At 44.2% G+C, this 144,179-nt stretch overlaps 1 protein-coding gene across 2 annotated transcripts; it reads right to left on the bottom strand.

Moving 5' to 3' along the window:
- Positions 1 to 78,830: 78,830 nt before the first annotated feature.
- Positions 78,831 to 141,417, bottom strand: GALNT1 (polypeptide N-acetylgalactosaminyltransferase 1). Of its 2 annotated transcripts, none has more exons than XM_088655956.1 (12): positions 140,494 to 141,417; positions 127,297 to 127,521; positions 122,294 to 122,468; positions 101,251 to 101,417; positions 98,140 to 98,347; positions 96,507 to 96,677; positions 95,617 to 95,734; positions 94,816 to 94,996; positions 93,387 to 93,526; positions 82,623 to 82,721; positions 81,386 to 81,520; positions 78,831 to 80,106 (listed from the first exon to the last, which is right to left on the bottom strand). In XM_088655956.1, the coding sequence occupies exons 2-12, from the start codon at positions 127,433 to 127,435 to the stop codon at positions 79,960 to 79,962; spliced, it is 1,680 nt and encodes a 559-aa protein (XP_088512082.1). In that variant the 5' UTR covers positions 127,436 to 127,521; positions 140,494 to 141,417; the 3' UTR covers positions 78,831 to 79,959. The 2 variants fall into 2 exon arrangements, with proteins under 2 accessions (XP_088512082.1, XP_034990192.1); XM_035134301.3 differs by having other exon boundaries at positions 140,888 to 141,417.
- Positions 141,418 to 144,179: the final 2,762 nt, after the last annotated feature.

Below are 144,179 nucleotides of genomic sequence, written 5' to 3'. Positions count from 1 at the left end.
TGGGTAGAGGCGCCTTTATGAGGCTGCCTGCCACTGGTAAGCCTGGCCCTTGACCAGTTACGGATGCCAGTAAATATTTGGCACTTCGCCCACCTGGGGATGGTCCCTTCTTGGTTGATGGGGATGAGTCCTTGTTGAAGAGGCATCAATTTGCTGCAGTAATGCATAAGGCAATCGCGGCATGCGGCCTGTCGGCCAGCGAGGTCACACCTCATTCATTCCGCATTGGGGCAGCTACTACTGCCACGCATTAGGGCCTGTCCGTCGACAGGATTAAGGATCTGGGTCGTTGGAAATCCAAAGCATACAAGGGTTATGTTTGGAAATGGCGCTGAGGTGCAGTTGCTAACATTATTTTGTTCATTCCTAGGTCCGCCTTCTTTGCACATTTGGATAGCCGGGCACAGCATTGTCCACTGGGCCAGCAAGAGGACGGCGGAGTCTGGATTCGGATGTAGGCTCGGGCTCCCTGACCATGTGAGACTGTCCTGGATATGCAGACATGGAATGTGTTGGGAGGAGCTTCTTCCAATGGTGTGGGCGAAGATGTCTGTGGAAGGCACACCTGCGGCGATGGTGGTGCAGCTGGGCAAGAACTACCTGCCAGAAGCTCCCGGCTTAAGCTTGCGGACCCGCATGCAAGAGGACTTGGAAGAGTTGAAAGCAGCTCTTTGTGTTCAGAAACTATTCTGATCGCAACTGCTGCCACGACACAAATGGAGAGGAAGTCGTTGCCCAGCTGCCACCAAGAGGGCCAGGAGGCACGTCCAGAGTGCAGTGGCCAAGAAGGTTTGGGCCTTAGGCGGAATGATGCATTACCTATTGCAATGCGTCCCTTTACAGGCTTGATGGGGTTCATCTGTCTGTGACTGGGAATGATTTATGGCTGACCTCCGTGTCAGTGGGATTACAGGATTGGTTACAGGTGTGAGTGGTTGGCGGCAAGTGCGGGCTCGTGTAGCGGATAGGCTCTGGTTCAGGTGATAGGGATGGGGGAATGATCTCGCCATCCCTATGTGAAGGGTATTCCGTTAACGGAATCCAGGGACTCAATGGTTTGGTCAACCCTGAGAGGGGTTGTGCCCGTGCCTGAGTCCAGGGGGACGTCTGGGTGGTGGGCATAGCATGTCCCCGGCTTTCCACCATTCCAGGTGTTCACCCTAGGCTGACCTATGGTAGTGCCCTGGGTCAGTGCTACCTGCAACGGTGCAGGGAGCTAGTCAAACCAGAACCTATGCAACCACTCACCTGATGTAATCAATAAAGTTGTGGCCTAAATTCTGCCAAAAACGATACCAAAATTTGAGTCTTGTCTGAATTTATTTAAGGGGGAGGTTTAAAGGTCTGAACACGCAACTTCAAGATCACAAATCATCCTGAATGCACATTAAAAGATCCATTTACAGTGGTACCTCTACTTACGAATTTAATGCGTTCCAAACGCACATTTGTAAGTAGAAAAAAATTGTAAGTCGAATCCCATAGGAATGCATTGGGAGAAAAATTCGTAAGTAGAAAAAATCCTATCTAAACCACATCCAAGATGGCGGACGGAGCTCCATTCGTAAGTAGATACATTCATAAGTAGAGTTATTCGTAAGTAGAGGTACCACTGTATAGGCAGCCCAAATAGTTATCAGGAAGCAATCACATTGCTACATAGCTAATCAGGTGATGTGATGATGATCCGTGGAAAGATGCGAAGAAAGATAAAGCAATTTTTTTAAAAAAAACATTCCTGCAGAGGAAGCAGGGAGGTCTGAAAAACTGCCCAATGGGTTGCAACTAAGCTAGAAGGGGCAAATAAAAATAGAGCATATAGACATCACTGCCTGGAAAGACATGCTAGGTCACATCATTAGCTCTCTTAGTGCATCGACTTTTGGTTTGCTTCACAGAGCAATCCAAGTCAGCAACTGCAGATGACAGGATGTGTCCCGGCCTTTCCCTAGTGAGGGACCCTTGACTTGCACCCAGGGGTAGAGAAAACCAGTTCTGATTAGTTGTCAAGGTACTTTGCTGGAATCTCTGACACATCTCCTCCCTGTCCCATAAGGCTCTTCTCGGTCTTCAGTGACAGAAAGGATAACATACAAGCAAGAGAATGCCAGTTTAATAAAAGGTAAGAATTCAACTCTTGGGTTAAGGGAAGAAGCCTGATGATTGATTGAATCCTTGCAGGGCAGCTTCAGCCTAGTTATTTGTAGCTACGGGTCACTGCCGAATCTGTGAGGCTGTTTCAGACAGGAATAAAAAACAAACATAAGCAAACAGTGTGAAATAGATAGGGAAGAACAAAGAAAAGGGAAATGCAAGCACTGAGAGAAATGAAAACAGATTCATGTAATCTCAATGGGGAAGAATATAAAGCTTCAAGTGAGCATCAGCCTGGAAATCCTGAGTGGAAATAATGAAGTAACATGCTGTGAGAAAGCAATGCCCAACTCTCCCCGCTCCAAAGATGCAGCAAAGGAAAGTGTGGAAATATAGCTTGTTAGACCTATAAAATACTGTATGCCCAAAATTTCTTACTTCTGCACAGGAAAAGAACAAACATTTGGGAAGTTTTAAAATGGTTTACTTACCAACTCTGCAAAGGTAGGGTTGCCATATTTCAAAAAGTGACAATCTTTTTTTGGCAAGTTTTTGAGTTTTTGAGTTTTTTATTTTTGGCCAAAGTTATTGAGGTTTTGTTTTGTTTTGTTTTGTTTTGGAAAATCTTGTTTTTAAGCCATATTTTAGGAAATTCGCCAAAAAAGCACACTTCTGATATGGGCTCCCCAGACATTTTAAATGATATACAAAATTCCACCTGGACACCACTTTTGATTAACAAATTCCAGCCTTGTCTGGGAAATTCCAGATATATGGCAGCCCTATTCAAGGGTCAAGTTCATGTGATTTTCCATACATCAGTCAGGAAATTTGCACAGGCAGTAAAACTTAGCTTAGTTCCAAAGTGGACCAGCTCAACCTCTTCACATGCTGAGCTTCTCAGGTAGACTGAAGAACAAAGTCATGAATACCTAGTCTCGCCCAATGTGAGCTAATCCTGGCAGGACAGCTTACTGACTCTATGGTTTTAACCATTAAATAGACTTACACATATTGTTTATATGAGGCTGGTTATCAAGTCCATGGTAATCAAGAAGTTTAAGGGCATGGATGCCAGGGTAGAAATTATGATAGGGATATTATCCTAAGTTTGGTAGACCCTACACACACACACACACACACACACACACACACACACACACACACTATATATATATATATAATATTTATTAAATTTTCCACTTTAACAATCAAATCAAATCACATTAAATATTCCAAATTATACATATCAAATAGTCCGAATATTCTGCCAAATTATAGGTTGGGGGGGGGACTTCCCATGCTTCAAAGTTTGGAGGGCTCTGATCATCCTCATAGTTCTACTGCATTTCATAATCATTTCCAGTGTTTCCTCTTATTCTTTCTGTTGTTATCCTTCATTCTTTCGCAGCCTCCGAGTTGTTCCCACAAGCGAGTTAAAACAAACAGTGATATGTTTCTGTGTGGATTTTATGTCTATGATTCCCTTCCATAAGTTCGCAGTATCTCCTCACACGCTGGTGTTTCTGCCAAATCAATCCAAAAGTCTTTTCACTGCTGGCAGCCACCATCTTCACATAGTTCCGATAAAATCAAGTCTAAGCGTCTGCTCAGTAATTTTCCCAAACTGGTTGCATCAAACATCAAGCATTAGCCTTTCCAGGGGAGATTTACCAAATCAAACTGGAGGTACAAATATAATAACATATTAAAGGCTCACCTCCCCCTATGACTATAATTCTGCAGCCCGGTCTTGACTTCCGACATGGCGGATTTCCAAATTAAAACTGCGACACTACTCCCACAAAAATTCCAGGAAACCATCCAAGGTTTTTTAACAAGACTCAGCAGCTAATGAGATCCTGCTTCTGTCTGATGTCAACAAATTAGATAATCTTTTATCCTCTTCCAAGCAAATCAACGATTAAAAGCCTTAATTATATAATCTTTTCATTTCCACATAGTTTATAATTTTAACACCATATTATGTCAACACATACCAAACTTTCCAGTCCCGCTTGTTATAAATATTGTAAATGGTTATTCTGGGGGTTTTTTTGCCAAGCAATATAATGAAGCAAAATACAATGATAAAAGAAGCCCCCCCCCCTCCTTCCATTCCGTTCCAACATACCAACTTCGATGTTAGTCCTTTTGGACCACACAGTCTTTTTGGCACATCAGCGGCTGGGTTGTTTAGCAGAGTAATTCCTCCCTCCTTGTTCGAAGCATGTCCAAAACTTAATTCCATTTTTTCATCTTAAGAAATGGAACTTGATTCGCTCACGGAGATAGTGTCCAGGAGAGCCAGACTCTCTTGGGGGCTTTCCATCCAGTGCCCCCCAGCTCCTCCTTCCTTATGAATTTGGGGCTGGGTTGTTGGGCATCTGCGGGTGAGACTGTCTTCCTGTACCCCCCGAGAAGATTTGTGGGAGGCTGATTACTCCCATCTCAGCCTCTAATTACCCTGTGAGAGCCGGAGCAATGGAGTTTTCAGCCATCTTCCGTGGCGCCTCAAGCAGAAGTCCTCGACTCTTGACTATTTCTACAACAAATAAGAATGGCATGCAGATGCTGGATGAAGTGTCAGGATAATAATAGAAAATTGAATTAATTGGATTCCATCTAAAGCAGCATGCCCCAATATAGAGCCCTCTGGATCATATTATAGCATTGCTAAGTTTTTAAAAGAGTTTCGTTAAGAGCAGCAGGTCGAATTATTTTGGCAGCAATTAATGGGCACGGGAATCCTAACAGCCTAATATTGGGGAAAACTGAGACACCATGAATTATGAGTTAAGAAATTAAATGTTAGTCAATGATTAAAACTTACTTCTTGCAGTTCAGAAAGAGCAACATTCAGTTCACAGGGAAGGTAAAATGAGAAGGTGAGACGCTATGGAAGAAGACACATCTCCTGGCCAGATGTTTGGCCTTTTACCAGTTTTTATTCCTTGAGCAAGGGGGATGCAGACAGAGGCTCATAAGGCCTCGATCCATCTCCAAACTTTGTCAGTCTAAGTTTCTTTTATATTTATAGCCCATCTTTCCTCCCACGAGAGCAGTGCTGCAGTCACCAGCCTTGTTGTGGTTTGTTTGTTATTGTTATGTATTTTTGTGTTCTTATACTGTAAACTGTGGTTGAAGGAGGTATATAATTTAATAAAAAAATTAAAATAAAAAATATATATTTCCAGGACCAGGACAGGGCAATTTTTTGAAAAATAAAATTGAATTAGGTTGTGATTTTGAATCAACCAATATGTACAACAGGGTGGGATATTGTAAGATCAAATATACTCTTGGTAAGAGTTGTGATGGATAATTTCATAACCCTTTTAACTCTCATATATATTTTAAAGCATTACACACATTTTATGTGCTTTTAATATATTACCATGGCTATCTTTTTTTTAAGCCACAAGATTCCATCCATGTGTAGAATTGGTAGGAAAAAAAGAATTACAATACAGGTTTGATTTGAATTAAAAACAATTTCCCATCCTCACACACATGGGGACATCCCTCCATCCCACCACCCCTGTTGCTTTCTCCCTCCTTTGCTCACTGCCACACTCCCTCCTTCCTTTGCTTGCTCACTCACTGCCCCCCTCGCCCCCTCATACCTGTTAACGACACACCCAAACTCTGACCTGCATCTCACCCAGCTCTGACACCATAGCACAGGAATCAAACCCGGACATCTGGGACTGGGTTAAGAAGCCGGGGCAGCTTCTGTCTATATGGGATGTTCCTCCCAATGGGACAGTTGGGTGGCCATCATAGAATTACAGAGCTTCATAAAAAGAGAATATATTTATGTGAGGCTTCAGAAAGGAAAAAGAGAGAAAAGAAGAAAACAAATACCGTATTTTTCCGTGTATAAGACTATGTTTCTTAATTTTTTAAAAAATGATTAGAATTGGGGGTCATCTTATACACGAGATGGGATGGGCGATTTGTGGCAGCCGTGAGCAGGAGATTGTGAGCAGCAATTGGGCGGGCAATTGGTGGCTTAGGCGAGGTGTGCATTTGGCAGCAGTAGTCAGTTGGGTGAGCAATTGGCGGCAATCCCACCCAAGAAAAGCTCCACAACTCTGCCCCCCCCAAAAAGCTCCACAACTACAGTGGAACCTCGGTTTACGAATTTTCGGTTTATGAACGCCGTGGACCCATCTGGAACGGATTAATTCACTTTCCATTACTTTCAATGGGAAAGTTCGCTTCAGTTTATGAACGCTTCAGTTTATGAACAGACTTCCGGAACCACTTACACCCATGCTTCGGGTTAAGTACGCTTCAGGTTGAGTACTCCGCAGACCCGTCCGGAACGGATTAATCCACTTTCCATTACTTTCAATGGGAAAGTTCCCTTCAGTTTATGAACGCTTCAGTTTAAGTACTCCGCGGACTGTCTGGAACAGATTAATCCACTTTCCATTACTTTCAATGGGAAAGTTCGCTTCAGTTTATGAACGCTTCAGTTTATGAACAGACTTCCGGAACCAATTACACCCATGCTTCAGGTTAAGTACGCTTCAGGTTGAGTACTCCACGGACCCGTCTGGAACGGATTAATCCACTTTCCATTACTTTCTATGGGAAAGTTCGCTTCAGTTTATGAACGCTTCAGTTTAAGTACTCCGCGGACTGTCTGGAACAGATTAATCCACTTTCCATTACTTTCAATGGGAAAGTTCGCTTCAGTTTATGAACGCTTCAGTTTATGAACAGACTTCCGGAACCAATTACACCCATGCTTCAGGTTAAGTACGCTTCAGGTTGAGTACTCCACGGACCCGTCTGGAACGGATTAATCCACTTTCCATTACTTTCAATGGGAAAGTTCGCTTCAGTTTATGAACGCTTCAGTTTATGAACAGACTTCCGGAACCAATTGTGTTCATAAACCGAGGTACCACTGTATAGGCAATCCCCCCTCAAAAAAGTTTAATAACTCTGGGCAATCTCTCCCCATTTCCTTAATTTGGAGTCCCCAAAAATAGGGGTCGCCTTATACATTGGGGGCGTGTTATAAATGGAAGAATATGTTAGTTGCTCCATGTCCACATTTTTAAAAAAGGATAAAACAAACAGCATCATAAAATACCCTTCTCAAAACAAAAGGGAGATTTTTTTTTCTGTGAACTTTCCCTCTGTATAGCTCCTCAGTCATTGCTGGCATTAAATAACAGCTAAACTGACACCTCTCCAAAGCAGATGGTGAGAGATTGCTGGGGCAAGCAGCCCACCTTTTGGAGACGAGCATGACATTTCAGAGCCGGCGGAGGGAAATGGCTTTTGACTGGCTCATTTGTGAGGGCTGGAATGTTTTCTGCTGTTCATTAAAGCGGTGCTTGGGTTGCTAGTAAAGAACCATTTAACAGCTGTTCCTCCTCTGCATCAAATAAGTGAACCTATTGCTGCCCCTTTTGCCTTTGCTGTCATAATTTCCTCCCCCCCCCCTTTCAGGTAGCATTTGTGACCAATGCCATTATTTACAAAAATGACTTGATTTTAAGAAAGAAGTGGTGACAAATAAGGGGAGGCCCAGATCATTATCTCGTAGAAAATAAAATCATTTCTTTTTTTCTTTTTCTTTTAAAAGAACTACTGCATTCTTGACTTTACTATTGTCCGTGACACTTTCCTCATTACCTCTCATTGCATAAAAATGATATTTTGTGGCTATTTATAATTCTGGCATTATGCTTAGAAAAGCAAGCATTCAGTTCACGACAGCAAAGGGATGGGGGTTTGGATTTTTGCATGATGCTCAGTTGCACTAAGCTTCATAAAAAAAGAAATGGCTGAGGCAGCAGCACCCGTCCTGTTTCTAAAAATGCTCCCAGGAAGATTGAGAGCAGCTTGATTTCACCAAAACTAAAGTGATTCTGCTCAGCTATTGCCTGCAGTATTGCACATTCAAGGCAGTCAAATCCAAAGGGATCTCGCCCTGTTTGCTGTGATAAGGCACATTTTTAAAAGGTGGGTTATTGCTGACTGTTAAATGACTGCTATTCCCCATGACTAACTGCTATTATAAGCACAATAACCTTACAAAGCTGGAAGGTAGCAAAGAAAACATTGAGGGCCAGTATATCAGGGATAGGCAACGTGGTGCCCTCCAGATAGTGCTGGGCTCCAGCGCCCACCCTCCCTGACTACACTGGCTGGGGATTCATATCCTTCAAGTCTCACCCTCATTTTAACTAAGGCTGCAATCGAGGCCACTCCCCCCAAAAAATAGATGCACATTTTGCCATATATTCCTTCTTCTTTGACGATCACTCATAGCTGAGTAAGATTGTATTCCGTGAACCTGGCCTTAACAGTGAGTCTGTGACTGTGGAGGCCAGTTCTGGATCCACATGTACTTCCACAGTGGGGACATAGATTCCCAGGTGGGAGTTGATCATGGTGAGGGTTTGCCAAACGTGCCTCCCTCTTAAAACGTTTCTACGTGTCATCCTGAGTTTGAGTTGTCTTCAAAGTCCATGACACTGTTGATAAAGGCTGTTCACCAACTGGAGCATTTGCAGGCCAGCATTTCCAAATTGTTTATACTATGTTTCTTTTAGATTTGCCTTGAGAGAGTCTTTATACCTCTTTTGTTGGCATTACGCTTTCCATTTATAAGTTTGGAATAGAGTAGTTGCTTTGGAAGACGATCACCAGGCATCCGAACAACATGACCAGTCCAACGAAGTTGATGTTGAAGAATCATTGCTTCAGCAGTTGTGATATTTGCTTCTTCCAGTACACTGGCATTAGTTAACCTGTCTTCCCAAGTGATGTGTAAAATTTTTCGAAGACATGGTTGATCTTTCAAGGAGCTGGAGATGGTGTTTATAAGTGGTCCATGTTTCACAAGCATACAGTAAAGTTGGTAGTACAATAGTTTTGTAAATAAGCATTTTGGTTTCCCTGCAAATGTCCCAGTCCTCAAACACTCTGCACTTTAGTCAGGAGAAAGCTGCACTCGTAGATCTCAGGCGATGCTGGATTTCAGCATCAATGTCAACCCTTGTGGAAAGATAACTGCCCAGGTAGGAGAAGTGATCCACACTTTCCAACGTTGCACCATTGAGCTGGATTTGTGCAGCACTGCAAAGGGGTTGTTTTGTGTTTGTTGGTGCAGCACTTGGTGCAGGACATGGTAGCACTCTTCAAATACATAAAGGGTTACCACATAGAAAGCAGCAAATATTTATTCTCTGCTTCCCCAAAGAGCAGGACCAGATCTAATAATGGGCTCGGATTTACAGGAGCACTGATTTCAGTTTAACTTTCTAACAGTAGGAACAGTTCAATAATGGGACAAATTATCTCACTAGAGATCTTCAAGAAGATGCTCTTCAGGGTGCTCTGGCTTTGAATTACCTCCATCCCACAGGGTTGGGATGGATTAGTTGGCCAACAAGAGGTCTTCCGACTCTGTGACTCTTTTGTTAACCGAAATGCTACTGCAAGGTTTGAGCTGTGTGGGGTTAATAATCAAAAATCACTCCTGCAGGGAAGAGTTAAGGGGGTCCTGTATATATTCATACTGATTGGTAAGAAAGCAGCTGGAGGGCAAATTTTCAGTAGAAAAACATCCCTCAGTGCCCCCTCCTCCACCCACCACCATATCTCTTAAATCCAACCTGTTCCCAGTTCTCACCACCACCAGTTCCCCTCAGAGCAGCAAGAATAGGTTTCTTCATAGCTTTCTTCACCAGTATTCAGGTGGAATAAGAACAAAGTATGCCTACTTTTTCTTCTGAAGGAAATTGTCCAAACACAGCTGAAAATGTGAGGCTTACCACAAATGTTATAAGATAGTCTTTTAAGAAGTCTTCGAACTCAATCTCCAAACTAAAGACGGTCAGATAAGGGGATGACCAACCTTCTGACTCTTTTGAAGTTGTTCCGCTATTATCACTTTGCTTGTGAACTGCTGGCTGCTGTCACGGTGCATTACCTCTGGAAGAGCCAGCTGTCTGATAAATAAGTGGCAAGAAAATGGTAGGCAATTTGAGTGAAAAAAGAGAGGAAATGATGGTAATGACATCCAAAATTACAGGATGATGGATGACGAAATGGCTCCATAATATTCAAGGGCTGCCCTGCCATACCTAGGGATATTTAGTAAATATTACAATGGCTGTCATTAAGTTGTCCAGAATTACAGGGGTGCCCCACATTAATGTTAAAATGAATTGTTACTCTTTTGCAGCCTGTGTTTCACAAAACTGTTAGCAAAAAAAAAAAAGTATTTTATTTTCCATGATGAAAGAATGACGTTTTAGGTGAAGTTCAGGGGTAGAAAGGTCCTGCTGCAACCGTGTTCCATGGCAGATCTTATAGGATCGATATATAAAAACTGATGTGTATGCATAGAAATCTTACTTGCAAAATCTTATATATATATATTTCTCTATTTGACATCTTTTCGCAGGGCCTGTAAGACGGAGCTGTTCTGCCAGGCCTTTGGGCAGGATGCAGCTTGACTTACTTTCCTTTGCCTAAAACAAGCCTGAAGGAGCCCCCCAACCCGCTCTCAGGTCCTTGTATGATCGGTGGAAACAGTTTGTTGTTGTTTAGTCGTTTAGTCGTGTCCGACTCTTCGTGACCCCATGGACCATAGCACGCCAGGCACTCCTGTCTTCCACTGCCTCCCGCAGTTTGGTCAAACTCATGTTGGTAGCTTCGAGAACACTGTCCAACCATCTCGTCCTCTGTCGTCCCCTTCTCCTAGTGCCCTCCATCTTTCCCAACATCAGGGTCTTTTCCAAGGATTCTTCTATTCTCATGAGGTGGCCAAAGTATTGGAGCCTCAGCTTCACGATCTGTCCTTCCAGTGAGCACTCAGGGCTGATTTCCTTCAGAATGGATAGGTTTGATCTTCTTGCAGTCCATGAGACTCTCAAGAGTCTCCTCCAGCACCATAATTCAAAAGCATCAATTCTTCGGTGATCAGCCTTCTTTATGGTCCAGCTCTCACTTCCATACATCACTACTGGGAAAACCATAGCTTTAACTATACGGACCTTTGTAGGCAAGGTGATGTCTCTGCTTTTTAAGATGCTGTCTAGGTTTGTCATTGCTTTTCTCCCAAGAAGCAGGCGTCTTTTAATTTCATGACTGCTGTCACCATCTGCAGTCAGAAACAGTTGGCCCTGGCAATTATTAACCACTCTCAATTTCAACCTGATAATTTCCACCTGCCCAGATTTTAACTTGTCAGAATTAATTTTAAGATGTATTTTAATTACCGGTAATTGACGTCTGTTTTTATGCATATTGTGTTGTTTTTATGATGTTAGATGCTCTGAGCCCGGCCTCATCTGGGGAGGGTGGGATACAAATAAAAAATTGTTGTTGTTGTTGTTGTTGTTGCTTATTGTTAAACATCTAGATCAACTTACAGCATAACAAAACACCATAACAATTGACATGCCTAACTGTTTATGGATCATAAGAATATTTTCAATGAAATCACAAAAGCCACAAGCTGAGAACATTCTACAACCAGGTTCAGGGAACCCAGAAGCCATAGGTTATCACGAGCCTCCTCCCCTCCACACATAGAAAAGGATATTCACCCACAAATACTTCCTCATTGTAGCTGAAGGCTCTTTAGTGGCCTTTCCTCCTCTGCTGGTGGTGGTGATGGGAAAAGGGATGTATTGGGGCCATGTTGGAAAGGATTGCAGGAGATTTTGGAGTGCCCAAAGACCTCTGGTTCCCCCACAAGGGAGGGAACACACACCAACCTTTGAACTGGCAAAGGAGGAGGAGGAGGAGGAGGAGGAGGAGGAGGAGGAGGAGGAGGAGTTTGGATTTGATATCCCGCTTTATCACTACCCTAAGGAGTAGCTGCTAACATTCTCCTTTCCCTTCCTCTCCCCCAACAAACACTCTGTGTGGTGAGTGGGGCTGAGAGACTTCAGAGAAGTGTGACTAGCCCAAGGTCACCCAGCAGTTGCATGTGGAGGAGCGGAGATGCGAACCCAGTTCCCCAGATTACGAGTCTACCGCTCTTAACCACTACACCACACTGTCTCTCTATGTTCCACTACATCACACTGGCATAGCTATGTTCCCCTCGCCACAACCACCCTTCAAGAGCTGCAAGGTTTTGGATTCGGCAGGTGTGCTGGGCAGGCCAGAATCCACAGCTGACTCTCTTAGCCAACAGAAGGCAAGTTGTCTCGGCCCGCCCAGGCAAATCCTGCCCATGACACAAAGTAGCAGTAAAGTTCCACAGGGTGAGACCATGACTCGGGCGATACTTTCTCCAGGTAGCCAACAGCATGTGATGGGACACTGCAGTGATGGAACACAAGGGGGGGGGGGAGACAATGCTTGGCATGGAACAGGGGTCACCATATACAGTACTAGAAAGGTCAACTGTGCCTCCAGCAACCACAGAGAAACCTGGGCATCTTTGAGAATGCAAAGAGCTTTCCTGCTTTGGGCCTCACAAACCCCTTTCAGTCTCAGGGCCAAACTAGACATTATAAAAGGATTGTGATAGCATCCCACTGAAAAATTCCCATTTAAAACTGCATCTTGGAAACAAGTTGTTTGCCTTGCAGTAGAAAACATACATGTGTAGGTCTACAATATTATACAGGGATACACAGGTAGGCGAAGAAGGTAAAATCCGCTGTATTTTGTTCCTTAGGCCATTTGAAGTAGCCACTGATTTCTTTAGTTTCCAGTGGAACAGAGACAAATCCATGCATTGCTAGTCAAGATGAGTTCACAAATTGACAGGATTATGTAAGCGCATTAGCATGATATATGATACATTTGACAGAAAGCAATTAATAAAAGCACGTGGAACAAAAAATAGCCAGAATATGTGCTGTCTCTCAGGGTTAGAGAGCTGACCATTCATTTCACGCCAGTAGTGGCAGAGAATGAAGGTGGGTCAGATCTCTTCAGATGACGAGGGAATTATTTGCTACATGTTCAAGTTTTGTAGTGAGCTGGCCCTAGAGTTCTTTGGATCCTGGCCCTGACTCAGCGCACACATGGTTACCATGCTTACTTGGGGACACATGTATCAGACATGCATCTGATTCCATGTCCTGAGAGATCTTCCTTTGTTGTTGTTGTTGTTTAGTCGTTTAGTCGTGTCCGACTCTTCGTGACCCCATGGACCAGAGCACGCCAGGCACTCCTGTCTTCCACTGCCTCCCGCAGTTTGGTCAAACTCATGTTCGTAGCTTCGAGAACACTGCCCAACCATCTCGTCCTCTGTCGTCCCCTTCTCCTAGTGCCCTCCATCTTTCCCAACATCAAGGTCTTTTCCAGGGAGTCTTCTCTTCTCATGAGGTGGCCAAAGTATTGGAGCCTCAGCTTCACGATCTGTCCTTCCAGTGAGCACTCAGGGCTGATTTGCTTCAGAATGGATAGGTTTGATCTTCTTGCAGTCCATGGGATCTTCCTTTAAGAACCACAAATGAGTGGGGAGTTAATCTGACACAGGATCTGTTCCTACTGGAGGACAGACTTCTATCCATCTGGTAGAGCCCTGCTGGCTTAGAGCAAAGGCCTGTCTTCTCCAGCAGTCTGTGGCCAACCAGGAAGCACACCAACCAAGGGCATGAGCACAATATATCCCTCTGTTCCAAAGGAATATGCTTGGAGGCTGGAGGAGGAGAGATCAGATACCTTATGGCATACATTTATGATTTCAGCATGCATCTGAAAAGTGAGCCTGCGCCCACACAAGCTGAAATACAATTTATAATGGTTTTCATTCCCCTTGTGGCCCTGGCCTGAGCTTCGGCACGGAGCGGCTTAAAACCTCAAATGCATACATAGCAACCTTTTAAATGTTGTATCACAAACTATGTCCCTCATCTCAAAGATTTGCCGCACCTTTCACAGCTGCTCTTGACGGCCATCGTGTAGGTTTTACAGACTCTTCGTGCAACATTTGGGTGTTTTACGGCAGAGCAATGAAACTGAATGGCTGCTAGAGGGGGGGAAACCCATGAGGAAAAGAGCCAAGTTGCCGAGATGTAAAATCCAGCTGGGTGGCGAGTAAGGGGTCTATAAAAATGGAAATAGCTTTGAAGGGCCCACCGGACTGAATGCGGGTCATGAATCATTGCAGGGACGCTTCCATCAGTGACAGCCATTCTTGCTTTTCCCAGTGAAAAGAGGCCCATCTTCCCAGAAAGTTCTGCAGAAGCCCATTGCTGTAAATTGCAACTTGATGGCCTGTCACCAAATGTGACACCGAGGGCACAAACACTATTACTTCAATGCAATCGCAGTGTGGCAAAAGTTAATAAAATGTATGTCGCCCCCAAAAAGCAATTGCACTTGCAAGGTAACAAAAGGGCTAACACATGAATGCACAAAATGGAGCACATCGCATAAATTCTCGCCCGAAGCCCACTTCAGTCAAATTCGCGGGCAGGTTGAAAGTAAACAAGGCAGCGCTGAAGAAAAAGGTTGCTGTTTTTTAATTAATAAACTTTGGCTAAGTTCTTGTTCATGCTTATTCCGCTGGCATCGGTTTCAGCAGCCTGGCTGGTTTTTCAGACAGACTGCTTCTTTGCTTTGCTAGGCTGTGAATTAAAAGTGTTCTTTTTTTCTGTTAGTAGCCACATGGCTGTTAGTGTTTTGAAAAAATATGGCAAAGCTTCTGTAATATACTCGGAGTCTAGAGTGAATTTCATGCTCCTTATTCAGCTCGTAGTCATCAAGGAGAAGAAGAGAAGAATGCCCTTTTCCCAAAAACCATCTGCTTATATACATTATTTACACAATGGGCTTTGCGTGATTGGCTACTTCAGGGCTACACCTGTGGGCCAATCAGTTTGTGGATTGACTTCTGCCAGCAGCTTGATTGGCTGCTCCTGCAGGCCAATCAGGTAGCGGATTCACTTCCACCTGGAGTTGGATTGGGTGGCTCCTGCGGACCAATCAGACTGCTGATTCTGGATCCTATTGTTCTATGATTCAGCTCAGTACATAACAGCTTCTGACCTGCCTTGCCTGGCACAAAAGACTCCACGAAAAGAGTGTCCTTGCAGAGTATACAGTAGCACCTCTACTTACGAATGTTTCTACTTACGAACGGAGCTCCGTCCACCATCTTGGATGCGGTTTAGATAGGATTTTTTCTACTTATGGATTTTTAGATAGGGTTGCTTCGACTTACGAATTTTTTCTCCCAATGCATTCCTATGGGATTCGACTTACAATTTTTTTCGACTTACGAATGTGCGTTCGGAACGCATTAAATTCGTAAGTAGAGGTGCCACTGTATTCTGCTTTTATTCTTAAGAGTCTTTAACTGCAGAATGACTAACTGTACAGACATCAACACCACCAGCTTTCTCCAACCAACAACCAACACCCCAGCAAAACGCCACTCTATATATACAGGTACAATACAATTGGGTGAGAGGTTGCATGAGTCACTGCAGGCCGCTGACTCATGCTGACTCAACTCCCCCAGCATTAAAGAAACAGCGGCCAATTTTCTTTTAGCTGTGACAATGGCTGTCCTGTTTTGCCACTTGAGGCGAAATGGGAAGTGCTGCCTCAGGGCCTCCTGCCACCCAAAACAGCTTTTTCACCTCGCCTCCTGGGTGGGCCGGACCTGAGTAGCTGTTCATCTGACCACATCACAAGGCTGGAAGAAGTCCTCAAGTTTTTCTTTAAATATTTGGTTCCATGCAATAAGGTTTATTCTTGACCTATAAATTGACCTATAAATTAAGGGTATCCATGGCGATCTTTAGCATATGCGGCGCCGGGGTGCAAAAAACTGCCCAGCGCCCCCATTTTGGGGGGGGAGGCCCAAGTTGTTGAGCTTTTTTAGGGGGCAGCACAGTAGTTGAGCTTTTGGGGGGGCACGCAACTCTCTCTCATCTTGTCCCTCTCTCTGTTTTTCTTAGTTCTTCCGTTTTCTGAAATATTTTTTTCTAGATGCACTTGCGTTTTCGTTTTGTTTTTATTAGTATGCTCTTCTACTTTTACTGGCCTCTCACTGTTATCGCTGCTGCTAAGGAGAGTCACCTGTTGTAGCAGTTGTTATCAGAATTGTTGCTGCTATTACAATTATTACCTGAGCAATTTTTTGAAGAGAGCAAAAAGAGAGAAGATAAATATGGCAGCAAAGAAAGGGAATGATTTTATAGTAATGGGCCTCTTGAAAACTTAAGAGCCCTGGATCACAAACCATTTTAATGTGAATAAAAGGAGGGGATATAATTTATATATTTCCTAGATAGCATAGAGAAATGAAACCAATAAGGTCTTATAACACTTTTAAAGGCTTCTGCAGAGATTACTCTGAAGTCTTCATTAACAGAAGGTTATTTCCTTTTTTTGTAGATACTCATGAATTGTCCTGCAAAAAATTAATCAAATAATGCAGTATTTCAAAGTGCCAAAAGATTATCACTTTACACTTTTACATTCACCCCAGATCCTTCCCAGCTGCAGTAATTCATTAAAACGATTCAGCTATTCGTCACGGCAATAATTTAGTTGCTATCTGTTAGTGAGGCTGGACGTGTGAGAAGAGGAAGAGAAGCAAAATTAATGCCATATATTATATTCTGAGCTACTTGCCCAAGCTATAATTTCAGTAAGTTGCTAATTTTGGCAAAGTTTGTATCTTTACCTTTAGGGTAGTCCTGCATAAAGTGCAATGCAGATTTATTAGCCCTGATTCGGAAGCAGTGATCCACAGATAGTTTAACTGTTGCAGAGAGCCAGCAGGCTGCCTAACAGTGAAGACTTCCATATCCAATAACCTGCCTATCATCAAATTGGCATTATTTTCTGGGGGAATAACTCAAAGTATCAGCCAGCTGTTTAGCAATGTAGGAGAGGCACCATTCTCTCCCAGCCTGTCATCTTACAACATTTGATTTGAAGATTTGATATTGTCAGTATTTAATAGCTGACATGTGATTATATTTGCTATCTGACAGATGACAGATAATGGTATTTATTTAGTATTTGGTTGTTGACTGGCACTGACAGCACTATACAGTGGCTCTGTGTGTGTGTGTGTGTGTGTGTGTGTGTGTGTGTGTGTGTGTGTGTGTGTATTCCTGAATCCAAAAGGATTCAAGTGCTGGAATAGCCAGTCAAGTTTCTTGGTAAAGGTCTAAGCATGAGTCATTAAGGTAACAAAGGAAGTGGCTCTGTGCCAGATGACAAATGGATCCCCCCCAAGGCAGAGCTAACTGCTCCAGCACTCGGAGTGGCACACATGCTGTGCACCTGGGGGCGGGGCTAAATCCCGCGGGAGCAGGGCGAGCATCCTAGGGGGCGCCGCCCGCGGCGAGCGTCCTGGGGGGGGCGATGCGGCGATGTCACCCCTCTCAGGGATGACACCTAGGGCGGGCTGCACCCACCACCCACCCCTTCCTCCACCAGTGCCCCCCCCCAAGTCTAGCAGTTAGAAAGACAAAGAGCAGAGTTAAGATGTGTGAGCTAGCCCAGCGTTTCCCAACCAGCCCTCTGGGGGCCCCCAGGATATTCCAAGGGGGCCACAGGTGAAAATCTCATAAATGGGGGGGCACAACACAAGACTAGAGGGCCACAGAGGGAAGTGAGAAGTGAAGGGGGGGAACTGTTTAAAGGAAATCTGCTTGGCTGTCTATCGGCTTGGCCAATCACAAGCGGGTAAGGGGAAAACACTGAGCTAGAAGCTAGAAGCAGGAAGGAGTAAGCTGGGAAGCCAGAGAGATAGAACCATGCCTGATCTCTGTTTGAATCCAGGACTGTGGCTATGGGAGAAGCAAGACCTCCTCGGGGTGTTAATGCTGTAAGCCTCTCCATCAGGTTGTATATATGTGTAAATAAACCATATATCACAAAGTCACCACAGTCTTCGATGTCTCCCATTCCCAGAAAACAAAACCTTGTGTGGGCACCTGAACCCCTGAACTCTTGCACCACTGAAGAGATTGGGGTGGCGTACAACGATATTGTTGACTACGATTGGCGTAACAGTTTTCTTATTTGACTGTACATGTTAGTTGACAAGTATTTAGTATCTGATAATGCTATGCATCTGGAGATAAGCAAGGTATTTAGCATTTGACAGGAGGTGATACTGACAGATTATGAAGGCTCATATTTTGTGCCCACCAAGAGTATCATGAGAAGCCAACACCTCTAAAATAACTGAATTTAACATTCTGCAGTAAAATTTCATGTTCAGAGTATGAATATTGAAACTTAAATTTCCGAATATTTATTTCTATTCCAGAAGTGAGCAGGGAGCAGGAGCCTGTTGATAACCCTGTTTCTGCACTGGAGCGATTTGCAGCATGGGCAAAGGGCAGTTATGGTTGTACACAAAGTTCCTGCTAATCAGCTGTGTGGTGGGAAAAGGGGAGCATGCCCCACCCCCTTTCTGGAATAACTGAAAAGGGGTTCCATGAATCCAGCCCCAGTTGGGGAACAGCTAGGAATGCAAATGCAAAAGCCTGCTTCCATACATCACATGTAAGGTACTGCACCTGGCAGGTACTTTGACATCCCACCAGATGTCAAAGTGGAAAACAACTACCAGACTTTTAGAAGACACCTGAAGGCAGCCCTGTTCAGGGAAGCTTTTACTGTCTGACAGACTATTGTATTATAATATTTTGTTGGCAGCCGCCCAGAGAGGCTGGGGGACCCAGCCAGATGGGCGGGGTGTAATTATTATTATTATTATTATTATTATTATTATTATTATTATTATTATTCCTGTAGCACAGACAGACAACATGTAAACATGTTTGACCTTTAGCACATTCAGAGCTTCACTGGGTTTTTCTTTTAGTGAGGGTTGGGAAATGTGTGCACAGGAATAAATGAGGTTTGGTGCAAAGTGAGAAAAGTGACTGGGGAACGCAATCAAATAGGACAGGAAAGAGAAGGGGGGGGAAACCCGTCATTAAAGGCAGCAGTAAGACTCAATGACCTGTGCATACATCAGTCAATACGCTGACGGAGGAAGCACTTGGCCTGAAAACATGAGAAATAACCTCAGCTACATCGGTACTAAACAAAGACTGTAGAGTGCCATCTGGAGAAACTTCAGAAAATTGCCAGCAATATTTCCCTTCATATTTCAGCCGTTCTGAAAAGATGCACTGTCTTTTCCAAATGGTTAGTTTGCACATTCTAGGGGAAAAAATCTCATCATTTTAAGTGCAGAGCAGATTGCTATTACTTAACATTTTCCTCATCGAAGTGCTGATCAGCTTGCTAGTACACAAAACTTTTTAAAAAATGAGACCAGATGATTATGACCTTCCGCAATCCTGTGAAATTGGCTTAATGTGCCACCATATGTGCAAAAAGCCACTAGCTCTTCCTTTCCCCCCCCCCTATGTATTTGCAATAAACTGTTACTTTATTCAGGACATTCATCTGTAGCTATGAATATGGAAAGTTTGCTTTAGAAATCCGATCTACAGATATTATTTATATATCTTTAGCTTTGAGTTCTTTCAAGTTTATGCTGTATATACCTCTTCTGCAGAAGCAAACTGCTTTCAAAAGTTCATAGTTTTTAAAATAAGTTAGGCAGGAAGATCTCATTCTAAACCTCTAAGAGATGGCCTTTTGCCCTTGTCTAAGAGATGTCTTGCTGCTTTCCAGGCAAGTGGATGAGTGTGGGGTAGAGTTTTTTTTAGCATATCCTTTTGGCCTTCTCTGGGGGTAGTCTAAGGCCACTGAAATGTCTTGGCTTTTTGTTGGGGTTGCTGTGTGGTGGAAGAAGGAAGGAGAGTTTTCTCTTTAACATTTTAGCTTATGATCTTCTGGCTCAAAACTTCCAGGAGGAGATGTGTGTGGAGACCCTTTACACAGGCCTAGAAATAAATTCAGTCAGGACTCATAATTTTGGTTTGGTTTTTGGCAGAATTTAGCCCACAACTTTATTGATTACAAATCAAGTGAGTGGTTGCCATAGCTGCCAAGTACCCCGTTTTCCCCGGGAAACCCCCGTTTTTACTTACCTTTTCCCGGTGGTCCCCCGTATCACTTCGTCTCCCGTTTTTCTCCGTTATTTTCTCCTGCCGGTGGCCTTTTTTTCTTCTTTCTTCTTTGCCCTTCTATGGGCACAACAAATGGCCGCCACCGGCTTCAAAAAGTCGCGTCTACGCATGACTAGAAGTGCATAGACGCGACTTCCGGTGTCGGCAGCGGCCATTTTTGGTGCCCATAGATGGGCGGGGCAACGCCGAAAGTTGCGTCGGCGCACTTCCGGTCATGCGTAGAAGCTATTTGGTGTCCATAGAAGGGCAAAGCGACATCGGAAGTTACGTCGGCGCAACTTCCGGTGTCACACGGCTGCCGGTCCCGGATTCTGCAGTCCGGGACTTGGAAGGTAAGGTGGTTGCATAGGCTCTGGTTTGGCTAGCTACCTGCAGCGCTGCAGGCAGTGCTGACTCTGGGCAGCAACCATAAGTCAGCCTTGGGTGCAGGGGCATCTTAAGCTTATCTAGCACCTTGGCACAAGGGCCCCTGCTGCGCCCCCCACCCCCCATGAGATGGCTGCTTGGCAGAACAGAGGCTCCGGGTGGCCCCACAGCAACTCCGGCAGCACGTGGAGGAGCAGCACGAGGAGGAGCGGCCACGGGTGACGCCCAGGAGGAGCCTGCGCCATGCTTCCCTTCCTCGGTGCTGCTGCTGCTGCGCTCAGGACAGGCGCAGGCTCCTGGTGGTGAGGAAGAGGCGGCAGCTCTGGGGCTTGCCCTCGGTGGCCGGCTGCCTCCTGGCAGCCCTCGCGTGCTGCGAGGCTCTGGCAAAGTGCATGCATCATGCGCTCTGCGCGTGGCACAGCATGGGGGAGGCGGGCAAGGGTGGGAAGCTGATACGGGAGGCGCCACGCCGTCCAGCCTCCGCCTCTTCCGTGGCACCCTCCAGAACTCCCAGCCTAAAAGTTGTCTGGTACAAAATTCCTTCTGCAGCAGCAGCCCGAAAGAAAGCGAGAGTGCCAGCCAGCCAGCCAGCCAGCCACTGCGGGCAGAAGGGAGGGAGCGTCGGCAATGGTGGATGCCTATTGCCCTGTTGCTGCTGCAGCCGGCCAGTCAGAAGCGCGTGAGCGGAGAGGGGCACATCCACGGCGTAGGGCAACAGCAGGTGCAGGTTGTAGGCGGTGGGGCGCCGCAACTCGAGCCGGGGTGCAGGGAAAGGGGAAGCCATCGGCAAAGCCGTGCAGCTCCCCCACTCGCTGGGGCGCCCCTGGGGCACCCCTGAGAGGCTGGCGCCCTGGCTCAACGCACCAGTAGCCCCAATAGGGAGGACAGCTCTGCTTGGGTGAACACCTGGGACAGAAGCAGGTAGAGGTGTCTGCCATGCCTCCACCTAGATGAGCCCTGAACTCAGGCTCAGGGCACAACACCACACAGGGAAGACCAACCATGAGTCCTTGGGTTCCTTCTTAAAGGAATACCCAATGCATAGGGATGGCTAGGAATCCTGCCACCCCTATCCACAAGAACCAGAGCCTATCCGCAGCCAATCAGCCAAATGGGGAAAATTCCCGCCGTGCCCCTGTCCCAACGACAGGCAACACACGACAACATAGCAAGGTCAAGCACGAGCCCTAAATATAGGGAGAGCTGGGCAGGTGTTCCGATGCACAGAGGCCCCAAAGAGAAAGCTCTGAGCCACATGCAGCGCTTAAATAGTGGTCCCTCAAATTGCTTTGATTGGCATCCCGCTAGCCCAATTGCTCCCAGATTCGAGGGACCACCAATAGGGTGTTGTGGCTGCTCCAATGATCCCACCCACAACACAAGGCCTGGTTGCTGGGTCCCACCGCAACGCATGCTCTCTGCTTAGGGAGGACCCGATTTGTGTGCCTGATGCTCTTTGGGGAGGGAGCGTTATTGATTAGCCTTGCTTTTGCTTTTGCTTTATAAGCTATTTGGTGTTTTTGTTTTGTATTTTTATGTTGTGAACCGCCCTGTGATCTTTGGCTGGTTCCTGTAGATTTAGCTGCTATCAGCATTGTGGAAGCCCATAGGTTTCTGGCAGACAATTTGGGAGTTTTCTAAAAAATGTCATTTTCTTTCCATTTGTGAACCATTGTGCTTCTTTGTACCCAGGTGCACCCTCTCAATTATGGATAAGCCACTATCTTGTTTTTGGTTGGTCTTGTGTTGTTTCCCAGTGGAGGACTTCGTGGCCACTAGAAAAGAATGGTGGTTGGCTTTTCTTCATTTGGGGGGCTGCTCCCTGCTTCTCCTACTTCTCCTTTTTTCCTCCCCGCTACCTCCATATATTTTACTCAGTGTTTTCTACAAACCGTTTTTAATCCTTTGTGCTACTGGGTATTTTCTTTCTTTGCCTGCCTTTCTCAAGCAATTCCCCAAATCCCACAACAGTTGAGTTCACGTTGCTCATTTGAGACTGCGGTGTTTGTCTCTTTCCTCTGAATATATTCTGTGCCCAGGTTTCCAATAGCTATTTGCCTAATGAGGAGATTGGCTGGAAGCTCTCTCCGTTTTGGGACTGCTGTAAAAGCATGTCTGGTTGTGTAGAGTCCCTGAGACATGAATTACGCTGATACAGTCCCCAAGTTTCTCCAGCCAAATACAGTTAAGCCCGGGGAACAACAGCCAATGCTATACAAGCCTCTCGGGGTCAGCACTGGCAGGTTTAAGTCAATTAGATCAAATTCTGGGTTAAATCAAATGTTGTTACTAACCCGTCTTCCCAAGTAGGTACATCATAACAACTAAGATGTAAAAAATGTGGTGGTGATATTCACAAATGAGGGAGTGGGAGAGAAGGGTAGGGGAGATTTACAAGGGGAAATGTCATTATTCCAAGCCTGGAATAATGCTGCATTCTCAAGCCTCTCTCTATAAATATTGAATAAAAAGCAGGCGGTAAGAGCCTGCCATGGGGGGGGGGGTCAGTTCCTCTGCCGTCTGACAGATTGTCCTGAGAAAATCTCAAAAAAACCCTTTTCTCCCACTTCCTCATTCGTCAACAGCACACACACACCCTTACAATTGCCGCTTAGGGCCCTCTGTCTCCAAGCTCTTGGCTCTCCTACTTTTAAGGCTCGCCAGGTTCTGGGAGGTGGTGGGTCTGAAATCACTACCACTAGAAATGCTTTCTAGTGGTAACGTGTCAGCCAGCCACTCCGGCTCTGCCTCCTCCTCTCCCATTATTTTCCAGCTTTTCCCCTCATCTTCCTGTGAGCTGTGACCTCCCTCAAACCCCTGTTGTAATTCTGAACTGTCTTCTTCTTCTCTGGCTGGGGGGGGGTGTCTCCACCATCCCTCCTCTGCCCAGTCCCTGACATTGTTGTTGTTGTTGTTGTTGTTGTTGTTATTCCCCTCCTTCTCCTCTCTTTTTTCTTTTTTGCAGAGTTTAAGCTTTCATTCATTGTTGTTGTTGTTCTTTAAAAAACCACCACAATATTAGCGTACTCTAAACTGAGTCAGCAAACCTTATGCAAAAGATTCTGACCTCCCCTCTGTTGAAGCGGGAAATAGTCTGTCAAGTTATAAGTCCCTTTGCTACCCAGTGTTAGTGCACTTTTGGCAGTTTGAGGGAGACAATATGTGAAATTAGAAATTAAAAGCAGGCAAGGTAAGCCTGCCTGGAGGAGAGAGGTCTGTGAAGCATGAAAGTTGGTGCCCCAGCCAGCATTGTTTTCTCATTTTCTCCTCTCCTGTGTTGTGTATCCCATTCAAAATCTGATCATTCCGATTCTCCTCCATGCTCCTGCTTTGCAAAAAGCAAACCAATTTCCTTACTTTATCCACACGTGTGGCTTTGCCCTTTCCAATTTCAGTTTTCTCAAATGTCTTTTTTAAAAAACAAAAACCAGGCATAAAGCATTTTGAGAGGAAGTGATTTTTTCCCCCTTACACTTGAATTATTGTATGTGGGGGTGGGGGTGGATGGAACTACCCAGTTTTGCTTTGCAGAATTTTGGTAGAGGGAGTGGGACGAAATCAGTATGTACTGCCTACTCCTTCAAAGGCACCAGTCCAGGACATTGGAGTGGTGATGAGGACATGAAGTGTGGGGAGCAAGTGAGGAGAGTTCAACTGGGGTGACAGTGGATGGGTCTGGAGAGCAGGACAAGGAGTGAAGAAGAGCAGCTGAAGTAGAAAGGGAAGTAGAAAGTAGAAGAGGAGAGACGAAGAGACGGAGAGACCAGCCTTCAGCCATTAAGGAGCAGTGAATTTCAGCAAGTGTACATCAACATGTTGAAGGCAACTGTGGTGTTTGCCCACTCATTATGGAGATGTCGTACTGGGGGAGGGAGAGAAAGGGTTAATAAGCTGACCAATAAGAAAGCCCAGGGGCGGAGCCTAACTGTGTTTAAGGCTCAACACAGGGGTTTGGGCAGTTAGCTCGGTTGGTTTCTTGTGGGTGGGAGTCATAGGAGTCAGAGTCAGTTAAGAGACACAGGGGAGACAGAGAGTGAATCGGATTACAGGGTTTCAAAGTATTTAAAACTTGTTTGCGTTCACAATAAACTGGAATCTTTGTTAATACGGTACAACCTGACTGAGTCTGGGGAAACCTGGTTGGTGGCAGTGGAAGAGATAAGTCATGGTGGCGCAGGGTCAATAGTCCATGGAACGACTGGGGGCTCTGTGCAAACGCCACAGCAACATAGCCATGGGCACCTGCAAGGCTGGTTTTCCTGATGTTGTGGCAGAGTACATGCTTACATAACTAGCATCAGAGAACAGGTCTGCTTAATCTGGTAAGAGTTGGTCTACTCAGTTCAGTTAGACTTGGCCCTCGAGAAATTTGCAAAGCAGGTCTACCACTTCCTTCCTTCCTTCCTTCCTTCCTTCCTTCCTTCCTTCCTTCCTTCCTTCCTTCCTTCCTTCCTTCCTTCCTTCTCTCTCTCTCTCTCTCTCCTTCTCTCTCTCTCAATGTCTCACACAGAGAGCTGCATGCCCCTGCTATTCAGATAACGCTAAAGGTGTGTTCAGGCAAATTCTTTTCTGGGGAGATGAACCAGCACTTGTCCAGTCCCTTTTGATGCTGTGGAGTTGTGTTTTGAGGTGATGCACCCACACTTCTCCCTGGTATTGCTGGATCCTCTGGTCCTAGCAGCATTTCTGTCCCACGTCACTGTCCTGTTCAGTCTTTACTGCAGCCACTGCAAGAACTTGAGCACCAGTCTCCCCTTTTACCCCTCTTTGAACGCTGATCCCTTCCTTCTTCCCCCTGCTGTCTTAGCTGCCCTTTACTGTTGCTGGAAACCATGGGGGATGACCTTTGAATAGCTGTCAATAAAGTATGAGACTCTTAATCTCAGGGTCATGGGTTCGAACCCGCACCTTGGGCAAAAGATTCCTGCATTGCAGGGGGTTGGATTAGAGGACTCTGGTGCTCCTTTCCCACTCAACGATTCTATAATTCCATGAGTCTATGCTCTTGTGTACATGTTCTGCTCCCTGGTTTCCCGCAGGCATCTGGCTGGCCACAGTGAGGACAGGGTGCTAGACTAGATGGGCCATTGGCCTGGTCCAGGAGATGTTCTTCTGACATACTTATGACTCTCCCAGTGTTCCAATTCCCTTGGCAACAGTCACCAAGGCCGGCTGAGAATCCTCCCCCTCCCTTGTTATGGTTGTGCTTATCTTCTGTATTTCCCAGGCAACTGACCTTATGAAATGACAACAGCAAGAGCACACAATGATGTAACACAACCACATGAGGACAGGGAGGGTGGAGACCTTTGGCTGCTCCACTGCCCTCGGTAGCTCAGGCGGTGATGGCTTGGAAGAGGGCCTTCTCAGTGGCAGCCCCTAAGTTTGGGAACTCCCTCCTCACAGAGGTGTGCATGGCATCTTCATTATACCGTTTTCTGTGAATGCAGAAGACACACCTCTTTGCCCTGGCTTTTGACTCCATGAGGTATATATATTTTAGGAGCCACCCTAATTTGTGAGCGTAAGTTGATTTAAATGTTTTTAACATTGTGGTTTAAGTGCTGTAATCCACCCTGGGACCTTGGGGTAATGAATTAAATCCTTGGCATCATCTGCCACAGCTGTATCCATGTATGGCGGGTGGGGGGTACAAACACAAGACCTGCCCCAGTGCCTCCATGTGCGTTGCCCCATGGTCTCAGGATAGCCTTACATAGAGCACATGGCAGCAATCTATCCTGGAGTTTACCAGCACATGGAAGTCAAAGGACAGACAATCCTGGTCCAGAAACAGCTGCTGCAAACAGCCAAAACTGATAAAAGGCACTCCGAGTGACAAATATGGATTCATGAATCTACCCAGACTATGAATCTGCTTCCAGGGGCAGTACAACCCCATGCAAAGCAGGTAATGGAGGAATGATCTGGACTCAGGCTTATTTGTGATGGTTAACAAGGAAAGGGACCCAGGTGGCGCTGTGGGCTAAACCACTGAGCCTAGGGCTTGCTGATCAGAAGGTCGGCGGTTCGAATCCCTGCGACGGGGTGAGCTCCCGTTGCTCAGTCCCAGCTCCTGCCAACCTAGCAGTTCGAAAGCACGTCAAAATGCAAGTAGATAAATAGGAACTGCTACAGCGGGAAGGTAAACGGCATTTCCGTGTGCTGCTTTGGTTCTCCAGAAGCGGCTTAGTCATGCTGGCCACATGACCCGGAAGATGTCTGTGGACAAATACCGGCACCATCGGCCAGTAAAGCAAGATGAGTGCCGCAACCCCAGAGTTGTCCATGACTGGACCTAACGGTCAGGAGTACCTGTACCGTTACTTAAGTGCTAAGTATTCATAAAACTGCAATGTTTAGGTGTCTACTGTTTTCTCCCCCCCCTTTTTTTTTGCAAAGGAGGAGAATGGAGAGAAACTCAGAATAGATGGAAGCTACACAACATTTTTTGAATTATGGTGCTGGAGGGGACTCTTGAGAGTCCCATGGACTGCAAGAAGATCAAACCTATCCATTCTGAAGGAAATCAGCCCTGAGTGCTTACTGGAAGGACAGATCCTGAATCTGAGGCTCCAATACTTTGGCCACCTCATGAGAAGAGAAGACTCCCTGGAAAAGACCCTGATGTTGGGAAAGATTGAGGGCACTAGGAGAAGGGGACATCAGAGGATAAGATGGTTGGACAGTGTTCTCGAAGCTACGAACATGAGTTTGACCAAACTGCGGGAGGCAGTGCAAGACAGGAGTGCCTGGCGTGCTCTGGTCCATGGGGTCACGAAGAGTCGGACACAACTAAACAGCAACACAACATTTCCCCAAGCAGTGAAGAAACTGTGACAACAGGGACCCCTTCTGAACCAAGGTAAGAGACGTTTCAGTTTAGTTAGTTGTTAGCTTAGTACAACTTCAGTGCTTAATGTCTCTTGCTTATTGTTGCAAGAGAACACCAGAAAAACGTGGCCACACCTCCCTGACCCCCTTGGCCACTAAGCAGTCCCACCAGGTCCAGTGCCCATGAGCCACCACTGAGCAGGCCTAAATGTTCGGTTTCCTGAATCCATTGCGAAGCATCCGCATCTGAAAATTATTTGCGTCAAGCCTTTTCATTATGCAGCAGGTAGTAAGGGATGTTTCACAGGCTGTGACTAATGTGCTGAATCAAAGAGGTACCTGGACAGGTAAAGAGGCAAAGTTCAATCTTATGAGTGACACTAATTGCACAAGACACATTTTAGCAATGAGCTTCATATCAGATCAGTAACGGTAAAAACTGCAGAGGCAAAAGCGGCATGAATCATAGAGGCATTGGGCCTCCACCGGGAGCCCAGTCAGCGCAGCCAGGATACATATATATACAGAATACATAAATGCATACATTCATACATAATTTTATTTGTATGCTGCCTTTCTATACTTCAAACCATTCTCAAGGTGGCTTACAACATGAAAAAAATCACACAATTACAAACATAACAAAAGAAGCTGTAAACAAAAAATAAACAAAAAGTACAAAACCAAATTGAACAATTTCCACACAAATCATAAGTTCTAAGAATAAAAATACAAAAAAATATCAGTAACAACAATGCCCCCCTCAACAAAAAAGCCCTAAACCAGGCACCCCCAAACTGCGGCCCTCCAGACGTTTTGGCCTACAACTCCCATGATCCCTAGCTAACAGGACCAGTGGTTGGGGAAGATGGGAATTGTAGTCCAAAACATCTGGAGGGCCGAAGTTTGGGGATGCCTGCCCTAAACAATACCACAGCCCAAGTGTCTGTTCAGCTGCCTAAGCTTTTATAGCTGGAGTCAGTCCGGGTCCCGCCCTCCCAAACCAGCTGGAATAAGGCCTGCAAGCCAGCAACAACGTAGCTAGCCGCTCAGGTGCCTGGGGCGGCACACGCAACCTGCATCTGGGGGCGGAGCAAGCTGGGGGCAGGGCGAACCAGGGCAAGGCACACTGCATAAAGTCTCTCTGCTGCCTCCCCCTCAGCTCTAGGGCGGCTGAGGGGGAGGCGGTGACATTTCAGGCAGCGCGGAGCCTGCAGTTGCCCAAGCCACCACGTCACTCCCAGGAGAGACACATGGCTCGGGCACACTGCAGACCCCGTGGTAAGTGCCGGCCCCCGCGGTGTGGCGCCCAGTGCCAGCCACCTTTCGTTGCATTTGTTGACTGAACTAAAAAGTTTTGTGAGCACCCCTAAAAAATTTTTTTTAATAAAAACTCATATTTTTGCCCTTTTGTCACCCGCCTCAGTGATGACACCTGTGGTGGACCGCACCCACTGCACACCCCTTCCTACCATAGCTGCTAAGTCTCCCGTTTTCCCCGGGAAAACCCTGTTTTTCCGGCTGTCCCCAGCCAAAAAAACGGATTTTTTTTGTTTCCCCCCGGTTTATTTTGGTGTGGCGGCCATTTTGGAACTGGGCGGAGCATGCTCAGAAGCGACTTTTGATGCTGCTCTGCCCAGTTCCAAAATGGCTGCAGCACGACTTCTGGTGCGGCAGCCATTTTGGAACTGGGCACAGCAGCATCAAAAGTCACTTCTGAGCATGCTCCGCCCAGTTCCAAAATGGCCGTCGTGCTACTTCCGGTATGCTACTTCTGGTCCAGTCCCTTATTTTTCAGAGAGGAACTTGGCAGGTATGCTTCCTACGCCACTGCAAGCCAGGGAGTAGGTCTTCCAGGACTCACAGGCCACCTCCGCAGCCTCCGCTTTTGTAGGTGGAGTCAGTCAGGTCCGGGGAGCAGGTCTTCCAAGATTCACAGGCAAGGAGAAAGTCAGGTCACCAAAGACAGACCAGATTAAGATCCTAACAAAATGCACTAAGCCTCAGCCTGTTCTGCCGCCCAACTCCACTAGCTGATTTCTGCGAGGCAATGAACAGCACCTTCTTGAAGACCCCAATTAGGTTTGCCAGGTCTCCTGAGAGTCTATGTCATGGGCCAGAAATCGGCTTTACCTGCTGAGCAGCAGCCTGAAGGAGCAGAAGGCAGAGTGACTCCACCTGCTGCTGATTAGCCTTCTTGCTCCTGATGAGAACCAGCTGGCTTCAGCTTTTCTTAAGCAGGGTTTCCAGCCTCAGTCAGTTGCTGGAAACAACATTTGTTGTTCCTGGCCAGACATTGCTGCTTCTCGTGACCTTGGACTCTCGGCTTTCTTGATCCCCCGGACCGTCTGGCTACGTGAACTGAGATACTCCTGACTTTAGGACTGGACTGAACCTTGCAATGCATATGCATCTGCCTCCAGGCAAGTACCCCCCCCCCTGCCCCAGCCCCTGAGCTCTGCCATGGCTGGGCAGCATGGGACTCCTACAACAGTCTACTCCTGAGTCATGGGTGGCATCACTTGGGATCACAAGCAGGGCCGGCTCTTCATAGACCCCCGGTGGCGCAGTGCACCACGGCGGGGGGCTGGTAAGCTGGGCGCCGGCCTGGCAAAGAGGGCACTGCGCGGCAGAGCCGCGCGAAACCAATTGCGCCCTGCAAGGGCGGGGCGGGCGGCGGAGCGATCTCCGCCCCTCAGCACCAGGGCGCGCGATCTGCTCAAGACGGCCCTGATCACAAGGGCAGCACCTGTTGAAACAGGAAATTGATCCTAGTTATTAAAAAAGAGGTAATGCAAGATGCCCTCTCTCCCAATTCTTACAGGTTTTCAAAATGTCTTTATGATGCTTACATCAATGTCCACTTGCTATTCTCTCACTGCCACAGAAAAAAGAGGTGTTTGCAATGGGGAGAAAATGCAATATGCTAATCATGCTGAGCTGTGCCTCTCTATGCAATACCTTACCCCCTCCATCTCATCTCCAGCTCCCTGATATTTAGATTTGATTTACACATATGCTGCCTCCCTCTCCATACTCTGCAGACTGAAAGCTCATTGGGGCAGCGAGTTGCCTCTTGCTCTGTAAAACACAAAGTATACTGGCAGCCCTCTATAAAATAGGGGAGGAGAACCTGGTCCTCTCCAAATGTTTTAGAGCTTCAGGGATGATGGAAGATGTAGTCCAAGCACATCTAGGGAGGGCCACAGGCTCCTCCCCCCCCCCAATCCCTGATACAAAATAATTATTACCGTTTATACCACTGGGACCCAGGTGGCGCTGTGGTTAAACCACTGAGCCTAGGGCTTGCTGATCAGAAGGTCGGCAGTTCGAATCCCTGTGATGGGGTGAGCTCCCGTTGCTTGGTCCCAACTCCTGCCAACCTAGCAGTTCGAAAGCACGTCAAAATGCAAGTAGATAAATAGGAACCGCTACAGTGGGAAGGTAAACAGCGTTTCCATGTGCTGCTCTGGTTTGCCAGAAGCAGCTTTGTCATGCTGGCCACATGACCTGCAAGCTGTATGCCGGCTCCCTCGGCCAATAATGCGAGATGAGGGCGCAACCCCAGAGTCGGTCACGACTGGACCTAATGGTCAGGGGTCCCTTTACCTTTACCTTTATACCACTGGAAACCAGCTCTTTTTGCATTTCCCCATTTTTTAGATTTTAGATATTTTAGATTTGACTCTTAAGCTATGGATCTTACTATGAACTGGCTTCGAACAGATCTGAGGAGAGCAATAATTTTGCTTAAAAATGAAGACTTGCTATGAAGGGTGCTTCGCTAGTGGCAATTCAGGAAGCAAAATAATCACACACAAAACCCCACCCCACCCCTCCCCAAAAAACCAAACCCTTGTCTGAGAATGTGGCAGGCTAGAGAAGTTGAAAAAGGGTCAACCTTAAGCAAAAATCTATTTTATGTCTTCTGTCATGCTTCAAAGGTACGCTGACTATTCCTGTCTGCTGTTCCTGCACATAAAACCAATTCGTTTGTCAGAAATGGGTGGTTGTTGTTTGAAAGACATGTTTTCTCCAGTTATGAAACACCCATAACATTCTAAGTACTTCTGATTTGCACTCAGGGGAATCACTCAGTCCAGCAGCACAGACACTTTGGCTCCACTCTCAAAGGGTTCATGCAAGGCATTAGAAGCCAACCATCTCCCAAGTTTAGCTTCAGAGGAGAACTCTCTCCCTGTGTGATTATTAGCAATGATGGGGCACATTCACCTAGAATCTCCAAGCAAGGGTTCAGCAAGAGCTGAAAGTTGTCCCCCCTTTTTTTCAGAGCAAGTGCAATTACGTCATTGATGTGACAAGACACCTTTCAGATTTTATTACAATAGCTTCTCAGAGAATGTGAAAAATAATCAGACAGAGGCTGGATATTTCTTTCCTTTGGTAGGGTTCCTACCTCATGGCAGTAGTACTTTAAATGGTAACAATCCTTTGCAAGAATTGTCTGCATTTCTGATTAAAAGCTAAAGTGTGCTCCAGTTGACTGAAGATCTTTGTTTAAAACTTGCTATGTTTTACACACTGAATCTACGCAGTCTGAAGTAACCACTACAATAGTTAGAATTGGTTGTAGGTTTTTTATCAAAAAAAAAATTCAGCATTTTCCAGCACTTCTTACATCTCTGTATTGCAGACCAACCTTGTTACCCCTTATATTACAAATGTGGAGTGGGGGGAAGCAGAGAGTGGCAGAATCGCTCGAACTAAGCAACTTTCCTCTAGGCAGATGCTGGAACTCCAAATGGTGACCTGCTCAGGGAAGCCACTCCTCTCTGTTTAAATAGACAGGACTTGGGTGGCCCAAGACACTTTGCTACCCGAGAAAGAACAGTGGTATAGAAAGCAGTCCGTCTTCCCAGGGGGAATTGTATATCTGGGAGAGGAATAGGTGGTCTCCAAACAAACTAGGATTCTTTGGGGGACTACTTTGGGGTGTGTCCGCTCTTAAAGAAAACTTCATTAGATCCTTAAAGGTAAAGGGACCCCTGACCATTAGGTCCAGTCATGACCAACTCTGGGGTTGCGGCGCTCATCTCGCGTTATTGGCTGAGGGAGCCGGCATACAGCTTCCAGGTCATGTGGCCAGAATGACAAAGCCGCTTCTGGTGAACCAGAGCAGCGCATGGAAACGCCGTTTACCTTCCCGCTGTAGCAGTACCTATTTGTCTACTTGCACTTTGATGTGCTTTCAAACTGCTAGGTTGGCAGGAGCTGGGACTGAGCAAATTATATCCTTTAGATCTATCCAATTACTGCCCAGTTTCGAATCTTCCGTATCTGGGTAAGGTAATTGAGAGAGCGGTTGCTGAACAGCTTGGTACGTTTCTGGAGGAAACATCGGCCTTAGATCCATTTCAGTCCGGTTTCCGTCCTAGTTTCGGGACCGAGACGGCTCTGGTAGCCCTAATGGATTATCTCTGTAGACAACTGTTCCGATGCACAGAGGCCCAAAAGAGGAAGCTCAGGGCACATGCATCAGGGCACATGCATCCAATGATCCCACCCACATCACAGGCAGACAGGTGGGGTGGGAGAAAAAGTATTCTGGGGTACTTCTGTGCCCCAGAAGAAAATCCTTGGGGGAGGGACCACGGGACCCCTGTGCCCTAGAGTGGATTCCTATGCCAGGATAATACAATGTCCTTCTTCCTTCGCAGGGCCGTGGTTTGGGAAAGGCTCCAGCCAAGCAGCAGCCCAGCGGTGCCATGGGGAAACCCAAAATGTGCAGGTATGCTGGGACCTTCTGTGGCAGGGTAAGTGTTTCACAGTCACCTTGCCAGCTGGAGGAAGGCGGCCTAATTTAGATATTCCTATAGTTTTATGGGAAGTGTTTCTCTGTGTGCCACCTGGGCAGGGCAAGGGGCGTAATTCTCTCTCATGCCAACACCACATCCCGAGGCTGGGCTGGGGCAGTTTTAGGATGGCATGACCAGTGCGCTCACACTGGGCACCACGCTGCAGAGAGTGCCAAAACAATGATGAAAAAGAAGAGGGAGGGGTGCCAAATTGTAGGGTCATAGCTGGGCGGCTCACCCTGCCCTCGGCTCCAGGACACGCCCCCACACCAGGCACCTGAGCCGCGAGGTACGCCACTGGTTCTAAGCGGCTAATGTGAACATGCCCCATGTTTCCTGCATTGCAAACTCATGACTGAAGCAAATGTCAACATCTTTTAGATCTAGTCTTACTATTATGAGCTTATTTTTGTGCCACCTATCATAGTTACTGATTTCTTTTTCAAAGACTAGCAAAGGCTTGGCCACATTTTTCTGCTCCATACAAATAGGTAGTAGATGCTGGAAAAAATCATTTTCTTAGATGCTCTTCCTTCATCCCTATTTCTTTATGCATGTGACAGTGTTTGTGTCACTAATGTAGCTTTCATCTATCTGTCAAGTGTGCACCGAATCGCATTCTTGTAGGTATAAACTCCCTAGTTCAATGGCGTGAGATCATGGATTAATTTAGAGTACTTATATCCAGTGTTTCTTTTGTAAACTCAGGAGATAAAGCTTAAAGTGAATGAAAAGTTAGTTGTGGAACATTCTGAGGTGAAAATCCAGTAGGTTAGGTGGGAGAACCAATGGGAGGAGAGAGTAGGCCCCACCTTGCAATATTTTGCGTGACAAAGCTCCCAGATATCCCAAATAACTCACAACTGACACGATATTTTAGGTTTGGGTTTTTGGCATTATTTTGGCCACAACTTTATTCAAAATACATTTTAATTCTGAGTGTTGGCTTAGGCTTTGGTTAATCCATCTGTCCACTCTAAGGGACAGGACCATTTCCATCTGACCCCCGTTGGGTCAGGGCCATTCCATCTGCCCTGGTTGGGCAGGACCAATTCCATCTGACCCATTTAGGTCAGGACCAGCTCCGACTTACCTAATGGTAGGCAAGTCAAGTAAACACCCCAAGGGATTGAAGGTACTGTTCACAGGCACACTCCTCCCCCAAGGAATGTTCCCCAAGGCTCGGCTCTGTAATGGCCGCACCATCCTTGCCTATGGCAGGATGAATGGACTAGAGTGCCTGAGCCCCAGGATTCCTTTAACGGAATACTTCTATAAGGAGCAAGTAAGGGGGGTAGGCATTTTTATGCCATGCCCCACCTATACCAATTTTTAACCAAAGGCTAACAGCCAACCTAACAAGTTGCGACAATTTGCTTGTCAGTAAGCAAAAACCAAATGGCAACAGCCAATCAGCCAAGTGGCAAAATTCCTACTGGGCCCCTGAATACAGGCGACCCCCGCGAACGGGCAAGCAGTGTCGACTAAGCCTAAAAGCGGTGGGCGGGTGGGAGATTCGAAGGCTTGCCAAGAGTGAGAGGGAAAGCAAAACCAACCTGGCATTAAGTAAAATACTGCTGTCAATCAAAATCGGTGGCACCCCCATGACTCAGCCTAACTGCAGCCCACCCCCTCCCAGATTTCTTTTGAGCTCGTCCGCAACCCCCACTACCCTCTATGAGTGTAATGGGCTTTACAGGAGGAAATCTAGTAACGTAGGAGCACAGAGTAAAGTCTCATCCACACTTGCCATTTGCCCTGAGCTTTCTAGGTACAGGTCTGTGCTTTCCCAGGCCATCACTTTTTCTTTCTTTCTGTTTTGCCCCCTTGGCTTTTGACAGGAAAACCCGGAATTGGAACAAGAGCTTTCATGGGGAACAGGAGGGGGGGACACTTGGACACAGACCAGAAAAGCACAGAGGAAAACTAGTGTGGATGAGCCGTAAGAAACCTAAAGGGATTTTGATGGTTATGATCATCTTGGTTTTAAATCTTGGGCTGGCGAAGGAGAAATGAAATTCTGTGCTTTGATTTCACTCATTCTCACTAATCGGGCAGAAGTGGGCCCTAGGCAAGTCTCCTCATTCCAGCCCCAGTGCTGTGGACCTATATCATTTGCTGCTTATCCACATTAATTGTGGGAAGGAAAAGCTTTAGCAGTATATTTCCATGGCCATCTGAATGTGAAATGACTTGGAGTTGGGGGATGCTAACTCGATAAAGTAAATCAGATTATCTCCACACTTTATACCTGTTCGTAGTAGACTTTGTTAAATACTGGAAAAGCCACATTTCAGTCAACCAAGCATTACGCTAATTTTCCTGCATCTAATGGAGGTGCTCAATTAACCTCGCTAAGACAGGTAGGTAGCCGTGTTGGTCTGGATCGAAGTAAAATAAAAAAATTCCTTCAGTAGCACCTTAAAGACCAACTAAGTTTTTATTTTGGTATGAGCTTTCGTGTGCATGCACACTTCTTCAGATACAGTGAAATGGAAGTTTCCAGGCACTTATGTAGAGAAGGGGTGGGGAGGGGTGGGGATGGGGAGGGGGGATCACTCAGAAGGGTGGTGGAAATGGGTGATTGACTGACTGATAGCTGTTGATGACCGCAAACGACTGCAAATGGTTTTGCATGAAAAAGCAAGGGTTGAGATGGCTGAAGATCGCTTATCATGTATAATGAGATAAGAACCCGATATCTCTGTTCAAACCAGGTCCCTCCATGGTTTTGAGCTTGGTGATAAGTTGCAATTCAGCAACTTCTCTTTCCAGTCTATTTCTGAAATTCTTTTGTAGTAAGACAGCTACTTTGAGATCTTGTATAGAATGTCCTGGGAGATTGAAGTGTTCTCCTACTGGTTTTTCTGTCTTCTGGTTCCTGATGTCAGATTTATGTCCATTTATCCTTTGGCGTAGGGTTTGGCCTGTTTGTCCAATATAGAGAGCTGAAGGGCACTGTTGGCATTTGATGGCATACACAATGTTAGAGGATGAGCAATTAAATAGTCCTGAGATGGTATGTTGGATGTTGTTGGGGCCAGTAATGGTGTTGTCTGGGTGTATGTGGCAGCAAAGTTGGCATCTGGGTTTATTGCAGGCTCTGGTACCAGTGTCCATGTTAAGTCTGGTGGTTGTATTATTGTGGGTGAGGAGTTGTTTAAGATTGGGTGGCTGTCTGTAGGCAATGAAAGGTCTTCCTCCCAGAGCTTGAGAAAGGGAGCGGTCATTGTCCAGGAGAGGCTGTAGATCTCTGATGATGCGTTGTACTGTTTTAGCTTGGGAGCTGTATGTGATGACTAGTGGTGTTCTGTTATTTTCTTTTTGGGGTCTGTCTTGCAGCAGGTTCTCTCTAGGTATCTGTCTGGCTCTGTTGATCTGTTGTTTAACTTCATCAGGTGGATATTTTAGTTCTAAAAAGGTTTGCTGTAGATCTCTTAGGTGAGATTCTCTGTCTGTAGAGTTGGAACAGATGCGGTTGTAACGTAAGGCCTGGCTGTATACGATGGATTGTTTGGTATGTTTGGGATGGTAGCTAGAAGCATGTAGATATGTTTGTCGGTCAGTTGGTTTTCTGTATAAGGTGGTGTCTATACGTCCATCCTGTATTTTTATAGTAGTGTCCAAAAATGTATTTCTTGCATAGATTGGTTCATTGTTAGGTTGATGGTGGGGTGAAAGTCATTGAATGTCTGGTGGAAGGTTTCCAGGGTCTGTTGTCCATGTGTCCAGATAATAAAAATATCGTCAATGTATCGCAGGTACAGGAGAGGTTTGAGTGGGTAGGAGTTAAGGAAACGTTGTTCTAAATCTGCCATGAAGATGTTGGCATACTGTGGGGCCATGCGGGTGCCCATGGCTGTGCCGCTGATCTGGAGGAACAGGTCATCACCAAATTTGAAGTGGTTGTGGGTAAGGACAAAGTGGCAGTTTGGTAGCAAAGTCCGCTGTGGTTTTATCTGAAATGGTGTTCCTTATGGCTTGTAAACCATCATTGTGTGGGATGTTGGTATATAGAGATTCCACATCCATAGTGGCTAGTATAGTATTGTTAGGAAGATTGTTCAAATATTGTATTTTCCTCAGAAAATCTGTGGTGTCACGTACGTAGCTGGGAGCACTGATAGCATATGGTTTCAGAACAGAGTCCATATAGCCGGAAACACCCACTGTAATGGTGCCAATACCTGAGATGATGGGGCGTCCTGGGTTTCCTGGTTTGTGTATTTTGGGTAGAAGATAGAAAGTTCCTGGCCGAGGTTCCGCTGGTGTGTTTGTGAGGATCTGTTCTTGGATGTGTAGGGGTAGCTCCTTAATAATCTTGTTCAGTTCTTTTTTGTATGCTTGTGTGGGGTCTGAGTCCAATTTCATGTAAAAGGCAGTATTGGAAAGTTGTCTGTGGGCCTCTTGGATGTAATCAGTTTTGTTCATGATGACGACAGCTCCACCCTTGTCTGCCTCTTTAATTATAATGTCTGGGTTGTTCCTGAGATTTTCTATGGCTCTCCTTTCAGCATGGTTTAGATTTTGTTGTAAGCGATGGTGTTTTCTGGTCACATCCGTTTGGATTCTGTGGCGGAAGCATTCGATGTACAGATCTAGTGTGGTATTGCGTCCATCAGGAGGGGTCCATGTGGAGTCCCTTTTTGTGTAACTTCTTTTCGGTGGTAGTTGGTGGTCAATGTTCTGTTCATTGATGCGTTTGGAGGGTGATGGTTGTTCCCCAGTAAGTTGAGAGGTGTTGTGTTGTGGGGATGTAGTTTGTTCTACTTTGTCTTGTTCTTGTGTGTGATGAAAATACTCCTTCAGGCGTAAACGGCGGAAAAATGCTTCCAGGTCCCCGCAGAACTGAATCATGTGTTGGGATTTGGCAGGGCAGAATGATAGTCCCCGTGAAAGGACGGATTCCTCAGCTGGGCTGAGTGTTTGCTGTGAAAGATTGACAATGTTGTTGATCTTGTTTTGATTGGTGGCCTGTAGGTTGGAAAGGTTGCAGAGTTTTTTATTTTTCTGGTTCTTCAGTAACTCCAGTTGAGAGTGGTAAATGGTTTGTTTTTCCTTGTGGAACTTCTGCCAGGCCGGGTGATTCCTGATGGAGTTCTCCAGTGCAGAGAGTTCCTCCTTTATTAACTTCTGTTTGGAATACAGAACGCCGATAAGATGTTTCAGCAGTTTCTTAGATAAAGTGTGGCATAGTTTTCTGGCATATTCTGTGGGATAAGTTGATTGAAGAGGGTTCTTAATTCTAAGACCCTTAGGTACAATGTCCAGGTTTTTGCATTTAGATAGAAAGAGGATGTCAGTTTGTACCTGGGCAAGTTTCTTGGTGAGGTTGATGGACTTCCATTTCATGCGGCTCAATGTGGTGCCTTCCATAGTTCTGGTTACAGGTAGGTAGCCGTGTTGGTCTGGATCGAAGTAAAATAAAAAAATTCCTTCAGTAGCACCTTAAAGACCAACTAAGTTTTTATTTTGGTATGAGCTTTCGTGTGCATGCACACTTCTTCAGATACAGTGAAATGGAAGTTTCCAGGCACTTATGTAGAGAAGGGGTGGGGAGGGGTGGGGATGGGGAGGGGGGATCACTCAGAAGGGTGGTGGAAATGGGTGATTGACTGACTGATAGCTGTTGATGACCGCAAACGACTGCAAATGGTTTTGCATGAAAAAGCAAGGGTTGAGATGGCTGAAGATCGCTTATCATGTATAATGAGATAAGAACCCGATATCTCTGTTCAAACCAGGTCCCTCCATGGTTTTGAGCTTGGTGATAAGTTGCAATTCAGCAACTTCTCTTTCCAGTCTATTTCTGAAATTCTTTTGTAGTAAGACAGCTACTTTGAGATCTTGTATAGAATGTCCTGGGAGATTGAAGTGTTCTCCTACTGGTTTTTCTGTCTTCTGGTTCCTGATGTCAGATTTATGTGACAGATTTAGAACAACGTTTCCTTAACTCCTACCCACTCAAACCTCTCCTGTACCTGCGATACATTGACGATATTTTTATTATCTGGACACATGGACAACAGACCCTGGAAACCTTCCACCAGACATTCAGAGAATCTCACCTAAGAGATCTACAGCAAACCTTTTTAGAACTAAAATATCCACCTGATGAAGTTAAACAACAGATCAACAGAGCCAGACAGATACCTAGAGAGAACCTGCTGCAAGACAGACCCCAAAAAGAAAATAACAGAACACCACTAGTCATCACATACAGCTCCCAAGCTAAAACAGTACAACGCATCATCAGAGATCTACAGCCTCTCCTGGACAATGACCGCTCCCTTTCTCAAGCTCTGGGAGGAAGACCTTTCATTGCCTACAGACAGCCACCCAATCTTAAACAACTCCTCACCCACAATAATACAACCACCAGACTTAACATGGACACTGGTACCAGAGCCTGCAATAAACCCAGATGCCAACTTTGCTGCCACATACACCCAGACAACACCATTACTGGCCCCAACAACATCCAACATACCATCTCAGGACTATTTAATTGCTCATCCTCTAACATTGTGTATGCCATCAAATGCCAACAGTGCCCTTCAGCTCTCTATATTGGACAAACAGGCCAAACCCTACGCCAAAGGATAAATGGACATAAATCTGACATCAGGAACCAGAAGACAGAAAAACCAGTAGGAGAACACTTCAATCTCCCAGGACATTCTATACAAGATCTCAAAGTAGCTGTCTTACTACAAAAGAATTTCAGAAATAGACTGGAAAGAGAAGTTGCTGAATTGCAACTTATCACCAAGCTCAAAACCGTGGAGGGACCTGGTTTGAACAGAGATATCGGGTTCTTATCTCATTATACATGATAAGCGATCTTCAGCCATCTCAACCCTTGCTTTTTCATGCAAAACCATTTGCAGTCGTTTGCGGTCATCAACAGCTATCAGTCAGTCAATCACCCATTTCCACCACCCTTCTGAGTGATCCCCCCTCCCCATCCCCACCCCTCCCCACCCCTTCTCTACATAAGTGCCTGGAAACTTCCATTTCACTGTATCTGAAGAAGTGTGCATGCACACGAAAGCTCATACCAAAATAAAAACTTAGTTGGTCTTTAAGGTGCTACTGAAGGAATTTTTTTATTTTACTCGCTAAGACAGTCTTTGCTTTTGCTGTCACATTGTAATTGAATGAGCCAATGTGTGCTTGAAAATTAACAATCCATTTTCTTGAGAATCTGCCAGGTTTCGACATTTAATGCATCAGGTGCTCAGCATCCCTTCCTCCCCAGTAAATGCACTTTCCACCAGTTCATCAATAAGGCTCTGGTTCATGGTACAAAGTGACTGTGAAGTTCTTACTCTTCTGCTCAGTGACGAACTGTTGCCTAAGGAAGCCCTGCCAGAGAGCTGTAAATGATTTTTTCCTGAGTGATTGCAGTCCATCATCCTTAGCACTATAATAATGGAATATTACCAAGCTTCTGTACCGGTAATCACAGGTGTTTTGAAACTTGGAGCTCAGTGAAGTAACCATAATGTACTCGTTTGCTTATTGGTGTAGCAGTATTGTCATGACAGCAGCCACCCTGGGAGACTGCTTCAAATGGCCGATTAAACCAGGCCAGGGTAGCTGATGGGTCTCAAACCCTCGATGTGTTAGGGACTTTCCCTGCATGCAAACACAGGCTCCAGCAGATTGAGCAGATGAGACCAGTAGTGGGTCCAGTGGTTGAGAAGGCAATTTCTGCACATGCTGTAGACCAGGGGTAGGCAACCTAAGGCCCGGGGGGCCGGATGCGGCCCAATTGCCTTCTCAATCCAGCCTGCAGACAGTCCAGGAATCAGCGTGTTTTTACATGAGTAGAATGTGTCCTTTTATTTAAAATGCATCTCTGGGTTATTTGTGGGGCCTGCCTGGTGTTTTTACATGAGTAGAAGGTGTGCTTTTATTTAAAATGTGTCTCTGGGTTATTTGTGGAGCCTGCCTGGTGTTTTTACATGAGTAGAAGGTGTGCTTTTATTTAAAATGCGTCTCTGGGTTATTTGTGGGGCATAGGAATTTGTTCTCTTTTTTTCCTCTTCAAAATATAGTCTGCCCCCCCAGAAGGGCCCCCCCATGATCTCTGAGGGACAGTGGACTGGCCCCCTACTGAAAATGTTTGCTGACCCCTGCTGTAGAGGGAAGTGAGGGGCAGGTGGGGCTCATCAACATAGGAAGGTAGCCCATCTAGGAGAAGGAGAACTCTCTAGTCCTAAACCTCTGCTGCCTTGCGACTCTGCTCATACTTGAGAAAGGCTTGGGAAGTAAACCCCAAGGAAAAATCCATACCTGCTGCCTTGCGGTACATCTTTGAGAAAAGAAAAGGCTAAGGCGTAAACCCTACACATATCCAGATTGGAGTCCCTATGGTGGTTGGATGGTGTCTTGTATGCCTCCTTCCAGCAACTCCTGCAGCCAAGTGTACTGCTCTGCTTTCCTTTGGGCCACATCAGCGAGGCCAAGAGAGGGGTCTTGTCATCTTGGCAGCCAGGACTTCCATGCACACTGCCCAGGCTTGTACCCCGGAGAAGTCACTCAGTGCTGCTAATGCAGCAAAAACAATGCAGGAGGCAGCAGTTACCAGTCTCTGCAGCCACAACGGACACACTGTGATTCTCCAAGCAGTTTGACTTCACCCCATTGTCTCTGAAGACAGGCAGATGCCAGCAAAAAAAAAAAAAGTCATATATATAAATGGGATGATACCTTTGGATTTGCAGCCTTCTGGCCTCTGTCTATAATTTATCCCATTATGGTAGAAAGGATCCTCCTCCTGACAGGGTTGCTCTCAATCAGCTTTTTTTTTGGTAGTGCAAAGCCCAGTTTAGGTGGCACCAAATTTGCCTGCTTCCCAGTAGTGCTCACACAAGGCTCCCTTGTAAACCCAGTCAGCTGTTAATCTATACTGGTGGATACGCTTGTGGTCAGATCTGTGCCTGGCAAAGAGGGTATGTCCTGACTCCTGACTGTCACAGGCTTTCTGTTGTGATGCACCTGAATACTGCTGGGTGGACACCCTCTTGCCTTTGTAACTGCAGGTTACAAAATTACTCTACAGTGGTAGCTCTGGATATGTACTTGATCTGTTCCGGGGTGCCATTCTCACCCCAAAAAGTACATATCTAGAGTGGGGCTTCCGTGCATGCACAAAGCGCCAATAGAGCACTTTTGAGCATGAGCAAAGCAAGCAAAACGCTTTTGCGCATGCGCGCACGGCGGAACTCGGAAGTACTTCCGGGTTTACTTCCAGGTCCAACCCGCTCTTAAGCTGAAAATACACAACCCACAGCAAACGTAACCAGAGGTATGACTGTACAGGGTGATTTCCAGCACTACTGGCCTAGCAGTTCCTCCTAACTGGTTCAGCCAAATTGAGGAATCGCCAGAACGCATTCCACGTCATTGCTCTCAATGGCTGCCAATGTACGCAGTGCATTACAGAATAAAAGATGGGAGCCCATCCAGATAATAATAATTTATTATTTATACCCCGCCGATCTAACTGGGTTCCCCCAGCCACTCTGGGCAGTGTCCAACATAAAAACACCAGTCATTTAAAACTTCCCTAAGCTCCATGAATAACCATAGTTTAGAGGTCCCGGGCCCTAAGGAAGTCAGACTATCCTCCGCCAGGGCCTTTCCAGTGATGGAATGCTCTGTTCCCTGAGACTAGGGCACTACAGGATTTAACCTTCTGCAGGGCCTGAAAGACAGAGCTATTCTGCCTGGCCTTCAATTTAAATTTAACCTGATCTTTTATTTCCCTTCTCTTTCCCCCCTCCCCCCTTTTTATGAAGATTACCCACTCTGGGACCCCACAGCTAATTCTCCCCTGGCCTCCTTTCTGACCCAAGTAGGACTAATTTAGCCAGCTAGCCCTGGTGACTATCTAATGTTTATTTTATTGGATGGGTTTTTCCCCCATATTGATTTTTGAACTTTGAATTTTATTGCTTTTATGCTGTTTTTATGTTGTATCATAATTAAGTGTTTTAAATTTGTTGTTAGCCGCCCTGTGCCCAGGTTTCTGAACCAGGAAGGGTGGGGTATAAATAAAAATTTATTATTATTATTATTATTATTATTATTATTATTATTATTTAAACAGCGCTGCCTTCAGATGTCTTCTAGACGTCAGATACTTGTTTATTTCTTTGACATCTGATGGGAGGGTGTTCCAGAGAAGGCCCTCTGCCTGGTTCCCTGTAACTTCGCTTCTCACAGTGAGGGAACTGCCAGAAGGCCCTCAGCGCTGGACCTCAGTGTCCGGGCTGAACAATGGGGGTTGTTATGTACTGAGCTGAATTCTAGAACAAAAGGATCCAGAATGCAGCAGTCTGATTGGTCCGCAGGAGCCACCCAATCCAGCTCCAGGTGGAATTGAATCAGCAGGAGCAGCCAATCAGGCTGCTGGCAGAAGTCAATCCACAACCAGATTGGACCACAGGTACAGCCCTGAAGTAGCCAATCATGCAAGGCCCATTGTGTAAATAATGTATATATAAGCAGACATTTTGGGGAAAGAGCCATCCGAGTATATTTCAGGGGTGGAGATGCTACTTCAGGTATACTGGGCTGAGGGCATTTACAGCTTTAAAGGTCAGCACCAACACTTTGAAATTGTGCGCAGAAACGTACTGGGAGCCAATGTAGATCTTTCAAGACCAGTGTTATGTGGTCTCGGCAGCCGCTCCCAGTCACCAGTCTAGCTACCACATTCTGGATTAGTTGTAGTTTCCGGGTCACCTTCAAAGTAGCCCCATGTAGAGCATGTTGCAGTAGTCCAAGTGGGAGATAGCTAGAGCATGCACCACTCTGGTGAGACAGTCTGCTGGCAGACTTGACCTGCGCCTCCATGGACAGCTGGGAGTCCAAAATGACTCACAGGCTGCGCACCTGCTCCTTCAGGGGCAGAGGTGCCCCATTCAGGACCACACCCACACCCACCCGCCCCCTGTCCCCCCAAAACAGCACTTCTGTCTTGTCAGGATTCAACCTCAATCCGTCAGATGAGTTTATTACTCTTATTTTGATTTAGAAACGCAGAAAATTGGCAGTCGTCTTTCTCAAAAGAATGGAAAAGTGTGCTTTTGAGGTTGACGCCAAACTGTTGGAGAGTTACAGCGCCTGCTGTGGCTGTAGAGACTGGTACAGGAGAGGCATGTTTTGTTGCACCTGGGCCAGAGGAGGGCGTCTGGCTATGCTGCTGCAGAAGCACCAGGGTGTTTCTTCTCTCTGCCCTACTCCCAGCTGTTATTTCTCCTCTGGTCACTGGCTGTGGATACTCAGCCTGACTATCTGTTGCCAGGCACTGCAGTTGTCTGCAAGGGATTCACACATGATGGAGTTGATGTTCCCAGCCGTCATGTCATGTCATGTTGGCAGGCATCTTTGTAACTCGGAGTTACAAAGTGCCTGAAGCCAGCTCCCCTTGGGGATCCTGCCATCTTCCATTCTGTGTACATGACCAAGCCACGTTCCTTAAAAGCTTTAGAATGAGAATGAAGGTTTCCTTTATAAAAAAAAAAAGAGCCAAATAGCAATTTTTTGCTTATTTTTTAAAATCTCTTTCAAATCAAAGTTCCTTAAGAGCAGAGAATTTAAAGGAACAATAAAAATGGGAGCAATAGATAGAAGTCAGGATGGCTACATAAGGACATGCATGGGAAATGGGGGGGGGGGACAAATGTCCAAGGGTAACGATTGGTTTACAAGAGCTGATAAATTACAAAAGGGGGGGTTAGGGTGGAAGAAAAAGGAAATATTAGGTCTGCTGTGTGAAGATAGAGAAGTCTTAGTGGGTGAATACTGTGCCTCAGGCTTCTCTCACAAGCGAAAAAATTATCCTCAAAGTGACAAAATAGCCTAAAGGATAAAGAGAGGAAGTCACAGTTCCAGTATAGGCAAAGAGGTTTATCTCCTGTCACCTCCTTAGTGACTGTCTTGGCCTACAGTCACTATTTTAGCAATGCTGCTAGCCTCACTCAGTTACTTTCAAATCTCTGGCAGCCGGTTGAGAGTTGTGGCTAGGACCTCGGGATGGAAGAGGGATCAAATTTAAAACAGATTTAAATGCAGAATATGGTGGCTCTAATAGGATCAAGCTTTGCTCACATCATATCACTCTTTGCACTGAGTGTGCACTTTCATCTGAGTCATTTGTGCATTGTTGCACATTGTTGTTGCACCAATTATATACAAAATTATGCACACACATCCCCACAAATCATATGCATGTATATGTTCAGTTTCTGTTAATTGGTTAATTGGTTCTCATGGGAAACTTACAGATTCTTGCTTCACACAATTAACTCAAGGCAGTGTCAATTTACTCTTGGCAGAAAGCCAAGGTCTGCCTGACCTGGAAACTACTCTCTCTGATTGGTTAACGACCAGCACTGAACTCTGTTATCTAGGAATGCTAGCACAGTTGTTTTTTGTTAGGTGTTAGGAGTAGAAGTGCTGTGTATATGGTTGGAGAGAGAGAGACAGAGAGGATTTATTTTGCTTTGCTTTGTATGCAGAAACTCTGCTGCTTTTATTTTCTTTTAATAAATCCTGTAAATAGTTATTCTGCGTCTAGCCGACTAGTCATTTCCACCTCAACTAGCTTCTGCGCTGTGCAGGAAAAACTCTGCTGCGTTTGGGCTAAAGCCACTAGAGCTATGCCTGACACTTCAAAATTCTAAGAGGTTATGGGTATCATGCTGCCAGCCTGAGTTGTGGTGGTGTCAGCGTAAGCGGAGAGGTTCCAGTAGTTCCAGAAGTCGCTGTTCCTGTGGCGTTGGTGCAGCGGAAGGACACTGGCTGGTTCCTGACTGTCGTGAGCTGGTGACGCAGTGGACTCAAGGACGACAGCTGCAGCGTGTGAGTGCTGGGTGCTGTGGTTCCTGTTCTCTCTCAGTGGCTGTAAGTAGCTGGTTCCAGGTTCCAGGGACATCGCTCTCAAGATGGCCTCACAACCAGTTCAGATGGCTTTTGAGCGTCTGAATGACTCCAATTACTTGCTGTGGTCGGAACGCATGCAGGCAGTGCTGCAGAGGGATCATCTCTGGCAAGTGGTGAGTAAGTTTCCTGCGAAGCCTAGTGATGAAGACCTCGATAGAGACCAAAGAGCAAGGGCCACAATTGTCTTGGGGCTGGAGGATTCCCAGTTGCCGTATGTGAGGGGGATCAAGACAGCTAGAGGTGTGTGGCAAGCACTTAAAGAACTCCATGTGCGTGAGACAGCGGTTTCCAAGCTGTTCATTCGCAAGGCATTGTACAAGGCAATGTTACAGCCTGGGGTTACAATGCAGGAACACCTACACAGTCTGCAGTTAAAGTTTGTTGCACTTCAGGAAAGAGACTGTGCATTAGACCAGCAGGAGAAGGTGGCTATCATTCTGAGCTCTCTCCCGGAAAGCTGGGATAATCTTGTTATGTCTCTTGAAGCAATGAAAGAGGATGATTTAACAGTCAGCTATGTTACTGGGCGTTTGATTGAAGAATGGCAGAAAAAGCAAGAAAGGTCGTTGGCTGCAGAGGCTTCTACAAGCGGGCGGTTTGGAAGGAGTTCTCATGCCGTACCAGAGGTGAAGCGGCAGCAGCGTGCCGGTGAGGAGTCAGCATTTGCTGTTAGGCGTTGTTTCCGATGTGGGTCTTCATCGCATCTAAAACGTCAATGTCCGGAGTTGGTCAAGTCTCAGCGGCCGGTGCAGGAGCAGAGACGAGATCAGCAGCAGCAGCGTCAAAAGAAATTCTTCAAACGAAAACAATTGGCTCAGCTGGTGACCGCCGAGGTCAAGATTGCTGAGGAGAAACAAGCTGTCTGGGTGGTCGATTCGGGAGCGTCTCGGCACATTGTAAATTCAGATGAATTGTTTGTTTCCAAGAACTCAGCACAGCACAGCCAGGTGGCTCTAGCAGACGGAAGTACTTCTGAAGTGGTTTCGGGGGGTGCAGTTTTTGTTCCTTGTCTGCGTGAATGCCTGCAAAATGTACTGTGTGTGCCTTCAGTAAGGAGCAATCTGATGTCTGTAGATTGTTTGCTAAAAGCTGGGTTTAAAGTGCATTTTGAAGGAGACAGTTGCATGATTAAAAAGGCTGGTGAGATTTTAGGCACTGCTAAGTCAGAGGGAGGCTTGTTTTGGCTTAAAGCAGGATCTCAAGTTGCAGCAGTAGTCAGTAAATCTCAGCCTACAGTGAGCAACAAAGCTATGCATGACAACTGTGTGCACTTATTGCACAGGAAAATGGGGCATGCTGGTTGGAAAAGTGTACTGAAAATGTCTGAATTGGGTGATGGGTGCAATTTAAAGAGTTGTAACCAGTTCCTTGACTGCAATATTTGTAAAAAGGTTAAAACCCACAGAGTCTCTTACCCCAGGAGTGATAGAGTTAGTGAGTCACCGCTACAGCTAGTCCACATGGACGTTGTTGGTCCATTTGCTGTAAGCAGGGGTGGATCGCGTTTTTCTCTAACAATTGTTGATGACGCGACACGTTACACTTGGTGTTATCCAATGAAGAATAAGGGTGATGTGTTCACTAAATTTAAAGGCTGGGTGGCATCTGTGGAAAGGTTTCTGTCCCTTAAACTCAGAAGGATTCAGACGGACAGAGGTGGGGAATTTATGTCAAATGCTTTTAGAGATTGGCTACAGAAGCGTGGCATTGGGCATAGAAAAACGAACGCTTTTTCCCCGGAAGAGAACGGCATTGCGGAGCGAAAACACAGATCTCTTCAAGAAATGATGTTTGCCATGCTTGATGATGCTGGTTTGCCCATGTCTTATTGGGGGGAGAGCATGCTCACCGCGTGTTATCTCCAAAATAGGCTCTTTCATCAAACAATAGGGACAACTCCGTACTTTAAATTGTTTGGCAAAAAACCCAAAATTGACCACTTGCATGTGTTTGGGTCAAAAGCCTGGGTATTAATTCCAAAACAAATGAGAAAGAAGGGAGATCCTAAGACCAAACAGTTAGTGTTTGTGGGCTACCAGGAGCTAGGAAAAGGTTTCCGCTTTGCTGAAGGGACAAATGGCATTGTGATCTCCAGGAATGCCAGTTTTTGTGAACATAGTGGCTGGGAGAGACTACATGCCAATACTGAGGTTTGGTTTGAACCTTCCCAGGGGCTTCGTGACTCTGAAGGTAAACATAGAGAATCAGAGTCTGAGGGGGAGGAAAGTCCAGATAAGAGCTCTCAAGAAAGTGCAATTATCCAGAGACCAGTTGCTAAGCAACAGAAGAGAGGTCATAGTTCTGAGGAGGAAAGTGGGTCAGAAGAAAAATTTTCTCCCAGAAGATCTAAAAGACAAAACAAAGGAGTGCCTCCAGAGCGGTTTTCTCCAGATACTGCAAATGTGTTTAGTGTAATTGCAGAGCCCAAGAGTTTTCAGGAGGTGTTAAAGCTACCAAAAGAGGAGGCAGAGCTTTGGAAACAGGCAATGGAGGAAGAGATGTCCTCTCTGAATGAGCACAAGGTTTTTACACCAGTAGCAGCACCTGAGGGGGCAAAGATTGTAGGCTGCAGGTGGGTGTACAAACTTAAACCACAGGTGACAGGAGGGTACAAATACAAAGCTCGTTTAGTGGCTCAGGGATATTCTCAGAGGCCTGGAAAAGATTATGACGAGACTTTTTCCCCTACCGCTAAGGGGGACAGTGTAAGGCTGATTCTAACGCTTGGAGCAAAGAGAAAACTCCAGTTAAATCATTTTGACATACAGGCTGCATATTTACATGCATCATGATCAGAAGACCTGTATCTAGCTGAACCACCTGGGTATGAGACAGGTTCCAATAGAGTGCTGAAATTAAACAAAGCTCTATATGGTCTCAAACAGGCTGCAAGATCTTGGAACAAATGTTTTCATGAGGCCTTAGTGTCATTTGGCTTCAAGCAGAGTACAGCTGACAATTGTGTTTATGTACGTGGTACAGGCAGTAATCAAGAGTTTTGTCTGCTCTATGTAGATGACGTATTGTATGCTTGCAAAACAGACAAACAAACTAAAAGGTTTGCTAAGCAATTGTCAAGTAAGTTCAAAGTGAAGGACTTAGGCCCTGTTCGGGCATATCTAGGGTTGGAAGTGTGCTGGGCCCAAGATGGCAGCTGCCTAATTAGTCAGCAGAACAAAATAAAACAGCTACTGACTACGTACAGGATGCAGGATTGCAAAGGGGCAGCGGTACCTATGGATCCAGGTTTCATAAAAACACTTCATACAGATGAGAGTCCTGTATTTGAACATCCAGAGGTATGTCATTCTGTAATTGGAAGTCTATTGTATCTAGCACAATGGTCCAGACCTGATATTAGCTATGCAGTAGGCATACTAAGTAGATTGGTCTCAAAACCCACACTAAATGCCTGGAAAGGGGTAAAGCAAGTTCTGAGATACCTCAAACAGACAATTGGCTATATGTTACAACTAAATTCTTCAGAAGATGAAACGTTGAGTTGCTACTGTGATAGTGACTGGGGAAATTTGCCAGATAGAAAATCTGTCACAGGATTAGTCATAATGTTTGGTGGAGCTTTAATCAGCTGGCGATCGCGCAAGCAAAACGTGGTAAGTGTGTCGTCAACGGAATCGGAGTACGCCGCATTAAGTGAATTGTGCAACGAGGTGGTTTATTTCAAGCGTTTGTTAGCAGATTTAAATGTAAATTGTGGAGAACCAGTACAAGTTTACATTGATAATCAGGCTTGTATAACCTTAAGTAAAACAGAGGGTTTCAAGTCACGTTCCAAACATATCACTGTAAAATACCAAAATGTTCGTTGCAGTGTACAAGACAATGTAATCACATGTACTTATGTATCAAGTGAAGAAAATGTGGCAGATGTATTAACTAAACCATTGGCAAAGATAAAGAACAAGCAAATGTGCAAGGGTTTAGGTTTGCTGGAAAAATGAGTGAACAGTAAAAGTTCCTACACAGGTGTTAATTGATGTTAATTGTCCAGCAGAATCTTTGAGGGGGTGTTCAGTTTCTGTTAATTGGTTAATTGGTTCTCATGGGAAACTTACAGATTCTTGCTTCACACAATTAACTCAAGGCAGTGTCAATTTACTCTTGGCAGAAAGCCAAGGTCTGCCTGACCTGGAAACTACTCTCTCTGATTGGTTAACGACCAGCACTGAACTCTGTTATCTAGGAATGCTAGCACAGTTGTTTTTTGTTAGGTGTTAGGAGTAGAAGTGCTGTGTATATGGTTGGAGAGAGAGAGACAGAGAGGATTTATTTTGCTTTGCTTTGTATGCAGAAACTCTGCTGCTTTTATTTTCTTTTAATAAATCCTGTAAATAGTTATTCTGCGTCTAGCCGACTAGTCATTTCCACCTCAACTAGCTTCTGCGCTGTGCAGGAAAAACTCTGCTGCGTTTGGGCTAAAGCCACTAGAGCTATGCCTGACACTTCAAAATTCTAAGAGTATAATACATCTGTGTCAAACCCAATGCTGTACTGTGTTTCTGCAGCATAATTTAGTTAACATGCAAGTATTTTTATACAGTTATATGCACTGTTGCTGTATGTATCTGTTTAGGGAACATGGAGTAAATACATACTATGCATATAATATTCAGGAATTGTCTGTATTTTTAGCAGAGCTGGTGGGAGGAAATAGCTTTTGTGGAGATCAAGAAGCAAGATGGGAATTAGGAATAATTTGTGAGGATTAGTTGGATGGTGAGATTCTCAGTAGAGCCTATCCCTACTTGAGATTCTTAATTTCGGGGTCATGGGTTCAAGCCCCACCTTGGGCAAAATATTCCTGCATTGCAGGGGGCTGGACTAGATTACCCTTGTGCCCCCTTCCAACTCTACAACTCTGTGATTCTACTAGGGACACTCTTTTGTGCCTTCCCGATATATCAGATTGCTGCCAAAGCAGAAAAAACAGTACAGTATGTTGTTGTTGATTTTCTGCACTCCAACCTCTCTGGTTTTGATTAACATGAGAGTGTTGCTATTTTTTCATTTTATGGATTTAACCTAATGACACACAGTTATTGACCCAAAATTGTTGTTGTTTCTAGCTGCTGAATTTTGGGGAGGTCAGGATAATAATTATTGTAATAATATGATTTTTGCTCCTTCAGCAGCAGCAATATTTATGAAGCCATATTTCTTTTTGCTGCAGTGATTTCCTTACAGCTCATCTCCTTTTTGCTCTCCTAAGCATATTTATGCTGAAGGTGAATAGATTATTCCTTTGTCAAAACTGATCGTTCTTTTTCACTTGTCTTTTGCAGCACATTGCTACAAAACGGGAAGAAAACTTCTTCCAACTCAGGTGACAGGTAGAAATGGGATATAGGCAATGGTTTGTGGCTGAAGTCAATCATAGGTATGATTCTTGCATTAGAGATGCCAAGGCTCTTAGAGGAGGTAGAATTCAATAGTTGACTTTTCCACTGTAAACAGTCTTCTATTATACTGTAGCTCCATGGGAGAGCACATGCTTTGTATATTTGAGCATGCAAAATAAAAGAATGTGACTGAGAATGAAGGCAATTTTAGAAAGTCAAAACACACATTGCTACCATTATTTTAAGTGTATGAGATGACTTTCAGGTAGGCATACAAATTCAGCTCAAAGGCTTAACAGAATACAGTGGTACCTCGGTTTATGAACACAATTGGTTCCGGAAGTCTGTTCATAAACTGAAGCGTTCATAAACTGAAGCGAACTTTCCCATTGAAAGTAATGGAAAGTGGATTAATCCGTTCCAGACAGTCCGCGAAGTACTTAAACTGAAGCGTTCATAAACTGAAGCAAACTTTCCCATTGAAAGTAATGGAAAGTGGATTAATCCGTTCCATACGGGTCCGCGGAGTACTTAAACTGAAATGTTCATAAACTGAAGCATGGGTGTAATTGGTTCCGGAAGTCTGTTCATAAACTGAAGCGTTCATAAACTGAAGCGAACTTTCCCATTGAAAGTAATGGAAAATGTTAATCCGTTCCAGATGGGTCCGCGGCGTTCATAAACCGAAAATTCATAAAGCGAGGTGTTCATAAACCGAGGTTCCACTGTAAAAATGTGCTGTGTATAATGGGGGGGGTTGCCAACCTGGCATTCGCGGGTACCATTGGTGCTACTGGCCAAGGGCCCTAATGTCTGAGCTTTCATTTTTTTAAAAGTTCCCCCTCTCCTCTTTCTCCCTCCTAGAAATAGGCCATGAAGCAAAATGTGCAGGTACTCTTCTAACATTTGTGCTGGTGTGGCTTCTTGGAGGAAGCTTGCCTCTGAAGCTTGGCTCAGAGAAAGCTTGGTTGTAAAGCCTGGCTTCTTAGTGCTATGGTACTGAGAAATTTGTGGCATTGGAGCTCAAAAGGCAGAGAGGGGACGGTTTGGTTATTGTCCTTGTGAAGCCCAAAGATGTCCTGAAACAGCCCGAGTTTCTCCTGGTTCGTGTTGGGAAACTAGCAAGAGAAGTGGCAGTACTAAATGGCGGGGTCGGTCTCTACCCTCTTTATTCAACATCCTGTTATGACCCATGAGGTTGCTACTCAGAGTTTGACTGCAAGGGTTTGGCAGGGCTTGGGTTATTCATCCTCCCTCTTGCCTGCCCTTTGCCCTTTCTCTAGACCCAGCAATAGGAATCCTTCCTGGGGTCCTGAAGAGCTGCTATTTCCCCCCTCCCCTTTATTGAGTTTTCCTGCCTGTCTTATTTTATAGTTAAGTTTGTCCCTCCTTTCCCCCTAGCAACCAGGATGCATCTTTCATGGGGCGATTCATCTGACATTGGGCAGTCCCTAAAGGTTACTGTACTTTTCCGTGTATAAGACGAGGTGTGTTTTTTCCTGTTAAAATAATGTAAAAAAATGTGGGTTGTCTTATACATGGATAGTTCAGAGCGGGTGATTGGGTGCTGTCAATTGGCTGTTAATGTGGCAATTGGGCAGTGCCTCAACAACTCTGGGCAATCTCCCCCCCCCGCATTTTCTTAATTTTGAGTCCCCCAAAATAGGGGGCATCTTATACACGGGGGCGTGTTATACAAGTATTAAGGTACGGAAAAGTACAGTATTTTCTGCAAACACTACTGCACAAAAAATATGGGTGACAGTGGTGCCAACTTGAATAAAATATTGGGGGCTGGCAGGTAAGTTATGCCCAGCATAATTGATCACGAGTCACAGCACAGGCACACCATTTGAATGGTAATGCCTCTCACCTTTGTCAGGGGGGCGGCTCCCTCAAATATATTATGGGGGGGGATGAAGGGACCTCAGTCCCTAGGAGTTGGCTTCTGTGATGGGTGAGTCAAAAACAATCCCCCTCCCACGAAAGGCAAATGTGAAAACTTTGCAAAGAGGCATAGGCGTGTCTCCTCCTGATTAAGCACTCAGTTAAGCATTTGCTGTCTACTTAGGAGTAATAATAATAATAATAATAATAATAATAATAATAATAATAATAATAATAATAATAATAATTTATTATTTATACCCCGCCCATCTGGCTGGGTTTCCCCAGCCACTCTGGGCGGCTTCCAACAGAAAAATAAAACACAGTAATCTATTAAACATTAAAAGCCTCCCTAAACAGGGCTGCCTTCAGATGTCTTCTAAAAGTCTGGTAGTTGTTCTCCTCTTTGACATCTAGGCTTTGGTTTAGGGTTGGCATTTCAGGGAAATGGGGATCTTGTGCCTTTGACAGCTGTACGGCATGCAGAAATTCAACAGTTTGTCTTTTCTAGAATGAAAAAGCAGTTATGGGAAAACCTCCACCATGTCTTTATGATTTTATGTTGTGCCACATCCCCATGGCAGCCATTTTGTGACTTGAATGCAGACTATCTCTCCTGTTGCTTGTTGCTGTTTCTGACTAGCTGTTGATTTGGTTTAGTTTTATGTTCTAGCAATGCATTTGCAATTACATGACTTACTTGCAGTAGGAACATAGGAAGCTACCTTGTACTCAGTCAGACCATTGGTCCATCCATTGTCCTCATGGATGGGTGTCAGCTTTCCAGGGTTTGAGGCAAGGGACAGTCCCATCCCAACCAGGAAATGGCAAGGAGCGAACCTGGGACTTTTGCATGCTTCACTCAGCCTGACACTGCCTGGTGAAGGGCAGGCTATAAATGTCTATTAATCAGATAAGAAGTGAGCTCCAGCCTTCTTCATTTGCTGTACTGTATGTTAACCTTTTAGGAGTATTTATGAATGATTCTGACTTGGAATCTCTTGCAGGTCTGTACTGGTAATATTTAGTCTATGATGATGAATGAGGAGGGAAGAATGGCTAGGGGGGAGATACTAATATACTCTTTTCAGATACTTCAGGTATAGTACTCTACAACATATTGGCCTTACATGTCTTTTCCAGTTACTCATAAGCTCAGGCTGAGCCACCAGCAGATCCTTTGGGCTCTGATACTTTTCTCTCCGGTTTAATTTCATTTGGCAAAGCTGGGGGATTGCAGCACTTCACAGATTACAGTTGCTCCCAGCAGAAAGTAGAGATTTATTGCTCCCTAACTGTTGCCCAAGAAGAGAATGGCTGGGGTTTGCCTTGCTGAAGAGGTTCGTAAAAAGTGGTTCATTAAGTATTTGGCAGCCTTGACATGATGGATGTCTCACTTCCATGGCAAAACTATAATGAGCAGAAACAACAAAAAAACAGGAGAGCATAAATCACTCCAAGTTGGTGGCCTTCAGAATTGCTGTAATACATGTATCTGCTGAAAAAAAATATTAACAACTGGAATCCGATAGCAAATATTTTATTAAAATACAACAGGACCCGTCTGAAATAACTGGCCAATATTTAAGTATTAAGGGACTATTTGGAAATAGTCATAGAATCATAAAATTGTAGAGTTGGAAGGAACTCTGAGGGTCACCTAGTTCATAATATGCTGAGATCTTGTTGTGCTTGCCTGCCTTCTTCCTCTGTGTATGCGAGAGTGTGGGTTGGCCAAGGTAATAATAATAATAATAATTTATAATAATTTATTATTTATACCCCACCCATCTGGCTGGGTTTCCCCAGCCACTCTGGGCGGCTTCCAACCAAATATAAAAAACAGGTAGGGCCAAAAAAGTTAGTCACACACACCCACACCCGAATGTAAACGTTTAATATGATAAAAGTGTGTAGAGATGTCACAACACAGTATTTTTTTTTCCTTATTCCATTCCGGTGTGTGTGCTTGCTTGCTTGATATTATTTATATGCCACTGTTCTGGAGTGAGTTGTGCCTGAAGCAGCCTACGAAAATATTCTGTTATTATCAAAATAGAAAACATTGCGTCTCTCACACCGTACCCACTTATCCCTGAAATGACCCATCCACTCCAGTTAAAATGAAACTAAATACTGAACACCTCTTGCATCAACCCCTTGGTTCCATTTCTATAACTTATGTCATTGTACCAATATGCTTGTTTACAAAGCTATTCTTCTACCAACCTTACTGTATGCTTGTGAAATATGGACCACTTACAAATGTCATCTCCAACTCCTTGAAAGAGTCCATCAACGTTGTCTCTGAAAGTTTTTACATATCACTTGGGAAAACAGGTGAACGAATGCCACTGTACTGGAAGAAGCAAAGATCAACAATGTTGAAAAAAATGATTCTTCAACATCAACTTTGTTGGACTGGTCATGTTATTTGGATGCCTGATTATCGTCTTCCAAAGCAACTATTTTATTCCGAACTTAAAAATGGAAAGCATAATGCTGGTCGTCAACAAAAGAGGTTTAAAGACTCTCTCAAGGCAAAAAATAGTATAAACACAAACAACTGTGAAACACTAGCCTATGAGCTCTCCCATTGGAGAACAAAGGTGTAATGGGCTTTGAAGACGCTCAAACTCAGGACGCAAGGGAGAAACGTGCTAAGAGGAAGGCACGCTTGGCAAATCCACACCATGATCGACTCCCGCCCGGAAACCTACGTCCCCACTGTGGAAGAATGTGTGGATCCAGAATTGGCCTCCACAGTCACTTACAGACTCATTGTTAAAACCGTGTTTATGGAAGACAATCTTACTTGGCTATGAGTGATCGCCAAAGAAGAAGCAAAATAAAAAAATTCCTTCAGTAGCACCTTAAAGACCAACTAAGTTTATATTTTGGTATGAGCTTTCGTGTGCATGCACACTTCTTCAGATACCAACACGGCTACCTACCTGTCGCCAAAGAAGAAGACGACCAGGCGGCTACCCTTCACTCTCCTTGGACCCTGAATCAATTGCCTGCCTTCCAGGCATCTGCCTGGCCATGCTTTCCCAGATGCAGTTTCGCTGTGGCAGATTTTGGAAGCATGATCTGTTCCTCCCAAATGCTGCAGTGCAAGCTACAAACAAGAAGATCAGCTGTGTTCTTCATGGCTTTATTATTTTTGCAAAAAGCCAGAAACGAGGATTGGGCAAGATGCTGGAACTCGTATTTGGAGAAAGAAACCTTTCAAATAGATCTGGGCACTGGATTTGCTTGAAACCCGAACTGAATCTAGCTGATTCAAGGGGATCTGGGATAACACATAAGGGGAACACGCAGGTGCAGTCAAAGTGAGCAGGATTGTATCCTCCACTCAGTGGAGGGTTTAATCCTGCTGTCTGCCTTGCAAGCATGTTCCCTAGTGGGAATGTGCCAAGGAAGCAGCAACCAGCAGGATTGAACCCTCCCGCTCTCTGCATACAGTCAGTTGTTGTTTAGTCGTTAGTCATGTCCGGACTCTTCGTGACCCCTTGGACCAGAGCATGCCAGGCACTCCTGTCTTGCACTGCCTCCCGCAGTTTGGTCAAACTCATGTTCGTAGCTTCGAGAACACTGTCCAACCATCTCGTCCTCTGTCGTCCCCTTCTCCTTGTGCCCTCCATCTTTCCCAACATCAGGGTCTTCTCCAGGGAGTCTTCTCATGAGGTGGCCAAAGTATTGGAGCCTCAGCTTCATGATCTGTCCTTCCAGTGAGCACTCAGGGCTGATTTCCTTCAGAATGGATAGGTTTGATCTTCTTGCAGTCCGTGGGACTCTCAAGAGTCTCCTCCAGCACCACAATTCAAAAGCATCAATTCTTCAGTGATCAGCCTTCTTTATGGTCCAGCTCTCACTTCCATACATCACTACTGGGAAAACCATAGCTTTCACTATACGGACCTTTGTAGGCAAGGTGATGTCTCTGCTTTTTAAGATGCTGTCTAGGTTTGTCATTGCTTTTCTCCCAAGAAGCAGGCGTCTTTTAATTTCGTGACTGCTGTCACCATCTGCAGTGATCAGATGGGCAAAGACAACAGGCATACAGTCAGGGATAATAATAATAATGAATTTATTTGTACCCCACCCATCTGGCTGAGTTTCCCCAGCCACTCTGGGGAATTGAGGAGAAAGACACATCCTAATTAAACATTATCCATGTCCCCAAATTGATTCAGGACCAGATCTGGGTGAGGTGCTCCCTGGGTTGGCTTGAGGTGGCCCTGATTCAAAGCTCCGTAACAGATATATTGTTTGATTCCCTGCCGCCCCACCTTCCTCCGTAGATATTCAGATGTGCTTACTGAGCAGATTCCTATGGCTCGGTTTCTGCCTGTTGTGGAGTAAGGCTGGCACACAGTGGCCAAAAATCCCACGCCTGCCCTTTTCCAACAAAAATGCAGTCGCACAGGAAAATTGTGTTTGATTGACTGACGTTTATAAGTCATTTTGTACAAAGGGATATAAGGCAGGAATTAGGCCAACCTCCCAGACCTTGTGCTCTCCAGGTATTTTGGACCACAGTTGGCGAAGGCTGAGCTACGTGCTATGGCTAACCTGTGGCTCCAAACCAGAGCTGTGCATCTCTGCCTTCTCCCATTTCCCCCATACTGTTTAGTAAGGAAAACATACCAGCTGTGTTGCAAGTTTCCCCACCCCTTTCTGCATTGGTTGCCCCCAGTGAGGACAGGGAACACAGAGCATCATGGGAATATGCAAAGATGGGTATCCGGTGTGCAGTGCCGGATTTACATATAAGCTAAAGCTTAGGGCCACACTCTCTTGGGGGCCCCAAAAAAATTGAAAGGGGAAAAAACCTGGATGTACATTTCCAAAATATACGATAAAAAAACAAATAAAATAAAACCTACATACAGCAACAGTGTTTTGTGTTGTGTAGGCTCCTATGATGTAAGTCATGGGCCCCGCCTGCTAGCCTGCTCCCTAAAATATCACTGGTTTGCTCATTTCTATATATAGAGTTGTATTTCACTATTAATATACTTCTTAATTGTATTTCAGTTCAACAATTACTTTGATTAATACATATTTTGTTATGTGCAAATGGCTTTAGATACCTATTAGGTCCATAAATTACCATATAGCATATATTCAACAACAAAAGTGACAATTTGTAATAATAATAATAATAATAATAATAATAATAATAATAATTTATACCCCGCCCATCTGGCTGGGTTTCCCCAGCCATTCTGGGCGGCTTACAACAGAAAAATGAAATACTGTAAAATAATCTATTAAACATTAAAAGCCTCCCTAAATAGGGCTGCCTTCAGATGTCTTCTAAAAATCTAGTGGCTGTTTTTTTCTCTGACATCTGATGGGAGGGCGTTCCACAGGGCGGGCGCCACCACCGAGAAGGCCCTCTGCCTGGTTCTCTGCAACTTGGCTTCTCTCAACGAGGGAACCGCCAGAAGGCCCTCGGTACTGGACCTCAGTGTCCGGGCAGAACGATGGGGGTGGAGACGCTCCTTCAGGTATACTGGACCGAGGCCATTTAGGGCTTTAAAGGTCAACACCAACACTTTGAACTGTGCTCAGAAACGTACTGGGAGCCAATGTAGATCTTTCAAGACCGGTGATATGTGGTCTCGGCGGCCGCTCCCAGTCACCAGTCTAGCTGCCGCATTCTGGATTAGTTGTAGTTTCCGGGTCACCTTCAAAGGTAGCCCCACGTAGAGCGCATTGCAGTAGTCCAAGCAGGAGATAACCAGAGCATGCACCACTCTGGCTAGACAGTCTGCAGGCAAAGGAGAGCTGGACATATAAAGGGCCCCATTACCTTCATTAGATTAGGGCCTCATCAAACCTAACTCCGGCCCTGGTGATGTGGCTGGAATACTTGCGCCTGCCACTCCCTGGTGGCAGGGAGTGTTGGTTGTGACCTAGAAGAGCTTTTGAACACAGGCGGAGGGACAAAATGACAGCAAAGGTGTAAGCAAGGATATGCTGTAAGGAAGTGGGTGGTGGCAGCAAGGGAGTGAGGGGGCAGTGGGCTGGTGGGGGGTATGCCCCCAATTTGCCCTCCCAAAATCTCGGGGGGGTAAGGAGTAACAGAGTGGGATGGCGATGTTCATTCGGGTGTGTATCTGAACGTACATGCCACTGGAAGTGATGAAATGAAGATGGACCATGGCTACAGATTTATTTTTTTTGTCTGATTATGAATACTGATTTTATTTTTTAAAAAGTCATTCTGACATTTCACTCTCCGTATTTGTGCTGCAAACAGGATACAAAGCATGCTGGTCAGCTGTGAAAAGCACCTTGCAGAGTTCTCCAATTTCTTTTTAAGAATGCATTTTGTGCTCAATTTACATTTTCATTATCAATAGTCTTTCTCAGTAATCCCTCCCGCTAGGAAGAAGATGGCCAGGGTTCTGTAGTTGCTTTACCTTTGCTTCTGGCTCAGAAAGCAAAAAAAGATGGATTTATTCTGCTCCAGTGAGAACATGATTTTCTAAAATACCACCACAATACTCTGGCAACATGACTGCGCCGTGCTCCATGGAAAGTGTAATTTCTTTTCTCCTTCTCCTTTAATTTTGACTTCGGCTTATTTTCCACAATTAGACAAGGTATGTGCAAATAGGACTAGCAAATTTTGAGTTCATGGGAGGCTGCTGGGCTAAGGAGTGGAGGAAGGATAGGCTGGGGAAGATCCTGGCAAAGTCTTTCTCCAGATGGCTTTTCAGCTAGGAGGTTACCCGCCAGAATGTGGTTTTACTGGTCAGAGCAATAAAATTATGACCATCTGTTGACTGAAACTCAGATAAAAGTAGGACTTCAGAGATCTTACTCCTCATGCGTAACTGTAAATGAGAGGGCAACTGTTGGAGAAAGAACTTTGGGAGAGAGATCTCTTACTCTCTTGTATCGGTTAGCACAGGCATCCCCAAACTGCGGCCCTCCAGATGTTTTGGCCTACAACTCCCATGATCCATAGCTAACAGGATCAGTGATCAGGGACGATGGGAATTGTAGTCCAAAACATCTGGAGGGCCGAAGTTTGGGAATGCCTGAGTTAGCACAATGGTGATTGTTGACATTAAATCTTGGTTAGATTTACAGGTGAAACTCGGAAAATTAGAATATCGTCGAAAAGTGCATTTATTTTAAAAGGTGAAACCAATATATGAGATAGATGCATGACATGCAAAGCAAGATATGTCAAGCCTTTATTTGTTGTAATTGTAATTATGTGTCGTTAAGCGGGTCAATTATAAATGGAATGTAATAGGGATGTTTATTTTTGTATTATTGTAACTATTTGTTTTATTACTGTGGAATTTCCAAAAGAAAGCATTTGTAAAAATTAAAAGAAAAATAAATACTAATAAGGGAGACAGAAGTTCCAGGCTCACTTTCTACTAACTGGGCCGTACTAAGGATTACAGCATGGGATTACTAAATGGGGCTGGGTGTGTTGGTCATGCAACTCCTATGCGCGTAGCTCCTAGCCTCTCTCTGAGGCCAATCCAAACCACTGCTTTTAACCTTTAAAATGCTTCACAGGACCGTGGCCTCTGAGAGGCAGCAGCAGCTAAACTGGAAATGCTAAATAATAGTCCCACTTATCAAACACTGAAGGATGTGGTTTCAGACCCTCTTAAGTGTCCCTGTTTTCCAGAGACAGTCCTGGATTTACAGAAGCCGTCCCAGTTTCCGATTGTATCCCGCGGCGTCCTGCTTTTCCTTAGGACATCCCTATTTTCATCGGAGCAACGTTGGAGGGTTTGTTCATAGAATCATAGAGTTGGAAGAGACCCCAAGGGCCATCCAGTCCAACCCCCTGCCAAGCAGGAAACACCATCAAAGCATTCCTGACATATGCCTGTCAAGCCTCTGCTTAAAGACCTCCAAAGAAGGAGACTCCACCACACTCCTTGGTAGCAAATTCCACTGCCGACCAGCTCTTACTGTCAGGAAGTTCTTCCTAATGTTTAGGTGGAACCTTCTTTCTTGTAGTTTGAATCCATTGCCCTGTGTCCGCTTCTCTGGAGCAGCAGAAAACAACCTTTCTCCCTCCTCCATATGACATCCTTTCATATATTTGAACATGGCTATCATATCACCCCTTAACCTTCTCTTCTCCAGGCTAAACATACCCAGCTCCCTAAGCCGTTCCTCATAAGGCATCGTTTCCAGGCCTTTGACCATTTTGGTTGCCCTCTTCTGGACACGTTCCAGTTTGTCAGTATCCTTCTTGAACTGTGGTGCCCAGAACTGAACACAGTACTCCAGGTGAGGTCTGACCAGAGCAGAATACAGTGGTACTATTACTTTCCTTGTTGTTTAGCAAGGAAGCACAGCAGCCAACTCCTAGGGGCCGAGGTCCCTTCACACACACACCCAACGAAATATTTGAGGGTGACAGCCTCCCCCCCCCCCCAGTTGATGGGTGTTGCCATTCAGTGGTGTGCATGCACCATTTGTGTTCTTGTGTTCAAATATGCGGGGCAGGGCTTACCCCATATTTTATTCAAGTTGGTACCCCTGCAGGAAAGCATCGTTTACGACTGTGGCTCCTCAGCCAAAAGTGCAATGCCTGACTCCCAGTCCTGTCTGTGATGATGATCACATAATAATTGGTGGTTTTAAAAAATAAGGAAATGGGAGTTAAACAGATTTAAAGCCAAGGCTGCATGGAATAGCAATTACAGTACTAACTCCTGAAAATACTTTTGCCAATTAATTGCAATCTTTACTGAAACCACTAGATGGTAGTCAAGTATAGTGACTAAAAAACAAAACGGCAAATGGTTATTGGAGGGAGAAAAAATGATGTGATACATTCTTTTTTTTGTTCCATCCTACCAACTCAAATCTACCTTTCTGAGACATTAGAGGATGCAGTTCAAGTGTAGTATCGCTTCACTGTTACAAGAATAATTAAATACTGTACTTATATTCTCTTCCCAGGGATCAAAGTTCTACATTAGGGCTTAAGAAGTGGTACTTGGGCTCTGCGTTTTAAACAGGAGAGTTTGGAGTCAGTATTTGGGGGAATTGTATGGATGGCTTTGGTATATTTGAACTTGTAAATACAGCTGGTTTGCTAAGTGTTGAGATTGTGTGTGCATATGCACTTAAGCATGTACCTGCACATTTTGGTAAAAGGTTTTCTAGCCTTCTGCACTGACCTTGTTAAGAGCAGCAAACACAGCAACAGAATTTCATCCACCATTCCCTGGCTGCCGCTTCACAGATCCCAAAATTAATTTACATAACATGCAGGTACACACACACACACACACTGGACTGAGAGCATGCAGCCCTGATTAGACATTCTAGGCAGTGCGAATGGGCAGCATGGAGACTGGAGGGTTGGGGTTAGTTCCCCATGTTCTTTCATCTGGAAACAGGTGTTTGGTGCTACTCAGAATATCTAAATCTGTGGTGAGAACCAGGTCTGCCCCATCTCTTGCAGAACAAGTTTGATAGGCTGGCAGAGCCGGCCACCTGTCAGTTGCTTGGCATAACATTCACCCTGTTTTGTAGGAGCTTTGCAAGACAAGACTTTGCAAAGGGCTCTGTGAATGTCTTGCTTACAAAGCCCCTTTCAAAGTACTGTGCAAGATGGTGCTTTGAGAGGGTTTTTTGAAGATTAATCAATCAGCTGTTGCTATGTAGAAATGCAATCTAAACTTGCATGCATGTTGTCTTGGTTAGGCCATCTATGTCCCTTGATTCCCCCCCCCCCCAAAAAAATTATTATTCAAAATAAAAATGTAAATACAGAGAAAATATTTTATTAGGTTAGGTAGGTTGTATTTCCAGCTGGGATATACTAGCCAGAGAACTGAGAGGAACCATTACTTTATTTGGTTACTCTGATTAAAACTTAGAGTACAGTTAAAACCCAGCATATGGAACTTTTCTCCACAGCTGAAAATCATCAGAATGTTTAAAGCATGTACTAGCAAGCTGACATTTCCCAAAAAAACCAGCATTTCTTTTTGTAATTAAATGGAAAGCATGAGGTCTTTTCATTTTAACCAAGGGAACACAAATTCAGGAAAGGGGCAGATAAATATGACTTAAGTTAGTTGGTTATCCACAAAGAACCAAATCGGGATCCCTTTCAAATTGAGGTGCACATTAGAGTCGCGTAAATACGGTAACAAGCATTACACAAAGTGAGACATTGCTATCTCCACTTAAGGGTTTTCTAACAAAGAAGCAGTTCCTTATCAGGCACTCAGGCCTGAGACCAGGCTAGACCCTAATAATAATAATAATAATAATAATAATAATAATAATAATAATAATTTATTTATTTATACCTCGCCCATCTGGCTGGGTTTCCCCAACCACTCTGGGCGGCTTCCAACAGAAATATTAAAATACACTAATTTCTTAAAGATCTGGGCATCAGCTGGCCAAGCAACCAGCACATCTGAATATCTACGGAGAAAGGGGGGGAATCAAACCGGTGGGAAGATCTTGCCCTGACATGATACGTACTAAAGAGTTAGACCAGGGGTGGTCAATCTGGTCCCTACCACCCACTAGGGGGCGTTTCAGGATTCTAGGTGGGCGGTAGGGGGTTCTACGGCACAAGCTGAATCCTCCTTCCATCGAGCACTGGGGGGCGCTAAGGAAATTTTTACCATCAAGAAGGATGCATTAGTGGGCAGTAGGTATAAAAAGGTTGACTACCCCTGAGTTAGAGCGACCCAGGTCGTGCTGTGGTTAAACCACTGAGCCTAGGGCTTGCTGATCAGAAGGTCGGCAGTTCGAATCCCTGTGATGGGGTGAGCTCCCGTTGCTTGGTCCTAGCTCCTGCCAACCTAGCAGTTCGAAAGCACGTCAAAATGCAAGTAGATAAATAGGAACCGCTACAGCGGGAAGGTAAACGGCGTTTCCGTGTGCTGCTCTGGTTCGCCAGAAGTGGCTTTGTCATACAGGCCACATGACCTGGAAGCTATACGCCGGCTCCCTCGGCCAATAATGCGAGATGAGCGCGCAACCCCAGAGTCGGTCACGACTGGACCTAATGGTCAGGGGTCCCTTTACCTTTACCTTACCCCTGAGTTAGACCGAAGCACTTACTTTAATAGAACAATTTTGAGCTATGATAATTCTTTTTGTTTGTCAAAACTCACACCCACCCTAAAGGGGGCAGAAATGAGAGTTGTAAACCAACTTGCACAGTAAGAAGTCCATTTTAGGAAGGACTTATGCATGTTGCATGCTCAGGACAATGCAAAGGTGGCTATGCCACCTACAAAATGAAGATGTTAAACTTTTCAGGGCTGGAGCTGTGCTTCTGTTTGGCTTTGATTAATAAAGGTAATAGAATAAAAAAATTCCTTCAGTAGCACCTTAAAGACCAACTAAGTTTTTATTTTGGTATGAGCTTTCGTGTGCATGCACACTTCTTCTTTAAGGTGCTACTGAAGGAATTTTTTTATTTTACTTCGATCCAGACCAACACGGCTACCTACCTGTAACCAAAGGTAATAGAAGCCACTGTTTCCACAAATATATCCTCATAAAGGAGGTTCATGTTGCCCATAATTATTATTATTTTAAATTATAAGCTGCTTAATCCAACAAATCTCTATGCAGTAGAATTGTAGAGTTGGAAGGGACCCACAGGATCATCTAGTTCAACCCCCTGCAATGCAAGAATCACAGCTAGATCATCCATGACAGATGGTCACCCAACCTCTGCTTTAAAACCCCCAAGAAGATTCCACAACCTCCCAAGGGAGTCTGTTCCACTGTTGAACAGCTCTTGCTGGCAGAAAGTTCTTCCTGGTGTTTACGGTAGTTGGAATCTCCTTTCTTGTAACTTGAAGCCATTGGTTCAGGTCCTAACCTCCAGAGCAGGCGAAAACAAGCTTCCTTCATCTTCCACCTTTTAGAGATTTGAAGGTGGCTATTGCAATGTGTCGTTTCCAGGCTAAACATAACCCAACAGCCTGACCCCTTCCTCCTCAGGCTTGGTTTCAAGACCCTTGATCACCTTGGTTGCCCTGGACTGGGATAACCTGCTGTCAGTTGTAATAAGATTGGGGGGGGAGGTTCCTTTAAGGCAGGGATCAGGAAACTTTTTCAGCAGGGGGCCGGTTCACAGTCCCTCAGACCTTGTGGGGGGCCGGACTATATTTTGGAAAAAAATATATGAACAAATTCCTATGCCCCACGAATAACCCAGAGATGCATTTTAAATAGGACACATTCTACTCATGTAAAAACACCAGGCAGGCCCCACAAATAACCCAGAGACGCATTTTAAATAAAAGCACACCTTCTACTCATGTAAAAACACCAGGCAGGCCCCACAAATAACCCAGAGATCCATTTTAAATAAAAGGACACATTCTACTCATGTAAAAACATGCTGATTCCCGGACCAACTGCGGGCCGGATTTAGAAGGCGATTTTCCGGCCCCCGGGCCTTAGTTTGGGGACCCCTGCTTTAAGGTGACCCAGAGGCTCCAGCCAAGGTAGAATGTAGCTGCTAGGCTGGTAAGTGGAGAAGCCTGATGGGACCATCATGGTGCCACTGGCTGTGAATGTGCTGCACTGGCTACCAGTGAGCTACCAATTCAATGTGTTGGTGCAGGCATACAAAGTACTAAAACGGCTTATGCAACCCAGTACTTAAATGTGCTAGCAGTTTTATTGCTGCACCTTGAGGATTAGCAATTTTTCTAAATTATAAAATGCCCTTTTGAGAAGGAACTTATTTGGTTCAATATTAGGCTGGCAGAAGCACCCAAGGTTGTCAGGCGATCATGCTGATGTTTTCCGCAGTATTTGTCTACCTGAAAAGAAAGTTCAAGCTGTCTGCTAAGTGCAGTTGAATGGGTAAATGACTGCCCTGAATGGAAAACAGGACACAGGTAAATAAAGAAACCAGAGAGGATCAAACCCAATGCACAGGGAAGTGTGTTGTTCTGCTGTTGAATTGGTTTATTCAGTCCCTGCAGCGGACACGGAAACACTGGCTGACAACTCAGGTTTGTCTCCTTTTAACACTTGTCTCCTTTAACAAGCATATAGAAAAGGAATTGATTGCTCATGCCTCATTATTTTATGACTTACATTATTGACAATTGGGGATTCTTCTCACACTCTTTTTTTAAATAAACTTTATTTCTCATTTTTAAAATCAACAGACAAACCAATACAAACCTATAAACAAAAGAGATATAAGTACAAAAAACAAACAAACAAACGACAAACAACACAATTCTACAAAAGAAAACCATTAATACACTCCAATTAAAATTTCTTCCAAACCAATTATATATCGCTTTCCTTATAAGTTCTCCTATTACTTGCATTACCATTTTGTTGTTCTTCTACTAGATCTAATTCTCCCCATCCTTATAGTTCCCCTGCGAAATATAAATATATCCCCGTGTTACTCTAATCCCAACAGATCACTAACTCAGTTTTTATATTATTTTTCCTAAAATAAACTTCTACACATTCCCATTCCATTAGAGATTTCTGTTTGGATATGTTTCTAATTGCTGCAGTCATTCTTGCCAAGTTAACAAATTCTATTAATTTCACCTGCCATTCTTGAACCGTGGGTACCTCCTCTTTTTTCCATTTTGACCAATTAATAATCTTGCCACTGCGCAGGCGTAAAGAAAAACATTTTCCCTATTATCTGGTATATTCCTGGGGATTCTTTTCACACTCATCACACTGGGAACTAAACCTGAACCTATATGGTACTCTAAAGCTGGGGTACAAAATTGTACAGACCAGCTATCAAGAGTCATTAAATAAATCAGTATATTCTCTAAACGGTAGAACATTTCTAATAGACAATATTGAAAACTGTGACCTGATTTCAAGCTGTTTCAGTCTGAATGTTAATGTATCATTAGCTGCTGCAAAAATAGATCTAGTTCACATATCTAGGTAGTGAAAAGTAAGGCCTGAAGGGGGGAAAGGTTTGTGGGTGAGACAGAAGCTTCAAATCCCTCCTTTTTTGGATGGGCAAGAGTGTCTCTGGCAGGTGTCCTCGTGGCCAGTCTGCCAGCTCAGCTCCCATCCAGCTGCACAAGGAGCAAGGAAGAATGGTCAGGCGAAGCTCAGAGGCTCTTTCTCCTGCCTGCCTTGGAAGATGCTATGAGCGGTCTCATCTCCTGCTATTTTTTGACGGAGGAGAGAGGGAAAGGAGCAGGAAACTTGGTGGGTAGCAGCTGAAGCTCAAATAAACCAGGATCTGGGGAGCACCCACTTTCGTTCTCCTTTTCTGAGTCCTGCTTCTTTCTGTTCTTCAGGGAAAGCAAAGAACTGATAGTTTTAAATGCACTTTATTAAATGGATCTTGCCCTCGGTGACGAGACCAAGAAGAGGCAAGATAAGTATTTCAAAGTAACATTGCCTGAGAACCTTTCGAGTTCTCAGATTTTGGGACATTTGAAGTGGCAGCTATGAGATACACTTTAATAAGTGGCAGGGCCCTGGTGAAGAGTTACGTAATTTCTGCTAGCGGGTAGATGTTGAACTGAGTCCTCAGGCTGCCAGTTTCCCATCAGTTTGGCAAAGCCCCTCAAAACAGAGGTACCAAAGATCATCAAAGTGGCATACGTTCCTTAAAATGGACACACTTTCTGTGAATATTTTGGCTTGTGAGCAGTTAGTTAATTTATTGTTACGGTTCTCGACCAGCACACACATTTATACATCAAACAATCCAATATACAATTTAAAAGATATACAATAAATATAAACTATAGCCATTATAAAAATTATTTGATAATGGAAATTATCACTACTTGGGAGGGTACATATATAAATAATATGTCTAAACTTTCACCATTATAAAATTATTAGATAAAAGCAGGTATCACTACTTGGACGAGTACAGCTAATAATGGCACTGGAGCATCTTTAGCTCTGTCCTGTAATTTTATGAGCACTACTTACTAGGTCAGCCCGGATTTTTATGGCTCTAGCACAGAACTTGGCTGCCCTTGCTGTCACATTAGAATTAGCATCTGAAAGGAGCCACTCTATATAAAAATTGTCCGAGTGTCCAGGGAGTTCAGCCAGCGTCGTGTGGATGAGCTCCCCTCGCACCTCCTCGTAGAAGCTGCATCGCAAGAGTATGTGGCCAATAGTTTTCACTTCCCCAGATCTGCACGGGCAACATCTTTCACACATTGGGGTCCGTTTATACTTCCCTTGAAGAACTGCTGAGGGCATTATGCGACATCGGGCTAACGTGAAAGCTCTTCTATGAGATGGTATTTCCAGATGGCATAGATATGTATCTCCTTTCCTCCTGCATAAGAAAGTGGGGTACTTTACTCAAATCCATCTGCCTTTCTGTATCTGTTATCCTCCTTTTAACTATAATCTTTGCAGAGTTGAGGTCAGGCTGGCTGGATGAAGGCCTATACAAGGCCTTCTGTATTTGTTATCCTCCTTTTAACTATAATCTTTGCAGAGTTGAGGTCAGGCTGGCTGGATGAAGGCCTATACAAGGCATCCCCAAACTTCGGCCCTCCAGATGTTTTGGACTACAATTCCCATCTTCCCCGACCACTGGTCCTGTTAGCTAGGGATCATGGGAGTTGTAGGCCAAAACATCTGGAGGGCCGCAGTTTGGGGGTGCCTGGCCTATACTTTGCATCTTATTTACTATGGCCTTACTCCAAATAGATTGATAGTTATCTTTAGATAAACAGTTATCTTTAGAACCCTGTGGGTTCAAATTAAGTTTCAACCATAAATTGCAAGCCCGCATCCAAATTCTGGCCTCCACGCAGATCATACCTGTTTCTAGTCATATAGCAGCGTTTGAGACACACGGGGGTATTTGTAAGGCTGCTCTGAGGAATTTTGACTGGACTCTTTCAGCTATGTTCAGATTGGGTGGCGGAATGTTTAAGATTGGCCCCAAAGAGCAGCTGAGCCATCACTTTAGCCTCAGTTTTAGTGCCGCTGGTACGTATTGACCCCCCTTTGATCTAAGAAAGCTTAGAATTGCAGCGGAGGACTTGTGGGCTGCTATTGCTGACTGGATTAAATGGGCTTTCTTTATCCCCTTGTTGTGGAAGATGATGCCTAGGTATTTTAGGCGGTGGACCTGTTCAGTTTTCTGGCCGTCTATGCACCATGTATAACTCTTGGGACGTTTAGCGAAAGCCATTATTTCTGTCTTTTGATAATTTATAATAAGATGGGCTTCTTTGCAGAATTCCGCTACTGAAAGTAACGCCCTCCGTAACCCAGTTGGGGTCCTTGATAAGATCAAAGCGTCGTCCGCATATAAAAGGATAGATATTTGCCTATCCGCCAACTTAGGCGAATGAAATTGTGGGCCTTTTACTTTGAATACCATGTCATTTATGTAATAGTTAAACAGAAGTGGAGCTAAAACGCAGCCCTGTTTAACTCCCCACTCCTCGTCGTGTTAGTTGGCCCTGCGGGGAGCAGCAGATCCTAAGGTAGATGTTCGTATATACTCGTCTTATCAGATGGAATAAACGTGGGTCTATTGATGAAGCTTTCAACTCCCAGAGTTTGGTTCTTGAGGTGTAATCGAAAGCAGTCTTTAAATCGATGAAAGCCGCATATATAGCGGAAGATTTGTTGACTGTGTACTTTTCAACAAGGTGCTGAAGTACTAGACAATGGTCGATTGTGGCTCGGCCTTTTCGGAAGCCAGCCTGTTCGTCTGCTAGTAAGGCTTCCATCTCAAGCCAGTCTAATAGTTTATATTTGAGGTGCAGAGCATATAGTTTGCTGACAGTGTTAAGTAGGCTAATGGGTCTATAATTACCTGGGTCTGACTTGTCCCCTTTTTTTATAGATAGGGATTATAATGGCCATTCCCCAATCTTTTGGGACGTAGCCCGTCTCGTCGATATAAGTGAACAGGGATGCCAAAGCCGGGCACCACCACTCTTTGTTTTCCTTAATAAGATCAAGTGGAATTAGATCTTCACCTGGCGCTTTCCCTGTTCTAGATCTGGATAGTAAAGATTGAATGTCTGACATGGAGACCAGGTTCCAGCTTGGGAGATTCGTCGGAATAGCTGCGTCCTTGTCTCTACTCCCGTCTGTATTTTCATACATTTGTCTGAAGTGGTGCTCCCACTCATCAGGTGAGATTGATTGATCGAGCATTGTGGGGATACTCTTGCTGTTGGAAACCATCTTCCAGAACAGAGACCAGTTTTTCCCTTTGGCGGCTTGGATGAGTCGGGCCCATGTGGCCATCATCGCCGCCTCCTTTTTTTTGCTTTAAGACATCTTTATAGCGCTTTTTAAGTTCATGGATTTGAGTGATGGCTGTGTTTGGTGTTGTGGATTTATTAGTTTTAAAGCTTGAGTATGCCGCTGTCAGAGGTTCTTGCGGCTACTCTTGAGTAACGACTCTCCACATCTGCTTGTCTTTAAGATTTTTTTTATTGCGCATACTATTTACAGTGCAAAGTGCCTGAAAATCATGTCTGCTTAGTCTGAGTCAGAACCTCGCAATGGCTTCTTTCTGTTTCGCGCCCAACATAATAGCTTGGGAACGCCAAAGCCGTTCATCTCAATTCAGGCATTGGGGGAAAGGGCCGTCCCTCTGACTGTTCTCCGGTCCCTTCCTCCCCACCTTCCTCCCCCTCCACTCGGTAGTGAGGCTGTCTGACACTGCTAGAGGCTTGTCTCTCCCCCTCTGCTTCCTGACTCCTTTAATCTGATCCGCTGCTGGACTTACTGCTCTGCGAGGAACTTGGACCTGATGGGGGGGCTGTTCCCTATAAGCCTTCCCCCTTACAGCCGCCATAAGGGCTTCTTTGGCCTTAATACAATCACTGTCGAACCAAGAGTGAGATACCAGAGCATCTTTGTTTGTGAAGCGCGGAGCGTCACCTCCTAAATAGGGTAGTAGTTCTCGCACCAGGGTTTCGTAAACTCTTGTTGGATCATGTTCTTGTCCTATTGTCATCATTTGCTGTCTTTGCTTAATAATAGGTTTAGCGGCTAGGACTTGCTTTAATTGAAGGTCTAATCTTTCTGTCCACTTTTCCCTACGTCTAATTTCCATTTGTGGAAATTGGGTTGCTGTAATGCATGTCTCCGGAAGAAGCCTGGGCATACTAACTGCCAGTTTGAGGTAAATGGTGTGTGTGTGTGATCACTATCGATATACGGGAGTACCCTGAAGTTTTCCAACTTTGCCAATAAGGGCCCCGAAATGGCAAAGTAATCCAAAATAGAGGCTCTGTTCCCGGAGAGATGTGTGTATTCACCTGGGTAGTCCACTGGAAAGGAACCATTTACAATATAAAGGTTCAATTTATATGCTGTCATTGCCAGATGTAATCCTGCCAGATTTGCCTTTGTATCCTTGCAGTTCCTAATAAGGAGCTTGGGGGAAGATCATGGTCCATATCGGAAGGGAGAAACTGATACCTATTTGTTATACAGCGTATCATCAGAAAGTGCCATCCTAGCGTTAAAATCGCCCCCAATTATCACTTGAGAACTAGGCGACTTTAGGGTTAGTTCAGTTATATATTGTTCTAATAAGGCCCAAGTTGATTTAATATCAGCCGTAAGGTATTGAGGAGGTAAAGGTAAAGGGACCCCTGACCATTAGGTCCAGTCGTGACCGACTCTGGGGTTGCGCGCTCATCTCGCATTATTGGCCAAGGGAGCCGGCGTATAGCTTCCAGGTCATGTGGCCAGCAAGACAAAGCCGCTTCTGGCAAACCAGAGCAGCACACGGAAACGCCGTTTACCTTCCCGCTGTAGCGGTTCCTATTTATCTACTTGCATTTTGAGGTGCTTTCGAACAGCTTGGTCCCAGCTTTGAGGAGCTGGGACCAAGCAATGGGAGCTCACCCCGTCACAGGGATTCGAACTGCCGACCTTCTGATCAGCAAGCCCTAGGCTGAGTGGTTTAACCACAGCGCCACCTGGGTACACATTATTAGCAGTTGAAGCTCTTGATGCTGAAGGCTAATTGCTGAAGCTATTTGTTGGCAGGCTGGTAATGGGAAGATATTGGCCTGCAATGCGGTAGAAACCAAGGTGATTATGCCCCCTTTGGCCCTACCATGTCTAATCCCAGCTTGGGCCCGTATTCCATACGAGCTTGTGTGCAGAAAGCTGTCACTTCATTAGCACTGAACTAGTTTATAGACATTTTGGCTTTAAAATCTATTTAATGTAATTAAAACCTCCAATCACACAGCCATGGTATTTTGATATTTTACAGCTTAGAGCCAAGTGCAATAGCAATGAAATTGAGTCTGCAGCAACCACCAAAATAGTTTGAGTGCTCATTTAGAGAGGAGAGAATGAACTTTTAACCTATGGTATCATGTAGGAGAAGGTTGCTTGAAGTGCTCATTGGGAAACCAATAAAAAATAGCTTAAACCACCTGCATTAATATGGGGGGGGGGAACCAAACAGCTGATCAACCACCACCAGTTTCACTGGATGGCAGCATAAACAGCCTGCTGTGGCTGGTGTTTGTGGCCAGTGTTCACCACAGGCCATCCTTGTACTGTACTCAATTCATAATGACGTAATGTACTTACTACTTTGTATAATTCTATTGTAAGTCACCTCCCCTTTGTGCTGTGCAAAATTCAATTGGGATTTTTTTAGTTTAGTAGGAGGCAGACAATTCCAGAACTCCAGTTTTTGTTATATAATTCGCCTTCGTTATATCAAAATCTATCCCCGTTTTCTGTCTTGATAAGGGAGAGAGCTTATGTAGATTGATGGCTGCTAAAAACCAAGCTACCCCCTTTTGTCCTATAGGTTAAACAGTTCCAGATCAATAAAACAAAACAGTAGAACCTGTTCCCTTTCTTAAGAAGCTAGGATCCTAATGACTTATTTGGTTACAAAAACTGTACACCAGTGTTCATTAATAATCAAAGCAGTAAAAACATTAGAATTTAAAATCGGTCATCAGGATGTGTTAGCTGGAACTGATCCCACATCTGATGCTGCTGTAGCAGCAGCATCTAAATCACTGCAGATGTTGTGAGAATGTGTTCTCTACCATCCGTTGTGGAAGTGAATGGGTAACACTAGTGAGATAAGCAAAATGCATTTGGGGCCATGTGAATTATGGTGCTGGAGGAGACTCTTGAGAGTCCCATGGACTGCAAGAAGATCAAACCTATCCATTCTGAGGGAAATCAGCCCCGAGTGCTCACGGAAGGACAGATTCTGAAGTTGAGGCTCCAATACTTTGGCCACCTCATGAGAAGAGAAGACTTCCTGGAAAAGACCCTGGTGTTGGGAAAGATGGAGGGCACAAGGAGAAGGGGATGGCAGAGGATGAGATGGTTGGACAGTGTTCTCGAAGCTACAAACATGAGTCTGACCAAACCGCCGGAGGCAGTGGAAGACAGGAGTGCCTGGTGTGCTCCAGTCCATGGGGTCACGAAGAGTCGGACACGACTAAACAACAAGTGCTGGGTCACATGCCTCCTTTACGGAGGCGCTACAGCATGTACCCTTAATGCATGAATCCATCCAACACCAAATGATTTAATTGGCAAAGTGGTCTTTCATCAAATAAATGCCCTACTTCTGCACAAAACATAATAAGCACTGACTTCCTTCTGCTTAATTGAAGGCCTTGCTATCAACTGCTTTATGGCTTGTGTTACTTGGATCACATTCTTCTCAAGGCAGCTACTCTTCTTAAAGGTTCAGCCAAATCCATAACCTGCAGCCTTACCTAAACCTGAAGAGTACGGTAAGTTCACACTTTATGGAGTACATGCAACTTCACAGTATTGACAGCATGGCTTACAGTAAACACATATATTGGCTGTTCGCAGGTGCTTCTTGAATGGTGCTTCTTGTTGTTTAGTCGTATCCGACTCTTTGTGACCCCAGGGACCAAAGCACGCCATGGTGCTTAGTATGTTATTATTGTGGAATCTTTGTTTCTCCCCGTCTTTAATTACTTCATCTCTTGGGCACCCTTTCTTTTTTAAACGGTATGCCCCAAGCTACTTGCACCCATGCCAGTGTTGCTGAATTGCAGGGGTTATGCAGACAGGGCAGAGTTATTTCTGAAACATGCATCTTAGAATGAAGTGAAACTTTCCATTCTTTGTAATGGCATGTGCTCTCTTGCCTTAATTATAGAGCATGGTAGATACCACCCATAACAAAGGGTCATAGAAATGAAACAAAAAAACGTCAGGCATTCCTGCCCTGAAGCAACTGAGTGCAGTTTTAACCTCACAAGAACACTACAAAGTAGGTTAGCCTCCTCAAGTTGCCCAAGGGTACACACAGTGAACTTTACAACTTGGTGGCCCTTTAAACCTGGGGTTTACCCAAGGAAACATCAACTCATACTGTATACATACATCATCTACTGTGGAGGAAATGCCTTGCCCATTAGCCCATCCAATCTTAGGTCAGTCTGAGGAAACATGATCTTTTAAAAATAGTAGTAGTTGTACTAATAAAGAGTAGTTACAGGAAGGTAGCTGTGTTGGTCTGCCGTAGTCGAAACAAAATAAAAAAAAATCATTCCAGTAGCAACTTAGTTGGTCTCCAAGGTGCTACTGGAAGGAATTTTTTTAAATAAAGAGTAGTTAATAATAAATCATTATGAACCATGGTGCTCACGGCACTGCGCCTTGGATTCTGCCACTTTTCATGGGTACCTGCCCATCTAATCTGAGATGGGACCATTGGTCTAATTCAGCGAGCTGGTTTTTACAGTGGAGGAAAATTGCTTATTGCTCTCCTGATGATCCTACCGTGTTTCCCCTTTTTAAAGACGTAGTCAGAAAGTAAGCATGGCAGCATTTTTTAGCATTAGTGAAATCTAAGACACCCCCCGAAAATAAGACATACCTCCATGCGAGACCGCCGAGCGCCCCAGCCAGCCAGAGGGGCCTGGAACCGGCTGCTGTTGCTGCAGTGAACGCATGGAGCGCCCTGCAGCGCCTGGCCTCTTCTTTTTTTGGGGGGGAGGAGCTGCCCGAGGCCTGCCGCCCCGCCGCCGGAACCGGCGGCTGCAGAGCAGAGCGCTCCGAAGCGCAGAGCGCTTGGAGCACCCTGCAGCGCCTGGCCTCCTCTTTTTTGGGGGGGAGGAGCTGCCCGAGGCCTGCCGCCCCGCCGCCGGAACCGGCGGCTGCAGAGCGGAGCACTCCGAAGCGCCAAGCGCTCGGAGCGCCTTGCAGCGCCTGGCCTCTTCTTTTGGGGGGAGAGCTGCCCGAGGCCTGCCCCCCGCCACCGGAACCGGCGGTCTGCAGCGCCGAGCGTCCGGAGCGCCCAGCAGCGCTGGGCGGAGCGCCGAGCCAGCAGCCTGCCACTTCGGTGTCGAGCAGAGCGCCCAGCAGCACCCCGAGCCAGTGGCCTGGCCCTTCCGAGGAGGCCTTAAGGTACAAGACATCCCCTGAAAATAAGACACCGTCTGTTTTTTTGAGTAAAAAAAGTTATAAGACGGTGTCTTAAAAAATGGGAAACACGGTAAGCCTTGGCTGGATGTTTTCAGTCAGCTTGAAAAAAATATTTGACTGTGAAGCTGCAGCGTTATGGGTTTTCCATGGTTTACCTAGTAGCATAGCTAGGGGAGGTGGGGAGACTGGGCACACCCAGTAGCACTTACCTTTGCAGGCACACAAGCCTAGGCACACCAGAGCCCAGTGCACCACTCCCAAAATCAGCGCGGCCCAGGGCTGGGCTCACAGTGTGCCAATCTACTGCGTACCACCCCCCAGCCCACAAGAGGACACCCGACATGGACGCAACCAGCATGTGCTGGCCTCCAGGTGGAGGGCGGCTGAGGGGAATGTGCTGGGTGAACGCCTGTCACCTACCCCTCAGCCACCCTCCACCTGAAGGGTGCCTGAGAGATGCTGCGGCTTGAGTGCTGGCGCTATGTTGCTTTTGCAGGGAGTGCAGGGCCAGCGCATGCATGCCCCCGTTCCCCTCAGCTCCCCTCCAGTGTTAGGAGTCATTCTGCAAAGAAACAGAAAAGAGGATTGTAACTTTAAGAACCTTTTCTGTGAGTTCTGGGTGTGGTTTTCTAGGCTGATTAGACACAGATGGTGATGTGTATAAAAGAAAAGTCGCAGTTTGAATTTTGCCTGCTTTGTGTTTGTTGTTTTTGTATAGCTATAATAGCTATATAGCTGGAATAAAACATTTGTCTGAGTGTTTTACACCGGTCTAATGGTTCTGTCGTCTGCCACCAGAAGAAAAAACCGCCTCCAACATTCAGGTGGAGGGAAGGCTGCACCGATGGCTCGGCGCAGCCCAGCATGCCCCGCCTCCATGGTGCAGCAGATAACATTGGGGCTCCCTACACCACTGGGTTTACCTTATCCCTATGGGGTATGAATCTGCCAGAGCAATACCCACAGAGCATATTGCAAGTGTTGAATGCCAATAGGCTACAGGCTTAACTTCAAATAGCATGCTAACTAACTTCAGTCCTATAAACCAGGGAACTACCTTTATGTGCTCTCTGCTCAAAAACATTGCTAAGCCTTTACATGTGAATGTTCTTCCAACCAGCAGTTCTGCAGGGGAGGTTCCAAAAAATCCCGTCAACATAACTACTCATTTTAATCTGGAGGGGCGGAATCAGTAACTCATGTTCCTATGCATCAGTTTTTTTATTGCATCTTTTTTACACAATTTCTCAGTACGATCAGATGCATTTTATGCTTCTGCACTGCTTTCAGATCGGAATGCATCCATCCGGTTAGATAGTTGCTGCTGCGTGAAAAAACTCAACAGCAATTTTAGCAAACTTACAATTTCGTTTTCTGTGTCTGGTGTTCTATAGTATGGTACGGTTATTAGTAATTTTATTTCTATGGTTTTCTATTTTGTTTTGCTTGTACAAATATATAAAACACCACCAAAGTTTCAGAATATTGGTCATTGTCCATAATAAAGAGGTTGAATTGATCCAATCATGGTGTTTCAGACTCATCTCAAAAGGAACACAGGAACTAACAATGAAGTCCCATTTTTCTAATGGCCAAGGCTTATGTCCCCATTTACTGGGCCTCACTTTATGTGAGCTGTTCAGTGCCTCTGCTACACATTTCAAAATCAGGAAGTGACCAGCCTAAGGCATACACAAACTTTAAGGAAAACACTTATCAGAATGGAGAAAGGTATATAGAATCCAATAGTAGTTGGCTTAGTTTGTTCATAACTCATATTCCAGTCTTGAGATCTGTATGTTACACGGAGCTGGGAGAAAGCTAAAACCCATCAGGAGTAACAGAAGGGAAGCCAGGAATAAGCAGACAAAGAAGAACAAATGAAAAATCCCTTCTCAAATGGCATGCCCGCCTCTTCTCTTTTGCTGTGCCTGGAACAGCCAGCAATACCACCTGCAGTGGAGTTGGCAAGGAGTAGAACTGAAGGGGGTTGTCTCAGCCCCCAAGGTGTATTCTCTATAACATTTAACTTCCTGCCAGTGGAGAAATGGATGGAGACATCCCTACAGGAGAAAGGGTTTTATTTTGTTCTCACTCAAGGACATTCATTTACGGTACTTAGTTTCGCTTTCCTCGACTAGCCACTGCCCCCAATCGCAGTTAACTGCTTTAGCAACATTAAGACTGCTATCAAGTACCGTACATGTCATAAAATTGAGTTATGAGTAAACATACATAGGATTAGGATGAGCCATGTCTGGCAGTAGCTAAAACGCTGTCGAGATACAAGAAACCCAGCTGGCCAACCTCTTTCAAACTTTCTGGGTTCCTAGAAGGACAGGATGCAGAAATAAGAAAACAAGCAACATTCTAGAGCAACTACAGATTATTCCTGGCCTAATAGCCTTCCTGCTTGCTTTTTATGTGCACTTCTTAATGTAGAACACATGCAGTTCTTACTGCTGGAAGTATGCTTTAATTTAGAAGAACTTTTTCTTGTCTCTGTGGTATTACCAAACAAATTACAACCTGAAAGGCACATAGTAGATATGAACAACTCAGGCAAATATCATGGAAAAGCTCTGCAGCATATATCAAGGTTCCTTCGTTCTGACTACTTAGCTAACATTTAACTGAAGAGAACATTACTAGGACAATTGATTCACATTTATATAAAACACTTAGCGCTCAAACTGCATATAACAGTGATATGATGGAGAGAACTGTGAGGGGACAGCTTCCCCATTTTGTGTTGGAAAGGATTCTGGTTCTGTTTTATAGATGTGTCACATAATGGGGTCAAAATGAGAGAATGGCTGATCACAGCAGCATATAACCAACTGGAATGGAAACAGGACTCCACATTCTTTTCAAAATTATCCTAGTCATTTCCATGTTTCTTTCTTTAAAAGACAGCTCATTTTGAATGTTATGAACCATAATATTACTCACTCCCCACTGCTCTGATTTTTCAGAGATTGCTGAAAGAAGCTATTCAAGTTCAAAATGCTGGGCTAATGTAGCAGCAAATCATAGGGCCTTCAGTTACAGTAATTTTTAAAAGGCCATTTCTACAGGTTTCTTTAGATTTTATTAGGAAAAAAAGCAGATCAACATTACAATTCAAAAAATGCAATCTAAATATGAATGCAATCGAAGTATGGAGTGGAAAAATGTTTTCAAGAAACATTCAGTTGTCAACTACTTATTACCTGAATAAGCAATATTTGTAGGCTCTGACTGGAGTCAAAAAATGAAAGATTTATTGCTGTGAAAACAAAACCTGTAGTACAGTAGTAAGAGAGTTGGCCATTAAGCATTATCAGTCAAGTTAACAGATTTTACTAACAAATTCTTAAGTTGGTGATGGAAGGTCAAAAGCTGATTGACCCAAGTACAACTGAAATAGCAAGTCACATCAAAGGATGCATCTCCAGTTTTCAGATCATTTTAAAAAAAGATGTATTAACAGTTCCAACAGCCTGCAAGCCAAAATGAAAAATTTAAAAATGTTGAACTGACATTCAAAGAGCCAATTTTATTTATACTCGATTTTACTTTTGCTCCTAATAAGCTCAAGACCCATCAGGGGAGGAAGAAAGGATATTAATGGACTACCACACAATTGAACAGAAATTGTGTCTCACTTGGATATTCCCTCCCCCCCCCCCGAAGTAAAAAATCTACATATAAATCTGATATTTAGTATTACAAATTGTACTTATATAGTTCTGATTTGCTTTTTTGCCTCTGAACCCCGATTCTTGCTTCAGTGATTCCCCCCCCTTGTGATATTAAAACTTCTCCATTCATATTTGCATTTATGTTTGATACCTTGGTTAACATTAAACCTTGTAAAAGAATCTTTGTAACAGCACCTTTGGCCAAGGCTGCTGATGTACAAGCGAACTAGGTTGTGCCACTCTCCAGAGTGCGTATTTCCTTGATTGTTTCCACAGTCCAAATGTTCTATTAAATGATTCTTTGATGAACTATTTTCAATCTTGTAAACATCAGTGTGCGCAGGTTCACAAGTACTCATGTAGTCCCACACCCTTAACACCGGGATGGCTGGCTCTTCAAGATTTAGAAATCTGCTTCAGTGGCCAATAAACCTTGCAGCCTTTGCTTGCTACATGAAAACGTAGCCCACGTACTTGCTGAGGTAGTCCAGTCAATCCTCCTCTTTGACTCCTTTCAGAATATTTCTGGAAGGGTGACATTACGAAGAAGCCACTGCTGAGAGCGGCCACCACTGCAGTCTTTGATGCTGGGTACCTGGCTGTCTTCTTCAGTGGCTTTATCCAGGCACTGGTTACTGTTCACATGCAAAAGGGTTAATTTCTTTATTGGTGGGGGAGAGGGGAAAGAGGGGGAAAAATATATTTTAATTAGAAGAGGAAGAGATAATCTACACCAGTCAGTAGGTTTATGTTAGGACTACTGCTAGGAAAAGGACAGTTGTGTTTTCCTCTCTCCAAGCGGTCCACATCCTTTGAGAGCATATATGGAACTTAGTACCTCTAACCTAGCAGTTCGAAAGCACGTCAAAGTGCAAGTAGATAAAGAGGTACCGCTCCGGCGGGAAGGTAAACGGCGTTTCCGTGTGCTGCTTTGGTTCGCCAGAAGCGGCTTAGTCATGCTGGCCACATGACCTTTACCTCTTAGGTATCTTGGAAATGCCACTAAAGATTCTTAAGGGCTTGTGGGAGGGTGTCTAGATTTTTTTTTACATGGTTCTTTTCACGAGCAGCCTCCCTTGCAGTGCACACTGCTTTTGAAACTCTAAAGTTTTAAAAGCAACTCTCAATGTAGTGCGGGGGGGGGGGGGGCTTTTGTTTTAAAGTAATGACGTAGCAGACTTAGCATAGACTTTAATCATGATTTAAATCAGCAAGAAAAAGGGCCATTTTAAAACACTAGGTAATATCTAACAAAAATCATACTCCATGGACCATGGGCCCACAGATTTAAAAAGGTACTACTAAAAATTAACTATCAAAACTTTTATACAAATTGATGTTTCAATCCAAACCATAACCATGTTCTAACAGCAATTTCTAGCTTTGCCTTGATGCTGCTGTAACAGAAATTTAAATGCACCACTGCAGAATGAGAAATGGGGAAGAGTTGGAAAAGGTTTGCATTTAAGTGGCCAACAAAAAGGTCATTGGTACCTTTTGTTCAGGCCCTTTGGAAAACAAAACTGGGTGTGACTGCAAGCTCCAAGGCCGCCAGTGCTCCCTTTAATCATGCAAGGAATTACTGTAGTTTGAGAAAAGCAGGTAAAACTAGCATTGCAGTTTGCGAAAAAAATATGTGGTGTTATTTGTTAGGGTACAGCTGTAATTTATGTGTGTGTCCTTTGTAATCCATGGAACACAGGAATGAATTATCTCCTTAGATGAGTTCCCTCCCATTACTTACAAAACTGCAATACTTAAAAAAAGAAGCTTTAATTCCAACACAGTTTAAAAATTGCAACACATTATGTTACTTATCTTAAATCATTACTCCCATCTCCTAGTTCCAACCAGCATTCTCCACAATAACTATAATTATACCAACATCTATTATCACTGAATTTTCTAATCACTTGAACTTCAGTCATAAGACAACTTACCACTGGATCATATTCCCAAAGTTGATTGCCTTTTAAGTGGTGGCACTTGAGCATTGTGACAGGACCATTAAGTTTGGAGACATCTAAGCACAAATCATCTGTTCGAATTTCTTTGTTGGCTGTATATGAGAAAACCTTGATGGAAAGCAATAGCCTGTTATTACCATGCTATATACCACTTTATATGCTTTTCTGAACATTAAACCTGTCCTCAATGTACACATTTGGAAAACAGCTTTTGAATAATTAATCTCTTTGCATAAAAGAGTTTCTTAAACTAGTGGTAGATATAGTCACTGGACGCCTGGATAGAGAACAGGGCTGCTGCAGAACTTTCGTTCCAGAGCAATAGTTTTTTGAGGGGGAATCACAACTTTCCCCGCCATATTGCCCAACAGCACCCATCCATGTCCTAAAACAAGCAGGTCTACAGCATGACACAGGATGATCTCCCTCTAGCTGCACAAGCTTGCAACCTCACAACAGTCAAGTCAATATTATTCCAAGCAAGTGCTACAGGAATCAAAGCATCCTATAAAGAAGTCGTCACTGTGCAATCCTATTTCCATTTAGAAATGGGTCCCACTGAATAATAATAATAATAATAATAATTTTTTATTTATACCCCGCCCTCCCCAGTCAAAAACCGGGCTCAGGGCGGCTGACACCAACAGAACCACAATAAAACATAAAAACAATTAATTAAAATACAGATTAACAAGGCTTACTTCCCAGTAAGTGTGGAACCTTTTTTTGAGGTCAAGGGGCACATTGTCTCTGGGAGATAGTGACTAGAGCCACATACCAATGGCAGAAGGAGTGGCCAAAGCACAAATAAGTGGGGACACTCCTCTTTCTCCTCCATTCTCTCCCTCCCCCACATATCTCACTCCCACCCCCGTCTCTCACACACAGATCTGTGTGCACACATATATGCACAAATACAATCACACATGTACACAGAGTCCTACAGATGCATACATTCTTGCTGTTTGTACACTCAAACATGCACGCATGCACTTAAACACGCATGCGCGCGCACACAGTCATGCAGACATATGCACGCACACTCCCCAAAACATTAATTCCCCTGCACTGTGACACATATGTGCACACAGTGCTCATGCATGTACACACAGAGACATATGCACTCTCACATTCACATACACAATGACTTGTCTAATTATATACAGTTTAAAAATCTGATATATTAGTTTTCAGAATTTTATATTGTTACCTGATTGCCACCCATCCCGTGACAATTAAAAATGCCAACTTTTTCATTTTCTTTCCTTGCCATGTTATCCAGACACTGATTTGTTTCCATGTTTCTTATCTGAAGACAAGAACAAAAATTCAGCACACTCTGTTTGCTATACATATTTACATTAGAAAGACAATCTGCACGCAAGCCTTGGAAATCACAAGCAAGAAAGCCTTTGTGTATGTGCCCTGTTCAGTTACCCTGTCCACCCTATAAATACAAGACTGTATTTCTCCATATGAGACCTGCGGGTATACGGTAGGGCAGTATATAAATTGAATAAATAATAATATGAGCCGACCTGAGGCCATTCTTTGCGGTGAACTAATATCAGTGTACTGGAAGAAGGAAAGATCACCAGTGTTGAAGCAATGATTCTTCAACATCAACTTCGTTGGACAGGTCATGTTGTGCGGATGCCTGATGATCATCTTCCAAAGCAACTACTCTATTCCGAACTTAAAAATGGAAAGCGTAAGGCTGGTGGTCAACAAAAGAGGTTTAAAGACTGTCTCAACGCAAATCTAAAAAAAATGTACAGTAGTATAAACACTGACAACTGGGAAACACTGGCCTACGAGCGCTCCAATTGGAGAACAGCCTTTACCAAAGGTGTCATGGGCTTTGAAGAAACTCGATCTCAGGACGCAAGGGAGCAACTTGCTAAGAGGAAGGCACACTTGGCAAATCCACACTGTGATCAACTCCCGCCTGGAAACCAATGTCTCCACTGTGGAAGGACATGTGGATCCAGAATTGGCCTACACAGTCACTTACAGACCCATTGTTAAAACCGTGTTTATGGAAGACAATCTTACTCGGCTGCGAGTGATCACCAAAGAAGATTCTTTGCGGGCCTCCTCCACAGGAGGTAAGCAGGTGGCAACACAAGAACAGGCCTTTTCTGCAGTGGCTCCCCATTTGTGGAATGCTCTCCCCATGAGGCTTGCCTGGCACCTTCAGTGGTACCTCGGTTTAAGAACAGCCCTGTTTACGAACTATTCGCTTTACGAACTCTGCAAAACTGGAAGTAGTGTCCCGGTTTGCAAACTTTACCTCGGTCTAAGAACAGAAGCTGAACGGTGGAAGGGTGGGGAGGCCTCATTAGGGAAAGTGCGGCTCGGTTTAAGAAAGGTTTCGGTTTAAGAATGGACTTCTGGAACAGATTTTGTAAACCAAGGTACCACTGTATACGAATTCAAAAAACAAGCAAATAAATAAATAAATAAATAAATCAGGAGTAGTATTAAGGCTCTTTCCATACACCTTCTTTATGCCCTTCACTGTACACAACGAAGAAGCACAATGGAAGAGCAGAGAAACAGTGAATAAGCTGAGGCATGGGGGCCACGTGGTGATGCAGGGCAATACCAGGCCTCAACCTTGCAGCAACTATGGCATTCATTCTAAATTGTCAAATTAGTTTACCCTTAAGATGGGCAAGAGAGGAAGGATAGGAGTGAGATTACCTTTCCAACCTGAAATGGGATAGGATTATGGTCCATTTAGCTTTGTCAATCCAAGATCAGAATCTAATCATCATTTTGGGTAGGACTCTCAAGCCCTGTCTATATTCTTCCTTGGCTTCATTTTAGAGGCAAGCAACAGTCTTTTTATTCCATAAGGCAGTTGGCCTTGATTGACCAGAGACTGTGTACGTTTACTGTTGGCTCTGCCTTTTAAATAAGTTTATTATAATATAGCATATAATGTAGGGCTGCTATTTTTAAGGAAATAACCAATAACGACAATGCCGACATGGGTTGCCATACGTGCAGATTTTCCCAGACATTTTAGCAATTTCTGCCTGGACACTGCTTGTGACTACAGTATTCAGGATATATTTGAGAAATTCTGGACGTATGGCAACCCTAATATAATGCATTTAAAATTAATAAAATTCATCCCCAGGGAAATAATTTTGATGTCCATTGGGAACATCATTTTTATTGTTTCTTATTTTAATAACGGGGGGTTCTAATGTGTATTATATATGTTGCAAACTGCATTGTGAGGGAAGAAGAAGAGGAGGAGGAGTAGGAGTTTGGATTTGATATCCCGCTTTATCACTACCCGAAGGAGTCTCAAAGCGGCTAACATTCTCCTTTCCCTTCCTCCCCCACAACAAACACTCTGTGAGGTGAGTGGGGCTGAGAGACTTCAAAGAAGTGTGACTAGCCCAAGGTCACCCAGCAGCTGCATGTGGAGGAGCAGAGACACGTACCACTCTTAACCACTACACCACACTGGTAGATACTCTGTATGGTAAGTTAAAGATTTATTAAATAAAATTCAGGAATTTTTAAGCCGTTGTAATGTTAACCACTTTGGGAAGATTTGTATTAAAAGACAGGTTTCTCCCTACCAGATTTAAAGATATATTATGAAGCATCCTGTATCTGTTGGATTCGGGACTGGATTAAATTAGAAAACACAGATCTTTTAGATTTAGAAGGACATGACAATAGATTTGGTTGGCATGCATATTTATGGTATAATAAAGCCAAAGTGCACAAAGGATTCCAAGCCACATAATAAGAAATGCAATTTTAAAAGTATGGGAGAGATATAAGGATTTATTAGAACAAAAGACACAATGGTGGATCTCACCGAAAGTAGTAATATCAGTAAAAAAAGGCTAGCATAAGGACTAAATGGCCAACGTACAGAGAGCTGCTAACAGAAGTGGATAATCAATTAAAGTTGAAAGATTCTGAGGAAATCGGAGTGATAGTAATAGATTGGTTACAATACTTTCAACTAAATGAAATTTTTAAAAATGACAAAAACGATTTAGTTACACCATATCAAGATTTCAAAGAGAAATGGTGGAGGATAATATAAAATTACTGTCGAAAATGATAATATAAAATTACTGTCGAAAATATATAATTTGCTGTTGGAATGGGAAAATAAAAGCGAAGAGGTTAAGTGTGTAATGAAGTGGGCAAAAGATCTGGGACATACAGTGGTGCCTCGCTAGATGAATTTAATTCATTCCACGGGTCTTTTCTTATAACGAAAAATTCGTCTAGCGAATCCCATAGGAATGCATTGAAATTTTTTTTGGATTTTTTTTTTGCCCATAGGAACGCATTGATTGAATTTCAGTGCATTCCTATGGGAAACCACGATTCGCTAGACAAATTTTTCATAAAACGAATTCGTCTAGCGAGGCAACCTCCGCTCGAAAAATCCTTTCGTTAAGCAGAAATTTCGTTAAGCAGGGCATTCGTTAAGCGAGGCACCACTGTACCGTGTTTTCCCGAAAATAAGACACTTTTATTTATTTTTCCTCAAGAAGACACACTATGGCTTATTTTCAGGGGATGTCTTATTTTTATTATGTGTCCAGCCTTGCCTCTTCCTTGGCGCCCTCCAGAACTGCGCCTATCACTATGTCTTATTTTTGAGGTATGGCTTATATTATGCAAATGCATAGAAATCCTACTACGGCTTATTTTATGGGTATGTCTTTTTTTCGGGGGAACAAGATAATATCCAAATGAATGATTGGGAAAAACTGGAAGGTGGACCTCAAATTTACTGCATGTACCACACTTAAAGAGAGCTATATGAAAATGATGTATTGGTGGTATATAACACCGATAAAACTTGCCAAAATGTATAAAACAAGTTCTAATAAGTGCTGGAAAGGTAGAGAAAAAGAGGGCACATTCTATCATATGTGGTGGGAATGTAAGGTTATTAAAAGCTACTGGGAAATGATATATAATGAATTGAAGAGAATGTTTAAACTAACTTAAAAATAAAAAACCAGAAGCATTTTTATTAGGTGTAACAAGAACAGAAATTCCCAAAGAACAGAAGAAATTATTTATGTACACCACAACAGCAGCCCGGATCCTGTTAGCCCAAAGATGGAAAGAAGAACAGTTGACAACAATAGAAGAATAGCAAATAAAACTTATGGAATATGCAGAAATGGCAAAACTGATGGCAAAACTGAGAGATTCTGACAATGAGAAGTTTAAAAAAGAATAGGGAAAACTTATTGTATATGTGCAGAAATATTGTAAACAAGTTGGTACATTAGCAGGGTTCGATTAAGCACTTGTAAGCAGTAAGGAACTAGAAAATGTTAAGGAGTAACAACTGGATAAAAATGATAATAAAATGCAGAGAATGATGTAAGACAGGCTTCTTCAACCTTGGCACTCCAAATGTTTTGAGACTACAATTCCCAGCATCCCTGACCACTGGTCCTGCTAGCTAGGGATCATGGGAGTTGTAGGCCAAAAACATCTGGAGGGCCAAGGTTGAGGTAGCCTGATGTAAGATGTAAAGAACCAGTAGAAGGTGGTGGAAGGTTTAAAGAACCTCAAAAGAAGGCTTGTAAAATAGTCGGATGCCTTATTAGAAGTTCAAATGTTAGATTGTGGTTTGATTTTTTTTGTATCCTTATTGTGAGGGACGAGGGATACAGGGAAGTCCCTCCCATCTTAAGTTCCAGCCCATCCCCAAGCGCGGGAGAGAGTAAGGAGAGCTCTGCCTCCAGCGGAGAGTCAGGAAGTGGTGTCCGAGGCTCAGGCAAGGTTGTGGAGCCCAGGCCGCAGGTGGGACAGGAAGTAGGACGCACAGGGGGGAGGCCAATTCCCCCAACTCCCGAATTGCGACGCAAACGTAGGGGGAAGAGGTTGGGTCTGCCAAAGCTGTGGTGCTGGAAGAAAACGCGCCAATCGCCATTCGGGAGTTCAGACACCTCACCTTAAGGATGCATTTTTACTGCTCTGAACACTGTAAATAATCAGCACTAAATAAAAACCTTAAAAGACCATGCTGGAGTCGTTACTCTAGAGTAGCCATACCAGGCCCTCTGACAGCAACTCCCGAATCTTTTTTTTTGGCTACTTTGGAGTGCAGCGATGAGCGCTCAAGAGGCTGAGCATTGGAGGCTGGAGGCCGAAGCAGCGAAGCAGGAGCTGCAGAACCTCACAGCGCACGCACAGCAGCAATTGCATGCCGCTCAGGAGGAAGCGCGAGGGGCGCAGGAGGAGCTGAACAAGCTGGTGGACCAGGTGAGGACAAAAGAGGAGACTGAGAAACAGCTAAGGGTGATGGTTTTGGACCTACAGAAGAAGTTGGAAGAGGAGAAAGCCGCTAGAGGTGGGGGGGTGCCCCAGCCGCAGCTAGTCCAAGTGAGAAGGGGACAGAGCCTAGTCACCAAGTTTAGCGGCGACCCTAGGGAGTACCTAGGATTCGAGACAGAAATAAATTATGCGCTGGAATTGCATGCAGCAGAATTCCCAGATGACGCGCACAGAGTCTCCTTTATCATAGAGCATTTGACGGGGGCCGCCCGAGAATGGGTAAGACCGCTCATCGCGCAAAAAAATCCTTGCATGAAGAACGCAAAATTATTTCTAGAAGCTTTAAAAATAATGTACGCTAGTGACAGTGAAATGGAGGCCACTAAAGAGGAGCTTCATAACTTAACACAAGGAAAATCGACAGTTAGGGACTACTGGGCGAGATTCACCATGCTGGTGCACAAACTGGGGTGGGATCTGCAAAGTGAGCCAGTGAAATCAGCCTTCTACATGGGTTTGCACGCAGACGTTAAGGATGAGCTGGCAAGAGGTCCCAAACCGCGAACTATGGATGAGTTAAGCAAAGCGGCGCTAGCGGTGGGGGTGAGACAGGAATCCAGATGGAATGACAAACAAGCGACGCGCGCAGCAAAACCTTGGTTCCCACGCTCCCAGGACAGACCACATCACCAAACCCCACCCCAGGGCCCGCCCCCACACCCGCCCAGGCCAAGCCCAGAGCCGGAACCGATGGAGATCGGAGGAGCGCGCGCGCGGGCTTTTCAAACCCCGGCGGCGCCAAGACGCAAGGAGGGAAGAGGCGGGAATTGCTTTCTCTGCAACTCCCCCAGGCATCGCGTCAGAGACTGCCCTCATCGCAGAGAGTGGCAAGGAAAGGCGGGAACGGTTGTACCTTCCCCAGCTGACGCAGCACCACAGCAGGGAAACGAGACAGCCTGGCTGCAGGAGACAAGGGGGAGCGGCCAGGCACAGTCAGCAGACAACAGCCCCCGCCCGCCCACCCGCACAGAGAGGAGCACAGCCAGCCCACCCCTCCCAGAGCAGGAGTGGTTCTAGAAGTCACGCTCACGCTCCCAAATGGCTATCCCCTGACAGTCCTCGCCTTAATTGACAGTGGGGCCTCAGCCAACTTCTTCTCGAGAAACTTTGCGGAAGAGCACCAGATCCAACTTCTGCAGCTGGATTTTCCCCTGCACGTGGCCACCATTGACGGCAGAGAGCTGCTGGGAGGGGCCATCACGCATCAAACCCCCCCCATGAGAATGACGGTGGGAAGGCACTCAGAGACACTGGCTTTCAACGTCACAACCATCTCAGACCCCCCCATCGTCTTGGGCATGAGCTGGCTGACGCGCCACGACCCCTCCATAAGTTGGCACCAGAGATGCATCACTTTTGGATCGGACTTTTGTCTGGAACATTGCATGCAGCACCAACCAGGGGAGGGGCCTCCGATAGCCACGGTGGCCACCATGCACGTCAAGGGGGGTGAGGCAATACCCAAGCCGTACTGGGACCTGCAGGAGGTCTTCAGCGAAGCGGAGTCCGACCACCTACCCCCACACAGGCCTTTAGACTGCCAGATCAACCTGGTGCCAGGGGCAACTATACCCCCAGCCAAGCTGTACGCCATGTCAGACCAGGAACTGGAGGATCTGCGCGCTTTCATCGACAAGAACCTCAAGCGGGGGTTCATCAGGGAAAGCAAGGCAGCAGGGGGCAGCCCGGTCTTCTGGGTGGACAAGAAAGACACGCAACAGCGCCGTCTGGTGGTGGATTTTAGACGGCTGAATTCGGTGACAGAGCCAATGGCTTTCCCCATGCCCAGAGTGGATGATCTCCTGACAGCGGCACGCAGGGGCAAGATCTTCACCAAGCTCGACCTACGAGGGGCGTACAACTTGATTAGGATCCGGGAGGGTGATGAATGGAAAACCACGATGTTCACGCCCCTGGGCTCTTTTGAATATCTGGTGATGCCCTTCGGGTTGCAAGGGGGCTCAGCATGCTTCCAGGCCTTCATGCACCACGTCCTGGGGTCCCTCCTCTTCAAGAACTGCTTGGTCTTTCTGGATGACATCCTTATCTACTCCAATGACCCAGTGCAGCATGTGAAGGATGTCAGGGAGGTGTTGCAGCGCCTGAAGGACAACCACCTGTATGTGAAGCTGGAGAAGTGCAAGTTTCACACCAAAGAAGTGGACTTCCTAGGCTACAAGCTGTCAGACAAGGGGCTGGCGATGGACAAGGACAAGGTGCAGGCCATCCTGGACTGGCACAGCCCCAGGACGCGCAAAGATGCCCAACGCCTACTAGGCTTCGCGAACTTCTACAGGAAGTTCATCAAGAACTTCTCTCGCGTCACGGCTCCTATCACCGACTGCCTGAGAGGCAAGCAGAAGTTCCGGTGGACACCAGAGGCGCAAGCAGCGTTCGAAAGCCTCAAGAGGGTATTCGCTTCAGACCAGCACCTGTTCCACGTGGTGCAGGATGCGCCCCTACGCCTGGAGACAGATGCTTCGGACAAGGCTCTGGGAGCGATTCTGTTGCAACTGGACGCCAACAGAGAGTGGAGACCCTGTGCCTTCTTCTCCAGGAAGCTGACCCAGCCGGAACGCAACTACACAGTGTTTGACAGGGAACTTCTCGCGATCCACGCTGCGTTCCAGCACTGGCGACACTTCCTGGTGGGCGCCAAGCACCCCATCCAGGTGTGCACAGACCACAAGAACCTGGAGTTCTGGAGAACTGCCAGGGTGCTCAACCAGCGGCAGATACGGTGGGCAGAGTTCTTCTCGAACTTCAACTTCTCCATCCACTACATCCCGGGAGAGCAGAATGTCAGGGCGGATGCCCTCTCCCGCAAGCCAGAGTACATGGAGGAGGAGTTGCCACCGGCACCCAGGCATATTTTCCCCCCATCAGCATGGTCCTGCGGAGCAACAGTGGTGAGCGAGGCAGAACTCACAGCACTGACAGCAGCTGATGAATTTGCCACCCGCATCTTCAGAGAACTGAGAGGGGGGGGGGAGCAGGCCAAAGACTTTGAGGAAAGGAGGGGTTTGCTTTTTTACAAGGGAGCCCTGTACCTGCCAACCAAACAGCTGAGAGGTAAGGCCCTCAAGCAGATGCACGACAACCCAACGGCGGGTCATTTTGGAAGGGACAAAACCACTCACCTAGTCATGAGACACTTCTGGTGGCCAGGGGTGCGGGAGGATGTTAGGGATTATGTAAGGGGATGTGACACCTGCCAGCGAGCAAAGGTGGTCAGAGCGCCACCAGCTGGTTTGCTGGAGCCCTTAGCCACACCGCACAGGCCGTGGGAAGTAGTGTCCATGGACTTCATCACAGACCTGCCGTCGTCCAGGGGCAAGACCGCAGTGTTGGTGGTGGTGGACCTCATGTCCAAAATGTGCCATTTTATACCGTGTGCCAGGGCGGTCTCGGCAGAAGAGACGGCCAAACTGTTTGTTGACCACGTATTCAGACTGCATGGATTGCCTTTAAGGGTTATTTCGGATCGTGGCCGCCAATTTGTTTCCAGGTTCTGGCGGCGGCTCATGAACCTCCTGCAGGTGGAGGTCAGCTTGTCGACGGCTAGGCACCCGCAAACCAATGGACAGGCGGAGCGGGTCAACGCCATTCTGCAGCAGTACCTGAGATGTTACGTCAGCCAGAGGCAAACGGACTGGGTGGATCGCCTGCCACTGGCAGAATTTGCCTACAACAATGCGGTGCACGTCTCCACAGGGGTGTCGCCCTTTAAGGCCAACTACGGGCGCGACCTCAGATCTTTCCCGGAGAGGGAGGGGGAGGAGGAGGAAGAGGGCCCACAGGCAGAGGATTGGGCAGAGGACCTGGAGACGGTGCACCAGCAGCTCAGAGAACACTTGGAGAGGGCCAAGGAAGCGTACAAGAAGGGGGCAGATCGCCACAGGCGACCGGGAGAGGTCATCAGGGTGGGGGACAAGGTTTGGTTATCCTCGGAAGGTCTTCCCACCAGGGGGCGATGCAAGAAGTTAGCACCCAGGAGGCTGGGCCCCTTCACGGTCACGCAACAGGTCAACCCGGTAGCCTTCAGGCTAGCACTGCCGGAGGACATGAGAGTGCACCCAGTGTTTCATAGATCGCTGCTGTCGCCGTACAGGGAAAGTACCAGGTTCAGGGACAGCGATCAGCCTCCAGAGGGAGGGGGGGAGACGGGAGACGCCCGACAGCTCAATGAGGCAACTGAGATTTTAGACTCAAGGAGAGGGGTGAGAGGACTGGAGTACCTGATAGCATGGGAGGACACTCCGCCGTCCCACAATGAGTGGATACCGGCCACAGAAGTACCTGAGGAATTTTTAGTGGAAGAGTTCCACGCCCTGTTCCCCCACAGGCCCAAGCCCTGGCACATGGAAAGGGAGGGAGAGGGGGAGGGGCAGGAGGAAGGGATAGCAGGCAGCAGCTCTCCATGGAGATGGGAAGCGGAATTTGAGGACACGGAAGAAGAGGTGTGGGTTTCACCGAGGTCAACGACGTCAGAGGCAGGAGAGGACTGGCAGAACATTTTTACTCCCACCAGCTCTGACGCCACTGACTTCTTGGGATTCCCGTCTTCTCAGGGGGAAGGAGAAAGATCGCAGGATTGGGGGGAAATTTTTACACCCACAGGCTCGGATGCCACAGACTTCTTGGGGTTTCACTCGTCCCCAGCAAGCGGAGAGCCACTAGGAAGGGGGGGAGAGGAGCCTGGGAGGGGGATGGATGTGAGGGACGAGGGATACAGGGAAGTCCCTCCCATCTTAAGTTCCAGCCCATCCCCAAGCGCGGGAGAGAGTAAGGAGAGCTCTGCCTCCAGCGGAGAGTCAGGAAGTGGTGTCCGAGGCTCAGGCAAGGTTGTGGAGCCCAGGCCGCAGGTGGGACAGGAAGTAGGACGCACAGGGGGGAGGCCAATTCCCCCAACTCCCGAATTGTGACGCAAACGTAGGGGGAAGAGGTTGGGTCTGCCAAAGCTGTGGTGCTGGAAGAAAACGCGCCAATCGCCATTCGGGAGTTCAGACACCTCACCTTAAGGATGCATTTTTACTGCTCTGAACACTGTAAATAATCAGCACTAAATAAAAACCTTAAAAGACCATGCTGGAGTCGTTACTCTAGAGTAGCCATACCAGGCCCTCTGACACTTATTTTATGGTTTACTATCTGTGAAAATTAGGGGGGGGGAATTATTTACAAAAAAGGCAGTATAGAAACATGCCGAACATAGTAAGAGGAAAAGAAATTGTTCTGAGAAAACAGCGTTTCCTCTTTAGAATCCCTGCTACATCACTAGCCTGTGGTTACTTAAGTTTAGAAGCTGTTAGCTAAAAGCACAGTGCACATTAGCAGCAGCATGTAAATTCCCTGTTTCTGGAAAAGAATTTCCTTCCAAGTATTAATTTAGATTTTATATGACCTAAGGATTTGAATTCTTATATTACAGCATTACAAAAAGACTTACACATGGGAGAAATAAATCTGCTTTAATCTTATTACACAAACTTTAAAACTTTGCACATTAAAAAAAAGCACAGGTGTGCCGTTGACACACAATTTTTCCTTCAACACTTGAGGCATATTAAAGAATTCTACAATTAATTAAGAGTTCTCAAAACTGTAAGGGTCTTAAAATCGTTACCTCTCCCAAAGAGAAATAGAGTCGTGGTATTTGGGAATCAGGATAAACATTCTCTAGGTACCAGGAAAAAGGTTTGCACTGCAGCTTGTGTCGAAGTCCAAGTCGTGATGATATGTCTCCATAATCTACCTTTGTAACCCCTACAGAGAATTGTATCTCAGTTAGTTCCAGTTTTAATTGAATAAATACAGTAATAGATGACCTGCACAAAAAAGTAGACTGGGTGAGAAGAGTAGTCTTTACACAGATCTTTGAGGACAGGTTCTGAAGCAAGATCAATATACCTTTATTCTGGGTATCTTAATATCACAAAAAAGTCTTACAAGAAATATGGATGCCTTTTAAAAAAACAGTTTTATCTGATACTGTCAGACTGCATCAATTTATTATCTACAGACCATCTTCCATGAAAATTGCTTACAGAGCTACAAATGAACATTTAATAGCAGGAGTCTGAACGTTCCAAGGAAATTGCAGCCAAACAGGGTAGTTTTGGTACAGTCTTTGAATTGTGCCTAAAGGTGATACATTATTTGAGCCCCAAAACAGCACAAGTATCTTTAAGAGTACAGTACAGAAATGTTTACAGAATCTAGTCCAACCTTCTGCTTGATGTAGGAAATCTAGAGCTAAAGCATCTGCAATGCATGGCTGTCTAGCCTCTACCTGGAGTCTTCCAGTGAGAGAGCCTGCCATCCCTCTTAGGTACATGGCTCGATTGTTGGACTACTCTTGCTGCAGTTCCTCCTAATGTTCACCTGAAATCTCTACTTCTGCAGATCTATTCCTGCCGCTTGGGAGTAGCAGAGATTCCTTTCTATTATGTGATAGCCGTTCGATCCCCTCAGCCTTCTGTTCTCACGGCTAAACATACACAGTTCATACAACCTTTTCTCATATGATGTCTCATCAATCCCACAGACCACCTTGGTTGCCTTCTAATTTTTCTACATGCTTCTCACAGTCCTCCTCCACAACTGCACACAATACTCCAAGATGAGGTCTGTCTAGTACAAAATGAAGTGTAACTTATTTCTCATGAGATGGAAACTATGGTTTCTATTAACACAGCCTAAAACTGCATTAGCATCACATTTCAGAGCTAGATGAATCAATAGTCTGAGCAGATAGCTTTATACATTCATTGTACCCTGTTTCTCATATTTTAAGACATACCCATAAAATAAGCCATAGCAGGATTTTTAAGCATTCAAGGAATATAAGCCATACCCCGAAAATAAGACATAGTGATAGGCGCAGAAGCAATGCCGGCCGCGGCAGGAGGAGGATGAAAAAACTAAGACATCCCTTGAAAATAAGCCATAGTGTGTTTTTTTGAGGAAAAAAATAAATATAAGACATGTCTTATAATATGAGAAACACGGTATCAGTTTAAGACAATATATTATGCTGAAGATTCCTTGCTCACCTGGGGAAATTATGTAGAAGAAATTCTTGAAGCCATCCATCCAAACTTCTGCAAGTCGTCTATTATTTTTATTAATAATCTGCCCTGTGCCTCCTGGGAAAGTGTAAGGAGTGGCTTTTCGAAAAACGTGTCCAACATGCGAACATGTCACAATTTCCAAAGTTCCCCCACACTGCCAAATCTGAAAATGTCAAGAGTTCACCATAAACATATTTCTATAGTTTTAGGGGGGGGGGAGTTCTGATTACTATGCAAACTATAACTGCATGAGTAATAATTCTGCATTATAAATTTACTAATTATATTTAAATTATATTTACACATCACACTTGACCAGTGGATATCACCCTTCACCACTTCATGGAGAACTCATTGCAGATGTCCCACTTCCAGCCCATGTGAAATCATATCCAGATTATGTAGCAAGACCATTCTGTTGCAGCAAGGACATTGGGCACTTACCAGTATTACTGAAACATCATAGATGGTAGCATGTTTAACTATTCTTCAGTCAACTGCACATGCAGGTACTGGGATGTCCTAGAGCTTTGGTTCAGAGCTGTGAACCATGTGCTTTGCAGTACTGCACCAGAGCACTCTGGCAAATTCAGCTCTTCCCTGAATTTGTTTTTAATTTAAAAAAATAGTCTATTGTTGAAAGATAGCACTCATTTGTTTACCTTTTTACCTTTAACGAATTGTTTATACCCATTTTCCTCTTCCCTCTGGTAACATTCAAAACACATCTCCCTACAGTAAGCTAAGCTGCATTACATGGGAATAAAAATGAAGTTTACTTACTCTGAATGAAATTTCTAGGTTTTCTCCTCCCCATATATCCATTCCTGCGTCGTATGTCCCAATTTCTTGAAAATAGTCCCTATCTATAGAAAAAAGGCCTCCTGCCATTGTAGGCGTCCTAAAGGAATATGAAAATGTTTTAAATCCAACCCTGACATTTATTATTACATTTATTACTCTTGGTACTGAACTCTATCCCAACACAAATATAGCTAAAATTGGGTCACTGAGGGTGAAAAAGAAGGAGGCATTTGCAAGTCTGGGAGTACAGGAAGGCAATACAGATTTGAAGGAGAAGGTATGTTGCAACATCCTGAACTGCATCTAATGCCAGTCCAACTCAGAACATTAATTTCAATAAAATTAATACATGATTAACTTAGGTCCATTAATTTCCACAGGCAGTATCCAATTAAGCAATTACATTAGCACAAGCACTTTGGGCTGCACAACAGAACTCCCCCTTCCTCTCCTATATCCTTGTGCACCTCATAACCATGCTCTTGGGGGTTGTTTCACTGTTGCAGGTTTAGAAAAGGTGGCATACTAATCACTAACTTGAAATGGACCTCCCTGTCCAAACTAGATACTCACAGTTAAGGGAGAACACACTTCCTAGTGTAAGAGTTGTATGATCTACCTGTTTCAGCAGGCTTTCTAAGATGTGTCTTAATTTACTGGGTGTTTTAAAATGAAGTTAATGGTTGCTGATTACTTCTCATATGTCCCTCACATTTCCTTGCACCATCATAGTTCTTTTTAATGTAGAAATGGACTTTGGAACTGATTAAACCTGGATTGTATTATTTGAACAGTATATACTATATTATTTGAGCAATTAGACACATGCATAAAGGGATATCCCAAAAATGTTCATCAGCTCCCTTTACCTGACTGGAAGGGTTCTGTCACCTTTCCTTCGGTCCATTTCTCTCTGAGGAACAGGATACCACCGGAAATTCAACTTCCAGTTGAATCCACCATAAGTCATATCAGAACCTGCCATGTATTCAAATGTATCATCGCTGATTACATCAATAATTGGACAAACTACTGTTCTCCTAAAGAAAGAAATGGCATAGACCATTAGAAGAAAGAAGGCAAGAATGTGACAAAATACAAGAGAGCAGCCTTTGTTACATACAATATCAGCCCTACACCACAAATAAGCATCTCATTTCCAGTTCATCTCTGAAAAAGTTTCAGTTTTAGTACATGATAGGCATGATCCAGCTCATGTTAAGTATCTACAAGTGTCTTTGAAATACCTTCAGTTATTTCAACGAGGCTTAAAACAGGCATAGGCAAACTCGGCCCTCCAGATGTTTTGGGACTACAACTCCCATCATCCCTAGCTAACAGGACCAGTGGTCAGGAATGATGAGAATTGTAGTCCCAAACATATGGAGGGCAGAGTGTGCTTATGCCTGGCTTAAAATGTTCACTTTTGTCTGGCTCATGCTAACTTCATACCACAGCAACGTAGAATACAAGAAACAGTGATATGCTATTAAAGTAATGCTCAAACCCTTGAAATAGTCCTTTATCTGCAGGAGCTGTCACTTCTATTCTAGGTGGGGTGAAGGGTAGATAAGAAATCTTATAAATAATAGATGGAAAGAAGATGCAGTTCCAACCAAGGATGAATGGCAGGCAAAACTAATGGGCTACGCACAAATGGCTAAGGAACCAAGATGAGGGAACTTTTTAAAAAGAATGGGGAAATTATGTGAAGTATTTTAAAAATGATTGTAAATCGTTAACTGCATTGGCAGGATTAACTGAGGATGAGCAGTTAAACTATTAACCTTTTCAAAGTTGAGAGTAACAATTATAAGGAATTATAGGGGAGATGCATAAATCAAAAGTGAAAATAGAAGAAACCACAGAAAGTGGGGGAGGGAAGGAAGTCAAACTATGATATACGTATTTGTGATGAGGTATTGATTATTGTAAAATTGGGGGGGGAGAAAAAAACAAAAAAGAAGAAATCTTAGAAATTAAATAATACAGGGTAGTAGACTGAAGCTCAAGTTAACCATATTCAAAAGTGTTAGCTCTCTAAATAAGGTATTTGTATTCAGAGGCAGATGGGGTCATAGCCCCTAGCAGTTAGGGCAGGAAAGTCCTTAAATGAAACAAAGGTTTAACTTGGTAGAATGGTAGGTTCCTATGTACCTCAGAGAACAGGTTGCTCGATTTCCAGAGAAACATGTTGCAAGTCATGAGCATAAGACAGAAAAGCAACAATAGTAACAGTCTATGGCGGGATATCTGAGATGTATTAATTATACATATAACTGTATCTGCAATACATCCATACTGCATTTGAAGATTACCAAGGTCTGCCACTGCTCTTTAATTAATCCTTTGTGCAAATATTCTTCTACTACAAATTTCTCATATTCTAAGGATTAATGAAGTTTACCCACTATGTCCAAGGCTGAGTCACGCTTAAAGAAACAGAGTAGCTGCATTAGTCAGTACAGTATTAACCTTTAACATGTTTTATAAAATAACCACCTGTCTGCTTTTATCCGTGCTAGCAGTGGCTCCAGCCATCCGACTGTACATTCACAATGAGCATCTAAAAAGGTGATGACTTGGCCTTTAGAGGCAGCGGCTCCTTTCAATCTGGCTCTGATCAGTCCAGAACGCTGCTCCATTCGAATCACATAAACTGGTACTCGTAATTTCTTCACATAGTTCTCCAAGGGTCTCTTCAAGAACTCTAAAAAGTATGGCAAACAAAATAAATGAAGCATTCAAGCTACATGTACACTCATAATTTTAGTAAGAACTCTTAAAATGGCTTATGTCTAATTGAACCCTCAACAGGAGTGCTCAAAAGGGGCAGAACAACCCAGATATCAACACTAAATTTAAGTGAATATACTATTAATTCTGTGCAATAACAGAACCAGGACACACACATTATGCTCCAAATTCCAGATTTTAATGGAAGATTAAAACTCTCTTTTTCTCTTTCTGGTTCAGGCTGGTGACTTTTTCCACATATAATCAAAACAACTAATCGGTATTTATCCACTATTTTTCTTCTAAATGAAAAATTAGCACTTCAAAATTATGCGAAGAGTAAGTAGTCTTGTATTCTTGATGTTTCTTTTTCCAGTGCAAAAGTGAAATATTATGCAAATCAACTTTACTGGGAATATGCCAGCAGCAGATACAAAGGTAAAGCTGAATGTTTGCTTTATTCAGTTTACCCAACTGAATGCTAAAATTTGAAACCCACTCTCTCCAGATTAGGAATTTTTTGTAGAAGCCCAATTCCCTACTTACAGAGTATTTAACCAGCATGTAAACAGAGACTGCATTTTCTGCCTGCATCCTTCAGTTTGATAAACTTCAAACCCAATTTCTTTTTAACAAAGTTCCATGTGAGTCACAGAAGTAACATCAAGGAAAACATTAATATAGTACTGTGTAGCTATGTACAACTTGAAGAGTCAGGTATACATGGTTTCAGAGTACTATACACAGTTAACTTAAGTACTATAAAACTCTTAGGGACGCGGGTAGTGCTGTTGTCTAAAGCACTGAGCCCTGGGCTTGCCGATTGGAAGGTCGGCGGTTCAAATCCCTGCAACGGGGTGAGCTCCCGTTGCTTGAGCCCAGCTCCTGCCAACCTAGCAGTTCGAAAGCACGTCAAAGTGCAAAGTTCTGCTCTGGCGGAAAGGTAAACCATGTTTCCGTACACTACTCTGGTTTTACCAGAAGCGGCTTACTCATGCTGGCCACATGACCACAAACGTCGGCTCCCTCAGCCAGTAAAGCGAGATGACCCCAGAGTCGTCTGCAACTGGACTTAACTGTCAGGGGACCTTTACCCTTCACCTTTATAAAACTCTTAAAAGCAAAGCTCACACAACAGCTCTTTATTCCAACACTGCTTCAATGAAGAAATCCATAACAATGATTCTACATAAAGGCAAAAGAATTCTCTTAAGAAGCAGGTTCAGTGCAATTCCAAAGGAAAAACAGAATGTGGATGCACTGTACACAATACGGCAAAATCCAACTAAATAGTGATTTAGAGATTAAACAGACACTATTTAATGAATATTCATTTCAAGCATGTTTGAGCATTAAGGGCACCCTAGGTTATTTGACGCAGGTGGCGCTGTGGGTTAAACCACAGAGCCTAGGGCTTGCTGATCAGAAGGTCGGTAGTTCAAATCCCTGCAATGGGGTGAGCTTCTAGCAGTTCAAAAGCACGTCAAAGGGCAAGTAGATCTTGCAAAGTACCTTCCTCCAAGCAGGAAGGTAAATGACGTTTCTGTGTGCTGCTCTGGTTCGCCAGAAGCGGTTTAGTCATGCTGGCCACGTGACCTGGAAGCTGTACACCGGCTCCCTCGGCCAATAACGCGAGATGAGCGCCGCAACCCCAGAGTCGGTCACGGATGGACCTAATGGTCAGGGGTCCCTTTACCTTAGGTTATTTGAAGAGTGTGATTTACTTTACCCTGGCATAGAGTAATCTCTATTTCAACATATGGTCTGTGAAGTGTTCAAAGGACTGCTTCCAGTGGGTAGCTTTAATGAATTCATTAAATTCAAAAGAGTGAATGTAATTAGCAGGGCATCAGGCACATTTTGCGCCTAAAGATTCTCTGTTTGTGAGCACCTCAAAAAATCTGGGTGCCACTTTGTGCGCCTGGCTGACACTCAAGGATTACTGAAATGTATGTGCTTTGAAGCTTCAAAGTACATGTTAAGGATAGACAATATGTTTAGGAGTTTAAGAATAAAGAATAGAGTGTTTTGAAAACTGAAGTATGGTAGCAATATTTTTATGGTAAACACCAAATTAAACATGTATTAACAATTTCTGTTAAAAATGTGATATTAACAATGTGTCACTTATGAGAATTGTGTATTAGTTCATGCTTATCAAAATAATAAATAGAAAGTGTTGCCGCCCCGCCCCAAAATGGTGACTAGACATTCTGTTTTGGCACCCACATCCCAAGTTTCAGGGGCCATTTGGCTCCTAGCTTTTCTATCCCCATTTCAAATAGGGATTACAAAACAACCTAAAAGAATCGGGTTGCTTTTTAAAACTGAATTTTAAAATCAGATTTGATTTTTTAAAGTGTGAATACTGCATTTCTCTTAAATAATAATGAATTTAATATTAAACAACATGTATACAAGCACATTAGTCCTATGATTAATCTAAAACAGGTGTGGGGAAACCAATGATCTATGGATCTATTTAGATCTGCCAGGCCATTTTGGCCAAGCACTGTGGACCTGCCATCATATATGATGTGAAATTTAGGAAAGGTAAAGAAAGACCTGGCCCAGCCAAAATGGGGTTTGCAGATCTGCAAAATTATGCACAAAGTGTTTTGCAACACCACACTTCCCCACTGCTAACTTGAATCAATTCCTCTACCATATGCATCTGACTTAAAGGAGTCTTTCTCAAATATAAATATTTATACTCTACCTATCAAAACAGGCATTTCATTTTCACGTGATGAAAACGGCTCTAATCTGTCCAGTAATTACAGTCATATCAGCAACCGGCATTTCAGTTTTGTTTGCTACTCAGTTTTTTTAAAAAATTCATGCAATATGCCCAAACTGCACCTTATGCAATCTTACCTCTTTCACTAGCATCATCTACCAGAATAATTTCTTCCAGCATGTGTCGTGGTGACCGGTTTATGACACTATGTACAGTTCGCAAGAGAGTACTCCAAGCTTCATTGTGAAAGACAATTACAACACTTGTTGTAGGAAGGTTATCTGGATATACTTTTGTCTTACACCTAGACAAAACACAAATAAAGCAAAGCAGTAATAAATGAACCCTTTATTATTACATTTGAATAAAAAAATAATATTCTCTTTAATATTCTCTTTATATTAAAAAATATAAGGTAGGGACAAGGAAAACTTCCCTGGGGAGGGTGTTTCATCAATGGGTTGTCATCACTGAAAAGGCCCTTTCCCCAAGCTTTTAGCAATAGGCCCTTGTTCACTAATGCATTCAGAACTCACCTGTAAAAATGCCCTTTGGCGCATGCTACACTAGCCATTTCAATTGACTACTTCAACTGAAACACTGAAGCAAGAAGGCTGCAATCGCATTAACTTCCACAGGTCATCAATGAATGCACAAGAAAATTATGGGCACAGTTAGCTGTGTGAAACATGCTTCATGCAGAATAGAATGTCCTGATGTAGAGTGAATTTCCTGACAAGGCTATTGCTCAATTAAAATAGTTCTTACACATGAAGAGGATTTCCAGGTTATGGCTAAAGAATAATCCTTTATAATTAATCAGAGACTAGCTGAAGATGCCATTGGTGACCTTGCCACCATCAATGCTCCAAGCACTGAGTGAACCACTGTATCAGAAACTCTGGCCCAATCACAGCTAATCAGAACAGAACTACAACTTGCAAAGTACTGGATCAAACTCTACATACACAAGAGGCAGAAACAGTCTTGAAGGAGGCAGACCAGTACCTCAAATGTTATTCTAACAATGGGGCTTTCCCAACATCTCTAATGCTACCCATCCTAGGGAAGTGCTTTCAGGATGCTGGTATTTCAAAAGAACTATATTCTTCTGCCACACTAAGTATGTTCTTAGTGCCTTGATCCAAAAGGTTCTCCATTTTGTCTATGAAGGTATATTAAGCTGAGTTTTAGATACCCTGCACAAAAAAGCAGCAAATGCACCTCAGGTTTCCTCCATCAGCATGAATATAGCCGCTCCTATTACCCTTATGAGAACGGTATAAGACTCCATGAATATGCAAACAGCTTCCTTCCTGTCCAGTTCCAAATGTACTACTTATCCTAGAAGCCTATTCTCCCAGTCTCATAAGACAACAGTTCCCCCTGGTAGGGAGGTGCACCTCAAAATCCCAGTAGCCATCAAATGCAAAAGAGGATCATAATCCATTTGCTAACAAGGAAGTCTTTTTGTTAGTAAGCCTGGGAGCTCATTACAAGGAAAATTAAACTGTTTGGCTTTTAACCAGTTAAACTAACTTACATGTCACAAAACATCAAGTAGCTTTGACAACTCTGAAAGGAGAGGACGTTCTCATTCAAGAGGAAAAGAACTTACAATCTAATAAAGAGAAGCTATCAACAACAGTTAGAACATAATCTTTTCAGTATATTTAGGAATATGGAAGATTCTGTTAAAGTAGCATACCAGTAACAAAATGGTTTAAAATTAAAGGAATGGAGTACTACACTAGTTGCCCTGGTTTAAGACATACTGACGCATATTTCAAATGTCAAGTTCTGTTACTTACAGTTATTATTAAAAAGAAAGCCACAATAATTTCAGTAGGAAAGGCAAGCAGCCTTCAAATTTGGATAGAAACACAAAGGACAGGGTATTTTCAAACTCCCCACAAGAAAAGGAAATTGGTGAACCTGTGCATCAAGCAGAGAGCTGTGGTTTTTTCTGTTTTTCTGCTAGAAGTGAAGAACTGATTGAGTCAGGATTGAGAACTGGTAAAGCAGAATAGATTACAATATGTCAAGACATTGAAAGGCAGTCCTTGATACAGTACTTTGACTATTGTTTCTATTGACTGAGGTAAATGTGGGAATGTATCCTAGTAGCCAAAAAAATTGAATAGATTAAAATATACAATGCATGGTCGCTACACACACAGTAGTTGAAATCCCCTCCCCCCAGCAAGACAAGACAAATGAAGCTGCTGCCTGGCTGACCAAGACAGACCTTTACAAAAACAGATTTGATAGGATGATCATGAGAACCATTTAAATTCCAAGTCACAATAGAGTAATGTTGAGACGTGGAAAAGGGCTTCCATACAGCACACTCTTTTAGCTGTATGAGAAAACTTCTGAAGCTCCTTTAGTGTCTGGAACAATAACCTGCTTTATTATTATAGTTAACTTAGAACATGTATTTAAAGCCACCTAGCTGTGAAGCAGAGGTACAGTCAAACCTTGGTTCCTGAACGGCTTAGTTGCTGAACAAATAGGCTCCCAAACGCCGCAAAACCGGAAGTGTTTCAGTTTGTGAATGTTTTTTGGAAGCCAAACATCGACGCAGCTTCTGCTTGAGTGCAGGAAGCTCCTGCAGCCAATTGGAAGCCGCGCCTTGGTTTTCAAATGGTTCCAGGAGTCGAACGGACTCCCGGAATGGATTAAGTTCGAGAACCAAGATACCACTGTATAAGATTCTTAATCTAGGAGGAAATGTCTATGTAGATCACCTAAAATGTAACAAAATATTCTACAGCAGTCTTCAAAGACCCAGTGTCTTGAGCTGGCTCTATGTTAACAGCAGAATAAGGTTAACAAAGGACCACTGGCATCCAATTAGACCGTCCAATAAGACATTTCAAGTCTAAAGATACCCTAGTGGCTAATCAATCGATACTTGACTGATTATATTCTATGTACCCACAAACAGGTAAAGGTAAAGGGACCCCTGACAGTTAAGTACAGTCACGAATGACTCTGGGGTTGCGGCGCTCATCTCGCTTTACTGGCCAAGGGAGCCGGCGTTTGTCTGCAGACAGTTTTTCCAGGTCATGTGGCCAGCATGACTAAGCCACTTCTGGCAAAGCCAGAGCAGCACACGGAAATGCTGTTTACCTTCCCGCCACAGTGGTAGCTATTTATCTACTTGCACTGGCGTGCTTTCGAACTGCTAGGTGGCAGGAACAGAGACCAAGCAACGGGAGTTCACCCCGTCGCGGGGATTCGAACCGCCGACCTTCCAATCAGCAAGCCCTAGGCTCAGTGGTTTAGACCAGCGTTTCTCAACCGCTGTTCCGCGGCACACTAGTGTGCCGCGAGACGCTGGCTGGTGTGCCGCGACGTGCGGCGACGAGAAGGGCGATTTGCAGTGTCACGTGCCTGGCGGCCGCCAATGCACAACATTAGCCCGCCAGAAAGGAAGCCGGCCGGGTCACGACGCGGGGCGAGCGCAGCTCTCAACAGCCACTACCACGGGAGGGTGGTTTTAGACAAACTTAAAGAAGCTGGCTGGATGAGCTCAACCTGAAACTTGCTGAGCAAAGGATTGTGCTGGCAGAGAAATCAGTGGCTTGTGAAGCCTTATTACAGGAGATTGCAACCAACACAGCAATTGGCAAGTGTTTCTTACAGTCATAATTATATAGTCAATATAGGGCGGCACAGAGTTAAATTTTTTAACTTTTTTAATGGTGGTGTGCCTCGTGATTTTTTTCATGGAACAAGTGTGCCTTGGCCCAAAAAAGGTTGAGAAACACTGGTTTAGACCACAGCACCACCCGTGTCCCATTACCCACAAACAGGTAAAAGTTTATCAATTGTGATTACCATGGATTATCGGAAGCAGAACTAGTCAAACTGCTAATAATTCTAGGCAACCCTCAAACGAGGCCAAGCATGTCGCTGGTTCAAAATTGTTCAAAAATGCCACAAAGGGAAAAAGTACTGCAGGAAATACATAACACACACACACACACCCAAGGTATATTTTATAGATGTACAGCACAATCTTATATATCAAAGGAGCCAACTCCTAGGGGCCAAGGGGGATTTGAGCCCCCAGTAAAATATCTAGGGGGCCAGGGCCCCCCAAGGTTGATGGGCATTGCTATTAAAATGTCATGTAATGTGATCGATTATGTGGGGTGGAGCTTACCTGGGCCCTCACAATATTTTATTCAAATTGGCATCCTTGTTAATCTACTCAAAATAACTCACAATGAAGGAAGTGGGACATTCTCCCATATAAATGGGCACAAGACTGCATCTAAAAAACATTAAGTGTTCATTGAAATTTTGTTCCATACAGGATATATCAAACTTGAATGCCTGTTTTGTAATCCCACCCAACAGGCAGTATGATAACAATGAACTTAATTGCCAATAGTTCAGAAAACAGGCACAAGACAAATGCAGAGTGGAACATTTCCTGAGGAAACAGCAATACTTTTACAAAAATTGATAGGAATTTGTGTGTTAAGTCTCTAAGAGACACTACTCCATCTAGTAGCCTATGTATACTAAATCTTTTCAGCATCCACACACTGGTTTGTAGTCAAGTTCAAGTCTGACTTTAACAGTTATTTCATAATTTACCTGACATCAAGAGAATGAAATTTTCCTCTCTTCTGATATAAGAAAGTTGCAATATCTCATGATTCAAGTAGAAATCTTCTTTAGACCCTAGAAACAAAATCCAAAATGGTCCTTAAAACCATTGTGGTTAGAGATTCAAGCAGAATTCATATAAAGAAAGTTCTGAAGATTTTCTAGTGCTTATGGCATAAGCCAGCTGCCCCCCAAGAGAGCTTTCTGGTGAAAAACTTAAAATTCTGTTCTTTGCTGTATAAAATTATTTTACATGCTAACTAGATGAAGGCTGAAATACCAGACTGTATGTATTAGTAAAAGATGTTACAAATCTAGGATGTGTAAAGTTAGTTACTTTTGAGAAGAAAAATAAAAAAAGATTTAGACTTCTGGTTTTTTCCAGGAAAATCCACTTTTAAAATGTAGGTGCCTAAAGAAAATCCTAGGTCAATTCTGTCATGGGCTCCAAACATGGAATATTGCTCTGTATTTAAGAGAAGCAACTCTTAAGAGTCTCCAACTCTCCTCTAGGACAGAAGTTCCTAGAAAGAACAAGAAGCACAGCGGACTGATGTATTAGCACCTCCTTTGTTTGCGATCAACTAAGAATGTTGGAGGCTGCTATCGTAAGTTAACTTTATTGTCAGGGCTTTTTTTCAGACAGAACTCACTGACACCTCTCAGGTAGGCGCCATTGTCATTGCAAGAGAACAAGGCAGGCATTCATGGTGAGTTCCGGCATCTCGTTTTTCTAGAAAAATAGCACTCCTTATCATGAAACCTACTTAAAATCTAGTTCAAAGCCGAACCTTGCGTGGGTCTTGAGCAACCATAACTCTAAACATTGGAGGTGATGTTCCTATCATCTTTCTTACTAATACATTACCTCCGCAGAGGTTATTGAAGTACACACTTTATTCAATTCAATTTTATTCGACCGTCAGTCAGAAATAAACATTTATCCATACAAAATTTAAAACATCTAGACATTTAACATCTAAACATCTAAAAAACTTAAAACTGAAACCGACAATAAATTAGGCTATACTGTACATTTAGACCCATGTCAGCGCTGTCAATTTTAACCTTACGACGCTTAAGGGCCAAAAAAAAGAAATTTGGCCACCAAGGAGGCTATTGTTCCAGTAACATTATTCAGTAAAAACAAAACCTTTCTTTCTCTGGCTACAGGGCTAAGTTGGCATAGGAGTGGGTCTATAAGTTTTTGTCTAAGGTCTGCATAAAAAGGGCAGGTCAAGAGAATATGTTCAGTTGACTCAACCACTCCTAGGGGACAATGACAAGTTCTCTGGTCATATGGGACTCTCCTGTACCTTCCCAACAAGACCGCCAGTTCAAGGACATTTAATCTGGCAGCTGTGAGAAGTCTACGGTATTCCACGTAGTGGATTTCCGTGAGATAAGGGGCTGGTGATGTACACACTTTAAGACATTTTGGTTGGTCTTGTAAAGCTATTGCCCTAATGGGGATTTTTGAATTTTTATTGTGGGACAAAATTGATACTTTTGGTGTTAAAGCTGCTTTACCTTTCCCATAATTACCTGAAATATTATCTAAAAGCATACAGTAGTCATGGAAAAGAGAGCACACAAGATAAATAAGCATGAATTTTTGAATGAATGCACACCAAGACTGGGGAGAAGATAACACTCTACCAATGGAATAAACCTCAAGCTGCAGATGCATTCAACTTTGGGGTTGTAGACAAGACAAAATCTGGCATCCAAAGATCAAACAAAATCATCCACCTTTTCCACTGTTGAGACTTCAGAAAACTTCCAAAAGATCACCCAATTCATACAACTGAAAATATATCACATAATCACTAGTAGGAGAATATTCTTCATTTTTTACATGGAATTCCAAATTAAATTAAATGGCATGGCTCTGAATGCAAGAAATCAAGATCTAAAGGACTAGATGTGTACATTAGACCAGACAAAAAATACTTGGTCAAAGTATTTTCAAAATTTTACTAGATCAGATCAACGTGCTTAATAATTATGCTAATTACAAAAAAAAATAGTTAATTCCATTGTTTCACAATAGCAATTAACTTTTTTAAGGCACATATGCTCAGTAGGTAGACCGTCTTAGAAACATAATGGGTATTAACCAACATGCAAGACCTTGTTCATACATCTAAATAAAAACACAATCCATACATAACTAATTTAATCTATGTGAAAAGTCCAAAATAGAGTTGTATATCCACGCACAAGTTAAAAACAAGATGTGTCTCCAAGCAAGTTTTACATACCCTGATCTAAGAAATATGGGCAGCACTCAAGTGATAGTGTTGCTGAGCAGGTGATTTTGATACTTTTTTATACTGCTTTTCAACTTTGAAATGAAAATATAAACCAAAGGACGAAAAAACCTATCAGATATGAAGAGCAGAATCAAACAATTCAACTACCAAAGGAGAAACAGAAAAGAAAAGCTTTTAACCTGCCTCTAGAAAGAAAGAAAAGGTAGTCATACAAATCCAAGGGTGCTCATCTGACAAGTCACTGCAACTACTCTAGGTGGCTTCCAACGGAATGTACTAATACAAACACACATCAGATATTAAAAACTTCCTGATACAGGGCTGCCTTCAGATGTCTCCAGAAAGTCATGTAGTTTATCACTGATGGGAGGGCATTCCATAGGGCAGGTACCTCTGCCGAGAAGGCCCTCTGCCTAGTTGCCTGTAGCATCACATCCCACAATGAGGGAACTGCCAGAAGGCCCTCGGATCTGAATGTCAATGTCTGCACTGAACGATAGGGGTGGAGATGCTCCTTCAGGTATGCAGGGCCAAAGCCATTTAGGGCATTTGAGGTCAGCACCAACACTTTGATTAGTGCGCAAAAACAAACTGGGAGCCAATGTAGATCTTTTATGACCGGCGTTACATGGTCCCAGCAGCCATGCCCAGTCACCTGTCTGCAGCAGCATTCTGGATGCAGTAGTTCAAGTGGGAGATAACTAGCGCATATTACCACTCTGGTGAGACAAGGCGCTGGCAGATAGGGTCTCAGTCAACATGCCAGATGGAGCTGGCAGATAGCCGCTCTGGACAAAGAATTAACCTGTGTCTGCATGGACACCTGAGTCCAAGATGACCCCAAGGCTGTGTACCTGGTCCTTTAGGGGCACAGTTACCCCATTCAGGACCAGGGTGTCCCCCACACCTGCCCACTCCCTGTCCCTCAGAAACAGTGCTTCTGTCTTGTCGAGATGCAGCCTCAATCCACTGACTGCCATCCATCCTACAACTACCTCCAGACACTCACACAAGATGTTCACTGCCTTCACTGATGAGAGGTAGAACTGGGTATCATTCACATACTGGTGAACATCCAGCCCAAATCCCCTGATGATCTCCACCAGTAGTTTCATACAGATGTTGAAAAGCATGGGGAGGTGAGTGCCCAGGGGTCCGAACACTCATCTCCCAACATCACTTTCTGGATACGGCCCAGAAGAAGCAGTACCACTGCATAACAGTGCTCCCAATCCCCAACCCCACTATATGGTCCAGAAGGACACCATGGCCAATGCAATTAGCAAGAGTTGAGGAGAGCACTGCGACGCAGGTCAAGGGGGAAGAAGAAGAGGAGGAGTTTGGATTTGATATCCCGCTTTATCACTACCCGAAGGAGTCTCAAAGCGGCTAACAATCTCCTTTTCCCTCCTCCCCCACAACAAACACTCTGTGAGGTGGGTGGGGCTGAGAGACTTCAGAGAAGTGTGACTAGCCCAAGGTCACCCAGCAGCTGCATGTGGAGGAGCGGAGACGCGAACCCGGTTCCCCAGATTACGAGTCTACTGCTCTTAACCACTACACCACACTGGGGAGGCGTTTTGGGGTGCCCCGACTACTTTGCTGGCGTAGGAACAGACGTACGCCATTGCCAGATTCTGGTTCGAACTGAGAGGTCATGTTTTAAGCTATCTCTGCACTGTAAATACCATGCACAATAAAAGTCTTTAAAGACAAACTGAACTCAAGCGGAGTTACTCTAGAGTAGCCACGACGACCCTCTGACACCTATGCACTTATAGCCCCAGCTGTTTAATTAGGCAGACTAAATTCCATTCACAGTGCTTTGTATGCACCTGATCCAGCAATACTGGAATAGGAAAAGTTGAACTTACCATGAAGTTCCTTGCTGTTTGCATTTATAGACCAGGCAGCATTTATCCTGCCTTTCTAATTGATTCCTATTACTCACATAAGCTTACATCGAATAAACTCCTGCAATTCATAATACAAAATCTTTAACACCCAAACAATATAAAAATACACTTTAACAGAAGGCAGAGTCAAAGATTTTGTGACCTATCCAAAAAGAGCACTCTCAGAGTCAAGGCTTACTTCAGTATCCTCCAGCAACAGGAGGCACAAACAGTACGATTTTTCTAGAAAAAGAGGTGCTGGAAGTCACCATAAACACATCCCTTGTTCTTTTATAATGGCAATGGCGCCCACTGGAGAGGTGCCAAATCTAAGTTAGGGTGATGTTCCAGCTGAAAAAAAGCCCTGGACACGAAAGACAGTTACTAAAGCAGGGGCCAATCAGGGAATTAGGAGATAGGAAAAAGGAAGGTGTCAGAAGGCAGAACAGAGCGGTTTCTTATGGAAACCTTGATCTATTCTGGCTATGAACCTTGTACTCACTGGAACTGAACTCAAGGGTGGTCTGCCTGCCATCCTACAAAAGGGGTTGCCATTTTTTTTTGAGCCAGGCATATATGGAATGTTGAACAACTTCCATGAGTGCTGCTTATGAAGATGTCTGACATGCCTTTTAAGACTTGGGTCAGAGCCCTTGATCTAAGATGCCCTGCCTAGATAAAAGCCATCTATGATAGAAGCAACACTGACATATGTGCCAGTGTTGGAGAATCTTACTTGTGGATGTGCAAAGAAAGGCCAACATGTCTGTATCACTGCAGAGGAGCAAACCTCTTTCCAGCTCTGCAAGATCTGAACACCATGGTCTCTGTGGCTATCATGAAGCCAACAGAATCACCTCCATCCCCAGTGTCCTCACCTTAAGAAGGACACTTGGAAAAACGGGGAAAGAAAAAAAGCAGCCCTTTTGACCAAAGAACCAATAAAGCACCAGTCCCTTCTAGTTCTTAAAACCTGGTTGTTTACTCAAGCACCCCATCTGCTCATGGTCACTCTGAAAACCTCTCAGTGGAGTCCATTCTTCCAATCTTTCTTCTGGCAGTTGAACCAGTGTGTCTGAGTATTAAATATATTTTCCTTCTCCACTGCAGTAGAAACCAGATTCTTTTAAAACTGTGTAGTAGTCAAAACAAGAAGCAGTGGGTTTTTTTTTTTTACTTGATGAGGAAACCATGACAGACTAGACAATTGAAAGCAGTGTCCTAGATTCCCTTTCCCTAAGAATGCCCAACTATGAATATGCATGGAGCCTCTTGGTTCCTAGGCATGCAATTAGGGCTGCAGTCAGCTTTGTACAAGCCCCAGAAGCAGAGGGCAAGGCAAAGAGATGAAGCCTTGGATTGCTTTATCTCTCACACACAATGGGAAAAGCAGCTGAAACTGAAGCATAGAAATGTGCAAATTGGCTTCTGCCTGGTCTACAAATGGCATGAAGTCCCTAGGGCAGAGTTCTGTGAGAAACTGAGGCTGAATCATGACAGGATGGTGTTGCTGTAGGTGAGAAATTTGGGATGTAAGAACTGGGTAGACAGCCAGTTTTGGAAAGTGTTGCAATCTCCTTGAAGGAACATGTACATAACTTGAGTACTTGATTCAGTATTGTCACTGATTCCCCAAGTAGTATCAGTGACATGTTTCCAACTTTGGCTAGTTTGCTAGCTACAGCTGTACCTGGACAAGGGTTGCACTGCCACAGTAATCCATGAAGGTAAGGGAAAAATACAAGTTTTTAAAAATAAAACTTACCTTTCTTGCTACACCCTTTACTTCAAAGATACACCAAGAATATCACACACATAGTGTAAAAGCAAAGATAAAAATAGAATGATACATAAAAAGACACCATCATGGATATACAATTTTTAGTCTTGTTGAAACTGGCTCATAGCATGAGTAGATTTGCATTCTCTTGTACCTTATTATACTGCTAACCAATAAATACACTCAATTTTTCCACAAAGAGTTCAGATTGTCTTCCTTCTTTGACCCTCCCAATATTTATCAATTTAACCATATTCACAATATCCCATACTTTAGTTACCTTTTCCTCCAGTGCTCACTTTTCCCAAATACAACAGATGTATTGTATAGCAGCTGTCAATAAACTTTGAATTCCCTACTTCTAATAATATTTGATACTTTGTGAGCCCAAATAATTAAAGGATCCGTTGGCAGTATGCCAGCCCAATATTTCACAATCTTAGGGCAAGTCCAAAATACACCGTTTTTGTCCGTGTAGAAGACATGTGGGTGTCGTCTTATACACAAATTCCTTCAGTAGCACCTTAAAGACCAACTAAGTTTTTATTTTGGTATGAGCTTTCGTGTGCATGCACACTTCTTCAGATACTTCAGATATACTTCAGATTCTTCAGATACTTCAGATTCTTCAGATACTTCTTCAGGTATCTGAAGAAGTGTGCATGCACACGAAAGCTCATACCAAAATAAAAACTTAGTTGGTCTTTAAGGTGCTAGTGAAGGAATATTTTTATTTTACTTCGACCCAGACCAACACGGCTACCTACCTGTAACCAGTCTTATACACAGATAGTGAATGCAGAGGGGGATGTGTGATTAATGGCAGCAGCAAGCAGGGGATTGGCAGCAGTGACTGGGCGGGAGATTGGTGGCTGCAACAAGGCCTGCTGGCGATTGGCTGTGGCTGTGTTAATTGGCCAGTCAATTGGCGGCTGCGGCAAGTGGGCAGGTGGGCTGTTGGTGGCAGTGAGCGGGCAGACAATTGGCGGCTGTGGCGAGGTGTGAGATCAGCAGTGGCTGTGGCAAGCGATCAGCAGTGGTGGGCAGGTAGGTGAGCAATTAGCAGAACTGACCTCCCCCACCTCCCAAAAAACAACTTAATTCCTTAATTTTGGGTTAAAAAAATAGGGGGCATCTTATACATGGGGGTGTCTTATACACGGAAAAATAAAGTACTTAACATTCCACCATCAGCTCTCTTACATCTCCAATATAAATTACTTGTATCGTAGATATGACTGAGTCATAATGGTATTAAATAAACAAAAGATGAATGTATAAAAACTTGCTTTAGGTATTGAGCTGGTTGTATAAGGGACATTTTGCCAAATCCAACTCCACTGACCCAGTAACAGCTCATGTCCCACATCTCCCTACCATTTACTTTGAGAAGTACAGGTAGCGACCATTTAGCGTGTGTTCAATTGACACACGAAAGCCAACACACAGGTCATTTTGGACCCAGATGAGGGCGGAACAAAGTGGGCTTATACACGCTCTACCAATGCACGGGGGCGGGGGTGCCGTGCCAGGAACACAACACCCAGGCAAATTGAGGATTGCCTGTATTAAGTGTTATATCAATAATCTTAATGATTTTGTATAATTTGCTTAGTAAATTTTATGAGTTTCCTCTCATCAAATTTACAAATTCTATCCTTTCTCTAAACTGCCCATGTCTTACCAATAAGGTATTGGCTATATTTCTCAACTGCAAGTATTGATAAAAGAGAGGATAATTTTGTTGTATATCATTAACAATCTGATTGCAAGTTTTAACAGTACCCTCTTTAAAGAACTTTCTGTGTTCAAAATGCACATGAATCTTTCATAAATTAATATTATAACCCCCCCAAAAAAAAAATCTCTTCCTATATTTTTTCATTATGTTAAAGTTCTGTGAGAGGTGATAGTTCTGGACTTGATTTATGTTTATATATACTTCAAATATTTCATAAAGCTTTGGTACATGGATTTAATTTAATACCCTTATCAAATTTTGTGTAGTGTCAGTCTTTTTCAAAAATTCTGCTGAAACAATGAATTGTTCTAATATGATAGATCTGTCTGGGTGGCCTGACTGGGGTAAATTTGTAAGCACAGCTGCATCGTATTATTTACTTAAAGAAGGGAAGGCTAGTCCACCATTCTTAAAATTTGATCATTTTTGCAGCAACTTTTGAGCTTTTTCTTAACCCAAACATAATACTGCCAGCTAGTAATTATTTTATAATTTATTCCTAATGGAAGATTTAAAAGAAAGCATTTTAATAGCCACTATTTTGCCCATCCATGAAATTTCCATTTGGGTCCAATGGACTATTTCTTTCTTACCTCCACCACTAATCTGTCATGAATATACTTTGCACGCCCAGGAAGTAAACCAATCCAGAAGCGGGGCACCGCCTATGACTTACATCAAATAGGAATGTCCCGTTCCCCACCCCCCACCCCACAGGATTGGAGTGCTATGGCACTTGCCCCCACCTGGGCATCTGGACAGAAGAAGCTCCATCCAGCTTCCTTTAAACAGGACAGCCCTTTCCTTCAGAGGGGCATGCAAAGGCTACAACCTCCCATCTGACCAAGACTTACCCAATGTCTAAACCGCCAAAGTTGTAATGATTGTTATGAGGGAAGAAGAAGAGGAAGAGTTTGGACTTGATATCCCACCTTTCACTCCCCTTAAGGAGTCTCAAAGCAGCTAACAATCTCCTTTCCCTTCCTCCCTGACAACAGACATTCTGTGAGGTGAGTGAGGCTGAGAGACTTCAGAGAAGTGTGACTAGCTCAAGGTCACCCAGCAGCTGCATGTGGAGGAGCGGGGAAGCAAACCCGGTTCACCAGATTACGAGTCCACCGCTCTTAACCACTACAGCATGCTGGCAAAACCACAAGGAGAGAGCCAATTTGCTGGGTGGGAAATTCCTGCCCGGCCTCAAATACGACCAACGATGTCCCATAGCACAGAGCAGAATACAAGGAAAGGAGGGGTGGGAGATCCGGCAACAAGTGCATGAGAAAGTCATGGGCAACCTTTCTTATATACCCCAGGAACAGACCCAAGCAAAGCCTGCAGGCTCAGTTTGGCCTGTCCCTTGGGCTTGGACAGCCCCCTAGCCTTCCTGTGATAGGCCAATTTGCGGGCAGCCTTGTATTCACAGCCGAGGCCATCAAGGTAGGCTGCAAACCTCTGAAGGCCAGTGGCTGCTGCTAAAAGGCACCCTGTCACTGGATTGTGTTGCAAGGGTGGCAGTGGCCCCCCAACACTGCTGCAGCTGGAAAGAGCAAGCATACTTACTACATCTCCTAAATTTTGCATTTTTAATATATTCCCAGATATTTGATTAGTAAGTTTCTCTATGGCAACTTAGGGTGCTATTCTCTTTAACCTGTTTATTGATATTCAAGTCCTCACTAATTCAATGTTCAGATTTTGTTGAATTAGTCTTATATCCATATGCCATGCTAAATTCATTAATTAACTTAAGTACATTCTCAAATGATTTTTTCTGGATCTCTTACAATCAATCACTGCTACATAATTTGCATAAAGATTAATGTTGAATTCTTCTCTCCCTATTGTTACTCTCTTAATTGTTCTATCTGGTCTAAAAGCTTCCGCTAATGAGTCTACAGACAATGCAAAAACTAATTGTGACAAAGTGCATCCTTATTGGGTTCCTGTATTCATTTGGAATGGGTCAAAACTGGTTCCATTCATGAAGATGCAAGCATCTGGGCCAGCATATATTAGCTGAATCCAGGCAGTAAAATCTCCATTCAATCTGATATGATCTTACAACTTGATAAACTCCCACTGCAAACAGTTGAATACTGGATTTGTTGATTATATGTAGGAATGAGGTACAAGGTAATGCCCAACCACATAGCTTTTGGTATCTTGCAAACGTAGATTACTACAAATTGGCTATATGGTCTACCACTGTCTTCCTTTTCTTTTTCTAGTGCTTATTGCTTAGTAGATATTAAAAAGGCTTTGCTTGTCTTTTTCCTGAAGAGATGATGATGCTACAGTTTTACTACAGAGTTTTTTTTCCCATGCAAAAAACTTGCAGAGACATCCCTTTCATACAACTGTTTTGTTTTCCACAATACAGAAAACAGAGGAACTCCATGGATACCTTGCGTTGTATCCAACACTGCAGCTCTGCTAACACAAGGGACTTCCATGTGCCCAATGGAATTTCCTCTTCCTCTCAAGCTTCCCATACACTCTCAAAATCAGTTTCAGGATTGGAGGGTGCTCTGGAGCAAATTTTGATTTCCTCTCCTTCTCTGTGCCCCCAAAGTCACATTGCATCAACACAACCCACTGGCACAGCACTGAATATAACCACTTACTTTTTTGTTAAAAGCATCATGGAAAGTATAAAAATAACTTAGCTATGAAACTAATGAGAAATTGGTACCTAAAAACAAAACCTTGAAAATTTATTCTCTGAAATAAAAGGTTGAGGAACTACAGCTATTGTGGATCTAGAACTCTTCTGAATATGCGATGTGATATGTTCTCTGCTACTACTAAAACTCAGGAACAAACACACTAGATATCATTTCACTAACAATAACTCTCATGCAGTATCAAAGTTTTTAATATAAGATTTATTATGACCAGAGCTTTGGCAAGTGCATAATTATTATCTGTGGAGTTCTAGATCAGTGGTTCCCAAATTTTCCCACACACATTTAAAAATTGTTCATGGATTTAGCAGACCACTTTATTATATCTCTGCCTGCTGCAGCAATTGTAGTATGCTGTGCTATATATCCTGCATGATATTTCATTGTCTTTTTACAAACATCCCAAATTCAGTTTGTGGACCACAGGTGGTCCAAGGACCACAATTTGGCAACCTATGTACTTGATAGCAATTTTCAAATTACTATAAAATATGCATATGCTATTAAGCTAACAGCAAGTAAGTAATTCTACTCTAGTTTCCAAGGTCTAAAATTTTCCACCATAAATTACACTCAACATATGTAAGCAAGTTCCATGTGTTGGATTCCTGAAAAAGGAAGCAAGGTCTGTCTACCATATGTTCTAATGAGCAGGGAGGGATGGTTGACAGTTCCTGCTTGTTCTCACCTCTTCCCTGGTTGCAGGGTATTGCTAAAGCACACTGACTCTTAACAACACTGGCAACAGATCAAGATCATTCCCTCCAGAGATGATGAAGTCACAAATACACATATTTTATAAATTGTATTTATGTAGGAAAACAGTTTTTGTTTAGCCATCCTTAACCTGCATGGCTAAATAGCTGAAAATATTTGTTGTATCACCAGCATGGCAGAGATCGTGGCAGTGTGATTCAATACCACACATTAACTAACAGCAGGACCAATACTTCATAGGCTATCGATATAGTTCTCTCCATAAGTAGACACAACTGATGAAGTCTCAGCGCATGTGAGTTCTCTTTTCCTACTACAAACAGTCCTTCAAACACAAACTGTGGTACTTGTAACATTCATGGACAAGGCAGGAACACAAGATAGATTTCTTTTCTAGACTTCTAAAACTATAAGCAAAACAACCTGGGATTCTGCTCAGGCTTGACTCCACCTAATTTCATGATACATCTAGTTAAAACACTCTTGGCATAAAAGTTCATAGAAGCTTCCAACAGGGTTGGGCTGTGCCACACAATAGAGTTGATGTGGAAATTCATTCAGTTTGCATTTTAATGCAAACCAACCAAATTTGCACTTCTCAAAACAATCCACGAAATGAAACAAACCTTGGAATCTGTACTTTTCAATTTTGCAATGCAAAAAATGTAATGTAAAAATATGTACAAAAACACAGAGGAAAATGCACAAAAATACAGAGATTAGGGAAAACAATGTATAAACTTGCATTAGTGAAAACCGCTTGCAAAAATGTGTATTGGGGAAACTGCACACAAAAAGGTGTACAGGCTTTCAATAGAAATGTTTGTAAAAGTTTGCAAACTGATATAGAAACAAACTGAAGTTTGGGAAAATGAGAAACAGAAACAAAGATTGCCATTTGATCATCTGTAGTTCCACCTATGATTCTTCAATACAGGAAGAGCTGTAGGACATGCTTATCAGTAAGATTTTTAAAAAAGTAAGTTACTAGAACCTTAAAAGGTAAAGGTAAAGGGACCCCTGACCATTAGGTCCAGTCGTGACCGACTCTGGGGTTGTGCGCTCATCTCGCATTATTGGCCGAGGGAGCCGGCGTATAGCTTCCAAGTCATGTGGCCAGCATGACAAAACCGCTTCTGGCAAACCAGAGCAGCACATGGAAACGCCGTTTACCTTCCCGCTGTAGCGGTTCCTATTTATCTACTTGCATTTTGATGTGCTTTCGAACTGCTAGGTTGGCAGGAGCTGGGACCAAGCAACGGGAGCTCACCCCGTCACAGGGATTCGAACCGCCGACCTTCTGATCGGCAAGCCCTAGGCTCAGTGGTTTAACCACAGCGCCACCTGGGTCCTTATTCCACTAAATAAGGTTTAAATCAAAAAGTGAGGAAGTCTCAATTATGCAGGAAAATTAGAAAGCATGATCTGAATAGCACTTGGGAGATACAGGAAATGAATATTTGAACTTATAGTGGCATGCTAGCATGCTTGCGGTTATCTTTCAGTAACTCATGATTCCTATATAGTAAGAAATTAGTATGACACTGAAAATAATGGTTAATTTCTGGATGTCAACTCAGATTTCAGATGTCAGAGTAAGTAGATGAATTTCTATTATTTTAGATAAAGGAGATACATAAATTCTAGAGAAAAAAGATACACTTGTCTTGAAAATGTGTATATATGTAGAGAAGAAACATAACCCTAAATTATGCCAGCCCCCTGTGGGAAACTTACTGTTTAATGGGGACGGAGTTTCAACTTGTGGGGGTTGTTTTAAAGTGTTTTAACCTGGGAATTAACTGTTATAACTTGCATTTGTTTTTCAGTTTACCTTTTTACGTTAGTTAGGTGTATACATTATTTTGTTTGGGGGGGGGGGGAGAGGACAGGGCTGCCCAGGAGAGGGCCCCAGTCAGCAGAATGGCTGGGGCAGGTTCTACTAGAGGGAATGCATTCAGACACCCGATCTCAGTGATCACAGGTAGGAGGAGTCACACTAGGACCAGACCATGTCACTACCGGGGTGGCAGGTTTAGTCGTTGTTTGAAGACCATCCCTGCCACCGGGTCTGGCCCTGACCAGGATACTAGTATCAACAAGGGTGACCCCCATGACCTTGAGCTGCTGCTGTGCAATGCCATGTCAATGACTCACAAGACCACTGCCATCCATTAACTGGTCATGGATGGATGAATTGACCTGGCATGTGTAACAGACACCTGGCTGGACATGGCAGATAGGCCTGTTCCTGCTGCTGCTTGTCCACTAGGTTTCTCTTATGCACAGCAACCCAGGTCATGTGGGCGGGGAGGCAGGGTTGCAGTGATTTTTAGGAAGTCATTAGCTTGTGCCAGGCTTCCTATTGGGGAGACCCAGTTTTCTGAGTGCATGTTCTGAAAGCTAGGCAATAGGGGCAGTACAGGATTCCTACTGGTGTACTGACTTCCCCGCTGCACCAAGGATTTCCTGCCCAGCTGCTTCAGGTCATGTCGGATGTTCTCCTGGGGACACCAGACTGGTGGTCCTAGGGGATTTGAACATCCATGCCAACACAACCTTACAAGGGGCTGCTCGGGATAGTGGAAAGCATAGTTTCCATGGGGCTGTCCCTGAATACGTTTGGCCCAACACATAGCTGTGGACATGTCTTAAACCTGGTGTTTATGTCTATGGACATGGGTGATCTGACACTTAAGTTCCAGTGAAACCAAAGAAGTGCCATGGTCAGATCACTTCCTGGTGCAACTAGACGTCTCTGTGACTTTCCCGAGGGAGGTGGGACTGATTTGAATGGTCCACCCCTGCCACTTAATGGATCCAAATGGCTTCCAGAGAGTGATAAGAGGTGTCTTATCCCATGTTGATGGCCTTTCAGCTAATTCCCTTGTGGCCCGCTGGAATGCAAAGTAAACCAGGGCAACCAACTATCTGGCTCCAAAGTGCCCTCTCCAATTGCATGGAGCCCAGATGGACCCATGGATTCCCCCAGAGCTGAGGGCGATGAAACAATTGCTGAGACGGCTAGAGCACCAGTAGCGAAAAACTCTTTCTGAATCAGAATGAACACAGGTTAGAGCTCTAACCTATCACCTACTAAGTGGCGATAGTGACGGCAAAGAGGACCTTCTTTGCCGCCTCTATTAAATCTGCAGAAAACAGTACCAGGAGACTCTTTGAGCTGATTTGTAGTCTAACAGAACTACCTTTGCCATTGGGGTCTGGTGAGGATCCCAAGATCTTCTGCGATGATTTTGCAAAAGAAAAAAAAATGCAGATAAACTTTTTTCAGATTCAGAAAGAGGTAGACTCCACCGTGGTAGCAGGGCCAGGGTGGGAGAGTCCCAGTGTTCTGTCTTGTCAAGTTGTATGTGACCAATTTCAACCTGCTGCCTCCTAGGATCTGGACAGGCTGCTTGCACAAGTGAAACAGACCACCTGCCTCCTTGATCCTTGCCCATCCTGGCTCATAAAAGCAAGCCAGGCAGGGCTGGAGAATGGGCTCCGTGGCGTGGTGAATGCTTTCCTCTGTGAGAAGGTATTCCCAGACCCGCTAAAGAAGTGGTTATTGAACCAGTTCTTTAAAAACCATCACTGGACACGGCAATTATGGCCAATTATCACCCAGTATCAAATCTTCCATTCCTGGGCAAGGTGATTTGAGTGGGTGGTCAGTGAACAACTCCAGGAATGCAGACCATTTGGATCCCTTCCAATCAGGACTCAGACTCCACCATGGTCACACTGGGTGATGATCTCTCACAGGCCACGGACAAAGGTGAAAACTGTTTCCTGGTTCTACTAGATCTCTCAGCAGCTTTTGATAAAACTGGCCATGGTATCCTCCTGGACGATATACGGGGGTTGGGAATTGGGGGCACTGTTATGCAGTGGTACTGCTCCTTCTGGGCCATATAAAGAAAGTGGTGTTGAGAAATGAGTGTTCGGACCCCTGGGCAGTCACCTCCCCATGCTTTTCAACATCTGTATGAAACCACTGGGGATTTGGGCTGGGTGTTCACCAGTATGTGAATGATACCCAGCTCTACCTCTCATTTAAATCGGAACCGGTGAAGGCAGTGAACATCCTGTGTGAGTGTCTGGAGGTAGATGTAGAATGGATTGCAGTCAGTGGATTGAGGCTGCATCTCGACAAGACAGAAGTACTGTTTCTGAGGGACAGGGAGTGGGCAGGTGTGGGGGACCCCCTGGTCCTGAATGGGGTAACTGTGTCCCTAAAAGACCAGGTATGCAGCCCTGGGGTCATCTTGGACTCACAGTTGTCCATGCAGACGCAGGTTAATTCTTTGTCCAGGGCGGCTATCTACCAGCTCCATCTGGTATGTTGGCTGCGACCCTATCTGCCTGCGCCATGTCTCGCCAGAGTGGTATATGCTTTAGTTATCTCCCACTTGGACTACTGTAATGTGCTCTACCTTTAAAGGTGACTCAGTAACTACAACTAATCCAGAATGCTGCTGCCAGACAGGTAATTGGGCGTGGTTGCTGGGACCATGTAACGCCGGACATAAAAGATCTACACTGGCTCCCAGTATGTTTTTGTGCACTAATCAAAGTGTTGGTGCTGACCTTTAAAGCCCTAAATGGCCTTGGCCCAGATACTTAGGTGTAGCCTGGAGGGCCTTCTGGTGATTCCCTCAATGCGAGACGTTACAGGGATCCAGACAGAGGGCCTTCTCGGCAGTGGTGCCCTCCCTGTGGAACGTGCTCCCATCAGATGTCAATGAGATAAAGAATTACACATCTTTTAGAAGATAACTGAAGGCAATTTATTAGTATTTTATGTTTTATTATGCTTTTATATGTGTTGGAAGTTACCCACAGTGGTTGGGGTATTGTTGCTGTTATTATTATTAACCCATGCTTTAGTGGCATAAGCAGGAAGGTACAAAGTGCACTTCAGGCCTTCTCTTTCTCCTATTCCATTCACATATCAAGGACTATGACTTGTGTGAAGTTTAGTTTCACTTTCCAAAAAACATATTCTGCTGTTACATGCAAATCTCAGATAGTTTAAATCTCAAACTCTCATCAGCTTCACAAACCAGCTTCATAAACTTTAATCTAACTTTTTAGAAACTAACCTGTTTGTTTCCAAACACGATCTCTGGTCTGCCTGCAAAAACAAGTCAGGTTTGTGGGAAGTTAATCTAAATTCTTCTAGTCCTCCTCCTGTCTGACTGACTGAGAGAAGGGAAAGTGTTTATTTTCCCTCAAAAATTTCATATTTGGAAAATACTCCAGTGTTAAATACTTTGTATACTGATTTGGTGCTAAAATGTCATTCACACTGAAGAATACAGAAAGTGCAATATGTATCAACAGATTCTGAGACTCTTTTTCAATGTTGCGCTTTCCAACACGAATGATTATATAAGGTAATTCAAAAAGAGACCATTTTAAACCAAATATACATTTATAGCACTGTAAATGCACTTACCCTTCCAATCTGACATCAGGTAAAGATCTATTGAGTGCAATCCTTTCACTTGCCATTAAATTAAACTGGTTAATTTTAAACATTTCCTTCATTTTTTCTTGGTCCTCTTTAGGAATGACAACAGGTTTCCCCATTTCTCCTGGGCCTTCATGAGGTTTTTGTACAAGTTCTGGAACTAAAAAAAATGTTTCTATTAAAAAAAGAATTCAAAAGGCACTTAACATCTGTACTTACACTGGTATAACCCCAGTTACAGTAACCCCATTTTAAAAAATCCACTACATAAATGAAAATACATTTTAGAAAAGAATAGAAAATAGGGTTTAAAATTGTATGAAATAGAAAATAAAAGCATCAATTCTCTAGAGCAAGCTGATATAACTCATTCTGATTTTGCATACAGGCTATTCTGTAACAAGTGTTGTAAAATAACATACGGTACTGATTATGACACATGTGTGAGTGGAGAAGATAAACAGATGAAAACAAAATACCAAAGCAAATTAACAAAATGGAAACATAATAGATACTCAAGTAGTTTGCCTGCCAATATATAAATGTTATGAAGCTCTTCTTCTTTGGCGATCACTCGTAGTCAAGTAAGATTGTCTTCCATGAAAACAGTTTTAAGGATGTGTGTCTGTAGGTGACTGTGGAGGCCAACTCTGGATCCACACGTCCTTCCACAGTGGGAACATAGGTTTCCAGGTGGGAGTTGATCACGGTGAGGGTTTGCCAAATGTGCCTTTCCTCATATCAAGTTTCTCCCTTTCGTCCTGAGTTCGAGCATATTCAAAGTCCACAACACCTTTGGTAAAGGCTGTTCTCCGTTGAGCGCTTGCAGGCCTGTGTTTCTCAACTGTCAGTGTTTATACTACATTTTTAAAGATGTGCCTTGAGAGTGCCTTTAAACCTCTTTTGTTGACAACCAGCATTGTGCTTTCCATTTTTAAGTACGGAATAAAATAGTTGCTTTGGAAGACGATAATCAGGCATCCAAATAACATGACCAGTCCAACAAAGTTGATGTTGAAGAATCATTTTTTCAACACTGGTGATCTTTGCTTCTTCCGGTACAGTGGCATTCGTTCACCTGTTTTCCCAAGTGATATGTAAAAACTTTCAGAGACAACGTTGATGGAATCTTTCAAGGAGTTGGAGATGATGTTTATAAGTGGTCCATATTTCACAAGCATACAGTAAGGTTGGTAGAATAATAGCTTTGTAAACAAGCATATTGGTTTCCCTGTGAATATCCCCGTCCTCAAACACTCTGCACTTCCATCGGGAGAAAGCTGCACTTGCAGAGCTCAGGTGATGCTGGATTTCAGCATAATAACTGCCCAGGTAGGAGAAGTGATCCACACTTTCCAACATTGCACCACTGAGTTGGATTTGTGGCACTGCAGAGGGATTGTTTTGTGTTTGTTGGTGCAGCACTTTGGTTTTTTGGATGCTGAGCGATAGGCCAAGCTTTTCATAAGCTTCTGCAAAGATATTTCGGATGGTTTGCAGGTCTGAGTGTGCACACACTACATTGTCATCAGCATACTCAAGTTGTACAGTCGTACCTTGCAAGTCGAACCAAAGCACGGAAACCAAAGCACGGCTTCTGATTGGCTGCAGGATGCTGCAGAAGCCCTGTCAGACGTTCGGCTTCCAAAAATAGTTCGCAAACAGAAACAGTCACTTCCGGGTTTGCGGCGTTCAGGAGCTAAAACAGGTCAATAAATAACATATTCAGAGGTTGGTTTTGCTCTCTGCATTGTTCTTGAAGCTGTCGAGTGATGAAAATCATGTCCACTGTCCCCCTAGAAGGTCAAAAACCATTTTGGGATTCAGGAAGGGCAGCCTCAGATATAGTTTGCTAAGAAACTTGCAAGAATTTTGCCGGCCGCAGCTAATTAAGAGATGCCTTAATAGTTTCTGCAATCCATTCCATCATCTTTTTTAAAAAAAAAGGTTGAGAATTTTGGCATCCATAGTCTGCTGAGATCTCCTCTCTCTCCCAGAATTTTTTGATGAGCTTGTGAAGTTGTTGTGCAAGTTCAATTCTGCCCACTTTGAAAACTTCAGCAGGTATCCCATCAGGTCTGGTGGTTTTGTTGTTTTTCATTTGGTTAATAGCTGTGCATTCCCTCGGCCTATAGAGCGACATGAGCCCCGCAACCCCAGAGTCGGACACGACTGGACCTGATGGTCAGGGGCCCCTTTACCTTTAATAGCTGTGCACAACTCTCGCAGATTTAGAGATACTGCAAGCTCATCTCTAATTTGTTTTTGCAGAATTTGTATGGGGACCTCAGCAGCTACGGGGGAGTTGTGGTTAAGGAAATGCTGGTAATGTTCTTTCCAGCGCAGTGCAATAGCTTCTTTATCTTTTAGAAGTGTGGTACCATCTGTTGAGTGTAGGAGGCATATGCCATGATTTATTGGTCCATAGATGGTCTTTGTGGCTTTAAAGAAGCTCTGCATCATGAGTGTCAGCTAAGTGCTGGATCTCTTTAACTTTTTTAAATCCACCAGGTGTTCTTTAGTTCTCTGGTTCTTCTTTGAACCTCAGCCTTAGTGTTGGCATAGGTTTTTTTTCTTAGTGGCACAGTTTCTATCTCTTTGCCAGATCTGAAAGGGCTTCCTTTTTCTTATCAATAATGTGTTCAATCTCACTATTACCGGTATTCTCATCAAACCAGTCTGGGTGCTTCTTTGTTTGGTATCCAATAGTTTGTTTACAGGCTGCAATAATGGATGTTTTTAGCTTGGTCCAGTGTTCCTCAATGTTATCAGGCAATTCTGAAAGCAGATGGTCCTTAAGAGTCGTTTGGAAGCAACCCCCCTTAATAGATGTTGAACGGCTCGAGTGTTCATTTTGCACATTGGTTTCCTTCCTTGAAGCCCGCGTTGAGGCTTAGCCATCGTCATCAGCACTTGTCATAGCACTGGTAAGGAACACATCACGGCAATCTTCCGCTCAGACAATTACATAGTCTAAAGAGGTGTCAGTGGTTTGACCAAGGGTGCCTCCATGATGTTTTACTTTTATTTTTTTGTCGAAAGAACAATATACCAGTAGCGCATGTAGTCAAAAGTAAAATTCCGTTCTGGTTGCTGTTGCCAATTCCTGCTTTCCCAATAATCCCAGGCCACAGATCGAAATCTCACCCAACCCCTGCATTAAAATTACCCAGGATAATTTTATCCTCCTTAGGCTTCTCTGATAGGATGGTATCCAGCTGAGAAAAAAAATAATCTTTAATGTCTTCATCGGCATCTAGTGTTGCAGGGTTGAAAATTGCTCATTAACGCTGGTAGGGACTTCTGACAAGAGCTTCACAAGATCGTTTTTTATAGCAAAGCCTATTCCATGTATTTGACATTCTTGTTCAGGTAGACCTTTCCAAAAGAATGTGTAGCCTCCTTTTTATTCCTTGTGCCTCTCCTACGCTTCGAGTTTCCTGAAGCACTGCAATATCCATGTTAAAACGTCGCAACTCTCTTGCAATGATGGCAATATGATGGCAGTACTGCATTCAAGACACTCATTATCTGTTATCCAACGAAGTCCGGATATTCCATGATCCAAATTTTGATTGTCTTTTACGACTGCTGGGTGGTGACCCCACTGGGCATGGTAATCCAGTCAGGGGGGAAAGTGAGGCAGACTATGTTTAGGGCACCTTTTCTAGTCCCTCCCCCTTTTCGGGTGAGCAGAGTGGATCCTAAATAGGATTGTTCAGTCATGGATACAGCTGCTGAGCTACTCAACTTGAGTCAGAGCGACTGAATCTGCATCTACTGCCCATGGGCTAGTTCATGATTAGGGGCTTCCAGTTTTCACGGTCCTGCCCCCGTTACCATTTGCAATCACCATGGGACTTTTTTGGGGTTGGGTTGGGTTTTTGGAAGATGCCTGTGCATGAATTTGTTTTATGTTTGTAAATCAGTGCACACTGACCAACACACAGTCTTTGCGGTAAGGCTCTAACCGATGACATGAGAATCACGACGACCAGTAGATTCTTATCTGCTGCAGCCTTCATCTGTCTTCACAGCTGTTGTAACATACCGCTTGTTATCTTCCACCTGTTCTACCGCTGAGGACTTCTTGGCTCATTCTTTGTCTAGCTCCTCCCCTTTGACCTTACCACCTTGGGTGACCCTGCTGGGAGTAGACTCCTGACGGCTTCGCTCACAAGGGTCATAGGAACATTGCTCTGTGTCAAACCTTGGTCATGTTTCAGGTTTTTCTTACCAACCATTTGTACAAATCATATATCTTTCTTCCTACTAAAATAATGTAATAACTTGAGAAAATATCCACATTAGTGTCTGCAACACTTGTCTAGTTCAGACAATAACCATACTGGTGAACTGGGCCAGTGCCTTAACCACGAAAGCTGCTTTTTTACAATAAATAAGTGAGGGTTTAAACCTGAAGTTTAGTGTCTAGGAGAGAACAAAGCAGTTTAGATGAAATGTAGGAAACACAAGGGAGAGCAGAAGATGGAGTGGGAGGGCGGTGGTGCCATAGGGGAAAGAATGAGATGATGGTGCTTACTGGGGAAGAAAGAGCCAAATGGGTCATTATATGGGGCCAAAGAAGAGCTGAACAGGCCCCAAGGTTCTGCACCACCTATATAAAATTATAGAGCTGGATGGGACCATAGCTTATTCTGCCCTCCTCTCCCCCCCCCTATTATTCCACAGAAGAAATCATTTTTTGAGAGCCAACAATCAAATGTTAGTTCAGTGTATCCAAGCAAATTCTGTGCATGCGTTTCTCAACCAGCATGTTAAAACGCTTTTGAAATGAAAGAAATGCAAACAGTCTCTGATACCACATGAAAGGTCTACTGTTCAGTGGATGGGGTCCAGATAATTTAAGAAGAAAACAAACACACATTCCTCCTATCTGTTGTGGTCTTAAACTGGCCATTACTTCACTTATTTTATGTGGTATTTGACAACTTAATCTTTGGTCACTAAATACTATTAATACTTACCATCTCCAGGCGGTAGGCCTCTCTCTTTTTTCTCATCACATTTGTTGCATTCGCTGAAGTAAAGTAACAAAAACATATCCAGAAGGACCCAAACCAGAGAGGTGGCAAGGACCACCTTACAATATGCAAATTTTCTCATGGCACTTTAAGTCAAAAACAAAAATGAAGTGTATATTGAAGTCAGTGATGCTGCTGTAATCCCATTTCAGAGATCATGTTCCACATCTATGGAGAAAAAAAGAAAAGAGTTACAAAGGATCTGAGGAATTAAGTATCCTTCTCAAAATATTACAGACAAGTTTAATGCACTCAAGTATGATTATTAAATAGATGCTTAGGCAATGTGAAGTGCCTCAAGCATAGGCACTCTAGTGAGCCAGATCTTACCGAAAATGACAATTCCATTCTCAGCAGAACTCCTCCCAAAAGCAAATGGGCTCTAATTGAAATCTGGTGTCTCATTATCCCAAAACTATCCAGAGTATGGTAGCTCCAAATAAAAATGTAGGGGAAAAATACTTGATCTTATGTACTCCAAGATGGGCATCCAATAGCATTGTTTTCATTACTGCATGAGCCAGCTCTTCCATTTCCCAACACCTAAGAGAATGCTTTTAAAAATACCTTCTCTGCATCACACTTACAAAAATGTGGGAGAACTGCCTAACTTCCCCATCAATTTCTGAAGCTCAGAAGAACTATTAAAGACGTTCTGAAGCAAACTACTTCTCCAAGCAAACTATTCTAATTAAGTAATTTACCCAACAACCCTGTGTGCAAGCTATACACACAAATCCATCCTGAAAGCAGTGATCTCTACCAAACAGAGAACTGGTGCTTGAACAAATAATCCCTGGAACTAACAGGATATATATCTGTTTTCATATTTAAAGCATTTTGTAAGGTTGTTGCATCATATGATGTTCAGTTAGCATTTAAAACGAAGTGTAAGAGGCATGACTAGACATATGTAGGATGCCTGTATGGAAGAGTAAGGTCAGATCCCAGATTATCGTATACAAAGACAGGGTCTGAAACTTTTCTAGGACTCTTGGCACTTTTGGAATTATCAGCAAGTGTTTACCACTCATTTTAATTTATAATACTCTGCTCCATCACATCACCAAATTCCACAAAGGCAACTCGACTCCAGCAACCTCTTTATCCAAGGACACCTAGACATGTACACAAACTCACTTCCTTGGTTACCTTTTCCAAGGATGACAACTGCCTTAATGTAGCTATGTGCCCCTGTGTCACCAACAAAAGATACCTTATCTGGAAATATTGAAACCATGAGGGTGGCCATTATTCTGCTTTGAGAGATTTCATACATTGAGACATGAGTAGTAAACATTAACTACTGTTTAATGTGATTACAAACACAACTACTACAAATAAGTTTGAATTTTTGGTTCTGAATCATCACCAGCCCTTCAGAATAAAAAGCTACTAACCACTGTATTAAAAGTGACAGCAACGTAATGTGTCCACAGTAATTCCTGAAACTAAGTAGTTATAAGAACTGAGGTGTCACAAGAATTGACTTTTGCAAAATTATTGACATATAATTCATAAAAGAGAAATTAAGGGGAAGTATTACTAAGCATAACTGAACAATATGTACCATGACAAAGTAAATGATTTTGATAAATTTTGTCCCCTTGACATTTTCATATTCTCTTAATGATCAGTTCCTTCTGTCACTTATGGTCAAACATCAGTTGCTTCAAAGAGCTCAAGCTTAAGTGTTTGGTGTATTGTTCAAAATTACTATGAGCAGTATTAACTTTTTTAATAACCTTAGGAAGTTTACATGAATTTGTAGATAAGTTTGAAAGGTAAAGGGACCCCTGACCATTAGGTCCAGTCGCAGACGACTCTGGGGTTGCGCGCTCATCTCACTTTACTGGCCGAGGGAGCCAGCGTACAGCTTCCGGGTCATGTGGCCAGTATGACTAAGCTGCTTCTGGCGAAACCAGAGCAGTGCACGGAAACGCCGTTTACCTTCCCACCGGAGCAGTACCTATTTATCTACTTGCACTTTTGATGTGCTTTCGAACTGCTAGGTTGGCAGGAGCTGGGACCGAGCAACGGGAGCTCACCCCGTAGCGGGGATTCGAACCGCTGGCCTTCTGATCGGCAAGCCCTAGGCTCAGTGGTTTAACCCAGAGCGCCACCCGCGTCCTTAAATTTAAAATTTAAATTTAAAATCCTTAGAAAAAAAACCATCAAGTACAGCAGGAGTTGCCACCATTTTGACCAAGGGATAGCTCAGTCGGTACAGCATGACACTCTTAATCTCAGGGTTGTGGGTCTGAGCCCCACATTAGGCAAATGTTTCCTGCATTACAGAGGGTTGGACTAAATGACCCTCAGGATGTCCCTTCAAACTCTACAGTTCTGATTCCTGCCTCTACCTGACCAAATAGCAAATAATGTACTACTTGTAGCATATAAGCAAATAAGGGAAAATGAAAAGGATCAAAGCTCTTCAGAACCCTTGGGGGTTATTCAAAATCAAAGTAATAGAAGCTCAATTCAAATGTGCATTTCCACAGTGGGGAAAATACCTATAAGAATAAAAGAGCTCCTTAAAAATTAGAATTAAAAATCAACACAAGAAATCAGCTAGGATTTAGGGGGCTGGAGCAACTCCCATATGAGCAAATGCCATGCTTAGGTTTTGTTAGTACAGTATAGGAAGAAAACACAAGGAGGGGAGGCATGACTAGTGTATAAAATATGCCATGTGCAGGGATTTGGTTTCTATGTGACAAAGGTGAAAGAAAAAGTTTTTTTCTTCTCCAAAACCAGAACCTGGGATCATTCAATGAAACTGATCAATGGAGTACACCAGGAAAGAGAAATGGATTTTTTTCTTCACACAGCAATATCAAATTTGTTACAAGAAATAGTGATGGTCACCAGCTTGGATTGTATTAGACAAATTCATGGAAGATATGACCACTAGCCATAATGGAAATATTACGTCAAGTCAGGAATAGGGAAACTCGGCCCTCCAGATTTTTTGGGACTACAATTCCGATCAACCCTGACAACTGGTCCCGTTAGCTAGGGATGATGGGAGTTGTAGTCCCAAAACATCTGGCGGGCAGAGTTTCCCTATGCCTGCCTCAAGTCATAGGTACAGTGGTACCTCGGTTTATGAACACAATTGGTTCCAGAAGTCTGTTCATAAACTGAAGCGAACTTTCCCATTGAAAGTAATGGAAAGTGGATTAATCTGTTCCAGACGGTCCGCGGAGTACTTAAACTGAAGCGTTCATAAACTGAAGCGAACTTTCCCATTGAAAGTAATGGAAAGTGGATTAATCCGTTACAGACAGGTCCGCGGAGTACTCAACCTGAAGTACTTAACCCGAAGCATGGGTGTAATTGGTTCCGGAAGTCTGTTCATAAACTGAAGCATTCATAAACTGAAACGAACTTTCCCATTGAAAGTAATGGAAAATGAATCCGTTCCAGATGGGTCCGCGGCGTTTGTAAACCGAAAATTCGTTAACCGAGGTCTTCGTAAGCTGAGGTTCCACTGTATTATTGCTAAGAGTAACATTGTTATAGATGGCAAACAGTTGAGTGCTAGGTTGGCCAGTGGGAGAATAGAATGCAGGACTCTTCTGATCCAATAGGGGTGTTCTTAGTAATTCAGAAGGGCACTGCTAGCAGATGCAAGAAGATAGCGGTGTATGCATGCTGCCGAGAAAATGTGTAGGAATGAATTCTCTCTTCTCTCACAATACTCTAACCTGGATTCTTTCCAAGAAATTGAATGGGGGGGGGGAATTCAGGGCAGAAAAAAAGAAAACTTTTCCACAGAGAACAGAGTTAAAACTAAGGAATTCATTATCACAAGACAGGGCAAGCAACTAACACAAGCTTAGAATGGGGGACTGAACAAATTTATGAAGATTAAGGTTTTCAATGGCTACAAGTCACGATAACCAAAGACAACCCCCAGGATCAGAGGTATCATGTCTTTTATGGTTGCTGAGGAATAAATGAGAACCCTGTTGCATTCATATCTTGATTGTTCACTTCTGGGATGCATCCACTTAGCCACTGTAAAAACAGAGTACTTAATTAAATATAACAACCAGGAGGTCTGCATTTACCGTATATTCTTAAGGTACAATGACAAAAGAAGATTCTCTTCTAACTTTTAATCACATGACCTATGAGATGTTCTGATTTCACACAAAAAAACTTCGCATGGAGACAGGGCAACTTTGTACTATGTAAATTTACAGAAGTTAAAGCCAGAAGGCTTGAAGCTGTTATGTATTCCATTTGATACTGATGTGAGAGACACAGCTGACAGTTCTGCACCAATATGGGTTGTAATAAATGCAAAGTGATTCAGACAAGAGAGGTAAAGGCACCAGAGAGAAGCTGCCTTTCATAGTGCCACTATACTGAATACTATGCAGAGATACCTTCTGCTGGTTTGCTCCCACCCTGTCAATTACCCCATTATCTATCTATATCTATATAAAAATGTAAACTAGTCATGTGTGTTCGTCTCCAATGTTCAACGAAACCGCTTGACTGATTGCATTCAAATTTTGACACAAAGTCAAATGTGACGAGAGCAAGCCCATACCGTTTTCAAAGACAGATGTCACACCTGTGCAATGTAAAACCCCAAAAACCCCGTGTTCAAAACCTCCCCACTCAGACGAAAGTGCATGCTGGGAAATAGAATGGAGAAGCAGCGTCTGCATTGGCTGCAGAAAATCGGTGACATCACAAAATTCCATGGCAACCAACTGAAAACAGGCCTTTTGCAGCAACAAGGCCCAGCATTGCCCAACCGACTGAATAAGCCGCAGCATTGCCCGAATAGAGGTGGGGCTCCCCTGTGTGGGGGGTGGGGGGAGGAGGGAGTGGGAAAGGTCATGGGCCGGGACAGGGTGGGGCCGATCACAGGGATGAGCCGGGGTGGGGGGAGGAGTCAAAAGGCGGACTCTGAGGGCCCATTTAACAGACTAAACCACCGCAACGCATGGCAGGGCCAGCTAGTAATAGTATAAATCAGGCATCCCCAAATTGCGGCCCTCCAGATGTTTTGGCCTACAACTCCCATGATCCCTAGCTAACAAGACCAGTGGTTAGGGATGGGAACTGTAGTTCAAAACATCTGGAGGGCCGAAGTTTGGGGATGCCTGGTATAAATGAACTCTAATTCCTTAGGGAAAAGTTCAAAGCTAGCATACTTTATTAGAAAGAATAATTGCATAATCTGTTCTATTTGTCTAAGGGAAAGAGAGTACAGTGGTACCTCGTGTTACGTACTTAATCCATTCTGGAGGTCCGTTCGTAACAGGAAACTGCTCGTAACATGAGGTGCGCTTTCTCTAATGGTGCCTCTCGCTGCTACTGTGCCACCGGAGCTTGACTTCCGCTTGCATCCTGGGGCAAAGGCCACAACAAGCAGCATCTACTTCCAGGTTAATGGGGTGCGCAACCCACAGCATTCGTAAGGGGGATGGTACGTAACATGAGGTACCACTGTATCAAACCTCTCCATCAGCAATACTGTACTGAAAAACCAGCAACTTTTGGCTCCTCCTCTTCAAATTATTCTATTTCAGTTGATATTAAAAGAACCTTATAACTAAGAATGCTGACAGATTTCCTTCTCCCTTCCAAACCCTTTGTGCTTTGTCTTTTAGACTGTATGTGTTAGAACAAGGCTGCCTTATTTTCATTTGTAAGCTGCCTGGGAGCATATTTTTGGCTAAAGAGCTGGATAAAAAAAATCTTTAAATTCATACATAAAAGCTGAGAACAGTCTTTGGCCTCTGCTAAATTACTGAAAATCCAGCCTGCAACTTACAATCAGGTGAGAAACAAAACTAAAGATAAACTGAGGAAAACAGGCAGAGGACGGAATTGAGAGTAATTATAAAGCTCTATTTCACTGCAAACTGTTAATTGTTTTAGCAGCCAATTAATATGACTATATGAGTTATAACAGAGATGGACAAGCTGTGGCTCTCCACAAGTTGGGTGTTCTAGTTCAGCAAAATGAGAAAGTCGACAGGCTCTCCATCTCAAAGTCAGACATTTGTAAACTCCAGTTTTCATCAGTGATTGAAAGCTAGAGCTCTTTAAAGTCTAATGAATTTTAAACCATGAATGTCAGTGCAGAATGTGGACATACAAACCACGTGCACTCCCATCCTGCTCCTACAACCAATTGAAACAGGAAAAAAGTCTTGCTGTGCAGGGAAGCAATGGCTCAGTTGCCTGGGTAACAAGGATACATTTTCTCCTTAGAGTGAAGGGTTCGTTTGCCCTCTGTGACATTGACACAATTGCCTGGGATCTTGGATTGAAAAACATTTTCAACTTTAAAAAAGCACCGAAGCAGTAGCAGCAGGGGCAGGGGCAGAAAGCTGAAAATAGATGTGAAAATGCAGGGTGGAAGATGGGAGCTTTTTTTATATAACTTCTGTCTCCCTTCCTGTGCCCAACTGCTGCATCAAAACCCAAACTTTGAGAAGATCTAGAAAAGCAAAATGCTGTGAGGATGAGCCAAACAGTGAAGTTTTTTAACAATGGGAAACTGAATGTTAATGCAATGACAGGTAGTGTATATATATATCTCAGAAAACCTTCATCTAATCAATAGCCAGTTAATATAATTAAATGGGTGTGGCATTTGATGTTAGGAATCAAGATTCTGTACATAATCATAGAATTGGAAGAGACCACAAGCGCCATCCAGTCCAACACCCTGCCAAGCAGGAAACACCATCAAAGCATTCCCAACATATGGCTCTCAAGCCTCTGCTTAAAGACCTCCAAAGAAGGAGACTCCACCACACTCCTTGGCAGCAAATTCCACTGCCGAACAGCTCTTACTGTCAGGAAGTTCTTCCTAATGTTTAGATGGAATCTTCTTTCTTGTAGTTTGAATCCATTGCTCCGTGTCCGCTTCTCTGGAGCAGCAGAAAACAACCTTTCTCCCTCCTCTATATCCTTTTATATATTTGAACATGGCTGGCTATCATATCACCCCTTAACCATCTCTTCTCCAGGCTAAACATGCCCAGCTCCCTAAGCCGTTCCTCTTAAGGCATCGTTTCCAGGCCTTTGACCATTTTGGTTGCCCTCCTCTGGACTTGTTCCAGCTTGTCAGTATTCCTTCTTTGGCAAGCCCTAGACTCTGTGGTTTAACCCACAGCACCACCCACATCCCACTGCTCCTCATTTAGCAAAATCAATGCAACTATAGTCGTACCTTGGATCCCGACCACCTTGCGAGTTCAACGATTTGGCTCCCAAACGCCACAAACCTGGAAGTGAGTGAACATCTGACGTGGCTTCCAATAGGCTGTAGGCTTTTTGCAACCAATCGGAAGCCGTGCCTTGGTTTCCGAACGTTTTGAAAGTCGAACGGACTTCCGGAACGGATTCTGCTCGACTTCCGAGGTACGACTGTACAATTCAAATTCCTGTCAAACTGGATACATTGTAACTTCAGTCTAGATCAATTAAGCAGTTTCCTCAGGAAGCTAGCTATACAGTGGTACCTTGAGTTACAAACGCTTCAGGTTACAAACTCTGCTAGCCTGGAATAGTTACCTCGAGTTGAGAACTTTGCCCCAGGATGAGAACAGAAATCATGTGCCGGTGGCACAGCAGCAGCAAGAGGCCCCCATTAGCGAAAGCACACGTCTAGTTAAGAACAGTTTCAGGTTAAGAACGGACCTCCGGAACAAATTAAGTTTGTAACGAGAGCAGGCATCCCCAAACTGCGGCCCTCCAGATGTTTTGGACTACAATTCCCATCATCCCTGACCACTGGTCCTCTTAGCTAGGGATCATGGGAGTTGTAGGCCAAAACATCTGGAGGGCCGCAGTTTGGGGATGCCTGAACTAGAGGTACCGGTACCACTGTACCTCTTTTTCCTTTATCTACTGATGCAGATCCCCATAGAGTCAACTAAAACCCTAATACGGTAGTATTTACAATAAAAAAGTTTTTTAAAATGGTTCAAATCCATACACTGGGGTGAACACCTGCTACTTTGTCCCAGCTCTTACCAACCTAGTAGTTCAAAAGCATATCAGCGTGAGTAGATAAATAGGTACCGCTGCATCAGGCAGGTAAACGGCGTTTCAGTATGCTCTGGCACTCGTCACAGTGTTCCGTGCCCCAGAATTGGTTTAGTCATGCTGGCCACATGACCCGGGAAAACTGTCTGCAGACAAATGCCAGCTCCCTCAGCATGAAGGCTGAGATGAATGCCACACCCCATAATCGAATTCGACCAGACTTAACTATCCAGGGGTTCTTTACCTTTAGTATTTACAATCTAAGGTTTCAGTCCCAATCCATAATTTGAACAATTTTCTCTTAAAGATGTTATCTCCACAGCCATCCATCATTGAACCTTCTGCCTTAAACTGGGAATACACAGCATTTTAAAAATTTGTTCAGAATTTGTTCAGAATGGGATGATCCATTGGCCATGACTTCCAAATTTCCAACATCAAGCACTCTTATTCAACTAACCCCTCCCCTCCCTGTCATTCATCACTTTGCTAGTCTAATTTCTGGCATTTGAAAGCCAGGAGCGTGTGAGAGTCTGGCATCTTTACGTTTGTACAGGTGGAGCTGTGAAACATTGCTGAGAGATAACAAAAGATACACTGAAACATCTAAGTTTCCCTGCAGGCTAACTTCGTTAAATCTGCTGAGGCAGCTTTGCCTCATCTATCAGGCCTAAAAGTTCCCTGCCTTATATGCAAAATTAAAAAATCTAAATATAATGGGGTATGTTTAACACTACTAACTCACCAAAACCTATTGCTTTTTCACTGGCTTTTAACTTTGTCAAAGTGACAGATGCTTCATGCTGCAAGGACTAGTCAAGTTCTGGTTCCTCATGAATTAGGTTCCCCTGCTTCCCTTGGCCCTACTTTTAAAACTTCCTAACCAACAAACTCTGCCAGAAATAATTCTACTGTGCAAAAGCAGGGATCCAATTTGGCCTGCATTGCCATTTCTCTTAAACCATGCCAACCTAGTCAAACAGCTGGTGTCACTTGTTACATCAGCCGCTGCATGAGAGGCAAGCTGCCTGCTCTACTACTTCACAGCAGGGACACTGATTGGCACCAGTGTTAGAAATTAGCCAGGCACCAGTCGCAAAATGCAATTGGCCTTTCGTGACTGGAGATGTCCAGGCACCACCCTTGGCACCTAGCATCTCCATCTGCCTGGCTGCAGTCAGCTTGTTTGCCAGGCACAGCAGCAGCAAAAAAGACACGTCTTTTGCTGCCATGCTACCCTGCAGACCCTGATTCACCCGGCAGCAAAAAAATAAAAATAAATTGCTACCACACTGCCAGGCGAATCAGGTGTTTTGCAGGGTTGCACAGTAGCAGAAGACACATATTTTGCTGCCACACCTCCCTGCAGACTACCTGATTGCCTAGCCCCATTCCCCCCCCCCCGGGGTCTGCCTGGCCTGGTAGCAGGGCAGCAGGTTGCGCCCACAACCTAGGTCCCAGGAGTCACATGGCTCCTAGCACTCCTCTCCCAGCTTCTAACACTGGTTGGCATTATGGGGACAGCATTCCAAATTGGGCGCTACGTATCAAATAGAAGACTTCTCTTGTTGCCACCCTCCAAATTTATTTTGGAAGAGGCACAAAGAAGGGCCTTGGATGTTGATCTCTGGGTCCAGGAGAGTACACATGGGAACCATGCAAGGCTTCATATGTCAAAACTCTGAATTGCACTCAAAAATGAATTGGCAGTCCATGTGATTGGCTCAGAACGGGATACATGTTCAGAACTGGAGTTTCTGAACAGTCCCGCAGAGGCAGCCCAATGTATAAAGCATTGCAGTAATCTGACCCAGAAGTTACCACAGTACATGCCTTCTGAAGTTCTAAATGGCACCCTGAAGTAGGAATTGCATTGAAGAAATTGAACAAAATATTCAGCGCTGTTCTGCATGATGCTTTTCTTTGATCTGCAAGCCTTTCCAATCTCAACTGAGACTGAATCTAGGTAAAAAGGATTATCTCACCTACAAAAGGGGCACAATCTACCAATAGATGAAAGATAGATGATTCAGGTAATGGGAGAGATTCAAGCATCTTTTTAAAAGTTCTGTCAACAGCCATGCCTAAGGAAAGCATTATCTCCCCCTATGCTCAATGGGTGGTGTGGGGGACTCCATGGTCCTGAATGGAGTAACTGTGCCATTGAAGGACCAGGTGAAGGACCAGTGACGTTTAAAGCCCCAAATGGCCTCGGCCCAGAATACCTGAAGGAGTATCTCCACCCCCATCATTCAGCCCAGACACTGAGGTCCACTTCCAAGGGTCTTCTGACGGTTCCCTCACTGCAAGAAGTGAAGTTACAGGGAACCAGTTAGAGGCCCTTCTCGGCAATAATGCGCTCCCATCAGATGTCAAGGAGATAAAGAACTACAAAATTTTTAGAAGACATCTAAAGGCAGTCCTGTATCGGGAAGTTTTTATCGTTTGATGTTTTATTATGCTTTTATATTCTGCTGGTCAAAATGTAATCTGAACAAACAAGATTTTTATTGGGGAGGGGGAAGGTAATGTGTGCCTATTTTATACCATATGGAACAAGCATGCATTATACCACATGCAACATGCACCAAGCATTCACTTCCTTTATGAAAGTACAAAACTACTATTGAGTCACCTATTGTAGTAAAGTGCTTGGATGGAAATTCCTAGTCCACATCTTTATTATAACCTTGGTAACAAGAACACTTAAGTACATACACCGTTCTACTTCTCAAATATATGTAAGCTCAGATATGGCATTTGACAAAATTAACACATGGTATTTGAGCTTAGGAGACATTGTTAACAACAAACTAATTTTATAAAGGTTAACCTGCAGTATGTTATCATTCACAAGTTTGTTGCCAGGTGCAGCAGACACATGTCTGCCAATGTCACACAATTTAATAATAATCTTTCCAGGATTCTTGGGGATATGCTGCTGCCATTTTGCAAAATGGGAATGATTTATTAAAATACTGCAAAAGTTACTTCCACACAAGCCTTTTTCCAGTTATTTATTCATTTAATTTCACATGGCACAAAGGAAACAAAGGACTAAACAAACCTTTTAATATACAGCTACTGTACTGCTACTAGTACCCACAGATGCAAGCACTGAGCAAAGTAAAGGGATGCTGAATGCATACTCTTGCACACAAAACTGAATAAAGGTATTCCAAACTGTACTTTTGAGATCACTATTAAGGAGAAACTGTACTCCTTCGGGAAATTACTGAAGTACAGCACTCAACACTTAATGTATTAGTATCCTTAAAATATCAAACATAGCAGCATAACTATGAAAAGCACCCATTTCTTAGAAAGTCAACACTCATGGGTACTCAATGGGAGAGATGATGGGAGTTATAGTCCAACAACATATGGAGGCACAATGCTACCTACCAATAACCTGAAGCAAAACACAGTCCAGTTCTCCATCTCTCTCTTCCCCCCCACAAAAAATCATGGGCACACAAGCATCAAACTTTTGCAGGGAACCTTAATTCCGTGAACACCTGGCATCTCCCCTGAGCTAGCCATCTAGCCCCTAGCCCTCCACTTGACCAAAGAAAACAAGCTCTGTTACATTCACTGTCTAGTATCTGCATGAAGAGACACCCAGGTCCTAGAAAGGAAAATGGGAAGCACGTCACTTACCAAAACCAAGACCAGAAATCCAGAAATTCCCTCTCTATATCCTCTGTATCTATGATTTACCAATTAAAGACACCAAACCTCAAAACACACTTAAAGCAGCACTGAAAGACTGAATAAACCAGCACTGGTGAATGAAAGTATTCTCTCCTCCAAATAAGGCACATTTTATAATAAAAAAAAAAACACTATTAGAAGAACAAACCATTTCCTAAGGCTACATGTATATATAGACAGAAAATTTAATAAGGTCTGTCAAGTCTGTTACCAGGATTGCAAAATTGTACAAAATTTCTCAAAAACTAGTTGCAAACATAATGCCAGCAGCATGGTAGTATTGTTTCCCCAAACGTGTCCATTTCCCCATCCCTCCCTAAAAAAAAAGAAAATCCTCCTACTTGCTGTAAACAAATGGCATTATACTCTTTGGTCATGGAAACATTTCTAATTACCTGAGGTTCATTAGATACAGTACATAGTAAAATGCATTATCTTACTATCCCCAGCACAGCCTAGAGAAGCTTTTCTGAGTCACCTTTTTCCTACCCCAAAAGAGTTTTGAAGAGGGCTTGCTGTTTAGGCAGTTGCCTTTTTGTGCTTCACTTATACTTTAATATGTTTGAAATGGAGATGTAATCAGGCCAGCAAGAAGAAATTGGGCATATTTAGTAGTCAATCTTACAGTGAAGGAGGAACTTGTTTCCTTATAAAGAAGAGAACAGGAACACACCATTTGAAATAGCCAGCGGCACAGCCTGCTTCAGGATCATTAATTTCCTCCACAGCTATGTAAAACAAGCAAACTTTGAGACAGCAGTGCCAAGCGGTACAATTATAGGATTAATAGTGCCAATTATTATGCCATTTTTTGTATCAAACTGTCCACGTGAAAATAGTCAAATTCACTTGCTTCAAACACTTACACAGAGGACTGCACAGCACAGCTAAAACGTTTAACGTTTAGTAAAGGAAAGAATAAAGTCCTGCAGCAGTGGGCTCATTATGGCGTGATGGATAGATAGCAGATGAAGGCAGGAACTGGTGCCTGAATGCTGAAGCAAGAATTTTTAAACAGTGTTTGTGGGGTTACAATTTTGACTCAGTTTCAGGCAACAAAATAACCTTTACACTTGGGGAAAGGGCAGAAGGGAAATTATGCAAAAATTAATAATAATTAGGGGGGCTGGCTGAGGCTTGGAGTCCAGCAACAGCCAAAAAGCAAAACACCCCTGTTTTGTGGGCAGGAGAGAGAGACCCTATTGCTGGAGGAGAGTAAGGCTGTGACCCTACACATGCTTTCTTCTTAGTAAGCACCGCTGCATACTGCCATACTTGTTTCAGGTGCACGGGATTGGGCCAACTTGGGCAAATCCACCCATTCGCCAGTCAATGCTGTAAAGGGCGATGCCCCAGCACTGACTTGGCAGGGCGAGGGTTGGGTTCAGATCTCACCCTAGCCAATGCCGACTGTCCAGCCACCTCACGACCTGCCCCGTTAAACTCGCTCCGCTGCTTCGCTGTGATAAGAGATCTAAGCGCCGGCAATAAATGAGAGGGTAATCCATTAAAAATGAAATGAAACAAACGCGTTAGGAACAGCAACTACTCGACCAGCGCCGGTTAAAAATGAGCGAGCCATTCGGGCGAGGCGAAAAGTTTCCGCCAGGCCGTGTTAAGACGACGCGCGTAGACGCCGCGTTTGGAACTCCTGCGAAGCCCGCAAGCGACGCGGGCACGTCGTACGTGTGAACCTGCCCTTTCCCAGGCTGGGTTTGGGTTGTCTCTCCCTTTTTTGCAAGGAGGGAGGGAGGGAGCGAGAGACAGCAGCCCTATGGAAGAGACCCACCTCCATCGAGCTCGCCTCGGAGAGGGAGGGGGAAGCAGCGAACGCCCCCCGTCTTCAAGTAGCCCTTGGCGGCCAGCCGTTGCCGCCAGCGTCTTCGGAAAGCGGGCTGAGGAGATACCGCCGCCGCCGCCCTCCCGCCAACGGAGCCCCCCTGGCGGCGGAGGGGAAGGCGCCGCCGCCAGCTCGGCACGGGCCGAGTCCGTCCCCTCAGGAAACGCAAGCAGCCCCCTTCGCCAGGGAGACGAGGACGAGGACGGCGCCGCCGCGACGGCGGGAGGCGGCCGCTGGGACTCCGCGCCTCGCCGGAGATGGAGGTCGCTCGCTCAGCCGGCCACCGCCGACGCCCTCAGCACCGCAGCCCACTCGGCATCTCCCCTCAGCCGCGCGTCTTCACGGCCGGCGGCGGCGACTTCCTCCTCGTCGTCGTCGTCCTTCCCTCGAGCGGGCTGAGGCGTTAAACGGTCCCACCTCAAAGCTCAAGCGCAAGCGCGCGCGGCCGGGCGTGCACCCCGACTTCTCAGAACGCAGTCGCGGTCGGCGTGCGCGCGCGCACACGTCAACCCGGCCCCACCCAGTAACACCTGACTCCTCCCACTCGCCTCAAGGAAAGGAGAAGGAAGCGGCGGTTGGTTATGGGTGGTCTTATTTCCGCCTGCAGGTGACCCGGATGTCGGCGTCACGTGCCGCCGCCTTCCCTGGCTTTGGAGTGAAGGGAGGCGAGGAGGGGGCGGGGCGTGTCACGCCAGTCAATCCATCTATCAGAGACTGCACAGAAACCTGAAGCTAGCGCGCGGGAAATGTATCTCCCCCTCTTCCCGAGTTTTGGAAATTGCAGAACTCAAAGTTCATTCTGCGCTGTGGGTTGGGGCGTGGAGACGGATGATGTTGTAAAATGGATGGGACTTGCCTATCTCCCTTTCCCGCGCTTCTCGTGATTCGTGTTTTTTCCCATTGTTCGCTGCACTTCGGAAACGTGCATAAGGTGGGTATGGGGTGTGATTCACCCGGGCTGAAGTCGTCTTTCCATCTGGAAGAAGAGGGAGCTGAGGAGCCCCTTGCTCGCATTTGGCCAGCTCTCAGCACATATCCGCCGCTATGTCCGCAGCATCGATTACTTAAAAAAGGAGGGAAAATGACAAAGCACACATACACACCGACGCAGCTCAAAGTTACACACCGCAAGCATCAATCGGACGGAGGCCACAACTCTGTCTGTGCCACGTGGAGATAGGAAGCGGCCGATGAAGTTTCGGCGATCGAGGCAGGCACTCTGCCAGCATTGGACGGCACGCAGCCACGCCATAAGGCTCTGGGAAGCTGCAGAGAGGAGTTCCGGTGCGGTCCTTCGCACCACACGCACACCTGCTGGAGCGGGGGTGGGAGAATAAGTAAACGCAGTCTGGGGCAATAAGGTTGTGCCAATACTGGAAGCCACGCTACAGACTCCACCGGGCAACTCCCTACCGGCTAAGCCAAAGCAGCAGGCATCAAGCATAATCAATGGTGGGTTATTTGTGACATAAGAAAAGCCTGATGGATCAGGCCAGTGGACCCTCTAGTCCAGCATCCTGTTCTCAGGGTGGCCAACTAGATGTTTGTTGCAAGCCCACAAGCAAATTCAAGCAAAAGAGCACTCCCTGCTCCTGTGGTTTACAGCAACTCGTATTCCAAACAAATTGCTGCTTCCAACTGTGAAAACAGAGAATAGCCATCATAACTAGTAGCCTTGAATAGCCCTCTCCTCAACGAATTGGTCTAATCCTCTTTTAATGCCATCTAGCTTGGGGGCCATTTGGCCCCCTGCTCCCAACCCCAACACCCAATCATTGATGTGAAGGGAGCTATGGTCTGGTCAAACAGTGTGATTTCCACACCAGAGGCCTCTCTCATACCTACAGTGTGTGCAAGCGGTCCTATCTTCCAATAAACAGCCCATGACAAATCTATTGAACAGCATCTGGGATAGAGATGTTCCTGAAGGCTTGCAACCTAGTCATGACTACTACAGGGCTCCTGTGCCTTGGACACTGACTTGACAGGAAGTAGTGCCGCTTGTAGCATAAGCCCCCAATTGAGAAACATCTGGACTCATTGTGTAACTCCCTTTAACATATATTCAAGTGTAGAGGAACCCGCCTGCAGTAAGCAGGTTAATAATCTCATAGAAGAACAGCCAGGATCACTGCTACAGCCCTGGAGTGAGCCTTCTTCCTGATCTGCACTAAAACGGGTGTGAATATATTCCTGGTATAAAGTCCTGCCTGTGGGCATTTCATGAGAGTAAAGGGACTTTGGATGTGGCGTAACTATGCCACACCCACAACCCACCCAATTTTTACTCATAGAGCCAATGTGCATGCTGGTGGCATTCTGGGAGAGGGATCCTGGAGTTTTGCCAATGTATCTGACATCCCAAATCAGATCATTTAATATGGTCAGAGCCATTACAACTTCCATTGTACTTAACTAATACATTAGCACCATGCAAGCATTTGTTAACTCTGCCCACAGTGGGACCATGTGTGCCAGACCTGCCTGCTCCACCCCTAAACTTCCCACATTGACATCTGAAGGGATTTTAAACACAATCATATGAAAGTGGTTACAATTCTCCCCCAAAACAGGAAGCCTGTGTAATAGGTTCCTGATCACAAGAAGGTGGAAGCTTTAGGAGGCAGCTCTCCCTCCATGGATGCAATTACTGAATGACTGAATAGGGCTGTAATTGGCATTGACATTGCTTCACCAGAAATGTATTGGAAATATTAATGTAACTGGAGGAGAGGGGAACCATTATATTTAAGAGCAGCACAAAACTGGAAGCAGCAGCACAGAAAGCAGTCATGACTCAGCATTTCTTCTTTATCATGACATTCTGAAAGCTTCAAAGACAATTAAGTCTAAGTGTAAAGCATGTAATATAGACACAAAAGTTTCTGAACTTTCGTTTGAATTCTTCACATCCAAAAGAAATGTTAGGAGGCTGTGATATTTTTTCCCAAGGTGTTGTGTGTGCTGTAATGGGCACGTGAAGTCAACAAAACTTTTCCAACTTGGTGTTGCCATGAAAATTATCATTGGCGATAGAAAGGTACTTAATATCCATAATCCTGTCAGGCACTTTGTCAGCTACAACTGTGTTGAAGAAATGGAGAAGGAATGAGAATACGTATCACTTGATGGACAGTGGGCAATCCCAGAAGTAATGAAATCACCACAAATTAGTAATGGGAGTTGCCATAAATAATTATGATGCATGTGGTGGAAAGGGATTCTCCATACAGTTGCTATC

Source organism: Zootoca vivipara, chromosome 12, assembly GCF_965207765.1.
Source record: "Zootoca vivipara chromosome 12, rZooViv2.hap1.1, whole genome shotgun sequence".
In the NCBI taxonomy this organism is placed as follows: Eukaryota; Metazoa; Chordata; class Lepidosauria; order Squamata; family Lacertidae; genus Zootoca; species Zootoca vivipara.
Note: the sequence above shows the minus strand (reverse complement) of the source record. Positions and strands in the feature narration are given on the sequence as shown.

Excerpts from the sequence above, each read along its gene's own strand:
- GALNT1 (XM_088655956.1), bottom strand. The coding sequence starts at position 127,435 with ATGAGAAAATTTGCATATTGTAAGGTGGTCCTTGCCACCTCTCTGGTT. Across the intron at positions 96,678-98,139 it reads GCACGGATAAAAGCAGACAG|GAGAACAGTAGTTTGTCCAA; the intron begins GTGGTTATTTTA and ends TTCTTTCTTTAG. Across the intron at positions 95,735-96,506 it reads GACAGAACCCTTCCAGTCAG|GACGCCTACAATGGCAGGAG; the intron begins GTAAAGGGAGCT and ends ATATTCCTTTAG.